Genomic DNA, 144,179 nt, shown 5'->3' with positions numbered 1-144,179 from the left:
ATGTCTGCAGCTTTGGAAAAATTCACGTTACAGGTGACAGTTAACAAAAGCACTCCAGTCACAGGTGCCGTGAACATGGGTAAGTTATGCACTGTAGCCAGCATTTCCTGGCTATAAAGCAATTCTGTTTATTGTACACATTGTTTGCCCAACAGAATACTTGAGACACAAGAGAAGTCTGGATCCGCACATAAAATCACTCAGATAAATACTTCGTCCGACTTCTTCTAAACAACTTTTCTGCTAAATCGACTCCCTAGGCCATTTCCTAATGTGACATCATGGCTCTTTCAGAGTCAATGGCAAAAATGTATTAAATGTAACTCCACAGAAGCCGCTTCAGTGCAGACTGGATGTTAACATGTCAAATTAGACAAACATTTAAGATTTTGTGGGCTTCACACCCGATGATAAGAACAGCTGAACGAGCAGGACGGGGAGGAATCGAAGCCTTATGATACTTGGGTTTGTCTTTCTGCAATTACAGAGATGAATTTAGATGAAACCCTTCTGCTGTCTGTGGCTTTAATGAAGACCACTTGCCTTGCCTAATCAAAAAAACAAAAAGTATATATTTGAGAACCAAAAATATCTTGGTTTAATGACGCACATAGGCAGAAGTTTATAAGCGGGTAAACTTCCTTGCTGCACAGCCTCAGTGCACCTGTGCGACAGCTGGATTTAATCTATCGAGGACTGTATTTTAGAAGCCATTGCCGGATTTTAGGCTGGAAAATGAATAGTGCCCCACCCAGCCATGTTCCAGTCCACAAACTACTTTTAACATTTCAGTGAGGGTAGAACAATCGTATTCTGTGGGTTAAAGAAATCCAGGGATGATTTATGTGTTGTTGGGAGTTTAAAGAGGAGAAAAGAAAACAGGCAAATTCAGCCCACAAGAAAACAACCTAACCATTTGGTCTGGTGCAGCAAACAGAACATCTAAACTTATCGATAAATTTGATTGATACTTGTGCTAGATGCATTACAGAACAGATATGTACAAACAGGATTCTGATCAATACCAGCTGAGTTAATAATATTCACAGTTTCATAAGAAATAAGAGCTGTACTTCCTCCATATCTTTCAACTGCTATGTATCTTAACAGTCTGCACCAACAAACATACAGATTTAGACATAAAGATCAAATACCCTGCCCAAGGGCTGAGCACAAATAACTATCAGCCAAATGACAGAACAGCAAATAAGCGAGGCTCTGAAGCCTACAGGCTTTCCCAGCAGTGATTTGGGAAACCTATCTTTGGACACTTTTTTTTTCCTCCTCCCCCTCCAATCATGGGTAACAATCTTGATACCACTGACCTAAGTGGAGCCAGGTTTTTAACCATTAGCCTTACCATACAAATCCATCTGTTAAACAGATGGTATGAGATCAGGGTATGATCTCATACCTTCTTGGGCACAATATCAAACCCATGTGATCACGCCCAAAGCATCTAGAGCAAAGGATCTGGATGTGACAAGACCACCTCAGCACCAATCAGAGCTCTCTTTTGCAAACTTGAAGGAGGCAAGGTTTTTAAAAAAAAAAGACCATGAAAATGTTGCCTTGCCTGCTCTGTAAGCTCTGAGACTCCATGACACCACTCATAAGTTGGACACACTCCTTAACACACTGCCCCTTCTCCCTTCTATTTTTGAAGCCACTCTACTGGCACTGAAGAGCACTATACTGAAAAGTGAAACAAGTTGTAATAAAATTAACCAAAATTATTACTGAAAAAATAAACCCTCCTTAACATTGTGATTAAACAGTCAATTCACGGCCATCTGGAAAAGTTATTCCACAAACAGTGAATCTAATCTAGCGAGCCTTTCTACCCATTCTGGTGCTAATGGTGCTCTATGTTCTAAGAGAGCATCTTAATATTACTTGGCAATGTTCTGCTTTATATAATTGGTGGAGGATTTGTTTTCTTGACCTTCCCTTTCCATCAATTGCAGATCGACATCCTATCTCACTCTCTGGCTCAACAGGTATCTGATATAAAGTGAAGCTGCTCCTCAGGAGAGGCTGATGAAAACTTATCCCATAAGACCATCCTAGCGGTTAGACATCCATCTAGGGGTGGGACCCTGGATTGCGTTGTTCCTTGTTTTGGCGCCTAATTATGTGTGACCTAAAGAGCCATCACAACCACAGAACTTAAGAATCCTCCCTAGTCCGGTGACCAGGACCCAGCTCTGGGAGAAACTCTGCTTTAGATCAAACGGGTCATTCAAGGCTGAATGAAGTGGGAACACTTGCTTTTCATTTTAATGAGCGAGAGGGAGGGAAACTAGCTGCAGTTGACCTGAAGCAAGTGTTTTTTCTAAAAGTTTTGCTGAACTGGAAAATCAACTTTTCACAAAGCCCCTAATCAACACAGGCTTTCATGTTAAATAGAGATGGATAAAAACCCCTATTGTATATTACATTTTTTCCCCTTAGAAATACTATTATTTTCTTCCTTTGTTCCACTTTTTCCCTGGAATTAGCTTTGCTTACACTAAACTAAAAGTTTGAGCTCAGACACTTAGAGGTGCAAAGTGAGTCTCCTAATCCCATAGTGCAGTCAATCTATGGAAATTAGAAAACCTTCTCATTTTAAAGATTTATCAATGAGTTTCAGTTAATCAATCACAAAAGAAGGATCTCGGCCTGCATAAAATTTAATGCTAAAAGGAAAAGCAACATACCAGAAACGCACATTTGACAACATAAAATTGGCAAACCCCCAACCCTCTGCCAGAGTGAACCAGCAGATCTCCAAGTTGCCGAGGCTGTGGGGTGAGAAGATGAAGTCAAATTCCCGCGGTGTGAGAATGTGCGTATGCCAATTACATCTGGAAACACACAACTTGTGGTATTATTTGGGGGCTGAAGGTTTCACCACAATAGAACGTGAGAGGGTCTTTCTGTTGGTGACAAGCCCTTTCACGTGTCCTTGCACTGAAAAGAAAGGAATGCCAACACACCGAATCGCTTCTGCATCTCCTGTCACCATATTTTTCTTTCCCATGCTCATCTCAGCCAGCTGTTGCATTGTCCCAGCTCATCTTTATTTGAACAGCTTGATGGTATTCTGGAGCAGCAAGGCGGCCCGTGAGGCAATTCCCATCCCAGTACATGGCCCTTGCCATTCTCAGCCATATTTCATCACGCAGATTTACAGGGACAGACAAACAGCTGACTTACACACAGATAATTGGTAGATGGTAGAGCTCTGCAAGTAAATTCAGACTCTAAACTTCAGTTATTTGCGGTTTAGTTCTTAGGAAGGGCTTCAAAGCAAAAATTAGCACTTTTTATAACATTATTTCTTTAACAACAAGCTCCACAGAAATTTCTAGGAAGCAATTTCAACACAGTTTTATACAAATCTCATTTTTAAATGGCAGCTCTATTTCTTCTACTCACCTATGCTTTCAAGCTACTACAACTCTACGACTAGAAATTTTGACAGATAGAAGCTTGGGTGTTCACCGTATTTCAGCAAGTATATGACCTCTATATTACCATGCTATTTGTTTGCTCAAATATTTATCTTAACAATACCCCTGAAAGGTTAAGAACTGTTATTAATTTCACATCCGTGAAACAGGAATTGGGCACAGAGACATTAAAGACCAGATACTCCCCTCCTTCCCCACCAACCCTGTGATAAAAGGCAAAGTCTGAAGATAAGCATCTAATGTTCTTGAGGTGAAATTTGGACTCTCAAGATCTGAGCACATCTTTCACAAACACACTGCCTAGGCAAAGCATTTGTCAGTAAAAAAAAATTAAAATATTTAAGTACCTAAAGTTTTTCCACTATGCTTGCACAGGATTGCAACCTTCTCATCAGAAAAGGGAGTGTTTATTCTCACCTCATGCAAACACCTGTTTGGGAATTACAACCTAGGAGGAGTCCTTAGGCCTAAAATCTCTTAAGGAACCAGAGCATACCCCAAACATGCTTCCTACATTGAGTTCAATACCAAACACAACGGACTAGTTGTCTAAATAAAACATACTCACATTTGGTAAATCCTGCAAAATGAAACCATAGATAAATTAGGAAGTTCGAATCACCTGAACAAAGCTTTAGATGAAATCCATCCTCAAAACAAATAACAACAGAGATGATTTCTAAATGTGACAGGATTCAGAGTAGATGACAGCATAAAACCAACAAAGTCCAGTCTCAAAGGTACATTCGGAGAGGAGCAATGGTGTCCTTTCCACAGCATATTGCCAATGTACAGGAGCACACCTACACGTTCTGAGCTCACAAATATTTCTGGGGGAAACTCACAGCGAATTTTGCAATAGAAAGGGTTAAAATCATAGCTCTGTCTTCTGCACACATGCCATAAATAAAGAGTATTCACTTGATGTGCTTCAGGTTCCACCTATACCATTAAGGAACTTGTACGCTCAGCATGCCCTCGCCAAGTACAATAGAAATCTACTGCAAGAGCATTTTGATTTCAAGCTCATATGCCAAAGGAAATAAAGATAAACAAATAAAAGGAGAACTACACCATTAAAAGGCACGCTGAAGTGCATTCCCAATGTTGGATGCCAAACTAGCTGTGTTTGCCCATCTCGCTGCAGTTTATATTATCATGAAAAACTTTGCAAAAAGTGAGATCACAGAGGTTGAAAAACGTTCCCACTTTGGTCCAATAGCATGTTACAGGAGAGTGGAAAGCAACTGGAAGTGAAACACAAAGGGAGGAACTCCTTCACCTCTGCTTACCTAAATATTCTAAATTGAGCCAAAGTTGTTCTTAAATGCATATGTATGCTGCGTCTTCCATAGTTTTAGCTGAACAGGAGACACCAGTGCCATTTGGGCCAAACTGAGGTGGGGCAATGACTGCTTTGAGCTGCAGCTTCAGGCACAAAGTCCTGTCCCACAGAAGAAGAAAAAAGAATAAGAAGCTGCCAGCCTCAGACAGCACAAGGCCGCGTTATCCCGAGGATGCAGGCACTGCAGGGATGGAGGCACAGACGATACTGATTCTCTGGCCACAGGAAGGTGCAATAGCATGTGTGACTGACCCAATGTACTTGCCATCGTGCTGTTCCTTCCCAAAACAGGAAACGTAACTCTTGTAGAAAATTACCACCAGTCTGAAGATTATATGCATCTACTCGGGCAATTACATTCAATATTCAAAAATCTTGATTGGCATTAAGAAAAGCAGCTCACTTCAGCCAGGTCCTCCTTCTTGCCAGAAGTGACAGAGCTCGCTCCCTCAGCTGCAAGCCTTGCTCTCAGCACTCCAGCTGCTCATCGCACCGTAGGTTCAGTTGCGATGGATGTAACTCGTATTGGCAACCACCAGCTCGTATCATTGTGCTTCCTATGCAGCTGCTCATAACTCTAGGCCTCTCCACAGCACCGAGCCTTCAATCAAAACAAATTGTTTGTTTCTTTCTGACCACAAGAAGAAGTCTGGTTTCATCGTTTGCTTTGGCTACGTCGCCTGAGTAAAAACACGCTATAATGCTAGGAACTCCACTCAGCCCTCTCCGGAGCTAAAGCCATACGGTTGCAGTTTACAGTTCTGACTGACAAAGCAAAATAATTCACAACCGCTTTTGAGGCCTTGGCACTCACCAAGGAACCCTTCTTTGTATGCCTTATTCGTATACTGAACTCCCACACGATCGTGAAGGTGAAAATACTCGCCGAAGGGTTTGGAAGGATGGCATGAGAAAGGGTGTCCAAGGACGGCGTAGCGCACAAAGGGGGATACTCAAGCTAGCGTGGGAATGGAAAACAACCCAGCTGGGCGCAGTTCACCCTGTGCCCAGCACCCAAGCCTCCTTGGCTCAGCCTAGGCTGCACTGCAGGGTAGGCATACCTGGGGGAAGTGGTCTGCTTTTACTCCTCTGACAGCAGGTTGGGAACAGAAAGAGAAATAACATTTGGAAACCTTATTTTCCAACTTCATGCTCCTCCTGGCTCCTGGAAGAGCTACCCTGGATCCTCCTCATTCTTCATGCTCTGCTCACTAATGTTGCTGCCTTTGCCATCCACAGTCCCCAGCTCCCTGGCACATCTCCTCGTTGTAAAACACAGCCACCAACGGGAACTTGCGATAAGCCTCAGCGTGGGTCCAATCCAATGGCTAATGAAGACAGAGGAAAACTATACTGGACTGGGACAAATCTGTAAATTTAACCCCCCATCTTTTGTATGTCAGAAGATCGTAACACAGTCTGAAAGAGGGTAACACAATGTGGTTTCCTGAGACTGGGAGGAACTGGAGCCAGTGACCCAGGAGGTCCCATCCCTTCCCATGCTCTTCTTTTCTTTCCATGCTCCCTTCTTGCTGCCACACATCTAAATTTAGTCTGTAAACTAATTTTAACTGTAAGGGGCATGGCGTTGACTCTTTTGAGTGTCTGACACACTGTAGGAGCAGGGTAATTAAAACACAAATGCTTATGTAAATTCATCTTTGATTTTGTAATTAATTTAGTTCACTAATTTGTTGCAGGGATTGGCTGAAGTAACGTGCCAGAATTTTTACTGCCTCTCTGCCATAAAACTGACAGGCATAGGTTTTCTGTTTTTGTTTTTACTTCCTTTCAAGTGTAATAACTTCCCTTTTCATAAAATGCCAACATACTCTTTTAAAACTGTCAGGCTGCCATCAACCTGGTCATGATCCAGTGCCAGGCCATAGCCAGACAAGATGAGTTACAAGGTAATCTTTTCCCTGCCAAACAATACAAAGATATTGGCACCTTTCTCACGGCTGCAAATCAGCTCAAAGGGCCACAGAAATCAGAAACCCAAGAATCGCTTCTTCCTCTTTTTGGTGTTTGCCTTGCGAAGAAAGTGGCGTTCTGCAAGGAATCCAATATTTTCATTAATAGCATGCTGGCTTCTTCCCTTTCTCCAAGTCTTTTCCTCCACAAAAGTCCTGGATATGATTTTAATGAAATTGAGGATACCCTCCCCCCACCCCCCCCCTCCAAGTTACAGACCAGATTCCTGAAGACTGGTTTGAAGGAAATGCTACTCCCCAGATGAAATACAAAGCAGCTGCACAACTTTGGCACGGGAGACTGCACAAATGCCACCAAAAAGTGAATCTCTGTCTCAGCCTAAACTGGAAGTGTATCAATCTTCCTATTCTGGAAGGCCACGCAGCAGTGGAGACTGTCCCTTACATCATGTAGAAATAATAGTACAAAAGGCCACAGAACTGGAGTATTGACTCCATTTTTTCCATATGACTGCCATTGAAAATGAGGCTTTTCAAAGTCCATCACCAGGCAAATTAATACATCTGTGTAGTCAGCGTTTTAAGACAGATCTTGAAAGCAGTTGTAGCTTCATGTGATTTTGAGACTACTCTTACGTTCTTTGCTGCCACAGTCCCTCCAAATTCCTGCTGCTTTGAAATTATTTGAGATGTATGTGGGTGGTACCGAACTTCCACCTCCTACCTCCAACCTTCATCTGGGATTTCAAAGGAGGGCACATCAACCTCTTAATTTCATAGTTCTGAAAGGGTATCAAGAAGTGTGATGAAAACAAGTGTCTCCATGCAGTACTTACGATGCCCCTTACCCTTTAAATGCAGAACTGGCAGCTTTGCACATGCCGGGAATGGGTAGGGATTGCAAAGAGATCTAGTTAGTGCTGCTGGGAGAATCTTCTTTTTTTCCCCCCACAGTTTTAATTGTATGACCATAAAGTATACAGTCAACCTAGCAACATTAGTGCATCAGTCCTTCCTCATACCAATCTACTGAGCAGCATGGTACTTATGGTTGCCAAGCTGAGGAAAGTTAGCCTGGACTTCACTGAAGTCAAGCTGGTTTTCATTTGGCCTACATAGCACCACCAGTAACAGAGATTCCCGGAGCCAAACTCTGCCCTCAACTCAATGTGGACAACTCCCTGTTTCCAGTAAGGTAGAAAAAGGGTAAATTAAAGGCAGCATTTGCAACCACAGTAGCAAAATAGTTAACAATGCCAAAACTTATTCCAAAACTAGAGATAGCTGCACACTTTGGCAATGCTTGCAGCAATAAAGTAGTAAATATTAATTTCTTTCACAACAGCAAGCGTACAGGGATATGTTATCGGGTATTTGCTGATAATGGTGTGTTATGGAGCGATAATGGTATGTTATTAAGTGATAATGGTATGGAGGAAAGGTGAAATTTTTTCAGAATGACTTTTCAAAGTAGAAATGTCCTCTGGAAAGCACTGGGTTAACTAATATACTACTGACATTACCGATAATTACTTGCTATTAGAAGAAATATGCATGTGTATGCACACACGGTACTTGTAAAAATGCCCATACAAGAACTATACCCTTTTTGAAAACTTGGACTATTGTTGGAATTTAGTCAGCTTTAGGATCTACACAAACTATTTAGCAATAGACAACAGTCATTTAACAAAGGATTTGGTCAAGGTATTATCTTTGGGAAACTTGAATAAGAATTTACAGCGGTAGGTTTCAGCTGCCCAGACTGGTAAGGGTACGTATCTCTAGCATTCACAATTCCAGTGTTTGCATCCTTTAATCCAACACAAGGTATCATTAGAAAGGCAATGTTTGCAGTCACGTTAGAAATCACAAATGCTGAAGCGTGTGTTATTAGAGAGGTGGTAGCTGAATATCAAACACAGCAATTTTAAGGTATGAAGTTTGAGACAAGCACACGGATGATAGTAAAACTTTTGCAATACTGCAGATCATTCCAGAAGCATGAAAAGAATGATTAAAGAAAATAAAAAAGAGAAAGGTGACACAGCTCACTGAAAGCATGAAGTGATTTGGGAGTTTGTCTAGTTCTGCTTAGGAAGCCAAATGAACCACTCACCAAGAGAAAACGATACCCAGTAAGGAAAGGAAATCAGATGAATACACAATTTACACGCCGTCTAGATAAGAGATATTTACCTTCAGATAACTTTAAATTCAACTACTGAAATCAAGTATTTCCGGTCTCCAAAACTCTTGTGACTTAGACCAACATCTTAATAGCTCTAATCCATGTAGTTGGGAATGAAGAGAGAAAAAAAAAATAAAAAAAATAAAACCAAACAGAGATTGAGGTACCTTACACTCCAACTCCATCTGTTACTGGATACACAGTAAGATAAGGTACATTCAATAAGGAAGTCCTCAGGCAATCTTCTGCCTATAGAGTACTCCAAACAAAGTAGTCCTCTTTTTCTTGCTCAATATATTTCATTTGAAATGTTTAACTAGAAAATGGGATTACATTAAAAAGAAATTTCCAGGGAGAGTTGCACTTCGGCTACACTCCAAAGCTCAATGCAAAATATTAGACATGCGAGTTATGATCATGGAGAAACCAAATTTCCACTCTTAAATTTATATAGTATAATTAGTAACAAATCTACTCAGAAAAATATTTTAAAAAGATTTTAGTGGTTAAGCAGCACCTTCCTTTCTGATGACATAATGCTATTCTTTACATCGAATCCAACCTCACTCAATAGTTGCTTTTGATATTGAAGTGGAGCCTAGTAGTATGAAAGAATATTAAAGCAGATGTAAAATTTAATTTTACATGCTCTTCAAGGCAACTTTAAAAAGTGGTAAAGGTCATCTTGCTGTTATTGGAACCCAGTTTCTTTGCTAATACATGAAAAGCCTTTAAAGGTCTCCTTCATCTGGAAGGCAACAACATTCTAGCATAATATTTGCCAGTGAATCATGTAAACCAAATGAAAATGTATCCACTGGATCTCAGCGGGTCAGGAATCAGCATCAGAATAATTCTCCTCTTGATCCCCCTGCTAAATCTCCATGAAATTGCCTGTTATAATCCTGAAGAACTCAGGAGGACAAAGCACTGACAACCCCATTTTGCACATTGCGCCCACAGCCCCAAGGTTTTTGGACAAAAGCAGCGTATGCTGTGGAAGAGTGTGGGGCAGAGGTAAAGGGGAAAGCCTGCAGCGTGTGTCCTATCAACGAGCTTGCCATCTCTTCTTCTAGGTGAAACCTCATGTAAAGGGACCACTGCTTTTGTGCCAAAGCTGTAAATAACATACAAAATAAATGACTAACCTAGAAGACTAACCTTATGAAAGACTAACCTAGCTCTCCTCTTAAGGAAAGGACTCATTCTCCTTGGGAAGCACCATATGCTGTTGGATGTATGGAGAGTGAGTATTAATTATCAACAAGGATCTAGGTGCTGTATGCACACAGAACATAAATTTGGTTCTTGCATCAGAGAACTTCCAATTAAAGAGGTCAAGAGAGAAGCCAGGTAAAGGACAGAAGATGCACAGGGACAAAGGAGGAGAACAGCCTCGTGAAAGTACCTGCAACAAGCTGTAGACAAAACTTTTTTTTGTAGGCATTCTCGCAAAGCAAAGGCTCAAGGAAGATTTTGAAGGAAAGTAACATAATATGTGATTTTGTATGACTCTAGAAGAATCCTCTGACTTACTGAAGAGCAGCAGTAGAAGGGAAGCTCGACATATTCAGCATATGGCAATGCATCATTTTTAATAGTCTTCACTAAAATAGCTCATGAAACGTCACCAACATACCTTGAGCACATGGTGATATTTTTTAATTATCTTTATTTGGTTTTGACATTTCAGCCTTTACTATTTACATACTCTTTAGCATTAATGTTGAACCAATCTGGCTTTATTTTAGCAGGCAGCACTTTATTAACACTTTAAAAGCTTCCTCAGAAATGCCTTCAACATGCAATTTGGATGACAGCCAGGCATGAAAAGCCACCTCTAACTGAAAAGTACTTTAAAATGGAATGGAACGGAGATATATATAAGTTCAGTTACTTAAGTCTCATGAAAATATAGCAAACATGGAGAGTAGATGGTGTGCCACAGGGAAAAGCCTTACACAGGTTGATAGACCCATCAACATTTCTTTCACGGATGCCCTCTCACTCAGAGCATACTGGTGAGTAAAGCAGTGCCTCAAAGAAGAAACAGTCCCACAGTAATCTCACAGTCTACCCTCAAATCCCCCCCACCCTACTGTAAATAGCATACAAAATAACTACTAACCTAAAAGACACCCCAGGCACCCTACAGCTGGGAGGGGATCACTTTCTCACTCCTATTTATGTTGCAGAAAAGCCTAAATATGATTTGAAACCTTTAGCTAGTAACTTTTAAAAAAGGAGTTTACCTTGAATACGCCTCCCGTTTCCCCTCCATGGTCTATCAGCATGGCAGAGCTGACAGCAACATGGTGGTGACTCTCTCCACCTTAACTCCAAGGGCAGCTGTAAACCTTCACAACCATGTTTTGCCCTGGGTCATTTGCTTCAAAGAGAAAAGAAAAAAAGAAAATAGAAAAAGCAAAACAGGGCATGGCATTAGCACTGTCCTTTTCACTCCTGCAGCTGACCAGGAGTAAGGATTAGCTTCCTTTCAGAAATCCCCTAGCATTTACAGACCCGAAGAGGAATAATGAAATTTTGCTTGTTCCTCTTCCTGGGGGTTTAAAACATGACCAGATTTTAGGAATTGAACCAAGAGGAGAGGGAAAGTGTTCTCACAACTAAGTGCCTTCCTTGCATTCTTTCCCAGCATTCATGGGACAGAAAAAAAAAGCCAGAATAAAGTGCCTACCCTGCCACACCTGGTCATTATTAATTACATAGTTAATCAAACTGGAAAGGCCACACAACCTAATTTAAGCAGAAACTTGGATGGAAATCCCCCCTTTTTTTTACTGTTGATCTTCCACCACTTTGCATGTGTGGGTAATCACAAGCTGTCATTTTCAGACTGTGCGGACGGGCAAAAGCCAGAACTGACATATTTAACTTGGGAGGAGGAAAGGTGAGATTTATGGTGAATGGCAGGAGCCAGTTAAAAACTAAACACCTGTCATATTAAATAGAAAGAAACCTGCTATCTGCCGAAACTCTGCTGAGCAGAGTCTGACCCCACCTATGGAGAGCTTGAATTACAGGATATTTGTTATAACAAACAGAAAACTACTAGGGAACCCAAGCCAGGAGTCAGGCTGGGCAGCATGTTGCAGCTCTCTCCCCAAGGTGACAACCTTTCCCCCAGTGCAAAGAGCAGCCCTGCCAAGGAAGAATCTGTTATTTGTGCAGCCAACATCCTTTTTCTTCCTCGGCCCCAAGGCTAGGAGGAAGGTAGTTGTCCTGCAGTTTGTGGCTGTGGTCCTAAGGGAAGTGCTGTCCTCTCCTCATATAGGGAACTGAAAGTGTTTCGTGTAAAGTGCAGAGATTTTTCAAAAATGGGGAGAAACTCTCGGTAATACACCTAAAGTCAGTGTATAGTGGCAGAGAGAAGTGAGGAATGTCCTTGGCTCCTTTGCTGTCCTTTGCTTGCAAGACAAGAAAATTACAGCAATGCTGTCACCATTTGTGCAAGATGAATAAGCATTTCTCACCATCCTGAGTCTCTAAATGATCATCCGGAGAATGCTTCCCATTGCCCAGCCTGAACATCCTTACCAGAAGAAGCTGGGGAATTCAGGACCCCACGTGCACCCAGGACTGGTCTAACGCAGCAAGAAGCGGGATTGCCATGGGAGCGCAGGGCACGCACTCACTCCTCGGAATTCAGCCTATCGTATGCCCTGTGTTGTGGCTAGCTGATGAGAGAGTATGGCCGCGATTCTCTTATGACACATAAACCAGAAACAAGACCGACGGCATCAGAAGTATTACAGCAGGGCAAAGGCAGTAGAAAAAGAGAATACGCTCTGTGCTTATTTGACGTAAGATGAGTGAGAAGACAGATCCCAGCTTAGGAAACTACTATATAAGAGCATGCCAGGTTAAACCAAACAACTGGCTAACCCAATAGCCTGCCTCTGGTGGTGTCCAGCAGCAGATGCCTAGGGTAGGTGTATGAGAAACAGAGCAAGAATAAAACAATCCTCCTTGAGACATTTCTTCTCAGCTTCCAGCAATCCCAAGTATTAGGAAAAACCAGATCGTACTCCTGCTGATGTGCTTCACGGATCTGTGCAAATCACCATCCTTGGGTGCCTACCCTGCCTTGCCCTCCTTCCCCAAACTTTTCTCCTACTTTTTAGACTGAAGCACACCTGGCCAAGGACTGCCTTGCAGAACATATGAATGGCAATTAATACAAACAAGCCCTCATCTTGGATGGCCCTCAACAAGGTCTACAGAAGAAATTGTAGGCTAAATTCCATCCTCATCTAGACAAGCCAAATAAAAAAAGGAACAACTCATGTTCTGCTTCTACATGCAAACACAGAGGGATGATAGATAAAACCTTTCACTATGTAATCCCTCCCCACTTTTTCTGCTGCCATAAAAACAAAAGAACTGGAAACATTTATTTTTTTGCAACTTTTTCCTTTCTGTAAAACAACAACAGCATAGAACAAATTCAGAAAGGAAGCTGAAATACAGCAGATACAACATAAGAGCTACTACTGCTGCTTTTGCAAAAACTGAACAATATGATGATCCATTAGAGAACTAAGATAGCACAGAGAACTGAGAGGCCAATCACTGCCTTCCACACACAAACTGAATATGCTATAATTATTTTCATCTTCTTTCTTACAAATAAATCAAAATTTTATTTGAAGGCATAGTTAGTCTTAGAAAGCAATGGCAAATATAAGCCACAGCCTTAGCGTAAACTACTTGCTTTCCAATGTATTTGGATACCATTATCAAAAGTGCATGCATGCAGCTGAAAGGTTGAACAGCTATAATTGAGGGGAAAATTTGGCCTAGTCTCTAAAATCAGGCTAAAATGATAGTTAGATCCATATTAAGTACAGGGGTTTTTTTGTTTGCCTTTTTTTTTTTAAAAAAAAAAGCATCAAAACCATTAGTTTCCTAGCTTAAATCTCTCACTGAAAACGCACTTTAAAATCTGATACTAAACGTCCCAGCCATAGTCCTGATACAAAATACAGTACTACAGATGACACACTGGGAAAAATAAAACAAAATTAACATACCAATGTTTGTGGCTGGACCACTATACCATTACTGGCATTTTGCTTATGTAGTGATTCCATTGGTGTTTTGCATTACATGGCAAAACCATAGGTTCCCCTTCTAAGAAAAGAATTGCTTAATGTGCCAAATGGTACATCTGGAGAGAAGTACTGCCAGCCTGCAATGATAAAAAAAAAAAAAAGAGAAAATGAAAAAAAAAAGATTAATCTGATGCCTGTGGACTAGGTTTCTAAATGATGATGCTCCTCACAATATTCCTATTGACAATCATATTTTGGTACTGTATTGTCTAAAGCTTTCAGGCTGGAAAGCATCTTTAATCCATTATTCTATGGCTTTTCATTTTTTTGGCAAATCCTGTAGCTGCAGGGGAGACGACTGTGGTTTTGGTGAGATAACATGTATTATTAGTGCTTTGCTTTAGCTTTTTAATTAAAATATTCTGTTGCCTTCCACTGTCAGAGACACTATCAGGCACAGAATTTGTTTGATCTTTGAATGAATAACGTGAAATGAAGCCTTTTGCCTTATAGCATGGATTTAGTGTCATATGGTATTTAAGGTTCAGCACATACATCAGAGAAAACAGGTAGAAAGGACCTATTAGATCATACATGGTCCATTATAACATGTTTTTGCAAAGTGTATTATACTACTACCGTATAAAGCCTGGTCGGCCCTTCCAAGCCCTGACCTCTACTACTTCTTTGGAAGGTAACTGTGCAAATCAAGCAATGGGATTCCTGCGGGGGGGACCTCTGTGCCCCTCGTCTACGGTTACAGAGCTCTGGGTGGCTAAAAGGCTCCCACTGTGCAATTCCAAGTGGAGACCTGAGGTATAGCAGACCTCCATCTGAAGTTTTTAATTTAATTAGCTTCAAACTATGGCTCCTTTTTAACAGTGTTTTCTTCCTGATATTAAGAAAGAAAGAAAGAAAGAAAGAAAGAAAGAAAGAAAGAAAGAAAGAAAGAGAAAGAAAGAAAGAAATCCCAAGTGTTTTAGACTCTGGAGACTCAAGCTTGCACAGAATGATACCAGCAGTGCCCAGATTTGCTATGATTCAACTCCAGTGATATAAAATATAACCTCTATTAGCAGAAGTAACAGATGTTGTGGAAGATACTACTGCAGCAAGGCACACAAGTAATTCATGGCAGGTTCAAGACATCACCAAACACATCTGTCCCAGCAGACAAGGCAGGGATACAAAGTCGCCTTGGAGCAAGGCTCTGCGTTGCTAAAGCTGTGCCAAACCATCCGAGAACACAACTGTGCAAATCTGCAGCCGTTTCAGAAGTGAAGGAGCTCTCTGGTTTTGAGGTTTGTAACAGTCCCTGCATTACAAAAGGCCATCCAAAAAATACGTTGGGTTTTTTTTCCCACTAAAGGTGAATGATTTTTCCAACTGAATACCTCCCTGATTCCATGGTTCTAGGCATGCTTTCTGGAGTTTTTGGAAAGAGACCTACATTATAGATCTCAGAGCAAAAGTTCCCAAAAACGTTGTTCTGGAGTTGTTCATAACCAGTTTGAAATAGTCTGTGGACCATATTAAATACTCAACGGAGAAAAAAGGTGATGCCTTTTTCTAAAGAGTATTTCACACCAAAAAATTCCAGAGAGCAAGCTGAGATGGGGTACTTAATATGGTGATATGAATGCTTCAGGGATGGGACATCAGTGCATGTGACAATGTAGACACAGGTAAAATATTTGAAATTCTGTAAAAGGCTGTGGGTCACTATTTCTAGCTTGCACTGCTAGGTTAGGGCTGAGAGAGGGAGGTGGGAAGAGACGTGCCTTCCAGGGAAGACACATCCCTTGGAAGCTGCCTTTATGCTGTGAATTTTCTTATCACTCAGAACAAAGACACCAATAGACTCAGCTTGGTCGAACCGCTGGTTTGGCCATGCATGGCTACACTTTGCCTGCTTCCCTGCCAGTTTAGGTATATGTAATTGTGCTACAGATGTCCCTTCAGCTCTGCTGGGTAGATATACTGCTCCAGTCTTCTACTAGGTAATTACCACTTCCCATAATATTAACGAATACTGAAAAATAGAATTAAACCCATACTGAACTTTTCAAAAGTCTCCATCATCATCTCCCCTACACAGACAGATTGCCAGCCGTCACAGGAAGCTTCCGTGTTTCGTAACGTGAATAATGTAAATTGCTTTGACATTTATCAGTGCTTCCTACAATCTGGAAGCACCTCCTCACAAACTGACTACACACATTAAAAGACAGTTTGCAAATAAGTCACGTTTGGCAAACAAACTCACTTGTCCTCCAAACATAGTGACATTTTTAATCTCACACAGGAGTTCCTTTATTTTCACAAAGATCAGAATTTTTACATTCCAGGAGGTAGTTTTCAGGATTGCTCTTTAGTTCCTTCCTGAAGAAACATGTTTGAAAATTGATCTTATCTATCTAAGTTATTTCCCTTCTCTGACACAGAATATTAATGGAAATTTGAACAAAGAATTCAGAGCAGTGTGCCTGTCGACAAGTGGATGAGGAGTGTCTACATTTAGACACAAGCTACTGAATTTTTCAAACAGCTCTGGGAGACTGATCTCTACAGAGTCTGATGTTATTTGTTTACTTGCAATGTCCAGACCTGTGCTTCATTTTATTGAACAATCAGCTCTGGAATCTTTCCAGTGGCATTTAATGTACATCTCTTATTTTAGTGTCAGACATCAGATCTACAAGTATGGCTCTCACAGCATGTATCATGAATTTCTGCTTATTTTTACACAGTGAAAACACTGTTTTTCTTGAAAAACAATATAATAGCAAAAGAACAAAGTTCACAGTGAAAATAGATGTGGCATGGTTTTATCCTATGATAATGTAACAGTTCCTTAATATTTAACTTCTATAATAACAGCTAAATTAGATACATGCTTTCAGAGACACAAACTGTTCCAAGCCTTGCTGTTTCACAGATGGTGGATGCAGAGATTAAGTGACTGGCTGAAAGTAACACAGGAAGTCTGTGGCAAAGTCAAAAACTGATCCAAGAACTCCTGATTCCTATCCACTGTCTGAACCACAAGACTATTGTGTCTTCCGACTTGTGTTATTATTCCGTACCTGTATATATTGTTTGCCCTCACCATGTTCTGTTAAAAGAGCTCTCAATACCATTAGAAAACATGAGCTCTTATCTCTGATAACCCCCACGTTTGGCCTCACAAGCCCTCACCGCCCCTCAGACCTGGATGGAGGTCCAGGAGCTCCTTCCACCACCCAGCACCGACAGCCCACCTCTCGCCAGGCCTATGAACACCAACCCACAGACCTCCCACCTCCTCCTAATCTCTTGAACACGATCTCCCTCACAATCCATTTGTTAAACCTGCAAATCTGGCAGCGTAGCTGCCGACCTAAGCGTGGTATGTGAGTCTTCTCTGTCCATTAGTGTCTTGAAGGTACTTGTGGTTCAGAAATCCCTTTCCTATCTGGTCTGGGAGGTCCACACTCACCCTGGTGCCCAGCAGCTTCATCCAGCCAGCTCCAGCTGCAGCACCGAGCTGCCCATGCTCTTGGAGGGACTATGCAGTAAATGTCACTTCTGCAAATAGATATTTGCAGAACTTAAATTCCAGGGAAGAAAACCCCAAAGCTTTTGCCTTTTATTTGGGATAACTGAGAACATGGAAACTGAAAGACTGTATGGGAGAGATTTAGAAAAATACAACGGGCTGTTAACCGCTTCATGTTATTGCGTGTCAACGGGAAATAAATACCAGACGTGTGTCTTCGAAGCCTCCCTGATGTGATTTGTCTAGAGCTGCAAAGCACACACCAGAAGTACTATCCAGGAGTTGCATACCATCATGTCCTGGCACTGATCACCATAAACCAGCTTGCTGCACCTCACATTCACACATGGAATGCTACAGGTTCTTGCTAAGTGAAATCATGGTGGTTCGGAAGCCATCAAATCCAGCTTCCACAAATGTGCTAGAAGTGCTGGGGGGAAAAACTAAAACAAACATGAAAACTGTCTGTGTAGAGTAATAAAGGAATATGGAATCCTACAGTGCACATAAAATCTAAAATTAACCACCACTTAAAAAACTGTGATTATTTCCCTTTTAAAAATTCCTTAATTTTAACAAACACACATACCTGGGTTTATTGTTCCATAAACCAGTTCATCCAGATTTGTTCTTGTTAGCCAGATTCCATAACTTACAGTAGACCAAAAATGAAAAGCTGGATCCTGTCAATGGATGCCAGAAAACTTGTGATTAAAAAAGATTTTCGGGATGGAGTTTCCCGAGTAACCATGGAAAAACCACATATTGATCATTTGAGTTCAGTGTTCTCCCTTTCCCAAGGGAAAGAACATAAAAACATGCATTTGTTTACATCAGTTCGAAAGGAAGTGGTAGAAAGAATGACTGTAATACTGCCCTGTCCAACATTATTTCCTGGCTCTCTCAGCATCTGCTGATGTTTGAAGTGAATCTGCGTGAAGTGTACCTTTGCTAAGCTTCTCGAAATATATGAAATCTTAACTATTTCTGAACAACAACATCAAAATTAGGTGACAATGGACATGCAAACCAAATGCCACCTTGTCTCTCTCTCTCAGTCCACCAGCGGGAGCTAGCAAAGCCTATCCGAATTTGTATTTGAACCCCACCAGCACCAGTGGGAACCTGTGATTCACAAATCTCAGAACAACGGAGTTAATTTCAATACTACCACTAATTTCTGGTCCCTGTCTCCAGTTTGACCAGTTCCCATAGAAAAGTGAGGAAGCTGTGGAATGGTAAGAGACAGCAGATAAGGAAAAGAGGATTATCAAAGAGACTTACCTTACAGTGATAATTTGTCAATATTTGAGTTATGCCCTCCATTATTGTAGCATTTGCAATATTCTTCATACCTGTAGACATAGAAATGTTGAGAAAATATTAATGTCAAACTATGAAGTTATTCCAAGGGTGATAATTTTTAAAAAAGTAGAATACCTTACTTGTGCTTACTCATCAATTTAGATGCATGATACAGAAAACAGGACTGCGCTCTTCCTATCAAGCATAAAGTGCAAACAAATAGGTCTTGTGTGGAGACTCATGCTGTTAATTTGATCAGTAATCCATGGAAGACACTCTGTCATTGGCATATTATCCTCCTGTTCCACAACACGTCTGACAATTTACTAACAATTTATTTCTCTGACAATTTGCTATTACTCCTGGGTGAGCCAGGCAGCCTCCAGTGTGTAGCAGGCTCCAAAACAGCATTCTCTTAAACTGGCAGTGCCTCATAGGCTCCAGTAATAATTAAAATGAGAAGGGACAAGATGCTGAACATTTTCTGTGAGGGTTCTCCTGCTTAGCAATTCACAAAATTAGATTTGTAATCCTATTTAACATTGTTACCTCAAAAATAAGAAAGGATTTTTTTTAATGGTTTTTTTTTTTTTTTAAGGGAGTGATAGGAGATAGCAGGACAGCAGTGATTGAAATAGAAGATACCTGTTTGACATTCAGTGCCTAATAGTTGCTAATGTCGTGAGTTGGAACAGTTTGATCTAGAATTTACCTTGAAAGAAAGAGAGAAAAAAGGTTAATAAATAAAAGGAGATATGCTACTGTGGTGGAGGAACCCTTGGGGTCCAGCATTTGGAGAATGATCAGTGGATTGGGCACTCAAGGAGAAGCAGCACTGCTCTTCCCTCCATACCAGCTTCCACACAATCCTCCCCCCATCTCCAACACATCCTTCACAGCAACAAGTTGTCCTTGGCATGACCCATGTTTCCAGCTAGTAAAGTCCTCCTCTGTTCCCCCCATTCCCTCAGAAGGCATCAGTTTTCTATTTTAAAAATATCAAGTCACCCTATCTCAGCTGCATTATAAACAAAGACAAACAAAACAACCCAAAACAGTTTTTTGTGTGTGGAACAAGAACAAAACACTTCAAACCCAAAGAAGTTTCCAATAAGTCACTCATTGAAATTCAGGAAGAAAAAACCCCAAAGGGTAAAAATACCCCCACGTATCCAAGTTCTCTGAGGCCATTTCTTTCCCTCATCTGTGTTCCATCATCTTCTTCCTTATCCAAAAAAGTTGTGGTGTCCGTGGGAGTATGAAAAAACATTGGTGTGACCACCGAAAGGAACTCTCTGTCTGGCAGCATAAAGCCACGCGTTATCCCGTCTCCAGGAACTCAGCCTTGCTTCGACGGTCATAAATATTCTCTGATGACAAAGCATAGGGTGGTCATTCATCCAGACTGAATAATACTTTAAAACCTTGAAAAGCACACTGGGATCTGTGCTCTGTCCCCGACCAGAACACATGATCCATGGGAAACGACCCCTGATTGGCCTTGCGCATAGGAGATCCAACGCTGCCCACCTCTGTCTTAAGCGTGATCCAGGCAAGAAAGAGTGTTGGGCTTCTGCCCTTCAGAGGTCCCAACCCACCTGGTGGCCATTAAATTTATCTGACAACAGTATGAAGCTTTAAAACCTTCCCAATTCCCTCCCTTGTAGAAATACTTTCTGTTTTGTTTTTTGTTGTGGTTTTTTTTTTTTTTCTTGCTAGTCTCACCCCATCTTGAATGTGTATAGGAAGCCAGTCTTCACATTATGTAGGCATTACTGGATGTAGTTTCACGGGGTAGCAAATTAAAATACGGTATCCGTGAGAGTGATCAGCCTCAACTACGTCACTGAATGACACACAGACACAGGAAGGCTGGAGAAAGCATCCAAGCACAGGCTCTCTCATTAATGATAGCTAGTGTATGCTATTAAAGGGTACTCAGAAAATTACATCACCTTTTTAGATACACTCTGCCCTTGGAAGTTTTCAAAGCTTTACAAAACATTTACATACATGTTTTTAAAAGGGAAGGGAAAAAAAGAGACTCATTACAATATTAACTGTACACTAAACTGTGTAATCAGAGATCTCCTAATTTTCAAGAGAGCATTACTTGACATGTTGTTGCATAAATATTCTGCTTGTGCAAGCAGATCCACAAATAATCAGTAACATACGTCATAGTCTTGCAAAAGTTATTGATGAGAAAATTATCTTTATGACTAACTTTCATTTGGTCAGTTTAAAAAAAAAAATCTACGTGTAAATCACTCTCCTCTTTTGGCCTTCCCTTCCACTCCCCATCCCAGAAGTTAATAATAGATTTTCAATGAATAAATAATAACTTTACGCTTACCTGTACGACTTCTCCTTTTACAGTATCTTTTAAATTAAATTTAATCTTGCCATTCAAGGTAGAAACAGGTAATAAAGCTGGCCTGTTTATTAGTCAGTGTAGATTTAGAATTATATTCACATTTGTTCCTTTGAGAACGTAACTGATTGTTGACACAATGGAGGCCAAGCATGCATTTATGGTGCATGATATCATTGTGTGGCTAATAGAGGGAGTTTACTTATTCCACAGATGACTGCCACAAGAGAATGTAATTGCTCAATAATGTGTCGATGTACCCATGGGAAGGATTTAAGTCATCTGAGACCTGTATTGGGAACTTGCCAGGGACCCCAGCACTACCTCTCATTTGCACGAAATGGAGGAATTGTGGCCATCTTCTGCAATAAGGATAAACAGAACGAGAGAGGGAGTCAGGAACAGTCAAAAAGGCAGCCCAAATAAAAAAATTGGTCAGACTTTCAGTTGACATGAATAAATTGGAGGTTTAATGATTTTTAAAAAAAAAATCAAGTTTTTAAGTTTCTGATTTAAGAGGAAGACTAAGAAAAAATACTAGATTAAACCAAGTTTTTTTAAAAACATATTTTTTAATTTTTTAATAGGTCCAGGATGTGGAGAGTATTGCCACCTAGCCATAAGCTCCTAGCAAATGTAAATGTCTCATCAGAAAAAATGATTATGACATGCTACTTAAAAAAAAAAAGGAAAAAGAAAAAGAAAAAAGAAGTATTTCTCAAAATTGAACACAACTAGAAGGGAAAAACTGTTACTCAGATGCAGGAAATAAAAGCTTTAAGAGTAACAAACTTTCAGGGGGACAAGCCAACATAAGCACGGTATACTCCAGTACATAAGATGATCTGCATCATACAGAAATTATCTCACCAATTACTAAAGGCTCAAAAATAGATACAACATCTGACTGAAAACTATTTATGGACAATGAAATCTTTGTAACATTTGCACTATGGCTTTATTTTTTACAATCACGTATCAAGTTAAAGTGGAACATCTGATTGAATACTATTGTGAGATAAATAACAGTCAAAGCAGATTTAAGAGCTCATGGAATATTGCAAATTAAGTAGCACAATGCAGGATTAACTTAAATCAGAATATTTTCCATACTTCTCGAGGATGCAAAGAGTCATAGGATGAGAGTCAGCTTAGCGGATGCCTACTTTTAAGTAAATAACTCCTTCCACTGATTTTTAGAAGGCTACCCAAATGCTTTAGTTCAGGTACATGAATTAAAAAACCCCAACAATCCGGGTGAATTGAGGCCTTGGTTAGGAATTCATCGCTGGATGTGTTGAGAAGCTTTTCAAACCAATGGAAATTGTAATTCTCTCCCACAAGACCCATAATAAGGCAAACAGACCCTGCAGTTAAAGCGAGAATCACCAGACAGCCCCCGCTGGCTAGGGCAAAACTGGAATTTAAAGCCTCTCCCAGCATCCCGTTGGAGAATTTTTCCTGAATTTTCAAAATGGTTTACAGGATGTTTTTTGTCCACCTTTCCTCAAGATGCAGCTCAGAACCACCTGCCTACTCTTAGCACAAAGGGGTTCAACCCCAAACCCCACAATGAGTCAAATGATCCGATTCAGTAAGATGCACTGTATCATGATGTGATGCTCAGCTCAAGGCTCATATGTAACCTACTGCACTTGAAAAAAATAAAAGAATCCTATACTAGTTCTGCTAATTTCAGGTTAGTTTTTCAAACTAGTCCTTTGCCCCAGCCCTCCCTCTTTTTCTCCCTCCCACCCCGATCCGATTTTTCCCATTTTCAAATAAGGTTTAGAAATCTGCCCAATGGCAGGTGGGTGGAGGCGCTCCAGATACTATGTTTGTTGGTAGCCCAGCAGTTATTTGTGGTTGACTTTTTTGGTTGCCCACAGGAATTTCCAGGGTGGTGTAAACAGACAGATGTGGGTTCTTTTCTGCTATACAGATCACACCATAGAGAGATATCAAAGGGAAAAAACAAATCCATGAATAATGCACTAGTTGCAGCGTTTGAAGCTCAGAACTTTAAAGACTGGTCTCTGAATTTATTGGTTTAATTGTTGGGTATGGACATTTAAGCTGCCAGATAGCTTTTGAAATCAAAACATCACTTAAAGGTTTCCCGAATATATAAAAGTTCATACCAAGTGAAAGTGGGCTCAAGCACTGGCAAACTCAAAGCTGCTCCTGCCCTGACAGCACTGCCCTAATCTTAAACGCTAAAATTGCTCTTTCCTTCTTTTCCTCAGTACCATATTGGTTTGATTTTGCTTCAGTGAGGCATCTCAACAACTATTCCATGGCTCTTTCCTGCTATAACATTGGCAATCTAAAAGGGAGGGCTTCAAGGGCATGGGTGACAAGGCAGACCTTTTGCTGGCATAGGTTAGTAAAGCTCTGCTGATCTCAGGCTAACTCATATTAGCCAGGAAATTCTGCTCCTTGTTCTCTTTTTCTTTTTTTGTTTTTACTGGTACCATTGTGCAAAAATTACTTTTGCCATGTGATTTTTGTGTGCCTTGTGCTCACACAAGGGACACATCGTGGCATTTTTTTCCCCTTGAGATTAACAGGCAGCACATACTTAAAATCATGTTAACTCAACAGTGCAACTTTCTAATCATTCTTACTCTGGAATTGCCAGCTAAAGCTTTTTTTCATCATTTATTTTTTCAGGAGGATTTGTATATGTTTCTGTCAGTCTATTTTAGAGCATGGCAGGTTACAGAGGCGCTTTGATTCATGGCTTGACATAGATTATTTTAAGTAGAAGGAAAAAGGAGTCTTGGTTTTAACAGCATTGCACTGTCATCTTGCGGTTGCAACGCTCAGTTCCTAACCCTTATTTGGAAATGCCTTGAACAAGAATTCGATGTGAGCAGAAAGAAACGGTGATTGCCTCACTCCCAGGGCTTCGGTTTGTTTGGAGGCTTCCTTCCTGCTGCTCTTGTGACAACAAGACAGACGGACCTTGCCAACTGTTTCCTCTTCAGTTCGTTCTACCTCCTTCCTTCATGAGAGGAGAGCATGACCTCCTCCATAAACCCATCATTATTTAGAAGACTTCATCTTCTCCAGGCTTGGAGCACTTCTACTATGAACACTTACTCAAAGACCCATTTTCACGGCAGTGTTGTGTACAGTTGTCCTTCCTGCCTGAGCTTTAAAGAGGAATGCTTGACCACTGTCAGCTCCCAGTTAGTTATATATCTGTTTCACAACTAAGGCAAATCACTTCAAACAACTTCTTGGCTTAATTCACTTTTTCCAACTTGTAAACAGCAATCGTTTTTTGCCTCTTTTTCTGGACTGCTCAAGACACCAGCCAGCGCGGCATTCTCCTTGTAGACCCTTCCAATCAGCTCAAGAGAGTTACTTTCCCCAGCTTGTCCAGAATGTAAGAGAAAGCCCTGAGCTCGGCTTCCCTTCGTCTCCAGTTGTGCTGTTCCCAGCCAGAGCGCTGCTCTCCCAACAGCCTCCTTATATCCTCCTGCTGGCTAAAAAACCTCCCCACTGTACTCCAGAAAGATACACAACACAGATCCAGTCCCAGTGAAGTCTGACCTAATCATCTATCAGTGCACGGACAGAAAGCACGAAATGGTAGTCAGCCTAACTAGTTACTTGGAAGCGTACAGCATGATGATAACCCTAACCTAAACCAGATTCCAGAAGCTGCCACCCTGTCCTCCCCTCCTCAAAAGGCAGTATGTAAATCCCTTTCATATAGATCCTATAGACCCTTTCACCAGGAATCAAAAGCTTAAAAATGTACGTTACTTGTTTCTATTTGTGCTCTTCACTTTAGCCATTTCTTTCAAGTTGGAGAAGAAACTCTAATAAGGTCACTATTGTTACCTTCAGTTTCGGCTTTCATATTTGGGCTGCCAGTACCTTGATGGAATGTTTATTTTTATATTTATTTTAAACATATAAAAGTGGTTTTATAACAGAACCACTGTTAACATTAAAACTCATAAAAAAAAAAAAAGGGTTCTGACAGGGCTTAGTTCAGTACTTGGGAAGAAAAACACTATATTTTGATTAGAATTGTGTTACTATTGTTCCCCTGCATGAAATTTAGAGTATGCATACTGAAAGACTTGCCTACAGTTTAAAATGCTGTAAAGCATGTTTACTTCAACTTTTTTTAAATGTGGAAATTTTCATGATCTTGCAAATGGATTACCACAGACAGACTTATCCATCAACCCAAAATCTTACTAGCGGCAGAGGGATCCTCTGTGGGCCTTGGAATCCATTAATGCGCCATGCAGAGCACACATGAAGGTTGTACTCTAAAACTCCCAAAATACAAGATATTTATTGCAAGATTCTTTTTTTCAGCTATCAGATATTTTAAAAGGTCAGAATCATCTATTTTACCCTCACAATTTCAGAATTGCTACATTTAGGTTTAGCTTCAGAAAAGAACAAAACTTCTGGCAGAGATAAAATGTAAAAACACTTCAGAAAGGACTGAAAAGGAAGGGGGGTAGTATGGAAACTTCTGGTACTGACAGCTACCATCGGTGCGATTGCCGTTATGAAACAAATGGACTGTGACGTGAAGAATCTTATTTGTGGTAGATTTAGCAGAGATGTTAGGGGACTAATCTGACTGATAAAGGGTGCGTGGGAAAGTCCAACCGTCAGGTATGGAGATGCCCCTGAACCCAGGAATCAATAAACTGCAGAGGACAAAGCAAAGCCAAATCAGAAGAGGGACACGGCTCACGGCTTGATATTGTAGAAGAAGTTGCAGCCTCCCCAGGAGAAAACAGACATGCACGCACAATCCAGACAGTGTCAAAACTCAGCTGCTGCTGCAAGACTCCAGGAGCAGGGTGCCTCGGCTCTGTTTTGGAGAGACCACCTCTAACAGCAGAAGACAGCTCGATGGCTAATTCAGTCCTTCGCCTCGCTTACCGATACTGCCAACAAGGCTGCTAATTAGTACTAACTGTGACGGTGGTTTCTGTGATGTGGACGGCTGTTTGTGAAAAGCTGGACTGAGACCACCAACTCACTTCAGACAGGCCACTAAACAGCCATCTGAGGGTAACCACGAGGTCGCTAGCAACTTGGGTTAGATTCAAACTAGTGACTTCGAGGTGAAAAGGCTCCATATTCAATTACCAGTCCCCTGAGTCATCCCATCCACCCTCTATAGTTATTTCAAAGTGCTCTGGTAAGCAATATCTGAGGACATTACATGTGTTCAAAATGCTAAAAATACACATCTAAGAGGGCAGGGAAAAGATCAGATCACCCAAAAGTAAATTTTCCTTTCTGTTTAAAAAGAAAATAAAGAAAAAAAATAATTCACGATTCTAATACTTTAATCTTGTTTAAAAAAAAAAAAAAAATCAAAGGCCTCCCCTGCCTGGCTTTGCCATTCCAAATCATTTCTTGCAAGTATCATTAGAAAACTAAAGAAAGAGAGACTGTTCTTGGAAAAAAATAATTATATTCCTTTCACCTCTGTATTTTCTAAATAGTCAAATCAACAGCAGAAAGAAGGGGAAAGTACTTGAGGGTGGGGGGTGTGACAAGGGTAGCAGAAACAAAACAAAATGCTAAAAGATGGATTAAAAAAAAGCCCTGTGCTGAAAATGACAACTCCCAGGGATTCGACCCAGGGCTTCTCAAACTTGCAGATTTGTTTTAAGAGCGACGCTGCCCTCTGGTACCCCAGGATATGGTATTTTCAATGCAACTCCAGAGGTCCACAAATCGGTTTTTGTCACCTATCCTGGGATCTGACAACTCTCCCCAGGGTCTCAGTTAAACAACCCTCCAGTTTTTAAACAAAGTGGATTTTAATTGAGAAGCACCTGTGGTGAGAGTCTAGTGGCATTATTAAAAAGCAAATTTATCACAGTGAATCATAGAGGCAGGGGGTGAGGGAGTGAGCGGGGAGGGGGGGTCCACGCATACGTCATACCTGCAGCACAGTACCATTCCTTTCATAAAACTCCCTTGAAGAAATGTGTAGGATTTGACTGCACCCCATGAAGAGTGTTTTTCCCAACAAGCTGTTCCCAGGGTGTTGAAAAGCTATCATTCATAAAAAATTATTGAGGGGGAAGGAGGTAGCAAAGGGGAGTTCAGAAGGCCAGGGACGCCAGTGGAAACCACAGAATAAGACCCTCTGTAAAGCACGCACCTGTTTATGGCCACCATAATAGCCTAACTAGAAAGCTGAAAAGTTCCAAATTGAGGGGGGGCTGTGAGGGGGTGGGAGAAGGGGGGAAAGAGGGAAAACATAATGAAAGCTTGTTCTAATATCAAAATAAACTTTAACCCATGGAGTGCAGGCTCACAATGGATGACCGCAATTTAGAATAAAGCACCAACAATGCAAAATCCACTGAATTGAGGAGGACACTCTTCAGACACATCGTGGTACCATTAAATAGACACGGGTTTGGGCCAAAGATTGGAAGATGCACCACTTCATAAAATGTGGTTAAAAAAACCTTGCTTATTAAATAATATTTAATGTTGGCCCAGAGAGCAGTTGACAGTAGAGGGTAGGTGCCAAGGTCTGTCTAAACGCAGTAATGAATAACTCCTGTAAAAAAGAGTTTACGAGGCAAGGAAAAGAGAGTGAAGCCACCCTGCAAAGACTTGGATGATACACAAATGCTTAGAATGACAAAGAATATGCTGCAATTTTAATGACACTATTATCAAAATCCCTTGGTGATTTGTAACAGTATTATGCATGCACTTTGCCCTCAGTGAGAGGTAAGAAGTATGTACTCAAGCCTGTTGGTCCAGCTAAGAAGATATGACATTAAGGATGAGACTCCTCAAAGGTATTAGTCAGTAAGGATGCTTTTTTTCCCCAGGAAGGAGCTAGGCATTTTTATCCATTATTCCCTTATGAAGTCGTTTTGTTGACATTTTTGCCAAGACTTCTCAAAACATTTTTAGAAAACAAATCTCAAGTTAAATTGAGGGAAACGCCAGGCAGAGAGAATACACATATCTCACAGATAAGCTTTTATCTTAAGTATTCTGAGCCAGGCTGGAAAGTAGCCTTTCCTGCAGAGCGCTCAGTCTTGTCGATAAACTAACACTTCTGGCAGAACCTATCGCGATGGGCCTATAAAAAGCAGAACAGGAGGGCTGCCCCAGGAGTTTGAGACAAGACAGTTGTATGTTTCTTTTCATTAATAGCGTTGGCCCAACATTTTCCCATTTATTAGTGCACTCACAATACTGCTTTTTTTTTTTCCCCCTTGTTCATATAAATCAGCCTACTGAACCTCACTTTTAATCAGAAGTAGCAAGAGTTTATGATGTGCAGAAGAAACGAAATGCATGGTGCAGAATAAAGAGGGTAAGGAACTGAACAGAAATATCACCCGCTCTACAACCTATATCTGGGAAAACATGAATTTTTAATCGGTTTATCAACAATTTATGTTTGCTTTGTTTTTTGTTTTTGCTTTTTTTTTCTTTTAAAATCACCCCCAAAGTAATAAGCTACTTTTGCCCTGCCAGAGGGCTTTTATCTGCAAGGCTTGCGTCAACTTTTATTTATTTATTTTTTAAACACAGACAGCTTAGACTGTTTAGATCTGTATTTCTAAGTCTAATCTTTTTTAGTCAGCCTGTCTTACATATTTTTCTAGCAAGCTCTTCCCCTCCTCCACTTTAATTCTTACATACAATATTAACAGCTGAAAAAGTTCTGTAGTGAATGTAGGCAACTTCATCCACATTTAAAGAACAGGTGAACTGAAGCATCAAACATTCTCACACCCCTCCCTCAAATCCCCCAACCCACAAGTGAAAAAAAAAGGACATTGCAAAGCCTTGCAACATGAGACCGCAATTGCAGGCACTCCAGACAGAACAGGATAGGTTCTTACCGCTCTTTCCACTGTTCTTCCTGGGCATTGCTCTACCCAAATTCAGTATCACTTCTTGGCATTTTCAATAACAAAATATTTTCAGAAATTACTCGGAAGGGATCATCACTTACCGTTTAGCTAGTCAAGCTGTGAATTATGTAAGTAATTAGCCATAAGAAAGTCCTTTGCAATGAATGCTTACTTCCCTAATTTTTCCCCAATTTGCACATAAGCAATTTATCTTACAAAAGCCCACAGACACTAGTTTCATGATCTGTTCTGTGAGAAACGTGTCAAACACCACATTACATGCTAATGCTCAGTGTTAAACTGATTAACTGATTTATCATTGAAGTTGTTTAAATATATTTAAAACAAGCAATATACAAAGGATTTATCATAAAAACCCAATAAAATGCTTTTATAAGCATTCATTAAATAGCTCACAAAGAATAGATTTTAAGAGGTATGTAATAACAGAAGGATTCAGCTTTATAATAACTTTCAGTAAATACAGTTTCAAAACCCAAATTGTCCAGGCTAACAGCTGAAAATCCCCTCTATACCCAGAGTTAGGACTTGATATTTAAGATAAACTACATAATCCTATTTTTTTCCTTCTTATTGTGCTGTGAACACAGCAAACGTATTTCTGAAAAACAGGTCAACAGTAGAATAACTATCACCACCACCATTTGCTATGTTTATGTTTTAGAGTTAACATGACCGCTGAGAGGCCTGTTCAGTTGACACATTTCAGGTGTATTTTTGAGATTTTTTTTTTTTCCTTAAGCAACATAGCTTTTGGGCCTACTTTAATCACATTTTCAAAACCCCATGAGAAGAAAACCTCTTAAGAACAACCTCACCAAAAAAACAAGTTAGAGATTGGACCGTTCATCTTATAACAAGTATCGACTATGAACATATGTCAAAAAGTGTTAAGATATTCAGAACTCTTGAATTATTACAAAACATCCTACCAAAACTAAAGGCATTGCATAACAACTCCACAAGTGGACAGACAGGTTGAAATACTTCTTGAATGACAAAGCAAAAATTCAAACAGATATCCCTTTTGTACGATTGTGTCTCTAAACTTACGTTTTCTTGTACTCAAAAGCAACAGGAAACTTTTAAGTTTAGCATAAATATAGTATGGAAGTCATCTGAAATTTGAACAAGACCAAGTGAAAATTACCGTGCGTCTTACTAACGGAGCTTCAGTGACGTCTCTACATCACTATTGGTGAGGCATTAGCTGTGCTTCTGAACTGAGGTGAGATGCCATGCAGCAAAAAGAGGATGAGGTTAATTTTAAATGCTGTGGACTTCCATCTGTTTTTTTTTTCCTTTCCTATGAAAATACATGAACAATTAGATTTCTCTGATTTCTTTATATATTTTGTTTTCAATTTAAATATTTTAACTACTTAAGTAGGTTTTGAATTATATGCTGCTTTTAGAGAAAACGCTGAGCCAGATAGCAGAGCATCCTTGATTCTCATAAGGCAAAAGAAGTACATTGCCAATCCTGACCAAAATAAATTTGGGGTGAAACTACATATTGCTTTGATCTTATTGTGGAGAGAGAAGGCTCTTTGTAAAGGATACCCTTTGGATAGCAAACATCTGCAGCTGTCAGATTCTGGAAGGAATGATGCAAAATAATCATACTCCCTCATTTGTTTTACAAACGGACTAATAACGCATTCCCCATCTTTCAGAAGTTCTCTCTTGGACCTGAACTACTGCTCCTCACCCTCTGAGATCCATTTTTATTTGTTGCTTCTTTCTCCAGTCTCGGCAGTTCCTTACTCCCTGTTAGATGGACGCCAGCAGGCAGCTCTCAGAAATGCAGAGAATCTCTCAGTTCTTGATTTCTTTTGCCAGCACCACACTAGTCAGGATCAATAGCTGTTGAAAATGCCCTGTACAGACCCTGGATTCATGACTGGAACAAAGACAATGTTAAAGCAAATTCAGCAAATTTAGTAGCTCAGCTCTCACAAGTCTCTACTTACAACGTATAAACCAAGGATTTACAGAGCTTACAATGTGGCCACATTTGAACCGGATTATGACAGAAGGAAACTGCATAACCCTCATTTATATTGGGAATAGTTAGTCTTTAAAAAAATGATTTTAGGGATACTATTAACATATACAAAAACCAATGTCAGTTTCTCATCCTCAAAAATTACTGGATCTTATCAGAAATGACTGAAAGCTCCCATAAAGCAACCAATTAAGCCTAAAGCAGCGTGGAAAATTTCCACTTGAATGGTTATGATTTGGCCGAGCTACAAGCAACTGGAACTGGATCTTAGCATGGAAAGCATCATTTAACCCTAACCAGAGACACTGCTAACAGGTCTGCCCATCAACAACAAAGACCTAAATATGTTCCACATGTAACACAGTAATAAACATTTGTCTTTGGGTATATTTTAAAAACAGCACGCACACTATTACCCAGCTGTGCCCTCAACATACTGCAGAGAAACTCTAAAGGAAATGAGGAAACCAGTGGCGATTAAACTATGGAATTGCTTTCCACCTGAAGGACACCGGAGGTTTGCAGAGCGCTCTGTCCCGCAGAGCGAGGGGCAGTTTTATCAGAACCTTGGACAGCACCGGAGGGACTCCGGGACGGCGGAGCTCAGCCGCGCCGGCTCCGGCCACTTGCACCCCGGGGCTGGGCTGGGCTGGGCTGCCGGCCTCCAGCACACCTTCCCTCCCTAACCCCCGGCTGCCACTGCCACCTTCAAATACCCAAGGGGTGTATAGCGCATAAGGAAGCCTTGGGGATTTGAAGGAGGAAGTGAAAAGGCAAGGCAGAATGCGTTCTTTTGCATTATTTCATAATTTCCCCTCCCAACCAAACACGAAGAAGTCTACTTAGAGTACTCTAAGATGACAGCAAATACTAAGTCAACATAAAACAATAGAGATCAGGCTAGGTACAAAAATTTAAGGTAATTTTTGGGCCCAGCCTCACATTTTTAGTACTTTTTCATTTGGAAATAAAGGCTTTTTTTTTTTTTTTTTTTTGAGTCTCACCAACTCACACCAACCTCAAAATATACGATCAACTACTATATAAAGATTGTGACAGTGGCACTAACTGCCTGGGACTTTATTTTTTATTGGTTGCATTTAAAAATGTATTTTATAAATGCTTTAGGCAAAACAAACCTAAATTATTAGAAGCAGTAACAATTCAGAGCTTTGCAAACATTTAAGCTTCGTTCTCACAATTTGTAAAAAAACTCTTTAAAAATCTGTCCACTTATGATGGAAAACCAACTCCCTATTCCCTTTTAATAAAAAATAGACCAAAAAAAAAAAAAAAAGATCTGATCACTATTGTTTGAAAGCACTCGAAAGCAATAAGATGGTCACAAGACTTGATCTGACTGTTCTGCCCCTTTACAAACTCAATAAAGCTTGCTTTTTATGACTGATTGCTGTGCTGTATTAATCCCCTAGCATATAAAACAAGCCTATTGGAGACTGGGACTCCACTGGGGGAGGACAGGGAAGCTGTTGTGTTCCAAGAATTAATCCATCTAGGAAAATCAAAAGCCAGCCACTCACAATACAGTAATCAGCATGTTCTCCACTGTGAAAGCCCTACATTTCCCATTTAGAAAACACAACTATTACTCCATTATGTACTGAAACACACAAAACCCTTTTATTTATTTGTGTTTGTTATTATTTGGCTTATATTTACGTGTTTGTGTGTATTCCATTGGTGGGTATACAACCATCAAGTTAAAAAAAAAAACAAAAACAAAAAACAACCCTGTCTATTCCCAACTGCTTAAAAGGAAAAAGGGACTCCCACTGCTTTTTCCACAACCAAAGTTCTTTTTGGATTTGCTTTGTGAACAGGATTTTAACTCTTTATTATCCTAAATAAAAGGAAATTCTTTGCATTTTTTCCTTACACAGAAAGTTCATTTTCTGTTCAGGATGTTATTTTTTTTCTCATTTTGTTAAATTATCTGACACGAGTTTCCTAGGTAGCATTGATAAAATAGAAAAGTTTGAAGTTTAATAATTACTCAATTGAAAACAACTTCACTTTATTTCTAGGTGCTATTATATTTGATGCTCCTTTGTTAGCAACAGTTTAATTCTTTCCTTTTAAAGTTGAAACATGTAGCCTTCTGAGTAAATACTTTTTTTTTTTTTTTGCCATATAGGTACTAGAAGTATGAATCTTCTGTTGTGTTATGGAAATAAAGATTAAAAAACCCAAACAAAACCAGCTGTAAATCTTATGTGACACAGAAATTAAACTGCTCAATGAATTCTGGCCTAAACACAAGAATTAAGGCTTATGGAAATCATTGAGAAACTACAATCTGGTAGACCATGTGCTCAAGAAGAACCAAAAACATGTATCCTTTTCTATTCAGCTAGCGAAAGGCACCTACCCATTTAAGAAATTACTTTATAAACCAGCACTTAAACACAACAGTTTTTATTATCCGCTGAAATGTTCCTGTCAAACTATTTTTAAAAAGCAAATAAAGCACTTTGCTTATATTAATATTTATTCTTTGCTAAAACAAAGAACACTTTTCTCCCCCATTTGTTTTTAAAGGAAGAAGTCACTAAAAGCAGCAAAAGTTATATAGCTTTTGTTCCTATTGTCCCTTTATATACATCCTTTACTTAATAAATGGCTCGATACAGCAGTTTTATATCATTGCCTTTAAAACCAATAGGTGACTAAAATGCCACGAGGTCAATTCCATAGTCCCACCTGGTGAGCATGGTAGACACTGAAATGTTATGGTTAACTTGAAAAGATCTTAGTAGTCCAGCTACACTCACCATCAGTTTTAAGTATTACTACAAATTTCTCATAGTTCAAAGTACCATGTGCTTTTTTCCATTTTTAAATTAACACCACCACCCCACCCCCCCAACTAATTGGAGGAGCAAAAGCCGATGCACATGGCTGTTACACGCACATGTACTTTTAGGACATACACTTGTCTTTCCATTTAAGAATGGGATTAAATGATGACAACAACATGAACAATTTAACTTTTCTGGCGCCTTCCTGTTAATCACAACAAAATAACCAAATGTCAGCAATGATACACAAGTGCTAGTAATATTAAGCTGCAATTCTTGTTTTGCTTATGCACGGAGGATTACATTTCTTGGCTACCGGGGCAAAGCTATGGCACATACAGAGTTAACTGTGCCCCCCCGCCTTTCTTCACCCCCCTTCTCCCCCATCTCATTCATGCCACATTCCACAGTGGCAGGGTCCAACAACAATATAGGAGGGTACCCAAAATGAAGAGGCAGGGCCTTCCATTCTTCTGCCTCTCTTGAATTAATTAACTGGAAATGAGTTTTGTCAATGTTTTGGAAAGGCAGAGGGGTGAAAAGAAACTGCTAGAATTAATCACAGTGAGAAACTACCTCTTCAGCAGTCTGCCAGAGTTCAGAAAACCCATGAGAAGTGCAAAATAAAAGGAAAGTGGGCTGACTTACCATCCAAAGGAACAAATAAAATTCAAACAAACACCCAAGTCTCCAAAACAGAGACATGCCCCAGTGCAAAGGAATGTAGCATCTGTTGCCACAACAGCTTCAGCTTTGTTTTTAATATACTTGTCATGAGGACTGAAAGGTAACAAGGTAGAAAAGACAATTTACTAATAATTTAAATACACAGAAGGCATGTTGTGTTTAATTCACTAAATAGTTATGTACACCCAATATTCCACCGATCCTTATAGAAGTACAGATATTTAAGCACCATGATCGGAAACAAGTAACTTTTCATTGTTTAGCCCTGACTCAGCACAGATCCTTTAAATGAAGGTGGCAGACTGCAAAGCAGTTATTTCTTTGGGGAGTTTTTAATGATAGTTATCTTCAGGTTCAGCACTGGAAATTGTAACAACTCAATACTGCACACATGACATCTTTCTATTTACAAACCAAGAAAGTAATGACATTTTGAATATCTGAAAAGAAGGATCTTTTCCCATAGGTTAATTTACCTAGGTATTTAGGAAAATGTGTAGGTGTCCTTTTGTTTACATCAGTGAGGCAGAAGTATCATTTGTCAGTTTTTCTGATTATGAACGTAAGACTTCCAGTAGACTGGAACTAAACCCGAAGAAATCTTGATTGGCTGAACAGGGAAAAATATTTTAAAAGAGAAATCCTCTTTTAATGATTTGACTGTTCTTTATTTTTTATTCACAAGGGCTTTTTCTTGACAGATCTCAGAATTAACTTGTCATCTCGTTTCTCTATCTCTAAACCCATCCTCTCAAGGGCAGAATTGTCTGCCAGCCCCTTCTCCTCCATCTGCGCAATAAGCTCTTGGTTTCTCTCATTCTGTTCAGTGAGATTTCGGATAGCATATACTGCCCACTGGTTCACAACTGTTGTCTAAAGTTAAGGATCATTTATTTAAAGATGAAACAAAGCTTATTTTAATTTATTACTGCATTCCCCTCCCCTGCCCAATCCCTCAAACCCAGAAAAACAGTAGAAATCAAGGGTTTGAAGACAACAGACATTTACAGGCAATGACTCTGAACCTGCAAATACTTGCATATGAGGTAATTTAAGTTTAAATGAGGTATGTCCATTAACTTCAGGCAAGTTTACTAGGTTTTATCTTGAATAAAAACCCCAACAAACCAAACACAAATGAACTTCAAGAATTAAAAGGACAGATTGTTTTCAACCAAAATTACAGTTAATTGAAATGTTCCAATGATCTTCCTAGTGAGATTAAAAAAGCCAATCATTGTGTTTATGATCCGAACACTTCCAAGGACTGGCAAACTAAATGAGCTGTAAATCAGGTACAAGACAGACGACAGCTATTATTTTCACTGTAAAAGTTGAAGAAATGCAGAAAAAGAGAAACGCATCTTATCCAGATTAGCAACTGAAAATAGCACAAATAATGTGGCAGACACTTAAAAATATTTAACTTCCAACGTTATCTAAACTCAGTTCTTTGTGCCTGGGTGCTTTTACAAACTTGCCAACAGAACAGACACTAAGATCACCAGCAGGTAGCTCCTGCTCATGTTTAAATGGGCACAAGCTGCAACTCATTCACCTTCTAAGGTGGTCCCTTGAGGCACATGTCAGAGCCGTAGACAAAAGATTTAAATTCCCAGGATTATCAGTCAGGCATCTTCCAACTGAACTACAGTGTTCATTTTATGAAGTGTCAGAGATGTTAGTCCCAATTCTGCAGCCGAAAAGCGATGTGATATAATCTTTCCCAAGTTACCCATATGGGAGGCAAGCCATTCTGAATCACACAAAAGTGGTTTGCCTGCAGGGCACCAATTATTTACTACATGTAGCTTCACATCCAGTAGAAGAATATGCATAATTTACTCATCTCCTTGACGTCTTTTGGGTTGGACAGTGTCTAAGCACAGAGATAAGACAGTGTTCTTACGGGCATTTGCCAGGGGGTGACTGAAGGGGAAAACTCTTCAGTTGTGGAAGAAGGGAACTTCAGCCAAAAGAATAAAATACAGGACCTGGACTTTCTTACACAATCTATCATGACAGTATTTGGAAAATCCAGTACCACTGTATGCACATCCTTGCAGTAGCAGTGTTGCCATTTTCTCTGTGTACCTCGCCCCGACTGTTGCGCCTACCTTGCTGTCACCTCAAACTACCCTTTAGGCTTATACCCTTTCAGCAGGGGCAGCCTCTCATGCTGGGTAGTTGGATGCACCAGGCAATGTGGATGAACAACAGAATGCAGCAGGAGCAGCTTTCTTAATATAAGACACGGTCCTGCCTTCACAGGCTTACATCATTTGAAGAGAGAGGAAGTGATAAACCGAGAATACAGGAGACAAAAAAAAAGTTTATGACTATATCTAACCACAGTGCTACTTAGATGCCAAAAAAGAATAGAGAAACTGAAATAAAAAGCACAAGGAATTGTCAACAGAGAGAGAAGGGTTTAAATGAAGAATAGCTTGGACAAACACCACAAGAAACATACATGCTAGGGAACAATCCTGCACTGCCATGCATCAGTGAAACAGCCCCCTGCCTTTTAACAGCAGTTTATATTTATTTTCAATCACATCAAAGCCTTAATAGGTGAAAATGACTGAGAATATCAATGTATTCTCTTCTGTCAGTGCATCACTACTATGGTTAAGTGAAAAGACAAGTGCCAAACTACATGTAATTTACATAAACTGAATATTTCCACTGAAGATTACATTTGAGTATATAAAACAACAATAAACTACCAAAGAAATCAAATCATGTATAAGCAGAATCTCACTCATCAGCTCCAATGGTGAGAATAAATTTCAGAATAGTAAAGTATGCAAGCTGATAAATGCACATGAACAAATAGATGAACAAAGGCTGATACCTAGCAGGTCTTTCCGAGGTCTGATTTAAAGCATTTCACGAGTGCCAAAACGTAACATGAAGTTCTCCAAGTGGACTGTGAGAAACTTACTATCACCCTGCCTGGCTCTGCTCCTGGGAAGAGGAGAAGACTTCTCTTGTTGTGTTCCTAAAATACAACTCTGCATAAAATACAGCACTTGCATAAAAGAATACCTCCTTAAAAAAAAAAAGTTATTTTCAAAGAGTGACAGTTCTCAATCACGCAAAGTGCCACACAGAGAAAAAGTACTCTCAAAAATATTTTTTTTTTAATGTATTAGCCTTGGGAATAATCCTGTTACCATCATCTTTATGTCCTTCAATACAAAAACACTGCTAAACCCCACAGCATATGATGTTTTCCTATTATCATATCCATTCATGCTTACATAATATCTAAGACATCCCCATTATCTTATGAACTCTATCATCATTATGGCATTTATCATTATTGACTACTGTAGCTGAAGCTGCAAAATGGTTTCAATAATGTTTTCACTCATTCAAAAACTCTTTTCTGTATGTAGGTTTGCCATTGTAAATTCAGTCATGAATATGCATGATTTCCCTTGTTCGCATGCTGTGTGAGGCTAAGACCTTTGGATGGCTGTGTGCAGACCTAGACAGACTTAAGTGTCAGCAGAGATTAAAGCTAGTCCCCAGCTAATATTCACATTACCCTCTTGCTCCTCTCCAAAGATAGAGACACAGAGAGAAAATTAAACATATTCTAGAGTCTCTAATCCTACCAACAATTTAAGCACTTTATTGTATACTCAGCTTTAGAAAGAGAACTTCTAAAGTTTCCATAGTTACTACAAATAAGAGCATGAGCCTGTTTGTTGTGAAACTGCATAAAAGAAAAGAAATGCAGCAAGCACAGTAGATCTGATTGCATAGACAGACTTCTCTAGATTTTTCCAAGAGGACATACTGCACTCTCAAATTAACCAATATTATAGACAAGGAAGTGAAGACTACAAAATCTTTGTCACAGTGCAGAGGGCATAAAAAAGAAACAAAAATTTGTTTCATTGTTTTGCTTCATTACTAGACTACCTCTGATTAGGGAATGAAAGCAAACATTTGTATGCCTTTACAGCAACTCTTTTTCAAAATCCATCAGTACTGTATGCTATCAGATTCCTATATTATTTTGACTTACACAAACAGTAACAAAACTGAATCAACTTGCCCTGTGTTCCACACTTGTGTAACGTCTTCATATAGCAATTTAAAATTTATCATCTAAACTCCTCTGGGTCATAACTTCAACTGTCAGGGAAGGGGGTGTACAGGGAGAAAGGAAGAGAGGTGGAGAAAATGTGCTGGCAATCTGCCCTAGAGGATGAAAAATGTTACTATCTGGAATCAACATAAACCATGAAAATCTACGCCACTAAATCCTGTGGAAGTTTTGCCATTAACTGCAAAGGGGACTTTTCACAATTCTCTTGTTTCTTTTTATATGGATTCTGCTACAAGGGGTTGCTAGAGTCAATGCTAGCAATAGCACAGGGACTGTTTTGTAAGTTTAATGGTGCATGAAAAGAGAATTGCACACTGTCAGGAGTCGCTAACCAATATCCTACTGCAACGCATTACTGGAGAGGAGGACTTGCAAACCATTTCCCAAAGAGAGTATTCCAGCTTCTCCTCCTCATATTAGGAGGCAAGTCTATTGCAGCCATCAGGATCTTTATGAATTGTTCTATAAAACAATTTGGATTCTATGGCTTAAAGATAATAGACATCATTATTAATGAGGTTTGAATCTGATAAGGTAGATACACAGCAATGCGTAAGTAATCTCGAAAGTATGTTGCTTGAAAAAGGCAAGTAGTTTTAAAAGTTAAGTATTATCATTAACTAGTACAGGATACTGAAGAGTGGTGACAAGGAGAATGAAATACATACATCTGTTTTCTTAAGTCCCCTTGACAGTTATAAATACTGATGAATTTGTAAATATAATATCCTTGGTGGAGAGTTTGATTTATTACATAGTGTAGATACTTTTTTCTTTTTTTTTCTTTTTTTTTTTTTTTAGTTAGACTGTTTCCTGCACTGCAGTTGACTTTCAATAATTAAATGATTACTTAGGAAACTTTCTTCCTTAAGAGTTATTTGGCATAATGAGAAAAAGAGGATATTCTTTGCTCAATTCCACTACCTCATTTATAGATTTATGACTATTTAAATATTAACTACATTTTTAATCAAATAGAGGAAGAGATACAAAACCTTATCAAGACAGACAGCTCACATGGGTTGGAATCCTAGTCAAATGGGCTGTTTATGCAACAGTTAAAGCCACCCAACTTCTCCAAGAGCTTTTCTGGAACACGTCAATAGGGCTAGAAACCAGAGATAATAAAAATACAATTTTTATTAACTATATGTCTTTCTGATCTTCAACACCTAATCCAATTATCACTAGAACTTCTGTAGACAGGAATGAAATACTAAAGCGTCATGTAAGAAGAAACACTTCCAAATACAGACCTGACTGGACCACACTGAACAGACATAAACCATTTCCCCTTCAGGTCTTTCAGTCCTTTTAAGTACTTTTGTTTCACAGCTACTCGAAGATAATTCTTCTCACCATTAAAAGAAGTCTCTAGACAGCTACTGCAACTGTTAATCACAGTTTGGATCAATGTGCTGTGATTGACCACACGTAGTAGACAGGATTTTGGTCTCTCACAGTCAGCCAAATTGCTTACAAAGCTCTACAAGTTTATTCCTGTTGGGGGTTTTAGTAGTTTTATGAAGTCCTAGAAGCTGTATAAAAATAATAGCAATTCCTTACAACTGCTTTACCTTTTTTACATAACTTTTACTTGTGCTTAAGACATTACCAAAAAAGTAATCACAGAAAATGTAAAGAACTAAAGGTTTTACCTTAATTTATTTACTTAAAGAAGCTAATTCATATTTTTAGAATTAATGCTTTGGATTGTATTTACACCTGACCTTAAATTATCAGCACCAGAAAACTTCAGGAATTCAGCCTATACAAACTTAATATAGTCTGCCTAGAAGTCTGAATAAAAGGGTCTAAAATACTTCAGTTGCCTGTATTTTTATGTATTCCATAGCAGTTGCTATCACCCACGATTGCAGTCACCACATTCTGGGTTTATCACGTGGGAATGTCCTTACTTCCTTCCCTCCCATGCTTGACCTGGCTCTTGCAGAGCAGAAACAATACAACTCATCCATCCTAGAAGCCTCCAAGGTGGAGAGGCACCACTGGATGCTGGAAGAGGCAGGTATTCCTGATCACGCTTTTTAGGGATAAGATTTGTAACACTGTGGAACCTAAAGCACAGGTTTATTTCTGCTACAGGTAACTCTCACCTGGTCCAAGAGATCAGTAGGAGGGTTGGACCATCCACCACCAAGCAAGCTACCACTACGTGGCAGCAAAGCTTCACTGGAAACATATGAAACCAGATTCCTGCAGCCAGCCCTTTCCTACTCTTTACTGAGACAGGAAGACCAGGGCGGGCTGCTGATGCCTACTGCAAGCACTCCCCATACAAATTTGCTTCCACAAAATATTTTGGTAAAGACAGAAAGCCTATCCCCAAACACCTGAACTGGGGTTTGCAGCTTGAATTCCACTCTGTAGAAGAACGTTGCTTTGCCAGAGAAAGGTCTCAAATTATACTGTCTCAGAATGGGCAAAACTACTCAGTTTAAAGTAATCAAAATAGTTTCAATACGAAGGCAACATTCTCTGTAATTCACAGCCTACAGAAATTAGGAAACATCCACAGCAGAAAATAATTGTACTTTAAATATTTTTTCCAGTTCCCTACCCTTCACTGACCTCCCACACCAGTAGTTACCTCTTCCTCTAGCAGACAAACACCATCTTTCTGGCTACTTGTATTTTTATCAGTCTCTGAATGTCCTATCCATCATCTGTATTGATGAATCCATTTTTTAAAGTGTGCCTTGTGGGATAAGGTTTCTTTAAAATGGGACTTATATCTTCTGTATAATCAACAGGCAGGCATGTTATATCTCATGTATAACTTTCAGTGAAAGTTCACCCATTTAAGTATCTAGGGCCAACAAATATACTTTAAGACCAGAATGGACCTCTTTTACCCAACACTTCTGCACAGAACACAGATGACCAAACATCAGCCAGTCTTGAAATCAAGCCTGTCAATTCTGTTTCATGTACAAGATATTTTCACGCCTTTTACTGAAAGACATCCAATGTTGACTGGAAGATTCCACTGTGTCCCTAAATAAACCATTCCAGTGGGTAAATATCTCATTCATTACAGTCTGTGATTTATTTCTGGTTTAGATCTGTTTAGAATTGTTTCCAAACACTGATTTTCATTCTAGATTTAAAAAAAAAAAAATTCATAGATCAAAATCAAGGCACTGACTAAGCATCTTTCACATGAACCAAAGAGAGAAACTAAGGGAGATATTTCAAGCTTTGCATAATTCTTGTAACTCTTCCCTCTATTTTTTCGGCATCCCTTTTGAAGCATAGGCACCAGAGCTATATAACAAATTCTGCCAAAATTTGCTACATGGCTGATTAGAGGTGCAATGCAGCTGCCTGCTCCTTCTGGCTATTAGCAGAATCATAGAATCACAGAATGGTTTGGGTTGGAAGGGACCTTAAAGATCATCTAGTTCCAACCCCCCTGCCAGGGGGGCAGGGACACCCTCCACTAGACCACGTTGCCCAAAGCCCCATCCACCCTGGCCTTGAACACTTCCAGGGAGGGGGCAGCCACAACTTCTCTGGGCAACCTGTTCCAGTGCCTCACCACCCTCACAATGAAGAATTTCTTCCTAACATCTAATCTAAATCTACCCTCTTTTAGTCTGGAAGGCTGCTATAAGGTCACCCTGGAGCCTTCTCTTCTCCAGGCTGAACAACCCCAACTCTCTCAGCCTGTCTTCACAGGAGAGGTGCTCCAGCCCTCTGATCAGCTTCGTGGCCCTCCTCTGGACTCGCTCCAACAGCTCCATGTCTGTCTTGTACTGGGGACCCCAGAGCTGGATGCAATACTAACTCAGAAAAAGTGAAAAAAAAAAAAGCTCACAATATTCAGTTGCCCTCTTACTCCTAGCTATGCTCCCACAAGTAGAGTCCAAGCTCTCCATGTCATTCAGAAACACATTTTCAGCACTGTCGAATTCTGACACCCAGAGCCAAATCATGAAGCTCATTCTTAGTTTCAAGGCTCGACTGCTTTTAACTACACACTCACTTCAGTGATGTCCAGCTAAATGGTACCCAGCGTTCATAAGAGTGCCATTTACTACTAAGACATTTCTTACCTAGAGAAATGTAGAGATTTTTCTCCCCAGATCACTAGTATTTCTAGGTTAACAGATCACACAAGACACCACTGAACAGTATTATATACCCAGATTGCTGTTAGTTTTTAATGCCTGCCAGCTAAACAAGATTTAACCCATATTCTAAACAACATTTAACCCATATTCTATGTGCCTCTTTTCATGCTCTGTAGGACTTAAAAGCACAGTGCCAACACACCTTAGTATACTATGAAATTAAACACAAAATTTCAGTCAAATTCTCCAGAGCTACAAAAGCCATAGTACACGTTTAGCTATGTCGGGCTATTTTTATTATAATGTCTCTTATGCCAAAACTTACACGACTTAAAAAAAAATAAAATTAAGCCATAACCTCTAGTTTGTTTTACTTTTTCCTATACTCAGACTTGTAATACTAGCTTAAAACCATGAATATGACACATTCATTTTTGCTGCTTAGGCTGCCAATTTTTTTTTTTTTTAATTATGACTTTCATTTTTAATAGAAACCCACAATCTATGAGTAACTATAAATCATCTGGTTTTAAAACAGAAAGAATCACACTATTGATCAATCTCAAGCTAATGCTCCGTAGTTACAATATTCTGTTCTTACAGTCCCTTCTATTACACTAATCCCATTTTAAGAATTCATGACAACTAAATCTGTTAGTTATCTATAAGAAGTACCAGAGAGTTAGTAGGTTGTTTCATTAAAAAGAAAAAGCTTCCATTGCAGTTACCTAACTGTTAAAAATGCCTTAGCTTATCTTCTTTTCCCAGGAACAGGAAAAAATGCAAAATTCCATTAAGTTGAAACTCATGTATCAAATTACTATTAAAACCTACTGCAATCATTGAGATGTAAAGCACTAAAGCACAGGGGGATGGCAATTGTGTTCACAAACTGATTAAATATCAGGCAGACTGTAGTAATTTTAAATTTCCTTGGACATGTAAAGAAAAAAGCTCCACCTACACACAGAAATATATTCATGTGCATTTATATGCATACATATAGAAATAAACAGCTTTTCTAAAATGCTTTAAAATGGAAATTATAGAATTCAAATAAAAAAAATTTGGCACTAGACTTAAAAACCCAACCTAGTTAATAACTGACATGTGGTCAAGCTAATTATAATTTATCACTGTTAGGTAGATGACAAGATAAGCTGACTCACAATTTGGATAGCAGCTCTTTTTTGTATTTATAATCTCTAAAGAGACATCTATTTATACAGAGTCAACAAGGATCCGTATGCCAGCTTATCTTTCAGCATTGTACTTGAGTATTTTATTGATTCAGGGTCTCTGAATAACTTGTGGCATAACTCCCACCCCTGCTGCTTTTGGTAATTTCAAACGTCACTTTATGACAAATAATCAAAACAATGAAGGTAAATGAAACTCTAGTTCCAGTCGCATAGACACCAGATGATGTCCAGTAAGCATCCAAAAATAACAACAGTTAAATAAATGGGTGCTTTGAAAGATACAACTAAATTATAACCAACTAAGGTTCTTCTCCAATGTTTTGCAAAATAGCCATTAGCCACAATTATATCTGCTACAATTTCAGGAAATGGTTGCATCTCCTTGAAGAAATCTCAGAACACCAAGAGACAAGAACAAACCAACAAGGTCAGTGGAATGAATTGCAAATATATCCTTAGTGAGAAAGGAAAGGTTAGATTTTGGAAACCATTTTGGAAATAGACAAAATTTAAACAAAGACCTGGGGAAGTGAGGGAAAACAATTTAAGGATCAGGAATGGGATACATAGGACAATGCATTCGCCAGCGGAAGTTACAGATTGTTTTAATAATAGTGACCAAAAATGGGACAACAGAAAAATGGCAGAATAAAGATATTATGCAAAGCATTGGCCATGTGACATTTGACTAGTCTTTGGAGGCATGCAGGAAACAATGTTAAGAAGACAGACTGAAATACGATAAGGCGGTTGTAGAAGGCATTCCATTCTCAACAATATTTTTGAACCACTCCTAGCTTTATTTAAAAAAAACAAAAACCTTTGGGTCTCAAATTTCTAGTGCTCCGTCTCAGCCCAGAGGGGAATTTTTCGAAAGAAAGTCTACAGAAAAATCAAGCAAGCTGTTTGAGCTATAAAAGCAGTGAAATATTATATTTTCTCTGTTTCTTCTTCTTTTTTTTTTTTTTTTGGTGCTCCTGGTAACTAAAGATCTGCTTTCTTTCAAGAATTCAAGCTTGTCATGGATTTAAATCCACCAAGAGGATTAGGGCAGAGGACAAATATGACAATATTTGGTTTAGAAAGAGAGTTATTAACTTTAATTCCTCACTTTTACATGCATGAGTTGGTGCCTACAGAGATTACTCTTCTCAAGGGATTAGAAATATTATAATGTAACATTTGAAAGAGCCTTCTTGCATTCTGTATACCTCTGTTAAACTTCCTCCAGCTCTAAGAGGGACCCTATACATCACACATGTTTCTTGATGATGGTCGTTGTCACTTACTGGAGCTGGGCAGAAGTGAGATACTGAAGAATAGACTTTATATTTACATCTCTGCAAATCTGCTTTAGTATTTTATACACTCTCAAGAAAATTAGTATTACCCCCCACCCTCTCATGAACTCTGAATTTCAGTATTTTAATCATCCTGCAGATGCACTAAATAAATTGCATCCTGAAATTATGGAATCAGCAACCTGAAATATACCATTAGGAATTATAACTTTGTTAAATGTCCAAACACAAAATTTAATCTGTGCTCATTTCTGAAAGAAAAAAGAAGGATAGTGCTTTCATTTCTCAGAGTATCTTTTCCTGCATTGCACACTGCACTCCTCCTGTGGTCTTAGCCTTTTTTCATCTTAGGAGAATGTTGCATTTGACAAGAGAAAATTTGTTCTTGGGGAACAGTGTGGATTACTGATATAGCTAGTAGATGCAGAACATCTCACAAGAAAACTTCACATTTTTGTTTTCACTCTGAAGTTGCAAAAAAAACATTTCAGAAGTGCAGTCTTTAAGTCAGAATTGAGATCTACCAAATACCATGCTTAATGTGGTAGGGTTTTTTGCTTGGTTCTTCACCTTTAACTGAGTTCTGTTCTACAGAGTTTGCAACATACAGAAAAGATAAACAATGGGTTAAGACATGAAAGTTGTATTATCCCAACTCTTCAGATGCGAAGCCAATGTCCAGAGTGATTTAAAGTAAGATTAGGTTACATAAATGCCTCCTGTACCCTTTTCAACAAGGAGCATGCACCTAGATCCTTCCCCTTCAGAGCTTTACAATAATCCCACTCAGGACACTAGTCAATATCGTATAGAAAAATCCTACGTAGAATGGAATCCAGACCTCTTTAGTCCACTAACACTTCTGTAAGAACAAGACTGATTATTGCAGTGCTTCTTTCAAGGGCGTGAAAACACCCTGATACATAGTGAACACCCTGATACATGCCTAGAAATAGGCATTGGTGGGCGGATGACCTTCCAACTAAAACCAAAAGCTGTGTTTGGGAATAGCTGTGTTGTTCCCCTTTCGCCATGAGAAATAACAAAAAGGTTGAAGCCTCTTGGGAATCACTTAGGAAACTGGCCCACTACCGCAGCCAAAACACCTCCACCGCTTATCATACAACACTGAGGGATTCCCTTGTGAGCCACGCAGACCCCTAGGCTCCATTAGTATCTAAGAAAATATAGCTATAACGAATTCACAGCAACTTGCAGGAACAGGACAGGATATGGTCTGCTGAATAAGGTGAAAGAAATAAGCCCCTCTCAGACCGTTCTTGCTCAATGAATAACCACACTTGTACCTGTTCCAGCTTCCAGTCTGACCAGTTCATCTGAATATAATTGTAAGATATAGAGAAGGAGCTAAGGTTTGTGTGTATGCCACAAACCAGAAAACCTCCACTGTCTCCACTCTCTCTTTAAAGAATAATTCTCAGCACACAGCAGTTGAATTAGTCTGAACTGGAGTATGGCAATACAGCAATTCCTTCTTGCTTGACTTTTTTTTTTTCATCCTAGTGCCATCTATGGTAGTTGGCTTCCACTCAGCTGATATTTTGTGTTGTCTTTGGCACTATGAACCTAAAGGTTCAGGCCAACAAATTTCTGTTCTTTACCTGTGCTGACAAGTCCCATTCTTTCACTGCCTACCTCAACCACTGCTGGGTCACTGAAAACTTACTATCTACCTTTTTTGCTGAAGTCATAGTCACACAATCAGTACTGTTTTACAGAAAACAAGATTCTAATGGGGCTCTGTGTCCAAGGATAAGGGTTGCAGCAGCAGCAACCTGTGATAATACAAAATTGAAGCCCTCTCCCAAAGAATACACTTCCATTTAGTACAGGTAGACTTCAAACTAACTTGTGCAGCAAAGCAAGTGTCAACAGGATGAGGAAAAGCGTGATTTCTTCCAAGTGGACAGAACTTGACTGGGCATAAAGAGGTCATTACCATTTTCATCAGTAGTCTAGGTCCTTTGCACTGACCACATCCACTGAAATAACATGATTTTGTGTATGCTTATGAAAATACAGAATCAAATAGGTCACCTCAAACTACTAAATGCATTGGCAGTGCCTAATGTGAACTTTCCAAAGAAAGGCAACCATTATTGATGGAACTTTATGCCATATTTTCTTGCCAGCAGACATGAGATAGCCACATGTACATGCAAATGCTTAACTGTATGATGGTTTACTCTAAAAAGTCAACTCACACTCCTATCTTTGCTTTCTACTGGCTTCTATTCAGCTGAGAGGCTTTTTTACAGTATGTGGCCTGTTTTAGGTTGCACTCTCTAACTTAAACACAGAATGTCTTTCAGCTCCCCCAAAAGTCTTTGCTGGCATCTCACAAAAACAAACTGCCATTGTTGTAGACCATAGCAACTTGATTTCTTCTAGCTTTAGCCAGAAGTTTCATGAACCACAATTATACTTGCTGTTGCCATGAAGTCAAAAGTATTTTCAATCTACCTCTCAGATGACTTTCAGACTGAATATAATAGAAGAAGCTTAGGGAAGGAGTATCTGAAAATTAACATATGTTTTCTACTTTTTCATCCATTATTCAAACTAAGGGGCCTATGGATATCCACAGCAACCACAGGTTTTCCTTTCACAAATACTGAAAATTGTTCCTCCCTAACATAGCTAGCTGGATGTTTACTCATATACATAAACATATATATGTGTGTGTACATACACACACACACCCCCTCCAGCAGGATATTATTTCTTCAAGTATGACTGCACTTTTGGCTAACAAAAAACCATGCCTGATTAGGGGTTAATATAATATGGACATTACATAAGGTCATTCCAATTAAATTCAGACATTCATAAAATGAATTTATCAAGAGACCAACTATAAGAATCTCAGATTAAGACTGGCAAGCATCCTCTTCAAAACTGCATTTCACTTCTGACTTTCAAGTTTTACCACTAACAGCTATTACATTGCAGTACTTTGGATAATATGTTTCTTCCTAAACCAGTAACAAATATGTCTATATGTCATTAAATTAAAAAAAAAAAAAAAAAGTAAAAAAAAGGCACATCTTTGTGTGTTACAAGTGCAAATGTCAGGAAGTAGCAAAAAGCCAGACAACTTAATTAAGGTAAACCGAAAAGTCTTCAATAATAAACAGGTCAGTTTACTTAGACTCTTTCATAAGCACCTTTTTTGTATGATTAGGGCAATAGTCTTTTGATCAGAATGGGCTGGCTTCCCTCCTTATGTTTGCCTTAAGCAAGTGGAATCTGTGAAAGGTTAGAAATGAAGCTGGAAGGAGCAGTAAGAGCTTGGAATGAGGTAAAAGAAGAAAAAGAAGGGCTCTTGTCTGATGCTAGTGCCTGTCAGAGATGAGGAAGATGGTGGGTCAGAGAGCAAAATAGAAGATATTTTAATTTAGAACACCTTTTCAACCCAAATAACCTGAAAAGCAGGATCCAGAGTAAATTTTTTACTGGTATTACCCAGATAGGCATCTCTAATCCACTCCACCAACCCTGCTATTCTGTGGCAGGTTTAATTTATTTCTTTTTAAACACAGTTTACATAAGTAAAGCACAAAGCTCCCAACTCTTCAGAAGCAGAACAAGAAACTGAATTTTCAAAACCAAAAATTTGTCTCATGAAAGATCCTCTCCTTAATCTAAAGGCAAACAAGTCCGCTTGCATTTTGAAACACCCTTTTCTCTTTTGCATACAGAAAGACAGTTATGATGGACAAAAAAAAAAAAATTAAAAAAATCTCTGTTAGAAGCTTCTATTTACTAAATACTGATTTTGTAATTAGCTTCTATTTACTAAATACTGATTTTGTGATTACTAAATTTTGGAGTTGAACTTGATGATCCTTAAGGATCCCTTCCAACTTGAGATATTCTATGATGAGGACACAGTCAATCCAAGATGGCAGATTTAAAGGGTAATAAAAGTTAAACTGACATTCAACCTTCTCTGAAGTTTAACCCTTCAGACCCCAAGGTCTATAATGAACTGCATCTCTCCAGTCTCACCCTGTTTACCTTTTCCCCTGTGCTAAAAGGCTAATAGCTAACAGTTGAAAATCTGGCATCTTTCAGCATTTCTCCATTGAATTTACTTCGAACCAGGCAAAGTTACAGTAGCTGAAAATTTAAAATACCAATTCAAGTAATCGCAAGACATAGAGCAAATTTGCTCTTAACTGTCCACAATCATCTTCATGTCTGTTACTAATGAGGGTGGGGTTTTTTGTTGCTTTTACTCATGAAATATCCTGAAGGAAAAAATACTATTTTTAGTATAAATGTAAAAGATGCAAGTCTAAGATGTAATTAGACAAGATAACAGTTCTCTGAAACTGGGCACTCAAAAGACAAATTCAAACCTAAAAGGTTAAAGCAATGCAAACATGTCAGCTGAACTTCAGCTAGCGATCTTGTAAGCAACCAACCTCCTGATACTTCTATGCACATTACAGAACTGTTCAGGATCTCAAAGGATGCAATTTTAAGGTAAAGACAGGTTTACAAAGGAATTTATTTTAGGATAAGAGCAGACCCACTTCCTCTTTCAGTATGCTTCCATACACTACAAACAAAAAGATTTATCACAGGATTTCTCTTCTCGAAGGTAATAAAGAGCTCTTTTAACATCTAATATGGCAGTCCAGCTTCTCCTGATGAATTGCATACTTTATGGATTTTTTTTTTCTGTCCAGAAAAAAATCGTATCACTTTTACCACAAAAGTTACGTTTTTCTTTAGAAAATTTTGTATGTGTAATTTGGAGGCACAACTTAGTAACTAAAAGGTAGAAAATCAGTATATCAACTCTGTTTTCAGTAGAAAACATAATGACATCTTAACTGTAGAGCTTGAGTGTCTCCGAAACAGATAAAGATCAAAAACATACATCTACAAATACTTTACTAAGAAATCTAAGAAGTTCTTATATAAAAGTAATCTGGATGCAACTTTTTCCAGTCAGCTTTATCTGAGGTAAGAAATCCAAGTAACACAGCCTGAAACCACAAAAACAGGCACTAGAAACAAGAACGTAAAGAGAAGTTTCTGGACATGACTCCCTGAAGGAACCCTGGCTTGAAGAGGTACACGGAGTTTTCCCTCGCAGCTTTCTACATCACCTTGGCAAACTGCAGCACCACTGCGTGATCATATTTAAATTTTGTTGACTCTCCAACACCCAGCTCAAGAGCTGCCCAAATACTTCCTTTTAACTAATCTTCCTTGAGAAGAGAAAAGAGATGAAATATATTCACTCTGGATCACAAAGTTACAATGCAGGCAATTTTAAGATGTTTTAAGCAAGTAGGCTTTCAAATCTTAGTAAGAACATTGCTCTGGTTTATAAGCATCACAAAATGGATTTGTGCCAGACTCAACTGGATGCACAGAGGGAGGAGAGAAACAGTCTAATCTCTTCAGAGGAATGTTATGCAATGGAGTCAGGCACCTACATGCTACTAAGGACTTGGCTTGTGGTGTTTAGAAGTAGCAGAATATGCTGCAAAGCAGGTGAAAGTAAAGACAGATACAAACTGCAAACTCCTCTTCTGCTTCCCTGCATAAGACATGCTGAGAATGCAGCAGATGAGGAATGTTACAGGCAGGAGAGAAGCTGGGGAGCATTAACTTCATGTGGCACAAGAGCCTCTGGAATATCTCTAGATGAAAACGATAAACAAAGTAGCGGCCAGAAGCTGTGCTCCAAAAGCTGACGCAGCAAACTTCATCGCAGCAGGCTAGTCCCCCCGCTGCCCGAGGGCTACTTACTTTTTCATATACCTGAATACTATATGCTACGGATCAGTAGTGAAAGCTCATATTAAGAGGTGTCATTATGTCTAGTAAGTCTTTAAAAACCAAGTAAGCAAACTTTTATCTTCTGGTAAGAAGTTTATAGTACAGCCATAAAATGTCAGCTTGTATCAAAAGGTGTAAGAAGTTCCACATTGCCCAAACTGCAGTAAAGGCTCCCATGGTATTTTATTTTCATTTCATTCAAGATCGTAAATTACAAATCTACCCTTTGAGGGCCTCAAACTTTATCCTCTTTTACTAACAGCTAAAATGAAGGATTAATCCTAAAAAGAAATCCTGAAAGTCGTTGCACAGCTGTGTTTTCCAGCAAAGGAAGAGTTACTTGGGATCAAAACTCCTTACTAGGTTTTCTCAGGGCTGCTCTTCTGCTTAGGGAAACGTAACTTTCCTTGCCCTTCCCATCACATCCAGCAGTGCCCCTGACCAGAATTGGACCATGGAGGCCCAACTTTGCTACTTGGTGCACTGTCGAGACACACACTGTCAGGTCTTCAACTATAGGAATAGTGATGAATGTAAAAAACCTTGCATATAAAGCAACAAAGTGAATAATCCAGAGGATACTTAACATTGCTCCTCTACCCAGCTTGTTAACATCTTGCTATCATCTGTCCCTGCATTACTTCATCCTTTAAAGATATATTTATACATAGATGATGTTCTACAGCACACAATTATGAGAATGTAACATTTGGACCTTTTTTTTTTTATGATTCTTGTTAAAAAGTGAGCTTTTTCTGACCAATTAATTCAAAAAACCTGTTTCATGTGTTCAGTATAAGAAAGCTGACATTACTCTGGACAGGAAAGGGATTTGATTTCCAGATGCACTTATCAGAAACTTACAAGGAGCTAATGATTAGATGACAGAAAATAATAGCTCAGCCACTGAACACACCAGCAAGATCACTATGGAGTTTATGAAGAGATGGATAAGTCTGCTTAGCAACTGTTTATCTTCAATATAAAGTTATTTCCCTCTAACAGCAATCTGTCTTAGAAAGTGTCTGCTCTTAAATCCCAGGAAAAAAGATCCCAAATATGAAGCATAATGCCATTTATATTAAAATCTCCCCAACATGTCAGTAATCTGCATCATTAATTCTCTCAATTATACACATTTTCATTACAGCTTGCTAGCCTTGTCTCTGTGCTTAGAATAAGTTCTCCAGTCAGATTTAATAAGCGTATAGAATTGATGGGGTACTTATTTCAGTCTACCGAATAGATTTCAGTTGAAGCAAAAGCGCCGTGATCCGATACAAACCAAAAATAGTCTTAATTCAGATTTCTATCACAGTTACCTCTCTGAACTGACATTTGGAAACCAGTAGTATTTATTATTTTAGGACACAGAACATAACCACAGTTCAACTTACTTAGAATCCACTTCAGGAAAGCATATTTATGAGTTTGCTCACTTCTGAACCAAGCATTTAAATACAACCTAGAAACTCATGCGGCCAGTTAGACTCAGGTACTGAGTGAAATCAGTGTTGGCATAAATATATTAAACCCCCATGCCTTTTCTTATAAGTCATATTCAACAATTAGGATTCTTCTGTAAAGGATACAAGGATTGTTGTCATCAATGCTGCAGTTGTCCAGGATCAAGGGGATGCCATCTAACTCATAAACCTAGATAAAAACAAAAGTTTAATTTAACAGATGTCTCAACAATACTAATGATGGTTCATGCAAGAAATATGTAAAAACATAAAAGGGATGTTTGTTTCTTGAAAAATATTAAACATGTTAACATAAATTGCAGAGTAAATCTGGTATTATCAGCAGTATCACAAAAAAGTAACACAATCTGACATTAATTTCACATTCTTTCTTCATTTAGCATGTGTTTGGTGTATTTTCTATGTCGTACTTCTTGCACTGAGCCAGAAAAGCCATGCTTATTGACAGCTCATGCTTGCTTCCAGAAGGAATAACCACAAAAAAATGAGGAAAAAAACAGCTGAAAAATACATATACACTTGCACACAAGTTAGCATGGGGCCATGGGTCTTCTGTATCTTCTGTATCTACGCAACCTTCCAAAGCAACGTGTTACCTGTATGTACCCAAGCACAAATTCTTTATATCAAGTAAGAGCCATTGACTTTTTTCCTTTGATAAGGTGTTCATTATGTTATTAGCAAACCAGCAAAAATGAGATCTGTCATTTTTTATTTTCTATCTATACATACAGATGTGAATTCACAAATTACACTAATACATTTGTGTATGTGGATGAGATAATAATGGATAATCCAAATAGACTCATACATACATATACACCCACACTACCAAGAACGCAGGACAAGCTGATGTTAACAACAAATATGTAGCATGATTATCTTAAGAAAAGTATATTCCATAAGAAATTTATCTAGAGTTCTAAGGTACACTGTAACACCATACATCATCATGCATATTTATAGCTTCAGAAAGTGTTACTTAAATGAAAACTTGTTCTAAATTATCTGCAAAATTTCAACCTTGGAAATACCTTTTTAAGACATATAAGTTTTTTTTTTTAATTACAAAAGTAGTTTTAAAAAGACTTGAGAACATGAGAATTGTTTATATTCTTATACCTATATATTATTTAAATTCTTTAAGCCACCACACATGGTCCTGGGTAACCTGATTTGCATTTAAGCAGGGGGGGTTGGACAAGAGGTTCCTCTAGAAGTCCCTTCCAACTTCAACCATTCCATGATTCTGTAACAGCCAAACCGTACTTGTCTAAATCTTAAATTCTTTAATGCCTTAAAATTTAATCTCATCCCAAAAGCTAGCAGCAAAGGAATTTAGACAAAACATCAATTTAGGGTGTAGCTTGATGATGGGATTCTCTCTTCCATCTTTTCTGCCCAAAATAAGATATGTTTTTATGTACCATGTAAACCAACAAATCACAAAGTTTACACTGCAGGATGGATCAACTTTCTGAAATGCAGTTCTACGGTAAGAGAGGAAAGTTGGGTAGGAGGAGATTTAGATGTGAGATCCAAAACAGACTATCCATCAGTAAAACTGAATTCAGAGACAAATCTGAGCACATCCCTCTTACAAGTTCCTTTCCAGACAATTTTACTGCAGTGTCTCAAACTATAACATGAGAACGTAACTTTAACAGAGACGGATATACAAACAGGCGAGGCTTACATGTAAGAAAAGCAAAGGTCATTGCTAACTCTTAAAACCTAACTAGCACATCTGTGCTAACATGCATAATTATACCTACATGAAATACAGTTAATAACACAAGTTTTAGAATATCCATTCTTTCCACAAAATTTGTGTGTTTTCTCCAAAGATCATGCATCATGTATGACGTCATACTTCAAAGCTTGAACAAACAGTGACCCTTCAGTAATACAGTACTTGCGCATGCTTGGGAAACATTAATTCTTTGATTTTCACGCTGTAGCTAAACTCTGATATGCCTACAATATTACCGTTCATTTTCCATCAGTGAAATGCTGAACACTACAAATTAATCTAGATTAAGCGCTGTCAACTGAAATAAACCATGCAATCTGTTCCAGTTCGGTTCAAATGAGACATTTGGTTAACAGAGTAAGTAAGTATTCAGGGAAAGTAAAATTTTAATTAAAATCCACACATGCTTCAAAAAATTACTGTGGGAATATAATGAGATTCCTTCACAGTTAAGTGGGAACAGAATCAGCAAACCACAGCTGTAGCGATACCTTTACGTAAAAACCAGTTGCTAACTACCACTGTCTTACCCACTGAGTCTCTTGAACAGCGTACAATTAAACTGTACATATAATTTGACCAAGTTAGGCACAGCTTTTGTCACCATAATGCCAGCTTTAGTATGTCACCTGTGACTTACTACACAGTGAAATGAAGCAAGCAAAAGAAACTTTACAATGTACCTGCCCGAGACAAATCTATATACTTCTCAGTGTGACTTGTGAGGCAAAGAGCTGCTATTCCTGAGCAACCACTGCTAGAGAAGTCCCAGTCCATGTCAGCTGTTTGTGAACCACCAGTGATCCACTAAATCAGCATTTTATGGTAACCTAAAATTCATGCCAACGTACTGTAATAATCTGGGCTGCAAAGCGAGCCAGTTCAGTAATTGCTCTGCATGTAGCAGAGCTGTTTCTGCAACAACAGTGCCACAGATAATCAAAGGGAGGAATCACTGTCTCCCACCAGGCTGTCCCACTTGCATGTTGAGTGTCTCTCAAATCTCCTCACTCTCATCTGCCTGTAATCTCTCACACCAGCAGATTTTGTAAATATCAGGAAACCATCATCCTAAGTCTCAACCTCTTATATAGGTTTATTAGAACTACATTGCCCAATACCTAGGGGTTAGTGATTTTTTTCCAACTAATTATTGGCCTTGGAGTTTCTCCTTTGAAGAGAAATGTCTGTGAAATGCATAGTGCAGAGTAGGGCAGTAGACCTTTTGCAGGGATCTTCTGCAGGGCTTGGGAAAGGAGTTAAAATTGCGCAAGCCTCAAATAAGGTGCAAAAAAATATCCTGGGAAGAAAACATGTCATGGCTGGTGTGAAATTGGCTATAATCCATCCCGATTTTGGAAGAAATTATAGATAGAAACTAAGGAATAGCACAGTTCTGATGTCTGTCTTGTAAAAACAATTGCTCATATTGGCATGTGTTACAAAAGATCACTAACCCTATTCTCCATTCACATTATTGATGACACAGCTGACCAATAATATGGAACTGCACTGGACTGTAAAAAAGTACAAGGTTATTACATTATGAAGAACTGTAATGCTTTATTCTGAACTACATGGAAACAATAAATGAAGCTGCAGCCTATGTGTAGGCTGAATCTTGACCACATTTAAGTTAATTACAAAGGTTACTTAAGACAAGTTTAAAACTGAAAATGTACAGCTCTGCACTACTAATCTCTAGTGCTTCAGTCAAGACGGTACCAAAAATTTTGCTCTAATGTTATTGTGTCTGTTTCTGAAATTGTCTTCTAAAAAACAAAAATAGAACATCCAAGCATTCAAAGGCAGGTGCCCGTCTCTGCCAGTAAAGACAGACATCTTTGATAACACAGCTTTATAGTGCTGTCCCACTTGCCTTTGAAACATAATGAAGATCGGTATCATGCCAGTGAGAAATGTAAATGTGTTACACCTAAAAGAAAATGCTTTCCCCTGTGAAAAAGTGACTGCTAGGGTTTTTTTCTTTTTCTCTGTACCTGGAATTTAACAATCTATTTCAATTACTTCAACCACACACTAAAACAGAAGCCCATGTAGGCAGAGATGTTCCATAAATATTAACCAAGAGCTTATCAAAGTGACCAACCCAGACCTTATATGCCCACTGCTCTCCCAGCCAAGGAACAATATAGTGTTTTATTTGGATGGTTTGGGACATGTCAGTCCCAAATGAATAACAAATGAATACATTCAGATCAAAATTAAAGCTTTTATGTTATCTTACAGAATTCACATTTATTGACCAATATAAAAATAAGGTCACTAACATAATTAAGGATATCTGCCTGAACAGAATTCTCTCTGACAATTTCCCAGTATTTTCTTATGAAAATCACAGAAGTAATCATCATTAACACAATCATTCACAGCAAAGCCTAGAGAAAGTATAAATTAACCATAGACTGTTTCTTGAATCTTTCTCTCTAGCAGCAATGCAGCCAAGCTCTGGGGTAAGAATGCAAATTCTCCGAGCATGACAGCGCTTGTTGCTGAACAAGAAATCTGCATACATCTAGTAAAATGCAAGTACAACCTCCAGGTCCAGCAACTATACAGATAGTAACAGAAAACCTCCAGCAAAAATACTCTCTCCAAAGAATCATTAACACTTCAGGTGTTAGAAACATTACCTAGTGAACTACAAGAACAACTATTATGCAAAAGGTACATTTATGCCTTTAGATAACAACAGCTTGAGCATAAATGTTTCTTCCACTAGAATGAGACTGATTGTCAGTCTTCAATTGATGCAGAAGGTAGAATGAGAAATGTGTTTGTTTCAGACACAGAAATGCTTCTATTTCTTAGAATTTTAATTTGCTGTAACTATAGACAAGCAAAAGGAAATGTGTTCTCTGGACAGGTGAATGGTTATGACTTTGAATCTCTTCTGTCTCTAAGTCTGCATGACTTTCTCAGACAGAAGATCATACTAGGATAAACCACGCCAAAGAAAAGTGATCCAATGAAATACACATTGGGGATTTGTTGTCAATCTTTGGTCATCATTAAAGAAACATTTAAGTCTTACTTCTTCCAAACGTACCACATGAGGACTACATAATGACTATGTAATGAGAAATGTATCCTTCAGGCCCTGCCACCAAACAGGCTGACCAACAGGAGTCAATTTTCCTCCAAGACCTGCTCAACAAGCTAGCTAATTAGTAATTAGACATCTGGGCAGAATCCAGCATACGACTTGAGTAACAGAGCAGCTTAATAAGAGTAGGAAAATATCAACATGTTGGGTTCACAAATTGGCTTCTCTGCAGCTATGATGGTACTGAAAAATGTCATTTCATTTTTTCCATTTGTGAGTCTCAATTTTGGGGTTTTTTGTTTGTTTTGCCAAGCAGCAGAAGTGACAGGAGATACACAAGAGATTCTACTTCTAAGGACAAAAGAACCCTTAATCCCTTAGTACTAGTGGATTCCTAGGTCTACTGCAGACTACAGGCACTTTGGCTTAGAACAGAGGCAGCTGTGGCTTGCGGCAATCAAGTCTATTATTGGAGTTCACCACATCCTGCAGATCTACTGAAATACTTGTGGACAGAGGCTCCTTTCTCCAGGACATCACAGCAGACTTGCTTAGCTAGTTTGAGAGCGCCTTGTGCCAGTGTGAATGACTTTGAGAGTTAAGCAAGATCTTTATGTCCACTTCAGTCAAGACAGTGTCCCCAGAATACGCTTCCATCTACTACATTGTTTAGGTAAGCATGTATTTAACATATTAATGTTTGAAATTCAGAAATCACAGCAACAACACTTGTTGCTCCTTCTACATGAATTTAAAATATGTTGTCCCTCTTTCACCATTATTTTCCAAAGAGATGAGGTTTATTTCAACTCTCCCGAAAGAGGTGACTCTTGCCTCTTTCTGGGAAACAAACAAACAAACAAAAAATTTCTTAGAATCTAAAAGTGGGATTCTTTTGCGATGTCCTAAAACCCTCCGAAGAGAATTGGTTTAGAAGATGACCATTTAGGCCTTACCGAGGGTGAAGGGAAGAGAAGCGAACACAAAGGTACCAAGCACACAATCAGGCCTCAGCCAAAACAAGCAGAAGCTAGAGTGTCCAGCTACTACGAGAGGGTAACAAGCCATCTCAGTCACTGAATAATTTTTTCCACTAGTCATTCCAAGAACAAAACATAGGAGTTTCCAGCCATTGAGATGATAATATAAACACTTGAGAATTCAGAATAGGTTCCCACAAGAGACAGTAACACAATTGGTTCATTTGTTTAAACAATTGAGCTTTCATCATTCCCTTATTTACAGTTCCTGAAACAGAAGCCACTTTTCAGTAACAAACAGATACTGCTATGAGCAGCAGGCTCTTAGCTCTTTTTAGGTTTAGATCTATTACTCAATGTGGATAAAGTAAGGTCCAGCACAACACGGATTTCGCCTGAAACACGTGATATTTGCTAGTGTAGTCTTTGCCTATCTTGGCAGCAGCAATAAGAGAAAACAACGGTACTAAAACATCATCCAGTATTAAACCCCTGCACTTTGTATTAGTTGAATTTGTACTGATTTGCATCAACAACAGAGTACGTGTTTCTCTACTTCTAGTCCCTTACCATCTCAGACCATTAAAACCAGTAATCAGATGGTCTTAGTTTGGTGATTTCAAATCATTGCTATAAAAGAGGTACTCTTAATTTTTTTCTCTCATCAAAACAAAAAAAGAAAGTTAAAGAAAATTAACTGTAAGAATTACCTATGCGACTAGAACTGGGCTGAGGACATAACTTATACAAGATCATGGAAATTTCAAAATCGTATTTTGTTCCAAAGCAGAGTGAAAACCAAAGACTTCAAATTACTCCAAAGTTCTGAAAAAATACAGAGATAAAGGTTGAGTAAGTCACATGATTAATTTTAACCGTTTTAATTGCCATTGCAATAGGAAGTTCCAAGTCATTCTGGCAAGCTGCCACTGTTTTGGTGACTACGGTATTTTTGTCTTCCATGTCAAGCTTAAATGAAACATTTTAAACATTTCTCAATTAAAATGAGGGACTTTGTTTTGTGGGTTGTGTCTAATGGGGGTTTGGGGGGGGGGAAGGGGGGCGGTGAGTTGGGGTTTTTTTTCAGTTTCACATTTTGTATTATGTTGGAATAGCTTTTCTTCTGGAACAAAACTCCAGGCATTCCATAAAATATCCCGATTTTGAAAATCATTGACATAAAAATAGATTACCACAGAATGTTTCTGTTGAAGATTTCCTCATTGCTGTTCTACACATGATCACACACTTATAGCCAAAAATCAGCGTAACAGTTGGGACTCTCTATTAACCTCTTTGCTCTATTGCTCATGCAAACTTTGCTACTTCATTTCTCCCCCAACAGGCTGCAAAGAAGGTAGCTTTGCTGCTACCTTCTATCAACATTTCAATTGCTTCTTGAAACCCAGTTCAGCTGAAATATCCCTGAAAACTGCCAGCTGCTTACAACTTTGAGTGGGAATGGAAAAGGAGGAAAAGCAATTCAAATTCATACCCTCTCTTTTGATGAATACACACCCTCACTGAGGCTACATGTGCCATCACGCTCCCACATTACTACTGTATTCCAAAATTGCTTCCACTCCCAACATCAAGGATTACAACTCTTCCTTGGAAACTTCTGAATTCAGCAAGCAAACATAAATGCCAATCAGATGTTCTGTGCCGTAATGATGACTTTTGCTGTGTCCAGCATCACTTTGCATTTTTATTTCACTTTGAACCAAGAGGTTAAAAAAAAATTCAATGGCAGACATATAAATTCATCTGTTGCAAAGACAGCAACACACAATACTCAAATGATGAAAACAGCGTGAGAAAAGGTCTAGGACGATTTCAAAACATACAATGATTTGTGCTGATGATTGCTGCATTTCATGGTAAAATTCTGCAGCTAAATGCAACAGCATGCCACATTGAATTGCACTGCTTGGAATGCGCTGACAGACTCAAGACTAAAAGCAAAGTACCACAGCCATCCAAGTGGTGGCAGTTTCCCATAATTCCCCGGAGTTTCCTATTGCAATTATGAAGTCACTTTAGTAGCGATAAAATTTTTTAAGGAACTGTAAAGAATAAGTTATTGAGTATATTTATATCACCCCAAACTTCACAGCCAAGGGGGGGTGGGAAGAAACAAAAAAAGGAGAAAGCTAGTAGGCTAGAAGATTGGAAACAGCATGCAGACGTTATTAACGGCATTTGCTATTCTCTGTTTCCACACTCCCTTGTATACAGAGCTTCCAAGACTTTAGCGACAGGCCAAAGAACAAACCATTAATTTTCTAGTACGTGTGTAAAGGACGTGCGCTCTATTACGTGTTAAGTATAAAACTATCCTTGATGATAATTAAATTTTTCACTAGGTTAATGCATAGTAAAATAAAGCAAGTGTTTCAGGAAAGAACTGTAAAATGCCTTTCTAGAACTCTACAGAAATTGTAAATGGTAAACTGCTAAAGCCAGGAGACAGTTTAATGGTGTTTGCTGCTTGCGTTTTAAATCAGGCCAGTCAGGGAAGCTTTCAGAAGTCTGCTGCCAGCCATACAACTCCATCACTTAATGCTGCAGTAAATAATGCTTCTCACTGAGCAATGCCAATTTCACGCTCCATTTTATATAAAATGTTACATTTTCCAAGAAACACATAAATAACAGAACTATGGTCCTTCTGAAAGAAAAAAAAAACCCAAATCTTGCAATTACAGTAATTGCTTTGTTTCAGGACTAACAGATGTGGTCTCAATTTACTGCAGAGCAATACGTACAGCCTACTGGGGATGGTTTCGAAGGAGGTTAATGCAGGTGCAAATCAAGTCTTGAGTTGGGAGAAAAGGAGCTTTAGATGTACACTGCTCTGCTGAGACCAAATCATATCTTCTTCCCAATAACTTTTTCCTTTATGATACCTTCAAGTCACAGAGTATTCTTCATCCAAAATAGAACAGGTGGCATGCCATTTCAAATACAAAATACAAAGTTCATTTTCATTCATTTTTCAATAGTAATTCATTGGCTTCCTTTTTATTTTATAATCCTGTACAAAATATCATAGAATCATAGAATGGTTTGGGTTGGAAGGGACCTTCAAGATCATCTAGTTCCAACCCCCCTGCCAGGGGGGCAGGGACACCCTCCACTAGACCAGGTTGCCCAAAGCCCCATCCAACCTGGCCTTGAACACTTCCAGGGAGGGGGCAGCCACAACTTCTCTGGGCAACCTGTTCCAGTGCCTCACCACCCTCACAGTAAAGAATTTCTTTCTAATATCTAATCTAAATCGACCCTCTTTTAGCTTAAACCCATTACCCCTTGTCCTTTTGCTAATGCCACTGCAGTTAAAAATAGCTGCTAGAGAGTTTTCCCACTGACAATCATTATGAAGTGTGATTCTGGTGGCATAAAGTTTTCATAACTTTTCCATTATAGTTTTGTGAAGTCCCAAACTGCCAACAGCAAACCACAAAAGGATTCAGAAAGCAAGCCAAATTATACTCTAGGTTACACTACTGTAATACTTCAGCACTTGGCCCCTTCCCTCAGTTATCTACAAACATACCAATATGTAAGAGCAGAATAAATCCTTGCACCTTACCCTAGGCCCCCATGACAGCTGAGGAAATCAGTTATCAAATGACATGGTCCACTTGCTTCATAACCCAGCTCAACTGCATTCTGAAATGCCACTGCCGACTCCAAATACCTATCCCCTGGAGCACCCCTTGACAAACAGATAAATGCAATACTTAACAAACCTCTCCTGCAGGTGACAGCTACCTGTGTTTTGAAAACTATTTTCAAGGCAAACAAACTACTGAAAAGGTTAGGAACTAGAGGTTAATACAGGAGCAGGGCATAGCAGCTTCAAAACCATGTGCTGCAATTCAAGAGATCTGCAAATGAACTAGCAATGAGTTGTCAAAGGTTTACCTACACAGAACATCTTGAGGTGAGGGTCTCCATGGCTCAAGCCAAGGTCTAATTCCTCTTACTGTGATCAAAATAAATATAAGAATCATTACAGGAGGTGCAGAACATAGGGTAGATGGAAGGAAAAGAATCATCAACCTCATCTTAGGTGAGCAATACACTAGTGAAGTCTGACGGCTGCAACAAACTTGGGTCATTCCAACTCATTTCAGCAGAGCTTCTAACTGCATTAATAACAGGTGCAGAGCTGGGATGCTGGGCTTCAGCACTGGCTTGCAGTTGACCTTTCTTACTGTACTTTTTGGATGGTCCCTGAGGGGCTGTTGATTCATGACAACTAGCACCTCTGGACAACATTCAGGAATGGCTGGGTACATAGTGTAGGCTACGGGCTCTTCCCAAGGAGAGGTATGGGAAAAACAGTTCTGTGATTTGATTTTGGTGAGGGAAGATGAAGGTGAAGGAAGAGAAGCCCATAAAGGACAATTCTGTTATGCGAATGCGAGCCATGCCAAACTCCGTAACTCGCCCTCAATGCTATAAACGGTCCCTAACACATTTTAATTGCTGTACCCACGAGGGCCTGGCCTAGTCCTCATGTGATATTGACCGTGTTTCTTTGCTGACAATCCAGACTTACAGAAAGTTGAGCAATTATTCTCTACATTTACCTGAAATTCTAAGAATACGCATTTTCTTTTAATGATTCACCAAGCACAACCTTTGCACAGGATCAGATTCTCTTATTAAGATAAATTTAGCCACCTTGTTGAGATTAAGATCAACTTTACATTTAGAAAACACAAGAATCCCGATGTTGTGATTTATATGTCTATAAAAGCCATATATTTAGTATGCATGATATACAATAACTCAGGTATGCATGCTCTAGCACTAAATTTCATGCTGAAAGCTCACTAGTGCCTCAGGCTATTGAGCGAGATGATACATGAAGCTGTACATAAGGAGATTGCATACTAGTTTCTTAATTTACCTCTAAATTACAACTACCAGAGGTTGGGGGTTTTTTTAGTATTTGTGTCTCTAAATGTCTTGCAGTCTGGTAATAACAACTGCAGGTACTATGGAAGTAAAATTCCCAGCTTCTAGCTGAACTCATACATACATGATGAACAGAATTCTAAGTTTTAAAATTTGCAAAGGTGTTGTTCAAATAATTTTGAAAATACCATAATAAATATACCATTTAATATGGTCAATTTAAATGAAAATATTATTGTGCAAAACAAGGCGTGTATATATATCCTCAGGCACTAAGCCAATTGTTTATAAAATTTTAAATGTTCTGTTTAGCTTTATTTATATTGTTATTTCCTTTCTTGCAACAGATCATTAATTTGATTACAGGTCTGTACCTATAAAGGCAAGACCGCAGGTTCTAACTGAAAACTAGAAAGAGTTCTTGTTCAAGACACAGTTTCATTACTCTACATTAAGTATATACATACACCGTGTTATTAAAACTTCATTAAAAGAAACCTACACATGCATAGCAACTCTTCCTAGCAAGTCCATTAAAGAAAAAAAGATCTCATATGAACAGAGCTGGAGGGTACATTTCAGTACCTGAAATTTGTACTGAAATAAATGCAATCATAAAATTAGAAACATTTTAAAAAAATTGTTAAGATCTAGAAGTCACTTTTTTTTTTTTAAATAACAAAGAAAACTTCTATAGGATTTTATTAATAAACAGTACTTTCTTTGAAGTTGATTTTCAAAGGGACGGGTCGACACTTTTATAGAAAAGCCTGCAGGAGCAGGTTGACAGTAATGGTGGGTCAGAAGGTGAGAGGAGAAAAAGTGTTGAATCAGAACCTCAATCAGCTGCCACCAGATTGATCTATTGTAGGGGTATTAAAAATGACATTTTTACTTTTAAACTTAAGAAAGCCTTTTTAAGCTTTTTTTCTCAGCAGCTACAAATTCTAAAAGCACTTTCAAAAAATGCATTAAATGGTGAGGTGCTCATGAAATTGTACAACTCAAGACCTGGAATTAAAAGAAGACACACCCAACCACCAAGTAGTCCAACTGGACTGCAAGTTCCAGAAGAACCAGCAGTAGTGAATGCGCTCTCAAATTGCATCAGCTTCTCATGACTGGAGGTGTGGGGAATAGGCAGAGCTGAGACAACAAAATAGACCTGGTTGGAAAATACCACAGCAGTGATGTCTAATTACGTTCAAGGGAACATAAGTTAGACACAAGTTCCCTTGAACTTACCATTTTATTATTAATTTTCACTGAACTGTTTCCAATTTTGTTGCAGGCAAAACAATGATTTTTTTTTTTTTTTTTTTTTAATTTAAACTACGATACTGAACAATCATCTGAAATAAAGCTCTTCAATATTTCCAGAGCCAAATGCACGACCTTAACTTTGCTGGACTAAAGGGTGAAAGGCTTTTTAGAAAAGTTGGAAACTGTCCTATGGAAAATTCCAAGCCCTGAACAGCTCCATGGGTAGCACCCCTCCTTTTCTAAAAAGGACAGGGAAAAAAACAATTTGGAGGTAAATGCTGCAGTTTACCCTTACTAAAACTCAACAGAAATGTTGCCAACTTCAATACGAATTCACTGAGCTCCAAAATTGTGCTCTAGAACAGTAATTTCTAGACCAAAATATCGAAATCATTCTTATTTTGTCATAGGTAAGATTAATTTTAAACCAAAGCAGAGTGCAATGCTAAAACAACAAAAAAAACCAACAAAAAACCCCCCCAAACCCAAAAAAGTGAACTCAATACTTATTTTAGTTTATGAAGAATACAAAAACTTTTATTTTCTCAAGATGAATCTAATCCTCATATTAAGTCCAGTTTCAATATTTCACTTGAAATATCAGTCAGATTGTAATAACTTAAAAATATTAAAGGAACTGGAAATATTGCACGTATCATCTCAAAAATTATTAGACTGAAATGAAGCACACTGGCTAGTTTTACTCTAGAGGCAGTCAACTCTAAAATTTTTTGTTACACTTAAAAGGAGCAAAATTATATTTTTGAAGTTACATGAGCAGAATGAATCTCAAATTCAAACTCAAATAGTACAACAGCCTTGGTTATACCCATTCTATTGCAAATAGATCCCTTACACTGGGTGTTCTGTTTCTCAGGAAACAATCATCAGGGGAATATAATTTCCATGGTTTGTATCATTTCTAAATTGCACAGCGGGATATATACATTGTTCAAGACTCTCACATTTTTGGCATTTGCAGTTTTCAAAGTACTGCTGGCTTGCAAAGTAAGATTTTTCAGCCTCTGTAAATTCATATTATTTATGATCAGACAAAATTTTTCATGTTTTCAAGTATCAGTGTTGTTTTTCTTTTTTCCTTTCCACATAATTAAAAAATGAGCTATGGAGCAGTCTTAATGAAGTGCATTGAGAGATGCCAAAAGACAACACCTTGCCACCAATGAAAAAAAAGATCTAAGAAGGTACATAGAACTTATTCTATTTCATTTTTTTTAATTTAACAATGCTACTTTTTTCCCCAGGAATAGAACAAAAGTTATGATTCTTACTCAAGAGATTAATTACTCTCATATTTGAAAATCCCTTTCACAGTATGTATCAGTAATATAATCTAAATACTGCTTGTGGGAAGATCAGTAAATCAAAGATGTACAATGCAATTAGTTTCAACCAAAAATAACACCCTCCTTCTGTACTTTTTCCAAAGAAGCCCCCCGACACAGGAGTATACTGAGGCAACCAACAAGTTTATGTGTGTATGTATATAGAATCATAGAATGGTTTGGGTTGGAAGGGACCTCAAAGATCACCCAGTTCCAACCCCCCTGCCACGGTCAGGGACACCCTCCACTAGACCACGCTGCCCACAGCCCCATCCAACCTGGTCTTAAACACTTCCAGGGAGGGGGCAGCCACAGCTTCTCTGGGCAACCTGTTCCAGTGCCTCGCCACCCTCACAGTAAAGAATTTCTTCCTAATATCTAATCTAAATCTACCCTCTTTTAGTTTAAAGCCATTACCCCCTTGTCCTATCACTCCATGCCCTTGTAAACAGTCCCTCTGCAGCTTTCCTGTAGGCCCCCTTCAGGTACTGGAAGGCTGCTAGAAGGTCTCTCTGGAGCCTTCTCTTCTCCAGGCTGAACAATCCCAACTCTCTCAGCCTGTCCTCATAGGAGAGGTGCTCCAGCCCTCCGATCGTCTTCGTGGCCCACCTCTGGACTCGCTCCAACAGCTCCATGTTTCTCTTGTACTGGGGCCCCCAGAGCTGGACGCAGTACTCCAGGTGGGGTCTCACAAGAGCGGAGTAGAGGGGCAGAATCACCTCCCTCAACCTGCTGGGCACGCTTCTTTATCATGTATATGTAAATATATAACACACAGGTGCCTAAATATATAATATACACACATATACGTGCCTATATATGTTATATATATACACATATAAAATTTATACAGATTACAGACAGTAAACCAGCAAATAGCTGATTTCTATTGACTATCCATTTCCCTATTTCCTAGAATTACGGCAAATATTCCATTTCATAAATAAAAACAATGAACACTAAGATAAGAACATCATCTTGACAGAAAGACTGCATTTGCAATTTCAGAAACAAATTGTTACAAGTGTGCGAGTTAGTCCTCAAAGTGCATGCAAAACTAAGTAGAGGTCTCTTCTGTACCTCCTCAAATCACCAAATTTTTTTTACACCTACAGGACATTTATGATAACCCACCAGAATGATTACAGATTAGTTATTTTATTGAACTTCAATCTTGCTTTATCTTGCAAAGAATGACTTTGGTCAAAACCATCCCTTATTTGTTTATCACTACTGCCAACAGTTTCTATACTTGTCTTAGCCATTTGGAACCTGCACACAGACATTTGTTTTCTCTCAATCCTCAATCAGTGGCCAAAAAAAAAAAAAATTTTTTTTTCAGAATTTCAGACTGTGAGGATGCATTGAAAATTTAGTAAGTCAGTATGCCCAAATAATCATCTTCTCCAAGACTATGTTTGTATTATCACTTTTCTTTTCCAAGCAGATACAACCCTGCTAGAGTCCACAGGAACCTGTATCAGTGTCTGGAAGGCGGATAAATAATGTGCAATGCCGTTGTCTGTTCAGTTACTCTCTCTCATGCTAAACCTATGGGGATCCTCCACCTGAATATGCACTGATTATTAGCTAAGCACTTAATCTGACCCTACTGAGTGATAATCTTACAAGTGAGAAGAAAAATCACATTGGAGGCACAGGTCTCTTCTGTCCTTAGAGAAGAGCTTAGCATCAGAATATGTGATGGAAGCAACCAGTCCTGTGGTGTTTTCTGGTGGAAATGCTTGGAGGGAAGATGGAAGGAATCCTGCTAGCAGTCTCTAATCAACTAAAGCTTAATACATACAATCATGCCATCATCTTGGCTTTTGCAAATTTAGCTCATTCTGCATTTCACGAACAGCAGGGGATTAATTCAACATCTTCTTGGTGCTCTGACTTTCAGCACAGAGATCCCTTGTCATAGTACTTTGATGCTGCTCCCACTGCTACAACATCTAAATGTAGGCAGTGGTCAATTCAAGGAACTTAAACCCAATTGTTTTTCCAGTTTCTTTACTAGATCTTTGGTCAATGTCCCTTTGAAATCCTTCCAGCAAACCACTTCTGCTATAGCCATTTGAACAAGTCTGATTGACTGCAATTATGAAGTGTGAACTTGGAGACATGCAGTTTTAAACATTTAAATGCCCACTAATGAGACAATTTTTATCTTTGCCACTTCTTTATGGAAATACTGAGCTTTTTTCATTAAAGAATAGAAATTTTTCAAAAAGTACAGTTAATGTGAATTGCCAAAATAAAGATATCAATAGACTGTACAGGGAATATTAAGTCTGTTCTCCATCAAAACACAGACAGAAGGTCCTCACTATTAATGAAGTCCTTAAACAATCTGAGAACTGAGATATTTTTCTAAAATCTCCTTAAAGATTACAAGAAGTTCTCTTCTCTTCACCTGTTCTACCACTGCATAGATAAAAGAAGGCATGAAAAGCCAGGTAGGTTTCTTCCACTCATTGGCTGTTGATAGCAAGGAGATTAGATAATCTATAGTTAATAAAAGGATGAAAGAGTGATCAGCACTTATTTTTATATTATTGCCGCCCTCTAAAAATATTGGGGCTCTTCAAAGAGCCCTGCATTTCAAGCATAAAAGATAACTGAACAGAATCCTGCAAATAAGAGTTGAACAGGCAGAACCTTTGCCTACATGGACATGTGCGTCCTCATATTTCCTCCCCCTTCCCCCTCCTCCCCCCCCCCCGCCCCTTCTGCAGCCTTTAAAAATGAGACTATTCAAGTACTTTGGTTCCCTTTGGGCACCGGCATCACCAGACTTTGCCCAAGCATTGCCATGCTGAGCAGCAAGGAGCAGAATACTGCAGGTCTACAATTTAGAACAAACAGCATCACCCAATGGCAGAAATTAAAAATTGCAGATGACAGTCACTGCACTTTCCTTCCTCTTCCCAAAGGCACAAAGAAAAACAGGAGAAAGGAAAAAAACCCCAAAAACCCAAGAGAACCAAATGTTCGGTCTCTATCTGAAGACTACGTGCTCATGATCCTCATGTGCTTCAAGAGGAGTTTTAGCAAACAATTTTCATGGCTGGTAACAGAAGTTAAACTGGCTCAAAGGCACACAGGCAAAGAGAACTGAAGGCTCACAGCTGCTTTTTTGATAAGGCAAAGCCAGGCTGAAGCCTGCAAGATATTACACCTCTACTGAACCTGATGATAGGCTGCCACAGGAGTGGAGGTAGTTAAGTAACTGAACCCCACTGCAATGAAACAGAAACTGGACACCAGACTTCTGTAAGCACATTTGTAAGCTTCTATTTAGCACGATGCTTCTCTGATTTTAGTGGGAAAGTTAATATCAGGACTCAGTGGCATGCGTTCAGCATCCTGCTTGTTGATCCCTGGTAAGGAATCTTCCACCACCCCCTTCCACAAGCCTTCACACAAAGTCTCCTTCATGTCCTCCTCACCCTGAATGCAGCACAGAATACCACTAAACCCCAGAGTTACTGTGGTAAATTCATCACAAAATGTAGTCTATCATATATGTCATGCTCCATTATTTCCTCAATGAAACTATTTTACTGGTGCTTCCAAAACGTGAACTGAACTGATAAATTACAAGTAGCAATGGCCAAATCTCAACACCCAACAAAACAGAGAATCTTCATTATTTTTGCTTGTACCTATGTTTATAAACTTCAGGATTGTCATAAAAATACAAGCTGAGAAACTTTAATATCTCACAGTAACCAAAATTTAGTAACTACCCAGGAAACAGTTGAAAAGATGACTGATTCCTGTGCCTCACAGGGTAACGAAAGCAGCAAACACAACCTCTTGTAAATGGAAAGGAAGGGAAAGTTTTACGTACCCAAAAGGGATCACGTTCAACACTCACAGCATTATAACATCAGCCCATTGTAAAGTCTGGTGCAGCTTTAAAAAAAAAAAAAAAAAAAAAACCCACCAAAAACAACAACAAAAAAACAACCCTGAAAGAAATTGTATGTGGGATGGCAGTTAAGAAAAGACAGAGAAACTCAAAGTTCATGCTGAGGTCAGAACAATGAAAAACAACATAGAAAACTAATGAAATTCCTCGTTCTAGTAACGGAAAATACATGTCACTTGTATCTGACACCAGTAAAAGTAGAAAGAATTTGGATTAACAGCTTAGATCTGAACTGGAGAAGAAGTATTCAGAAAGATAGACATTCTTCCACATACGGTGGTCTCGCTCCCAGCAATCACAGTAACACCAGTAAAATGCAGGAAACACAGATAAACCCCCTTCCTGTAGTACAGGGTACAGTCTTCTGAGTCTTCTTTTAACATTAAATTAGCCACATCAGAAGGTGGTTATTTCAGGAGCAGTTTTCCTAACATTGAGTACCCCAAACAAGTTCAGTTCTTCACCATCTAGTAAACTAGCAAGAAACATTTTTGGTTGATATGGTGCTCTTCACTTAACTGAGAATGATATATGGAACAACAACAATCTCTGAATACCTCAGAATATTCTGCAAGCAACTAGGACTTTAACATCCCATATCTTACTACAGTAGCTGAATCCAAGCTGGAGAAAGGAAAAAAGTTGTCATGACTCCCAGACTCCTTTTTCTAGAAGCTAGGCCACATCACCTCACATCTTTATATGCCTCAAAATATACACCCAGAAGAAGAAATGATGAGGCTGATCGAGGTCACTGAGGAACACAAAGACATTTTCTGATTTCAGTGGACTTTAAACCAGGACTTTTGCCCAATAGATGCTGAGGCTATTCTTGAACAGAGAAAGCACCTGCAAAGCCCAGGAGGACACTCCTCTGTTGTACAAAGAAGGTAACACACTAAGAACCACCTGCAATATCCCCAGCACAGCCGTAACCCTCTCATTATATGGTTCAAGCTGGTGTTTACAGAAATTACTCCAAGCAGCAAGGACTGCTACACAATACACCTTTCAGGTTAAGTACTACATAAAGCCATTCCACAAACTGACAAGTCTAACAAGCCTGTAACAGTACAGAACACTCTCTGGTGAACACTGAGTTTAATTCGTGTCTGCCACAGGTATGATAACTACTACTCAGCCCATCGGGCCAGGGAAGGAGTCACAGGAACCTCTGAGAATTCTTCCATATAAAGGTCAATACCTTATTTTAAGATTTCAGTCTGGCTTAAAATGAGTATTTCGTACGCAGGCTGCTCATCTTAAACAGGCACATTAAATATCAATGCTATAGATGCAGTTTCAACGCATAGAATAAGTAGTTATTGTGAGTTTGTAAAAGGTCTGGAAATGGCTGTTTGACAAGGCACGCTGAGCCTTCCTTTAAAAAGGGCTAGAGTCCTGTGCTGCGCTGCAATGGTAACAGGGTTCAACACCAAATAGGGTTCAAAAAACCATTCAGAGTCAAGAAGAGGCCAACAAGCCTTTAAGTTGGTACTGACTGCTTGGAAATGTATGCAGAGCCAGCTTGTTTTAATTTTGAATCTTAGAAGACATCTAGTCATCTTACTCTTTTCTATCTTCCCTCTCCACTATAAATCAAAGCAATTAATTTAATTTCTAGAGCTATCCAACATCTTAATTTAAAACACTATGAACTTCACAATAATAATCCTCCTCCCACAATCTTTCTTTTATTCCAAAATGCCCAAGTCCTGTTCTGTTCTTGCTTTTGGCAAATGTATGTTGCATAAAATCATCATTCTACAGACATCTTTACATTGGCAGAAACCAATGTAGTTTATGTATATTCAAGGTCTGGTCAAAGTCTCAGCCCATGATTCATGAGAACATAATAATATACAGATTGATCTTTATACCCCTTTATCTGTTAGATGGTAATTACGGTAATCCTCCACATGAAGCAGGCAAATAATATACTAGAAGGGAAATATGGTACCGTGCATATGTCAGCCTTCACCTAATCATTGAGGATATCCAGACAATCAATTTGTGAAGATGTCTCTATGTAGTATGCAATTTAAATATCAAATGGAAGCTGTTTAAAATAAAACCTAAAGAAAAGCAAACAAATGAAAAAAGCTAATGCGCTATTAAAATTACCTTTAATGTGAAACTTTGACTGTATCTAAGTACATCTAAGTTCCTTGCAAGAGAAAACTTTCTATGCATTGTATGATCAAGGCTTCAAGTGAAATTGGTCAAACTGGACACGTCATAAGGAACGACTGGATCAGCTGTATCAATTGCCAAAACTTGGTGGGGCAGAAGGGGGAATAGAAGCAGTTCAAGAGGGAACGTTAACTTGTTGCCTATAAAGGGGCAGCACAACAGAATAAAGTTTTGTATTATTCTCTAACAACAAATGAATCACATTGTTATAAAAATAATTCAGGGCTTTACAAACTATACTGCATTAGGCATGCATCTCTGACCTCAGGGCAAAAAAACTCCACACCAACCCTTTATTGCTCATATTGTCCCATCACTTGGAGATCTCATGATTCTTTTTTTGTTTAACAGTCTCTAGCACTTCGGCGAAAATCTCGGCACTTCATTAAGGATTCACGATTGTGACAGTGCTGAAGACTAACAGAAAATCCATATGGGACCAGGATTAGAGACAGTTACCTTGTATGTCACAACAAATACTTTTAAAGATGCTCTTGAACCACAGACACTTTTCTACTTGGGATATCTCTATACTAGTTAGGTAGAGATCTCATTGCCACAGCAAAATCTAGACTTAGAGCACTTCAGTGAGAAAGTCCACAGCAGCCTTACTGCTGACTTTTACCATTCTATAAGTAGGCAAAATGTACCAATTAAAGGGCTTAGTCCTGCAACACCCTGAATGTTTTATCCTTTTCTAGTAAAGCATTAAAAGATACAGATAGCTACAACATTAGACTAGCCCCATCCGAACAGTGGAACGACACAGAACTTTACAGATAGGTGTGCCGGAGCTCACCACTTCAGAGCATCCAGATTCAAAAGGCTCCTCCTTTTTTGCTCAACTCTAAACCAAGAATCTCTTCCATTTTAGGCTTCTGTTTCACATTAGGAAAATATAATAATCACAATTATGTAGGTTTCTAATGAAGGGTTTTATTTCTCTCCTCCTTCTCTCAACAGCATATGCAGATAAATGTGGGATGTTCTTCATTGCAAGTAACTCCAAATCCTGCCACGTCAGGAAGAATGTAATTACTTTAAAAAAGTTAAACTAATTCTGAAGAAAAAGAACCGATAAGCTCATACAGTCTTTCTGAAAACCTTAGATGAGAAAGAGACAATTGTTAAATAAAACAAAGTATTTGTCTTCAGTTTGAAATTTTCTGTTTTATACTTGCTACAGCAAGAAGATTAAGGTAAGGAGCTGAATGGTCACAATTCAATCTACGGATGCTGGCACCTTTTTCTAGCTGTATTCTAACTGGAGTCCTTGCACACTCTGCCCCAGTGAAAAAAAAGAATGGAAAACTGAATTCCAAACAAGTCAAATCTTGTTCATACTGTCAGGTAGAACAGTCTTCAAATTAGGGAACCAGTCTCATATAAAACAATTTGGCTTAGACGTATATAAAAAAAGGTCCAAGTTACATTAAACAGTATCCAGATGTTTTACTTGCTACTTTCATTAAGATTAATTTTAACTGTAGAAGTGCTTTTTTTCCCCCTTTTCTCCCAGAAGACTTCTCAACTCTGCATTGACCAAACCCAATATAATTGCATTAGAGGAAGCATTGCTGCCATCTCAAATAAAAAACAGGCACGTGAAAAAATTTCCCTCAGGAATTGTTCACCTCATTAGAGTGAGTCTATTTAGGTAAGAAGGTGCCAGGTGCCAGTACCAAAGACAACTCTGTATTTAAAATATTTTCTCCTGCATACAGAACAACTTCACCAATGAAACACACATTATGAGATTAACATCCTATTATCCATCAGCATCCCCAGTATCTAAAAAGTCCTTGGCATAAGGGTATGGATTACTTTCTTCACCTGAAGGGACAGGCTTTGTTTTTAACAGGCTGATTAAGCAAAAGAGACATCTCAAAAATATACTTGTGCTTATTCACTATTCTGCAGGGGATAGAGATCTCTCAGCATGTATCAAACTGTCCCAGTATACTAGCCGTATTGCTATACAAACTAAGTAGGTAGCGATAAACTACCCATCCTATCAGTAACAAGAGTCAGTTAAAGACGGAAAAGCCAATGCAACTAGATTACAACACCAAACCCAAGCTAAGTGCTTTGTTCTTTCTAAGTTAGGCTTAATTTTGCATTCAGAAACGTCAGTTTTTCTCTTCAGGATCCCTCACAAAAGGCAACAGTACAGCATGATCTCAGCATGCTGATGTTCTGCCAGCTGGCTGCTCCCCCATCGCGAGGAACGCAGCTCACGTCTCTCATCTAGCTCGTTCCAGACAACTGCATCCTTCAGTAATAGTTTTCACAGGACAGAACCCCCAGGCAATTCAGATTCCCCTGTTTGATCTCAGAGGTAGTAGTGAACTAAAGTGAATACTGAATAAAGACTGCAATTAAACTTTGTCAAGCTTTCTACTTCCTTTTAATTCCCTATTTACTACCTCCAGTAAGGTTATGTGACTGAAGTCTATGTAATTCCTCTCTTTACAAAAGAGGAACGGAAACAATGCAGAATAAAGTCTACACTATTCTGTTGCTTATTCAAGTACTGATGACACTTGCAATTAAATCAAGTATTTTAAACAAGTCATACTGCATAAACACCTCACAACATAAACAACAGTTTTAGGGAAAGGTAATAAGGTTGTACAGAACAGTGCCATCTGCCACAATACGGCAGAAATGAGTAATCTCACCTTCCAGTACATATTCTTGTAAATAAACAGAGAAATAGGGGTGCCGATTAATTGCTATGACCTATTTTGTGTTTGTTTCATTTCTACAATAAAGAATTATATCCTTTATTATATCATAGAATGGCTTGGGTTGGAAGGGACCTCAAAGATCATCTAGTTCCAACCCTCCTGCCAGGGGGGCAGGGACACCCTCCACTAGACCAGGTTGCCCAAAGCCCCATCCAACCTGGTCTTAAACACTTCCAGGGAGGGGGCAGCCACAACTTCTCTGGGTAACCTGTTCCAGTGCCTCACCACCCTCACAGTGAAGAATTTCTTCCTTATGCCCAATCTAAATCTACTCTCTTTTAGTTTAAGGCCATTACCCCTTGTCCTATCACTCCATGCCCTTGTAAACAGTCCCTCTCTGGCTTTCCTGCAGGCCCCCTTCAGGTACTGGAAGGCTGCTAGAAGGTCTCCCTGGAGCCTTCTCTTCTCCAGGCTGAAGAACCCCCAACTCTCTCAGCCTGTCCTCATAGGAGAGGTGCTCCAGCCCTCCGATCATCTTTGTGGCCCTCCTCTGGACTTGCTCCAACAGCTCCATGTCTTTCTTGTGCTGGGGCCCCCAGAGCTGGATGCAGTACTACAGGTGGGGTCTCACAAGAGCGGAGTAGAGGGGCAGGATCACCTCCCTTGACCTGCTGTTCATGCTTCTTTTGATGTGGCCCATGATGCGGTTGGCTTTCTGGGCTGCAAGTGCACACTGCCAGCTCACGCTGAGCTCTACATCTGCCAACACCCCCAAGTCCTTCTCCTCAGGGCTGCTCTTAATCCATTCCCTGCCCAGCCTGTAGTTGTGCTTGGGATTGCACTGACACATGTCCAAGACCTTGCACTTGGTCTTGTTGAACTTCATGCAGTTCACATGGGTCCACCTCTCCAGCCTGTCAAGGTCCCTCTGGACACCATCATACTTCATTCATTAGGTTTCCTTCCTAAGTTTTATTCTTTATTAAAATAGTTCTACTATACTAAACCAGCAGAAAGAGCTGCACTGAATCCATCACTTCATAGCTTTAAAAGTGAACTTATTTAGAAAAGTGAACTTATTTAGAAAATAAGTTCCTAAAGCCTCCTCCCAAGAAAACAATATAAATTCTGTCCTGATGATAAAATTGAGGTGTTTAGGAGGCAAGTCAAACAAGGCGAGAGGAGTATGGAGGAATTTTCACTTTTTTCCCCTCTGATAACTTCATTCCTCAACTACCAGCCAAAACCTCTACTCCTTGCTCCACTTGACAACCCACCTCCTTCCTTCCAGTATATTTAATAAAAACATATAGTGTATCTATCTTTGTATTTTGTTATGTCTCCTTCACAAGCCACAGGACTGCCCCACATTTATGACAATAACTCTTGACAGCTCTTTCTCCCACAGAGAGAGCAAGCACAGAACTGCACATCCATTGCAGGCTCTTGGCAGGTTCAACACAGAACTAGCTCAATACTTGGTGGCCTAAGTACAGCACTTCTATTTGCTCTTCTCTCCTCTTCATGAAAAAGCGTGTGCAACTCAGGACATGCAAGTACCCAACATTTATCAGTCCAAAATAAACATTTTATCAGGCGCTTTTCTTACAAATACCAACCCATCCAGCCTTGCAAAACATGCAAGTGGGCAGCAAGCCTGGCAAGACCCATTTTAATAATTGCGTCTCAGTTTACAGCTTACATGTCTGCCCACTCCCTTACATCTTAAGAACTTATCACAATAGGGTAAGTAAAACTATGAGGAAGAAAAGATGTAAAGAATGCATTTCTAATGCTAATAGAGTACAATCTAAAGAATGCTTTTTAAAAACAAAGAATGTTTTTAAACAGAAAGTGAAAAAGCAATAAAGCACTAGCAAGATACTTCTGTTCCAAAGCATTACAAGATTTTTCACCACTGCCAACAAACCAGTGCACTAATTTCCTGAAATTATTGTTCTTATAGCAGGTGGAGACCATAAACAGAGATGGAGAAACAGCTTTTGCAGAGCAATTATCCTCCCACTCCAGGCATTCACTGTTGCTTTAACTCTGTCACCAGTGCCCCATGCAGTAGGACGGCACCATCATACTTTAGGAGACACGTGCTGCGTGAGGCATAGGCTGGCTCAAGACCCACCTCCCAGTGAACAAGCAAGTTGTCACTCTACTCTTGACGAAGCTCCTGAAGACAGTGATGCAACTCTGTCCACTTGGAGGGCTTTGCCCAAGTCACCGTTTGAGCCCCAAGTCTTTGGAGACTACTTACGTCTTCAGAACAAGTCAGGCAGACCCAAGCACTAAGGTTATAATATAAATATAAGGGTTATATTTTTTTTAGTAGTAGTAGTATGCTGTTACTCTGTTTACTAATGCATTATCATTGTTACTGGGAAAAGAGCTCTACTGGTACTGGAAATTACAGAAAAAATATTAGAGAAAACAAGTGTGAATGCCTCAGTTCATTAAAGAGTCAGAATACCAACAGTGCTGTTCAAGAGCCTTTGGTAAGTAATGCGCAGCCCTCTCATGCCAAACAACTAAACTGACTGAAGAGAAAGCCACTTCCCCAGCTTGTGCTTACATATCACACAGTAAGTCACACAAAAGCCAATGGTAAAGCCCAAGGTCTCTCAGATGCGTTGGTCTTGTCATATAAAAACCACAATCTACCCTGTATTAAATTACTTTTGATTAAATATAGAAAGTAAACTCTGTGTAAACCCAGTAACGGATATAAAATAAGACCTATCTTGTGAGATATTACTCTGAAGAGAGACATGGGAACCCAGGAACTAACCCTATCTTCATTCAGTTCTAGGTCTGACACATGCACCACTTTGAACAATTCACTCCCGTGTCAAAACTTCAGTTTTCTTATCTGTGCAATGATACAGGCTATTTGCCCTGTCCTCACAAGCATGTGTTTAGGTATGAAAACTGCCTTAAAAATGACATGTGTGTTTATTAGAACTAATTTAAACGTATGAAATAGACTGATGGTACAGACAGGATATCATAATATTGGCATTTCTAAAGTTTCAACATAACTCAAGTAATGTTCCATGATATCACACACAAGAATCTAAGTAATTTTCAAGACAGCATAAAGCAGTAATATGTGCAGGCAGTTTAAGGCAAGTTAATACCCAACTTCCATTGAAAACACTAAGCCTGCATGCCTAATTGCTCCAGGGGCCTTTGAAAATCCCAGCGAAAATGAACAATAAGCAGTAAATCAACCATTTCAAAATGAAAGCAACCCCCTCACCTCCATTATCACAAGGTATTCCACAAAAATGTATTTCACTTACATAAACACATATTACATCATAACTGGTCAGAGACAGAGCTATCCAAGAGTGATTAATAGGATTAATAATATTTTATTAGCATTTGTTAGACAAAGAGGGAAATCTAAGAGAAAAGGAAGATACGGGAATCAGAGGGTTTCTCTACAACAAGAAACTCACAAGGATGAACCAGAGAAACAGAAAGCTTTCATGAAGCTAAGGCTACTGTAATACACCATGTGTTGTGTCTACACTATGGTTGCCATATGAGAAATGGAACCTACTTAACTTTCAGAAGTGCTCAGATGAATCGAAAGACATTATTTCATTACTGCTTTTCTTGTCTAGTCTAACAAGTCTTGGAGGAACATCTTTTATCACACTAAGAAAAAGGGTTAAAAACTTGCTGCTTTTCCCTCTCTTTCCTCATTGGGGAAACAAACCTAAGTTTTCCATACAGGAATTCTAAACATAAAGTTCAAAGTGATTTGATGGAAGCAGACCTACATTTTTAAAGTGGCATGAAAAAATTTAAGGGGTGGGAGGAGGGAAAAAGCATTAGAGACTAACTCAAATATTTAAAATTAAGTTCATGCAACAATTCCCATCCATTTCCCTTCAAAGTGAAGTTGAGGTTTAGTCTCAGACATTTTCTTTTCAAATAAAGTATAAATGTGAAAACAATAAAAGAATTAGGTACTGGCTTGCAGTCTACAGGACTGAAGCAGAAGACAGACAGGCACACATTACACTGTTAGTAAAAAGTTAACATACCTGTTACAGTAACTCAAAGACACTAAAAAAAAATCTACCTCCTTCACAAGACCAAGTCTAACCTCTATTTGTAGATCAACAATGTATTTTCATCAATGAGGTCATGGTCAGGCATACACATCTTTTCACATGTCAAATTTCTACCAGAAAAAAAAAAAGTATAAATTTACCTTGTCTTGGTTTTCCTTATTTTTGTAACACAAATTTCCAATCAAACGAATGAGATGAGATTTAAAACCCACAGCTGGATGTGAAATTTCTTCCTGCCCTGTCATAGCATGTGTGGCAGTGAAAATATTTATAGCCTGTTTCCCAGCAAGATGAGTTAATCTCAGGGTATCTACAGAAAACAAGAATATTTTAATTAATTACCAGATGAAAAATTATTACTTTGCACAGAGCTTTACTACTAATTGTTAGGTTCAAATTTAATTAACATAATTTCAGATATTCAGCAATATGTCAAAAGAACTTTGAAAGTTTTCTTAAATTTAATTTGTGCTAGTATAAGCATACAAGGCGATCCCGAGGTTAGCAGGTATTTTTGCATCCTTTTTACAGACTTGTATAGTGTCTGAAGTCTGGTGCTATCAGTCTCTACTTGAAGAATCAGAATCTGTAGGCTGTTGATAATTCTGGCACCATAGATGTATTTCTAAACCCAAGGTGTTTAAAAAACTTCCTTTAGTTCAAACTTGTCACAGCAACACATACTAACCGCAGAATGACTTTTTTCTCCTCTTTTCTCCAGTCTGTTCCTAGCTCTGTAATATGAGAAAAGATTTCTAGTACATCTAGCACTTTGACACATCTTTACAAATCCTTCAGTGCCATAATCTCACCAGCTCAGAAATACTAATGTTCCTATTTTTAAATACTAGTTTACAGCAACAAGGATTTTTTCTACAATGCTCCAGAGAGAAATCAGGAAAAGGGAAACTAAAACCTGTGAAAACAACATTCCACAAAGAGACCACACCCAGAAGAAAAGTTGAAATCCTGTGAACACCTGAGAGCCTGTACAGCTGAGCAGCCAATTCAGTAACAGCTGAACCTATAATTAAAAATTAAGAGTACTTTTCCTCTAAGCAACCTGCAATACCAATAAATGGCCTGGCATGCCATTGTCCCCAAGATGCTTCGTGCAACTTGCATTGGAGCAACAACAACGCAGCAAAACCACATTGTGGCACAGGGCGGTAATTAAGCCCTATGCTCCCTCTGCTCTAGATGTGACAACATCCATAGTGGAATGGGCACTAGATTTCCTGGATTTCAATTAGAAGAAAGTTCACAGGCCACCATATTATAGTTTCATTCCCAGATGGCTGATACAAGAGAAGAAAAAAATCTCTGTGTTGATAAAGAGGTTAACTACATTTTTGGTAGTTTTTTTAAAATATGAAACTATAATGGGGCCTAGAGGCCTCCTGCAGGAGAGCTACCACTTCATTTGTTCATATTTTGAAATAGGAAAAAAACAATCAATCTCCCAATTGCCCCTAAAAAACATCATCATAAAATAGCTTTTAACACCATCTTCTTTCATAGAAATTTATTTGCTTTTGTAAATTCATGAAAATCAGCAGTGTCTCATATCCTTCTCATGGCATTCATTTTGTGTGCTTCCTTGCCTTACAGCCCTAGTATTTTCTCACACACAAACACGTAAGAGAATTCCACGGTCTTCCTAAACCTTCTGCCTGCTCGCCCTTAAGAGGGACCCCTGAACGAAAGAATTAAAAACAAAAAATAAAACAAAACCCCCACAAAAACTAAATAAAACTCTTCAGATTTTATTACATTGGAGACAAACATGCAATGAGTAATGCACCTACCTGGAGAGTTACAGGAAAATATGGAAGAAAAGCAGCCATCTTCCATGCATGATGCCAACCCAGAGAGTTTCTCTCAAACACTGCACATCAACACACCACAGCAACTGCTCCCAGTACGTCACCCATGCTCTCAACTAAAGGACACCTCAGTCTGCCATTCTCTCATTATCCTAAAGAGCAATTCAGCCAAAATGCCCCTCAATCCTCCCTGGTGATATTCCTCAAACACTGTGCACAGTGCAAGCTGTAAACAGTGCTAACGATATTATTAACACTGCAGTGTTACTGTCTAACTTCATCCAACCATTACTGAAAATAGCAAAACACAGTCCTTAGTTGATATTTAAAAGATCATTCAGATACTTTTCAGATCTTTCAATCAATCTTTTAGTAATTTCCAATAGGAAATTTCTCATGATGTAAATTGAAGAATGGCTTCATCAAAAGGTCTATTAGATGAATATCTTTTGCACTATCCAGTCTTATTCTTCTGATCTTCAGAACTAAATACTGAAGGTGATAAAACACATCAATAGTTTTTCGCCCTTCTTTGCTAATCTAGGATTAAAGGAATCTTGTAGCCAAAAGGTAGTCTTAAAGACAAATTATATGAGTTGATGAATTCCTGTTGGCTGAGGGCATGTGGGAAATACATAGGATGCACATGGTAGCAATGTTTTAGCCTGCACCTGTTTCTCTGCAGCTGTCTCCATGCTAATGAAAAGTCAGTCTGCACACAGCTAGAGGAAGGAAGATTGGCCTATATGCTGCTAAACGTAAGTGATCTGCAGCTCCTGGACAGTGTCACTCAAGTTGAAAGACTTATACAAGCATTCAGATGCATAACTTTGAGTCTCCTCAAAACACACACACACAAAACAGATCTTGTTGTTAGTCATCTTACTGTAAGCAATAAAACTGTGAACCTGTCATCAAAAATAGAGGTTTGGTTGTCTTGGTTTTATTTTTTTACAGCAAGGACCCTCCAAACATCTCAAAATAGTTGTAGCTAACAGCTGTTTCAGGCTTTTTTGTCTTTTTGTGTTTAAGTCAAAGTATCACATATTTCTCTTTAAAATCCATAAATTTTTACAATTTTCTCAGAAAATGGTAGGATACCTAAGTCTCAGAAAGTGTTAAGATTTAGGAAAGCACAGGTCAGGATATGTATACTTCCTCCTCCTTCACCCCCAAGTATGTAGGGTCTCTCTGGACCACCTTGGCTTAACTGTCTTTGCATACAGCTCTTTGCTTGCTGTTTCTTAGCAGAAGAAAGCTGCTTTCAAACTGACCTTTAAAAGTGACTGAATTTGGTTAAGAACATTCAAACTATACTTAGTTTCAGTGTTCAGGAATTTGGGAAACAGAAGGGTACAGGCATGGAAAAGTCCTTTTTCTACATCTTGAGGAAATTCTTCCACATACATTCAGCCAGTGGAAGAATATAGGAAGCAGCTGTCCTTTGCCCAACTCTTCCTGTATAAATAGCGCATTGCTGACAGTTGAATCAAGGCTCTGTTGGGTAATAGGAGCCAACAGAGCAAGTAGAGAAGCAGAAAAATTCCAGGAACAAATCAAATATTTGAAAATGTAGATTAACTCAATCTCCTATTTATTTATTTTATTAAAAGGTCAGAACGATAATTACCACCAGTTGTGAAAAACATGTTTTCATTCACAGAGCAACACAACTTGGAGCTAGCCAACAGTTAATAAACCTTGTGGCTTTTCACTCACCTATGGCTGTTTCAAGCAAACCAGGCAAAGCCTGTAGATGTTCTAGCTGTCCGTTGTTTGATGTCATTTCACAAAGAACGTCAAGAAGACGAATTGTAACCAGGGCTTCCTGTAAATGAAAATTACATTTCTGAAAATGGCTTATGAACGATACCGTAAGAACATAAAACTGACGATCTAAACAGAGGACAGGAACTCTCAGCACCTCAGGTTCCTTGCAGATCTTCTAACTTGCCAAGAATAAATTTATATAAAATGAGGACATCTTTCTGCAATAACAATAGTGTATTACACTGCAGTAATTTATTTTCTAAAGTCAGTGTTATATGTGACCTGAAAAATCATGGGGAAACCAAAACACAGAGCCATAAGGGATAAAATTTTAACAAAAACACAGTAGCTTCCAAAAGCAGAAATGCAGAAAATTACTAGCTGAGAAAATTATTTCTGTATAAATGTTTTCTTTGAGTTTATTCAGCAGGAGCGTCCCACTTTAAAGACACAAACACCGCCTGCAAGACACCAATTTGTTATCCGCAGGAATTCTGTAAAGTTCTGTGGTCAAATGAACTTTGGCTGCGAGAATTTACATTATTCTTGGGTAAATAGGACTGGGATCATAGATGCAGCATTTTGGTTAGGTATGAAACACACAATTTTATTTGCATATTACTTATTCAGCCAGAGAACTATTTTTTCTCACAGACTATGTTGATGCGTGCTTATAACGACAATCCAGCACTTACAGAAACTACCTTAAGAGCATATGGCATAATTTGGAACACCACATATTGCTCAAGAACCAGACTATGACTGCAAGATGATTCCACACAAGGTGTGGTACATAAACTGCAAGTAGCCTTGAAAATGCTCTGACATAGGTCACGGTAACTATTCCTGCCTTGTCTGGTCCAGGACAAAGAGATATTTACTTACCAGAAGTATAATATTTTTAAATCTGTATAATCAATATAACATAATTGAAATCACCAACAATAGTGTTCAGTAATGAAGTACTACGATTATATCCATTCTTTGCTCCTTCCTATGCTCCTTGAAGACAACGAATCTCTATAGGGTCCAGGTCCTAAAGCTGTATTTTCTTTTTTTTCCCCTCCTCACATAGGTGTAGGAAGGTGCAGGTCTTGCCCTAACTTATGCAATAAATTGCTTTCCACAGCACAAAACCAGCCGCTGAATACATTGGTGGTTGCCTGTTATAAAGTAGCAATACCCCAACTGTATTTCACAGACAGTAAGCAAGTATTTACAATTTTTAAGCCATTTTGCATTTTTACAAGACAGTCGCTTAACCAAAAGCCTCTTCAGTTCATACACTTAACATTTACCTTTGCACAAGAAAAGGTTACATGCTTTACCAACTGTAAAGCAAACAAGTATCAATAGGCAACTATAAACCACCCCAGTAAGGTACAACAGCCCTTGCTGCCTATGCGTACCCCATTGCCACGTACGTAATGGAAGCTCTGTAGCAGCAGATATTATGAGGTGTGGCTTTTCCTTTCTCAGACTTATCCTTTTTCCTGCCCCACCCTCTTTTAAAAAAAAAAATTTAAAAAAAAAAAAATGTCCTCTACAAATTTCTTCCAGTGGTTTTCACTACCATCTCTCCCTTTCTTTTATTCCATCATCTGGCTGCAACTGTTCCATCTAAATTTGAGAAGAGGAACAGATTATTTAAAAAGCACAAAAGAACCCCCAAATTTTTATCTACATTTGAAACTTGACACATTCAAAAAACTGTTTAGATATCTCTGATTGGTTCCCTCTGCCCAAACTTTCCAAATTTTTTTTTTTTTTGCCTTCCATCAGTAAAAAGAAAGGCAGTAAAGCAGAATACGTCCTTTTTAAGTTTAGCAACAAGATGCTGTTCAAACCCCAAAATATTTTGAAATCTGATAGCTACCTTCATGTGGACATAATCTGAAAAGTAAATAAGGAAATAACTGAAGAGTTTTCAAACAAACATATTTTGAGAGAGACTGAGAAAAGATGTTCCTTATAAAGAGATGAAATAAGAACTTAAAGTCCAGAGAAGGGTTTTATTCTGCAAGTATGTTTGAAAGTTAGTGAGAGCAAACTGATGTTGAAGTCAGGCTTATAATGGAAAAGCTATTTTAAACATTGGTTTAAGCACTGCAGAAGCATATGATTAGCTTTTCATTGGTTTGACATAGAAGCTGCAAGACCTGAGGTTCCTCAGGGAAAAAAGGCAGTGCCTACATATAATAAATTAAACAGTGGACAGGACACCCAGACAACATTTTGGGAGTCAGGCCAGTTCAAGGACTGTTCCCAAAAGGCAGTTTTCAAATGCGGCCTCCCAGTTTTGGAGGCTAAGACAACTTACTAGTACCGACATAGCCTGACCAAGGCACTTGGCTTCAGGGCCACAGAAATGTCCAGGCAAAGTTTAGTTTAATATCACAGATGTTGCCTAAAGCATTTTTAATGACAGACTTTACATGCACAATTGCATTTTTTTCAGTTAAGTACAACTCTTACACACAAACTAAAATATTCATATAATTGAGGAGGAATTGGTGCAAATTTTGATCATTTCTAGTAAGGCAAGACAGTTTTATGAATTTAAGCTGGAATTTCTCTTTTCCCATAGCAAGCATGTTATGAATAAATGTATACACATAAATCCATGTACACAAACTTCATAAAAACTATTCTTGTCATTGCTCTCCATTTATTCAGTTATTATGACTTCTATTTAGTGCTCATTAAACGATCCACATTTCCTACCAAATAGTGCTATTCAACTTATCATACATCACGTTTATGTGACAGAAGGATAAAAAGTCAGTGTCAAGCAGGGCAAGTTATAGAGCAATATTCTCAATACTGCTGTCCCAGCACCTTCAAGTTGGACAGAGACCTCCTTCTGCTAGGCGCAAACAAATGTTTTTTTCCAAGAAGTGAAACCACAGAATACTTGGAAAGTCACCACACAGGATTAAAAAAAAAGAAGGGGGGGGGGGGGGAGGAGAGAGCGGCAGAGAGAGAAGGCGGGGGGGGGAATAAAAATATGGAATTGTCTCAATATATGTCCTCTTCACTGCCAAGCTGACACATTTTCCAGAAGTAGTCAATTAAGTTTTCTAACATAACTTAGACTAAGCAGTTGAGGGCTGGGGGGAAGCTGTGCTTCTTGGACAGATAAGAAGAGATTGCTGTGTGATTGCTGGGGTTTTTTATGTATCCAACTATCATCTCCTCATAAAGTGATTTTTGATATCTTTTCATAACACCTCTCAACATACATTTAAAATTCTTGTGTTTATTTAAACAAATACAAAAATTAGCAAGTAAAACACTGTATAACCTTACAATATAAAAGCATTTAAAGATCAATATTTTTTCACTTTGATAGTAAATTAGTTACGACAGCCGTTCTCAAGAGTTTCTACAAATGAAAGTAATACAGGTTAATTTTGTTTTAACAATAAAATGCTTCCGACTACACATATATTGGGGTAACACAATTTCAACATACCACTGTGGTCATTTGGCAAGACAGAAGCTAGATGTGACTTTTTTAAAAATATCTTTTAAAATATCTTATTAAGAAAAACGTTAATTACACTACTGAAACTAAGCATGATTAATCAGTGAGAATCAGTGATTAACTAATTCTATGTTTGACTAAAACATATTAGATTTCTCGGGCTTTTAGTTTTCTGGCTAGTTGTCTTTAAAAAAACAAACAAAATAAAAAAACCAACTCACCCCTAGATCAGCTGAAAACATTAAAATTTTATATGAGAGGGATCAAAAACTGAGACCAATATGACCTGGCACTACCTGCTCACAATATGATGACTTAACACAGCACAAATAAGGTCACTGAAAGTTACAGCGCAAGCTGCTTTCTGCATTCCCAAAGGCATTATTGGACCTTCAAGCAGCTTGTTGAAAGTAAGTGGAAAAATAGAACACCAGATTATTTGAAAAGACCTCTACCCTTAGATGGCCTAAATCTCCTTACTGCACTATATGGTGTGGCAAGTAGCCAGCAACTCTTGGATACTTCATAAGAAGCAAATAAAATAAGGCCATCCAGGACTCAACTCTGCATCAGAGGTTCCCAAAGTGCAACCCACAAACCATATGTGACCCATAAAAGCTTTCCTATTTAGCTTGCAAAGGGACTTCATTGTGGCCATCCTCAGCAGAAGCGGTTCATTAAGTCTGAAGCAATAACAGATTTCTTCCAAGTGGACTGGAGTTGGGGCAAGTGTCTGGGTGTTCAGGAGACAGGAGCCGTCTGCCACTAAGAGCCCAGCAAGCTCTGCAACTTGATGCTGCGGATGCTAGCTGGCCCCAGGAGTGCCGCCTTGCCAGCGCCTTGCGAGGTCCAGAGAGCCCCAAATCATTGGGAAATGGGGAAGAGTCAGTAACGAAAGCCCTCGCTTGCAGGGAGGATGACTACACGTTTCAGACAACTCCCCTGCACTGAGCCAATCGCACACACGTGCCACAGCTCTCCGTGATCAGAACTTGATGTTCCAGGTCCCCAAACAGATCAGGAACATCTGCCTGACAAGGAGCCAAATGCATTTGCAAATACTAGTATTTGGGACCTTAATGATGTATTAATTATCAAGTTATCATTAGTTATTTAAGCTTAAAAAAACCACTCAAGATTTACTTACTTTAGTACTGCTAGGGGGGAAAAAAAAAAAAAAAAAGGCATTTACTCCATTTTTAACCCAATTTTGGGGAAGGAGGGCGGACAGATGCTGCTTCCCACCTATAAATAAAGTTTTGATTCATATTTGAATAAAATACAATTCACAACCAAAATAAATTGCAGACATGATCCGTACTAAGAGCATAATAAAACATCCAAATGTGAAAATTTGAACATTTTTTGAATTTTGAGATCTTTAACAATGCGGTAGATTTATTTCTATCTCAAAGTACCGTATTCTTTGTCATTCTCAAATTAAAAGCGAAACTGGGCTGCTGTCTTACAGATTCTCCTGTGAACTCTGTCACTGCTTTCCCAATATAAATTCGGAATGTACACAAGTGCCACTTGAGTAACAGTTGCAATGAAGATTCATCACTTCAGATTCTAGTACTATAATGTTTTTATCCATCATACCTCATCTTCTGTATCTGCTGCAGAAGTTAACTTGAGCACAGCTTCACATTTCTCTCGGAAACAGCCTGCAATGAAGTCAGCATGTCTCATGAACACATTCATTTCTTCACTGGTAACTGGGTTGTTCTCACTTACTTCCGCCATTATCAGCTCTAACAAAGTAACTCTAGAATCAGAAAATAACTTGTTAAATTCACTAAGCCATATAAAATTATCAGGAGAATAAGCAGATATAGTTGTTAAAAATGATAGAAAAAATTAGCATGCTAATAACAGAGCTGATTTTTAAAAATTAAGAAGTTTTATGAACACTGGTAATCAGTTCCTGTTCGCTGGTTTATTTCTGCCCACCGTTAATTTAATTCATCATTCAATTAATACAATCTGGCCAGACAGTCAAGTCAATATTTTTCTCAAGTCTATTTGAATTTCTAATTTCTTATGTCCTAACATAACATTACTGTGAGTGCATATTCCGTATGTCTAAAATTTCCACCAAAACAGCTCTTAAAAGCTGTTGTTAAGTTCAGCAAAATAAACACAGACTATTTGACAGCCTCCATTTGAAAATATCAGCTTTTCACAGCCCTTGCCTTGCACGCAGTCCTTTGCTAATTCTTCTCCCCAACCCGAAACCAATTCTAGCAGAAACAGGGGAAATAAAAATTGATATATACACTCAGTTCTTTACAGCTGTTTTATAATTGCCACTAGATGGATTACAGTAAATCCAAGTTAATTACTCATATACCCAGTAAGAGTTATTCAGTGTATTAAACCAGTAAGTGGATACATAACGAAGCTGCTCTATAAAATGTACTTGGGTCATTTATTTTAACAGCTTTAAAGTAGCTTTATTTCCAATATCCCGTCATGTCGTTAGGGCAAACTGAGTATTTTGTGGAAGCAGTACTTTAACGTGGCAGAGGCCGTCCTACAGCTTCCCTCTTCAACTCCAGCGCAGAGGAGCACGTGGGTTAGTGAAGTCCCACTGTAATTCTCTCAACCTGAAAGAGCGCTATTTATTGAATAAATTCAAGAGCAGGCTCAGGGTTTTCTTTCACTAAAACATTTGCAATTCAGATGGAAGGACTGACATTTAAACATGTGGAATAGTTCAAATGCCTTTTTTTTTTTTTTTTTTTAAATTTGCTAAACAGGTTGTCACAAGGGAAAAAGAAATGTCTCTCTTCTGTGGAAAAAGCATGGTCACTGCTTTATTAACCTCCAAGAACCCACCCCTATTAATCATGTAACAGCTACTCAGTTCTTGCTAAACTCAACCTTCAATGTCATTAATACAGCTGCATTAAACTATTATCTGAATGAAGACAAAAAGCTTTTTCAACACGGTAGCACAGAAATGCGCTCGACACATTTGGGAAAGGGTGGACTCCAGACAGAAGGCTGTCAAACACTGGTAACCTCTCTCACAGACTTTGCTTACGTATTTGACAGAGCACCAACACAGAACAGTTGTTCTGTTGGTTCTGCAGGTTACAGCTAGGTACCACACACTCACCCGTCTACAAACTACCAGTGTCCAGTTACCCAACATCCCTAACTGAACGAAGGCTGTCAGATTTGGCATACTATACAGAAATCAAGTTAAGTGCACAGACGTGTCATTCATCCCCAAGACAGGGCTAGATTTTACAAGCCAGTTTTTACCAAGTTTAATCAATGCTCAGCTAAGAAAACAGGCTGCTTACAGACTTTAGTATTTTATTGGAATAATTCCTGTAATCATATCTCCTACATTAACAGAACTCCCATCAGCTATTGTTGCACCAATAGTCCAAATAATACACGTTTAACAACGACAAGGAATCCTTCTGTAAAGAAGTCGGAGGGTCATCACATACTTGCATAGACTGTATTAGCGAGATGAAATTGTTGCCAACAGGGGATTTTTTTTGCATTACTCCTCCTCTTGCGATATAACTAGGTGCCCTTTTAGACAACCATAATCCTTTTGGAGAAACAGGAGTGACATTAAAACGTCACCTATAGGTAACCTCTTTTAAAGTTTTCTGTTCTCTTTAGGCACCCATGTCAAAACCGTCTTCCTGAGTTTTCTTCCAGGCACAGTCATTCAGGACATGCCCATCCTTCCCCTGAATTTCAACCAAGTCTTGCCATTCAGCCAACAATTTCCAGAGAGCAACACTTTTTGTTCTGGTGCAAGTTCCCTTACATTCCTGTCTTCTATTGTTTCTCTCAGTTTTCTTCCAAGACTCACTCAAATTTTTCCAAGTTAATTCTCCCACATAATGCAATTTGCTCATTTCTTTTAAACGGTCTCACAACTGTTTAGCCATTCAGATGACAGAGTTTGTTCCTGCTTGTCTGCCTCTAGCTAAGTACAATAGATATGACAACTATTAGTATTAATTTTAGCATGTCTCATCATGAATTTTTGTAACACTCAGTTCAATATCTAAAACATAATTTCGTATATTATATTTATAATTATATTTCTATTCAGAAATGATCATGCCATGTCATCTTCCTTTTCTTTACACACTACTTAGGAAGACTTTTTGTCAATCTCTTGCTTTTTTCTTCCCCTAGCCAAATTTAAACCAGTTCTTCCTGAAGCTGACCAAACTGGCAAGAACTTAGAATAACTACTATAAAGCATTTGCAATCATCAGTAAAATACATTGCTGTCTCCTATAGTCTGCAAATAAACCATAGCATTAAAGTGCAATTTAAATCTCGAAGCTCATTATTGCAAATTAAAGTGAAATCCTGCTAAGCCTGTCTAAAAATCGTAAAATTCCATCAAAAAAACCCTGCAAAATTCTATCAATTTTATTATCGGTAAACAATTTTTTGTATCATACTTGGTTTATAACCTCTTAGCAAGTCCCAGAAACTTGGGACATTCTCTCTCTGTGACTGGGACTTTTCTTCCCTGAAACACTTCACTGACAGCAATGGTTCTACGAGACAAACTAGGTCCTTCCTCAAAATCTCCCAGTTCTTTCATCTTTGACAGATACTTGTAAGCGTCCTATTAAGTGAAAATTGGTACATTTGTGAAGGGCTATAATCCAACGCTACCTTCAGCTACTCTGTGTCTGTGAGCACTACCAAGAACAAAAGCCCACCACAGCATTGACATCAACAGCCCTCTAGCTGAATATAAGCAAGAAGGGGTGCCACTTATGCTACCTGACTGTCCATTTCCCTGCTGGTAATTTGATCAATGGCTACATCACTCACTGAGAACACTTCACATGAAATAACACAAAAATAAAAACTAAAGATGCAAGTAGTTGAGCATCAAAAACACATGAACCTATTCAGTTGCATTTTTGTTGCCGTTAATTAAAGCAAGACCGCTTCTTAAAAGGGACAACGCAGATGCACTCATTTTGAAGATTCTACAGTGTAATTAAGACTACCAAGGATTAATTTACGTTGTCCATGCTCAAGACTAACTTGGATTACAGCAAAGCAGGCTTTTTTTAAATACTTCTGCCAAATACTTACATACATGTGCAGGGAAATCTCAAATCTGGCAAAGAATTCAAGAATCTACAATCTTTTGGCTCAATACTGTAGCCATACGTTTCTGCAATAATCACTTGCAGAGAAACATCAGACATTGTCACATCATCATACGCTTTTCAAAGCCAGAATACCATTATAAAAAGTTGATCGTATTATCACAGTATTTATTCAGGCCATTTGCAAACTCAGACATGGAACATCTAAGTGCTTAAATTTGTTTGGAAATGAAAGAGAAAGTTGTCCAGAAGTCAGGAATTTGTCTTTTAATTGAAAATTCAGATTCCAGATCCACTTCTACAACAAGAACTACTTCATGGCACGCAACATGGCCACAGTATCACAAATGCACTAGATTTCAATTACAGGAAATACTTTGAATAGTGCGAATACTGTGAATAGTGCAAATAACTGCGGTTATGCAACTGCATATACTTTGGTTATCTAAGGCAACTGCCAACTTTAAGAGTCACCACTAACGTACGTATGTATTTGCAAACTTTCTCAGCATAGTTAATTTCGTTTCAGTAAATACATTTAAACTAAGTGTACTTAATGTGCATGATAGAGAATACTGTAACTGAGAGTTACCATATATTCATGAGCTCAAGCTGCTCTCCCCAGACACCTCAATACCACATCTGTCTTTTCTTAATTTATATGACTTAGTCAGCCTTATTGGACACCCAATGCGGCAACTCTTGCGGTGAAGGCTCCTTGTCTCGTTTTGAAACAATGAATTCCCTATGCTTTGGTTTATACGGTTACTTTTTTCTCCAGTTAATGACAGTCAAAATGTTTTTATCTGAATTGGATTTGTCTCCTCATATATCTCAAAAGAATGCATTCTTAAATATGCTAACAGTATATAGGAAGATGCCACGGCAGGGTTTTCTTCTATAGCTCAGATGCAAAAGGACTATTTCTATACCACTTCCGTATGTTTGACAGTAAATTAATCAGTATCAAATTCATAATAAACTGTACTGTGATTATGTTTTTGAAAAGCTTGAGTTTACTGGATTTGCAAACTCTTTGGATTGATAATAAATTCAGTGAATACGCTGTGACTAGCCATCCCACATGTGACCATCCATATGACGCCTACACCAAAAGCCTTTCAGTCAAGGCAGCTGATTACCATCTGTAGCATGGTACGTGCAACAAATCCAGCTGAGACCTTTCTAGAAACTGATTACATCTATTGCTTTAAGTACAATAGAACACCCTAACCCAGTCCTGGCTGTCCTCAAGGGAATTACAAAAACATACAAACTACCATTCATGACATCCGCCAGAAGAATTAAACCTAGCCCATTCACTTAAAACACTCTTTCCCGCTAACTGGTTAAGGAGCCCCTACCTCCAGGCACAGTAAGCACACAGCTCATATTCATTCCCACTTGGTCAGCCTGAATAAAGGAGAAAGACAGTATTCCCCCTCCTTATCATTCCCATCCCTTGTTTTCCATCCCATACCTATATATTAATGATATTTTATCTATGGTTCTCAACCTATCATATACTCTTTTTTTGCCTGTCATCCCCCTTGTTTCTTTATAATCTCCGATTAGTGTCTGTATCCCCATTTGTAATAACACTGTGGCTTTAGTCACAGCAGAAAACACGGGAAAAAAAAACAACATTAAGGGACAGTTTTGTTTACTGCTTTGTCTTTCACCTGCAAAAACTATAAGGGCGAATAGAGAACAAAATAGCCACGTTGAATATATCAACAAGATCACAAGATCCTCAAGCAGCTGGAGGAGTGGCAGAATATAGTACAGGTTTTCCAAAAGTTGATTATTCTAACTTAAAATAATTTATCTTCCACCATTCTTTGTTAAAGCAATTGTAAATAAGCATTTTCCTGGTTACAGCAATGGCCATTTCCAATCAAATGGCCAAACATGTTTACATTTACTCAAATGCTTGAAATAAAACTAGGCAGTTTCTTTCAAGGTGAAGGTTTGTTGAAGCATTTTACATTTTCAGTATCAGAAATACTAAAAGATTAAGTAATCATGGGCATCTGCACATCTACGTTTTTTAGGTTCTTCTAACCAGTATTAGAAACACTTCCAACTTTAGTAAAGGCTTCCTTTTAATTTGTTGAAATTACAACAGACTCCTGACAGACAAACAGCTGAGGACATTTCAAATACAGCTGTAAAACACTGCAGGGCGTGGTGCTTTTATGAAATCAAGACACAGGCATGAAATCTTGTCTTTTTTTTTTTTTTTTTTGAAGTATTTCTTTACCAAGTAATGGCGCCAACCTGGATTCTGCAACCCTACATAAATCACTGCCAGTTGTGGCTAAGCTGTAATGTTAACCAACCAATTTAAAACCATTACTGACATAGAAACATGTATTTAGAGATTTTGTGCCAACTATGAAACCACACAGTTTTTCAATCATGTGAACAGGATACTCTATATGGAATGCTAAATACTAAAAGCCACATTGGTTTTTGGGGTTACCTTTCTTGATTGCTCAGTTTGGCATAGAGGGCTTTTACCAACACTGGACATTTCAGCAAATGGTCTGTAACAATCAAGAACCTAAAGAAAAAAAAAAAAACAACGTTACTGGTGCTACAAAAACAGCATCTACATTTACTCCAAAAGGTGCTGGTTTTCACTCGTAGATGACAGTGTGACATGCTTCTGGTCCTATTTGCTGATAGATACAAATTGTCACAAAATAATTGCGCGTTGTTCTGCCGTATTTTTCCTAATACAGCAATGGCCATTTCCCATCAGTTCAGCACACTTTTATTCAAATGCTTGAAGGAAAGCTGGTTAGAGTCTTTTGCCAGTTATACAAAAGGCACACCACAATTCAAATAACAAAACACTCATCCAATTGTTTATGCATTTCAGCAAAAAGCCAAAAGTTCAAGCTTGAAAACTATTATGCTATTCATCACAACGCTCTTTTTAAGCCCACCAGCCAAAAAGTGCCCAAATAATTTCTCTTAAAAAAAAAAATTTCTAACAAAGCATCAAAGCAAACGGAAACTTCTTTGTCAGATGCAAGACAGCAAAATACTGTTCTCAACTTACAAAACATACCCTCCTTGTGTAACAGGAACCTAAGCTGATAGCCAAACCTAACTCCTTGCTTTACGAGGCAGGTAGGTACGGTCACTCTACCCTTGTGCTAATGTCAGTATTTACACTGATCGCTTTCCTGAGCACCATTCACAGCAGCCAATAGCAGATGCTAGTCATCTAATTTCAACCCAGATGTGTAGTCTCAGCATTATGAGAAAAAACAAAGTATGTAAAAATATTTTTCTCCTCAAATTACATTCCTAGGAGTACTGATAGCGTTATATATGCTGCATAGGTATACGCATACTAAACTATGCATTTTTAAAGCAGAGTGTCTATCTACTAAGTATAAAATAATTACAAGTCAAATCTCAGGGCATCCTCTGAGCTGATGAAGCTACTGAGAAAGAATAGCTAAAATAATATGAAAACCAAGCGATTTCAATATTCCCCCCACCTCCTCCCTACTATTCACTTTGCTGAAAGCCTTTTATTTTCTGTATCCATAATCCACTACACAGCTAACAGGAAGATCACATAGAAGCCTTCCAGCTGCAGCAAAGTATTTTTTGGACAAATACTCAATGACAGTTGGAGAAATAGGAGAACAAGAGGTCCGAAAGATTAATAGCTATTATATTTCTAACGGTAACTATGGACTTAGCCAGCAACTGGTTCAGTTACTGTAAACTAGACAATTTTAAGAGGGGGATGGAGAAGAAAAGCTATTTTGTGCTGTGCTTTTTTTACTGATATTTGTACACATATTCAAGGAAAAAAAAATTGTACAGGCATAGGGAATCATCAACTTAAAACTGGCATTCTGAGCAGTGTAGCATTGATTCAAGAGTTTCTCAACACAAATTTGAACCTGCAAACTTCCCCAAAGTCAACAGCCCAAATGCATTCCAACTGAGCAGCGCAGACTCAGCCTTAACAACCAAATCAAGCCATCAGCAGGGCAGTCAAGGGGAACGCTTCCACAGTTCCTGAACCAACAATTCACAGCATACGAGCTATCCACAGTTAAACCTTCAGAATGGTAACAGTTGACTTCATTTTTTAAGGATTTGAGCAGAAGCAAAGGCTTTTATCTGGAGCTGCAAAAGAAAAAAAAGCATAATAATCGGAGTTGCGCAGAACCCAGTACTTGGCCTCATAACATACAAATTTCAGCTGACAATGAACTATGGTAAGAGAACATTCAAGGAGACAATCTGAAGCCTGATTTTTCAATTTTGCAGTTGGGACTATGAATTTAAATCTTAATTTTCATGCTTAACATTACTTTGAGGTAATCTTGACTATTTGCTTTGTACTTAAAAAGCAATCAATAATTATCACATAAAGATCTAATGCTACTAGGTGCATGTTAGTGATTACTATTGCCAAGTGGAAGATCTGTATTCTAGTTGTTACTTGGGTCTACTCTCTCGTGTTTATTCACACACATCTTTCACGTTCTGTGGACTAGACCTCTACTGCCTGAGGAGCCTGCACTATTTCAGGATAAAGTTTCTGCTTATAAAAGAGCATAGACTTCTGTATATGCTTCTTACCCTTTTAATTTCATGACATGATGTAACACCTCAGAAATTTCTGCTTCAGTATTTAAGTTTCTCTTTTACCTTATCCACTTCCTGCATTACTGTATCATAAAGAATACAGCACTACCATATTCTACAGGATCATCACCAAGAGATAAAAGAATTAGTAGTGGAATAAAGCACTTTCAACTCTTGCTACCATGCCCAGAAACGTTGGTGGTAGTTAAGCAAGGAAGCAGCAAATTAAATTTAACATATTTAGTCCTCAGCTCTCCTGTTTTTCATTTGGGGCAGGGGAGAAGAAGAAAAGTAAGACCATCCACAAGTTTGAAATAAAAAAAGACATTCAGTTTTGGGTTACTGACTGAATATGGCATTTCAGATGCACACAAAAGGCTTCGGTAGGAGATTTAAACTCTCTTTGGGGGCCAACAGCAGAACCACTGGGATAAACTGAGGACCACTGTAATTTAGTGAAGGAAATGGTGAAAATTAAAGTTGTTATGCAAGCGTAACACAGTAACAAATGAACAGTGTTAAATAGGCCAATTTTCTTGACTTTTAAAAAACTGTTTGGCTAAAATCCTAAAAAAAATAAAAATCAAGTGCTTACACAGTAGATAAATACAGGAGGAGATGTTCAGTTCAAAGACTTTACAATAGCACAAGGGCTGCATTGTACCAAATTGAACTTGAGAAGCAGCCAAGATGAAATGGTATAAGCTACATTTGCGCTCAGTATATTCCAAATGACCACTAAGCTTGCTCCAATCAAAGCCGGGTGTAAGCAATCAACTTTATCATCAAATGTGATGCTCCATATTAAGTTGATTTGATCCCATTAACAAGTTTAGAGAACAGTGTGCTTGGTCTCAGAAAATGAGGAAGGAAAGCCCCATAAATGTTTCAGAAGAAAGAAAAAGACATGGCGATTCTCTATTTGATCAGCAAACTTCTCTTCTGATCTCATAACCAAAAGCATTTTTCATCATTCTACAATAATGCCACTCTATCCAAAAGATTTACTAAGATGAAATAGCTATTTTTACTGTAGTTTAACAAAGATAACAAATCATCTAAATTTTGAAGAATAAAGAGAAGAAAATTTAGACAGTTAACCTTTCTCAAAGCCACATCACCAGCCTTTCTAGATGCTAAAAAAGCAATATGCCTCATGAGGATTTGTTTGGGACCAGAACATATTTTAGAAGTAGAAGTTTTTTTGTCCTTGCACAAGAATATAAGCACCTTACCAAAACTATTTAAAAAACAATTACAAGTATAAAGCTATTTAATAACAAATGGAACACGTGCTGTCCAAGATCTCTAGAAACTAGATAATTCATCCCAAACACCAGCACTTCTCACTCAAAAGAAGAATAAGGAAACACATTTCCGTATTTAAGGCTCAAACCCAAGTATCAAGCAGCCCAATACTCCTCTCTTGAGCTGAATCAAACACAATGGTGAACATGCTTCCATCTTCAAAAGGCATTACCCATAGTGAATGCATCCTCCTTACAGACCACGATACTGTCCACCAAGTCAACTCTCAGGTCTGGAAGACTGAGTTCAGATTATCTATAATATTTCTCTGATTCAGAAGACACTCCCATTCCATTTGATAGCTACATCTGAAAGACACTGAAGAGAGATTTATTTTTACTTATGTGAAAAGTTGAAATAATTTTTTTCTGAAGAACTACCAAGAAAAAAATGGAAGATTATTGGCAACACAATCACTTCCTGCTCCCCCTTCTCCACAAAATATACAAGAACAAAGAGGTGACAAGATAAATAAATGTGTGAGGCTGAGCTTTGAAAGACTGAGGAAAGCGGTGCCAATACACTACTACTGCAAATAGAAAGTAGAAGCTACTCGGATCTCTACAATTAAGGAAACTTTTCCAATTGTCAGTACTATTTAAAACCACAGTTGAACTTGGAACCTGCAACGTAACTCCAGCTTTCCTGGAATTAAAAATAAGAAATACTTTCTGGAGAGCTGAAGAAGGGGGTGGGGGACACCCTAAACTGTCAAGAGAAGAGACGGAGTTGCCAGCCCAAAATGAAAAAGGGAAAAAAACCAGAAAAAGAAAAAAGGTAACATTTTTCATGGATACCAATTAAGCAACAAGCGCTCTACTGAGGAGTTCCATCTTTGCCTTTAAATCTGTACCCATGGGGGAGACTCCTTGCCACAGGAGCACTAGTTTCTGTCCACACTTCTTTCCATAAGTCAGGACAAAATAACCAAAGGCAAAAAATGGGGAGAGGGAGCCCCACATCCTAAACTTTACAGTCATCATTGAGCTGTGGTTTCAAAAAAGTGGATGTTCAGAAAATCTTACTTCCATTGCCAAACAGCTGACCACACTCTTAATATCGTTCTTCTGGAAGCCAAAAGGCACATTACGCCTCTTATTTTAAAATGGGGGATTTTTGTTCCTTGCTCTTCAGGAATCAAAAATACAACCTGTTTTTTCTTTCCATAGTAGCTACATTGCCCCATGCACACTCTTGGAAAAACTGATGACACAAGCTATACTCTCATCTCTAATGGAACCACCAAAGTATTTCTAAAATAAACAGCTTTTAGAATATACATTGGTCTCGGTTAGGATAAATTATAATGTAATTTTGTACTACTTTTTCCTAATTATTTTACAAAACACATATGTTTGCAGGTTCAATATTCGAAAATAGATCTCATGTGGCATTCTGTGCTGGTTTCTCTTCTAAACACAGTAGCTTCTAGAGTGTGTGACACACTTTTCTGCTGTTGATTAATACAAACCCAAAAGGGAGTGGATGTGGATGTGTGGGGAAACACAGAGGAATGACTTTTTAAAGGCTCCACAACTTTCCAGAGCCTAAGGCATAGTTCTCTGCATGTTTTAAGAAAAAGCTGTTACAAAAAAAAAAAAAAAAAAAAAAAAGGCAGGCAGTGCTTGGCAAGTCTTTTCATCATACTGCACGTATGACAGGGGATACTGCTTGTGCTTTCTTCTTCCTTTGAAACCGCAAGGGAGTTTGTTACAGAGGACTCTTCAGACTTTGGTAGTAGTCACATAGAAATATAGCGAGCAGGAAATACATTTCAGTTACTGAACAGTGTATTCCAACTTTGTTTCCTAAAGGAAGGATATGTCCAATTCCCAGATAGCACCCTTTGGTAGGCAGCAGCTGTTAAAAGAAAGCACCACTGGAAAAAGAGTATCAGCTTATGGAGTAAGTATATTTGCTTACATGTTTAAGGTATGTTCAACTTAATATGTCAACACTTCAGAAGAATCACATCAGCATACCATTACGGAGGTATACTGGAAAGATGGAAGATACACAGAAAATAAAATGTCATCTCACAAGGGCATGAAAACCACACTCATCCCTTTGAATGGAAACAGAAGAAGGGGCAGAGGAAGCAGAACCAAAAGATGCATTAATGCAGAAAGACCAATCATAGTTTAAGAGACAGATCTTCTGCTGTTAGGGAACAGATAGAAAGGAATTAAGAAACCCTAAAAGAAAAAAAAAAAAAAAAATCACAAGACGGTAAAAGCAACAGGACTGAAGTTGAGATATTTAAAAACTTTCATGTGCAAGGAAGTATTTTAGAGGGAATGCTAATCCCACAACTATGATCACGAGAGAGCAAGCTGGAAGCAATGATCATAACCGACCCCTGAAACGGGGAGCCTACATTAAAGGACAAGGTCTCAGGACAAGATAGGACAGGAACCCATGCACCAGGCCACAGCAGCATGGAAGTTTTTCACCAAAGTTACCGGTTATTAATTCTTAAGCTAATAGCTTAGATAGTAGCTGCATGTTGCAAAGAACAATAGGTTTTCTAGAAGACAACTGCACAGCAAAGAACCGTCAAGGAGATAGGATCATTTAATTAGCGTATGCCATAAATCAAACCAAAGAAAGGAAACTAACTTGTTTCTGCAGACCCAGTGTCTTTGCAAAGACATACGCTTTGAAGTATGTTCTGTAACATCATACTCCTTGAAACTTTCTCAGAGCAGCAAGCTCTGGGCACTCTTTGCAAGCCCAACTACAGATCCAAACATTCAGGACAAGACAGGTAAGTTGCAACGGCTTTCCATCGTGAAAACTTCCAGTTTCTTCTTGCTCTAAGATTTTAGCCAAAAGCTACAAAACAAAAGGGTATACAGCCAGTCAGACAATGTTTTGTTGGAGATACACAATCTGCCTCCTCAGATCACTGCTCTTGGGAGTTCGACCAGCAGCAGCAACCACCTCAGAAGAGCTCCTAGTATTCAAGATTACAGGACTGCTAGCCTGAAACAAGTTCAGGAGCTGTGTTGACTAGAGTTTAGAGGCAGTTTAAAAATACATTGTCTAATAAATGTTAATTAATACTATTTTAAAATGCCACTCAGCATCTAGCATTAAAGATGGCAAAGGTAGCAACATTTAAAAAAAATCTTGGAGCTGTTTAGAGGATCAAGCTTCTAAAAGAGAAAGGGAAGGAGCTATCAGTTCTTAAATCAAGGGAATATTTATTAAATGTGTGAATTACATTCTGCAGCTTCACAGATTTCAAAGATAGAAGCGTTTCTGATGCTTACAAGTAATCACAAGCTTAATGAAGTGAGTCTTCAGACCATCTGGTCTGGATAAACAGGTATGATCATACAAGGACTGAATACAAAATTTGACCAGGGCATTCCTTATAAAATGGACTTCCTTCTTAAATTTATTAACTATTTCTTAGCTTATAGCATGCCACAGAAAATAGTTAATAGAAAGTGTATCACTCATGAAGAAACACTTAGGTGTGCATCACAGCACTGTAACTTCCCTTTCTTTCAAGTTCTGAGGCAATTTTTGTTATTGTGTCAATCTACAAACACATTTTAAAAATGCATCAGTGCTTATAGTCTCCAAATCTCATTATGCTGATCTGCAAAATAGCTCTCCTCTGCTCGAAAAACTGCTTTAGAAAGTGGATGGCTTGGCTTTCCATCACTGATGAGATTCAGAAGTTGGTAAACTGAGGCCGTATCTCCCACAACCGACCCCTCTCAGGAAGCACAGCCAACACTTCAGCCATTCCCTGTTCCCCGACAGGAGATCCTTGTCTTCTACCAAACATCTCATGATTCAAGTAGTAGGCAAATTAACAAGAACATTCCAGAAAGCTAGGTCCTGCCTTTAGAGATGCTTCCTCTGCTCTCTTTAACTGGGAGAGGGGTTTATGGCAGACAGAAGAGGAATTGCAAAAGGTCCACTACCCACAGCTGCTTCTAAAAAAAGGAGCTCTGAAAAACTGCTCAGAATAATTTCAGATGTCCTCTGACAAAGCCTTCTCCCTACAGAACTACTGTGAGACTGGAGGGAGAAGCCAAAGGCGTCACACTTGGAAAGAAGTTCCTCCTGAACTTTCCCTAAGGACTTTTTCAGCTTGGAGATGGAAAAACTGGACTCTAAACATGAATGTGGAATCATGATCAGAGGAGGAGTTGCCAATTAAACAAAAATAAAAGATTTTAAAGATCAGTGAAGATTATGGGTGAAGAGTAGAAATCCCAACATCTGCTAGCTGAATGGAGTACTGAGGATGCCATGGGAGAGACTACAGTTCAGGCAATGGCCTTAAATCCAAATATTTGTCCTGGACGTCCTCTCTCTGTCCTAACGGTTCATGGCAGCAACTGCAAAAATAAATTAAGCATCCTTAGTGTTTATTTGTGGAATTCATTGGACACTGACTTAGAGAAACATTAAGTCATAAATGTCAGTGCAAAAAGAATAAAATTGTGAATAAAAGTTTTGCCTATAACCAAAACACGCCTGGTTATTCAAAGATTTTCAATACCTAAAAGCAGCATTTGACAGCAAGAAAGTCCAGCCAAGATGAATAAACACTTGTGGCATTCACTTTTTATTCAGTGTAATATGAAACCGGATGCTCCAGCTGAGAGACAAGAAGGTAGGCAGGAATTAAGTAATATTTTTAACTTTACAAGTAAGAACATCTTAATTTCAGTCACTTGTGAGTCCAGCAGCGAGCATCACCTCCTGGAAGAAGAATAGTTTGTATTTCGGCTCTGCCATATAACGCTGTAACAGCTGCTTAAAAATGGTTGCTGTGCACTTTGTTAGCTGGGGCGCAAAGGACCCAGATCTTTAGAACAGAGTACTGGCTCTGTTGCAAATACCACGGCTATGTAAATTCATTTAAGCAATCCTAGTGGTATGTACTTCAGTGAGAGCTGAAGTACAGCTCCAAATTTTCAATGAATTGCTGACAAAATATTTTTTCTACAGTCCAGCCAGAGAGGCATCCAAAGCTTACCTTCGACTTCATAAGAAAAGGGACAGAAATCTTTTTATGCACTTTTACATGACTGTATCTCACACATACTCTTCCATATCAGAAAGTAACATAGTTACTCGATGAGGGGAAAAAAAAAAAAAAGAAGTGCTTTAGTAATGAACCAAGAATTAGTTCAAACCAGGAAGATTGTATGCAATGACAAAAATGGACATCGAAGCAAGAGCAGCAATACACCAGAGTCCAAACTTATTCTAAACATATGCTCAAACCAAAAATGACTGTGTCTGTCTTTCACACACCTAACTGCAGAAAACTGCAATTCATTCAATATCCAAAAATGTTTTAGAAACAGAAGGCTCTAATGAAAGAATAGCCACTATAAGCGCACAAAAAACTTCAAAAGCTGTCCTAAAGAGACAGCATTACATGTCAGGAACAACACTGACCCAAGGACAAAGCTTAGCTTTTCATTTATCATTGTCAAAAAACCCCCAAACTTTCTTATATCCAAGGCAAGAATCTTCAACTTCCATCAGCCAAAGTAAATAACGTCACTTCTACCAAAATAAGAAATCCTGTTTATTGTTCAGCTTTTCTGTTCACAGCAAAGTACACATTAGGAAGCAATTTCTAGACACTGCCTGCTCTGTCTGATCAGAGGAACTGAGCAGGACTTTATGCTACTAAATGGAGAGTGGTGAAAAGTTCACAGGTTTCCTACAGAAACTAGATGCAGTGTGGCTGGCATGAGTAGAGCTTTCCCCTAAACTCGGAGAACCGGCAGAGAAAACTGCTCGAGTAGGCAGGACACGAGAACTGGCTAGCTTGCTTCCCACTGCTCAGCAATAGGAAAAAAGCAAGCAAGCAAGCAACAGAAGGTATTATCACACATTAAACAATTGTATCCATCCACATTTATCTCACAGTAGAAGGATTAGTGCTAATAAAAGAACAGGTTTTCAGACACAACTCAAGACTGCCCTCAAAACAAACCAATTCTCTCTTTTTTTTTTTTCTAGAATATTAGAAAACTATTTGGACCGGGAGGTTCAGCTGTATGACTTCAGGTGTAGTACTCAAACTCTCTTACAGTATGAGCTTCACAAATGGAAAAATGATAGAAAAATGCAAAGGAGAATCCAAGATACAAGCTGCAGGTACCTTGTGAAAATGTAGCCATTCATTCATAGGATTAAGTGAATATCTAAACTAAGAAACTAAGAAGCTAAACTAAGAACTTGTTGTCTATGAAATACATGCTGTGTTAATACTGCCAACATAAAAAACCCCCCTCCTGATAATTTGGGAAAAAAAAATTTTAAAAAAATTGCAAGACTTTATGATGATTGCTCTACTTGTAACAAGACTACTAACTTTTTAGGCTCTTCCAAACCCTTAAGTACACAGAAATACACATGCAGCAAAGGCTTACAAGATGCGCACTCACCTATGGCTAACTGGAAGAGGGGAGAAAAGGAAAAAAAAAAAAAGAAAAAAGAGAAAGAAAAATCATAACCAAAACCAGAAAAAAATACTTTGTTTAAATCAGTGTTGCATAAGGAATGGTACACACTAGAAGATTTCCACTGAAAATATGAAAAATAAGCCTCTTACACCAACCTTTTTTTTTTTTTTAAAAAATAAAGCATGTGAAAATGTTACTTTCATATCTCCCCCTCTACACCAAGTAGACCAAAGATACTACATATACTGCAATATATAAAAATCACAGTTTCTTTCAGGATGGAAATCACTTTTTAAAAAAATAAAATCTAATATGAAGATAGAACATATTTTGCCATTTAAATTACCCTCAGCCATAACAAATATTATCTCACAATAAGAACAGATTAACATGAGGAAGAATCAGAGAGTAAATGTGTTTCTTGAAATGGGAGATACAAGAAATGGAGAATTAGAAGAGCAAATGAAGTGAGGATCAAGAAATGGGGGGAAATAGATGAATCACAAAAAGGTTCTAAAGCTACAAAGAAACAGAAAAATTGTCCCTTTCTACCAAGGAATTATTTTTTTCACTTACAACATCATACTGTTTGAATTCCCATTCAGTGCTTGATACTGCACTGTTGCAACATACTTTTTGGTTTAGATTTTGCACTTGTGAATGCACTTCACCTGTGTTGACTTGAAAACAATGCCAACATTATTGAAAGATTTCCATTTATAATTCAGTTCAAGATGATGGTATAAAATAACAAGAAACTTGTACTACAAATTCATTACTTTTTCAATTGGCAAAACTGATAGGGAGCTTTGAGATTTAACTAGCCAATGTTTAAGTACTATGAAAGAAAACCAAATATAGCATTTTCTTAATGCCTGGAAGATATTCCAACGCTTTTTTGTATATTCCCTGTATGAGGAACTCAGCGTTCTGACAGGAATTACAAGGCAAACATTGTGTAGCTGCCTTATGGGAGAACTACGATTACTCTTTTCTACCCACCTCTTTTCCTTCATCATGGTCATATATCTTGTACAGAAGTTTGCCCCTTTTGACTTTCAAGACTACTCTGAAGAGAGACCATTTCCCACCCACATCAAACATCCATAGTGGAGGTAAGACATTTTCATCATAACATCAACAACAGAATGCACTTCAGACTACAAAGATCAGGGAAATTGATACCTTGGCGTTTATTTCGATGCTGCATTTATTTTGCAATTACCTTCAAAATATAAATTTAACACCATGATAACCTCTTCCAGCTCTCCCCGACTCTCATATCTCAGTCAAAATACATTTCAGTATATCTTCAATGCATAAAGAAAATGAAGGACAATCAAGACATAGATATCCGAAAAACCATCTTTCACATGTGTTTATATTGACAGATGCCAAAACTAAAGACTCAGTTTGTCACTTTTGAAATACAAGTCTGGTCACCTGACTCTGAAGCTTTAAGTTTGCTTTCTGAAAACTATTTATGTCCTAAGCAAATTGACCTGGTTATGAGAAAAGCCTAGCCACAAACAAATTTTAAAGTCATTTTTTCAGTACAATAGCAAACTATTAAATGACATTTGCTTTTCGTTCAATCATCTTAACTCTGTTTAGAGACTTTCTAAATAACTAGCAAACCCCCGACAATTCTTCCTAATTAAATTTTTAATTTAAACATGACCTTCAAAAGAAGGCTAGAAAAACATACAGACTATCCTTCTTCCCCCCTTAGAATGCATCATGCAACAATTAACTGAATGTATATCCTTGTTGATGCAGGGCAGAACATTTCTCAAATGTATAACTGACAACAAATTTACAAAATAGCTATTAGCAAAAAGTGTAAAAGCTCAATGGAATAAAACCACTGATTAGGTGTTCTTAAAGTATGAAAATGAAACATGCAAGATTCACGAACAAAACACCTTCTCTATTATGGTATAAAAATGATTGCATGTTGAACTAGACAACAGATCTGCTAAAAAAAAAAAAAAAAAACCAGAACCCCCCCCACATGTTTTATGTAGTATTCACAAACATTAATCATACAAGTCTTCCTAAGCATGACCCAATAATTGCAGTCTGTAAGACTATATTCTGCATTAACTTTATTTCAAAAATCTCCACAAACCAGCACACAAGTATAAATTAGTTTGCATTCTAGAACCCTGTTTCATTAAACAAAAAAACCAGACCATTTTAAAACTCCTGTCTATACCATCAACAAAAATGTAGTCTTATTTTAGCAGCAAAACAGTCAGTAAGTGTCATGAAAATTATCTCTATACTAAATTACTAACTTGTAAATAACTCTTCATTTACTATTTAGCAGTGTCACAAATTTAGACATTTTAATACAGTGATTTACACTAGAAAAACATCTAATTAAGAGGGGAAAAAATATCTGAAGATACATACGACCACTCAGACTCCAACTGCTCTCTGTAGACTTTCAGGACACGAAGAGCCACAAGCAAGTTCCCAGGATCCAGTAGTTCTCTCACCTTCTCTGAATTAAGGCAGGTGAACAGGACCATACAACAATAGGCAACGATTTTCTCATCACTGTACGTTAGGCACTTCCTTCAAGAGAAAATAAGGAGTTAAGAAAGTAAGTTAAAACTGACCCTGGAAAAACAGGCTAGTGGCATTCAGCTCGTTGAGCTGTTGTTCTTTGCTGTCTTTTAGAGAATTATAAGTTTGTCATTGCCCAAGAGGGATAGAAGTCATCTGCAAAGAAAAACATCCAACTCCTAGCTGACGGTCAAACTTAACAGGCAATTTACAAAACTAATGCTAAATTGGAGCTAACTGGAGATCTAGAAATCAGGTGAAACCATAATAATCATCTGCTTCTATTATCATAAGGTCTTTCTACATCCAGTGCTGACAAGCGGGCTCCAAAACCACACTCAGAATGATTATCAAATTGAATTAATGTGCCTTTGTTACTAGCTCACTACGAAAAACTCGGCCAAATACATCAACAATATTGTCATGTGTCTGCACAAAATCGTTTACGTAATATTTCATTACACATATGTCATCAAACCTCCAGGAAGATATTCTGGTGAGGTTAAGAGGGGGGTAAAAGGATTGGAAGACACAAAGATTAAGTCACTTTTGTAGATTCCATTTGATCCACAAATACTGACAGGCCTGCACAACATCAAAGTGAATAAAGAATGAGCTATGTTCTTGAAAATGATTATAACTACTTGAAAACACCTCTGAAATAAAGTTTATGTTTGAATCTCATAATTTAAAATAGATTTGTCCTCCAGTTTATGTTAAAAGAAATCAATTTACTGTTAGTTTAGAACAAGTAGGTTTTTAAAGGTCCTGACCCCTGCGGGTGACTAACAAAAACAACATCTACAGGATATGGTCTCAACCGTCCCATTCTCACCAAAGTTATTTTTCAAAGCTTCATGGTGCTAGTAGAGGTACAACTATCATGTACAAAAGATTTGAATATAACCACAGAAATTACATTAGGAAAAAACCCGCATCCATGCTTACAAGAAGAGATCTGGGAAAGCACACTTCCAAATGCTATTCTGGGAATCTCCATTTCCTGCTGCAATGTTTCCAAGAAACTGGAGACTACAACGAAGAGCTGAAAAAAACCCCAGAAAATATATTAACAGGAATTCAAAGAAACACCAATAAAATTCATATAAATGACAAATTTCAATGTTACAGCTATACACTGCAGAATCCACCTCAATTAAGCTTTGGGTGCAGTATTTCATTGCTACTGTACATAAATACTTGCATTTTCTCTTGCAATGAAAATAATTTTACAGAGGATTCTAGAATTAAACCCAAAACAAATATTTTTTTTTTCCTCAGGCTTATATGAATATCAAACGTTGGTTACTAGTGATTACAAGAACTAATTGATTCTATCAAGGTTTAGGACAGACTGGTATCAATGAAAGCTTAGAGCTACAGTTAACACAAACTGAAGCAGACCCATGCTGAACCAGTGGCTGCCACAGAGCAGCAGCCATTTTGCCTCTTCCAAATCTGAGGTGGCTTTCTTCCTCATATTAAATTAACACAAACAGGCCACCTGTCATCACCTGAACTCTGCAAAAGCAGCTCTGCCTGCTACTGAGAGTGCTCCCCTGGCACCCTCCCTGAGGTGGAGCCAGAGAACTGAATTTGCTCCCTCACTACCTACGTTAAATCCTATTTAGCTGGACAAATCATTATGTACTATGATGATGTGCTCAATACTTTCTGATTTCTATCCCAGAAAAATTAAAGCCAGTACTCCAAGTAACCTTGCCTCCAATTTTAACACTGAATTTAATACGACAGATTTCTACTATTGCTACAAAGGATTTATTCCAGCCTCCTCTCAATACAGACTTAAAATATGGGAAGATAATATTTCATCATACAAGTTAATATCCTAGAGCCCGCCAAAAGATGTAAACTCATGAAAAACAAAAACATGAACCCACAGACCTCACAAAATTAAAACACTTTTTTTGACCCTACTGACAGCTCTCAATAGCCTGGCCCTTATTAATAGGTTGGCAAAGAAACTTAAAATTATATGTTAAAATGCAGTTTAACAGATATTACAAGCAGCAGCCTATTACAGATGGAGGTGGCCGATATTGCCAGATTCTGAAAATATAAAATTAGGTCTCTTTGAAAGGTGCTGTGCCAGCTGGCAGCCAGATTTCCTACAGAGGTCTGGGCATATGTCCTCTTGGGAACAAAAAAGCAAGTCTAAAATGAGGTCACTTGGGCTTAGAAATAGTAACCTTTTTTCCATATACATTTTTTAAGCCCAAAATATGTATGTCTTCCCCATAACGTATTTTGAATCACATTCTCCTTTATGCTTTAGTTCTTAAGATCTCTGTTCTCTCTCCCTGCACACCTGCACTTTTTTATTACCTTCTGCTCGTCATTATGCTTCCGGTTCTCCCATCCATCTGGTTCCCATCCTGCTGACTCAGAATTTTTCTGAAGGACAGCAAGCATGGGCACGCTACCTTTCTAGCAGACATTTTATGGAAATACTTCCCTGCTAGAAAAAATAACAAGGCAGTAAATCCTAGGAATAGGGTATTCTTTCTCCTGGTGAACTCCTTACCTACTCTACTCTGAGAATAATCTCTCAAAGAGACATGAGGTTGGTTAATTATGCTCCAATCTTTACCTGCAATTTGCTTGACCTTTTTCAGCTATCAATTACACTTTTGTCATTAGAGACTACGCTGTCAAAAAAATATTACAGACTAGGGAAAAAAAATGCTAAAGATCTTTTAAAAGTTGCCATCCTTACTGTAACAAAGATTAAATGCTATGAACACGTTTGCAGTACAATAATAAATAGCTACAAATTCTCCATTATCACACACTGGAGTCTTAATATTTGTGAAAGCAACCACACTGCCCTTGTTCAATCATGATGTCCTGAACAAGCAAGAAGGATCCAGGAAAAGGTCATGATTCTGTGGATGTACTATGGAAAAAAACCCAGTTTCATCCGTAAGTTCTTGTTTTTAACCAGTAACGGTTAACATTTTTCTTTAATTTAGAGGACATAAATCAGTCTATGTGCAAGCAGATAATCCGTGAGACAAAAGCTACTGTATCTATTCACAACTAAGCAAGAAAAAGAGGATGTCGATAATGCAGCATTTCCCCATGCAAGTAATCTCATGTGATGAATCTCAGCAATTCTAAAGATGTAATTCTACAAACACCTGAGGTAATTGAGCTACACCAGGAGTACAGATTACATACAACAGGACCTACCTCTCAATCTGTTCAATCAACTCATGTGCTCTGTCACAACTACAGTGGAACTGCTGCAGTGCCTGAACTCCTTTTCCCTACCAAAAAATGTATTTCATATTACAAAAAAATGTAATTCGTTTCAGAGTACTTAGCTTGATGCCAGGTCAATGACATATGCCAAATACCGTTCGTGTACTGGAGTGTGAGTATTTATGTTTTGGCTTCTATGATCACGGATCTACCTTTGAGAAGCTAGGTCTGCTGGGAGCTGATGAGATTCACCTGACCAAGTGGGACAAGAGGGTCTTCACCAACAAGCTGGACAGATTTATACGGTGAGACCCCAACTGGAGTAATGCATCCAGTTCTGGAGTCCCCAGTACAAAACAAACATGGAGCTGTTAGAGCAAGTCCAAAGAGGGACATGAAAATGGTCAAAGGGCTGGAACACCTCTCCCATGAAGAAAAGCTGAGAGAGTTGGGGTTCTTCAGCCTGGAGACGAGAAGGCTCCTGAGAGACCATATTTCAGCCATTCAATAGATAAAGGGGGCTTATAAAAAATGATGGAGGGAGACTTTTTACCAGGGCCTGTAGTGATAGGACAAGGGGTAATGGCTTTAAACTAATAGAGGGTAGGTTTAGATTAGATATAAGGAAGAATTCTTTTTCCTGATAACGGTGGTGAAACACTGGAAGAGGTTGCCAAGAGAAGTTGTGGATGCCCCCTCCCTGGAAGTGTGCAAGGCCAGGTTGGATGGGGCTTTGGGCAACCTGATCTAGTGGAGGGTGTCCCTGCCCATGGCAGACGGGTGGAACTACGTGATCTTTAAATGTCCCTTCCAACCCAAACCATGCTATGATTCTATGTGCCACGTCCAGCAATCACAGATGAACAGTCAACGATGAAGAGGGGCAAACAGCATTACAAGTCATTACAGCACCACAACTAGAGTAGCTCATCATAGCATGTTCTCTGAATCACATCACAGTAGTATCTGCATGGTTATGCTTACAAAAAAACAAACACACACACACTTCCCCCCAAAACCCCAGAGCTGCACCTGGTGGTCTAAGAGTATGCAAACGCATATGCAGTGTTTCTCTCCAAAGATGATTCCAGATAAAATGTACCAGCCTAGCACCAGCTACCAAGTGACAATGAATTTTGATATGAGCATTGGAAATCTGTATTTTGGTATTTATGCTTTAAAAATGAAACCCTCAAAAATCCAAATCCAACCAGAGCAGTTGACTCACAGCAAGGTATGCATGTGTTAAAAAAATGCAAATGCTACAATAAAAGTGAAGCATTGCATTCCCAACTATGGAAGTCTCTTCTTAGCATTCAGTTTCCACGTTTCTCTTTTTTGTTTTGCCTCTATTGGACTTGACTGTTGAAACATATGATTCAACTATGCTTAGAAATCTGTAGAATCCAGATACTGCTTTTCTCCTCTACAACGTCATTGTCCTTATAGCAAAAGCAAGAAAATCTAGAATCCAATTAAGACAGACTTCATTGCACAGTACATCAGCTGAAACCATTTTGCCATCCATTCAATAAGCCATGTGCTTTCTGAAAAAGGAAAAAAAAAAAAAAAAAGACAAGACTATTTCACCTTTTCCCTGAAAACTTACAGATCTTTACAAAGCTAAAAATAATTGTCAACCACTCTTTCCAGCTGCATTAGCTAGTATTTGGGAAATACTACTCGTAACAATTATAAAAAAGTATGCCTTTTCCCTAAGATGTTAAATAAATCAGTCCTAAGTCCACCCCCTAGCTGCTGGTGTCTATAAGCACTGACTTTAAGAAATTCTGTAGCTATGGGCACAGCTAAATTTTAATTCAAAAAATGTTACACTGTGTGTGGTCAACAAGACTATTTTTAACCTAATGGTCAACCACTGTGAAATTACATGTACTCAGATGTAACTTCTGATACACAGATCGACCCTAGAGCTGAAGAAATTTTTCCCCCCATTGAGATTTCAATGGTTCCTATAAAAGCAGGATGTTCTTTAGCAAATGCACATACTCAGATTATGTGTTGCTTTGACAACCAGCCTGCAATGGGTTATGGAGAATTTTCTAGGTTCTACAACAATAAACTCTTTATACAACAGGGTGACGTGTACAAGGGGAAATGCTGACTCTTTTCCTAATGAATTTTGGTACCTAAATGTTTGTCTACATGTAAACTGATCTTTTAGAGTTGCTCAACACCACCCATGCAAAAGGTGAGACAGCTGATATTTTATGGCCCTGCATGAGGATGGCTTAAATGCATTCCAACAGTTCAGTTACCTTCAAGATCACAGCTCCATTTGTTCCTTTCAATCTCTTATGATCACACACTAACTGAACCAAGCTCTAGCACACACTATTCATTTAACAGTTATATTGCAGTACTACCCAGATGGTCTGAAGGACACACCTGAACCTTTCACAGGCCCGACCCTGCATCTTGATCCTCACAAAGATGTCATTTCACATGGTGTCATTTGCAGAATCAGATTGTGTGTTAGATGAAAACTTAAAATCCTTGAAGTTACTAGGACAAAGATTTTAAGCATTATGATTTTAAAAGGCAATAGCTTGTTTCCTTCCGCTCCACATGGTTAGGTGATAATATTTCCAAAAAACGTATTAAAGTTCCAGTACTAAAGCTAGAAGAGTTTATTGCTTGTAAGCCTCTATCAACAAGATTAACTGCAATTTCTCCCCCACCCCCCTCCCCAGTATCTTTCCTGATTAGATTGATATACACAACCATTATGTTATTAAGCAATATATTTTGCTGTAGTATATATTATTTAAAAGTTCATATTCATACACATTTTTACATCTTCCTTACAGAACATGAGATTTTTCCTGGTGGATAATCAGAGTTATCTTTCAAATTCCTACTACCATTTCTCCAATCAAGAACAGGAGCCCGTGAACTTGCTCACCAAACACTTTGAAAAACAAAAGCGGCAGAGACTTACAATAGTCATAAGAAGATATTTCCATTATTTTTGGGGGGGGGCAGACAGCACAGAGATAGTTATAAGTACAATCCTCTGCCTTTACTGGAGTTACACAGACATGTAAAATAAATCCAATCAAAGCATGTACAAAGTTGTACAACATCACTTTTGCAAACATAAGACTAGCAAGCTTGCTTATCTGTCTTTAATGCTTTGCTAACCATTAACCATGCACGAAGGATATAGCTGGTGTGGCCCCTCTGTACTGGGGGCATGTACAAAGGTTTACAACTACTTAGACCAAATCACAGCCTCCTGACAGCCTGTACACCTTTTAAGTTGCCTGTGAGCTTTGCAAATCTAAACTGTGGACTGTGAGCCACTACACAGACCACCTTTGGTTGTTTATAAACAATGGCAGAATATTTTGTGATATATTGCCATCCCTGGAAAAATAAAACCTTCAACTCAGCATAAGGTGTAGGCCTTTATTACTATAAAACGTTAGTTTCCACCACTATCATCCGGTCATTGACTTGTTTCCTTGTGGCTGCAAGTTAAAGCAACTTCCAGTCATAAAAAGAGTTATTTGCCTCTTCACCACCATGAATCATACCACAAATACTGATGAAAACGTATTTTCCTTGGAAAACAGTCTGTCTAGACTACTCAAATTGAATGTACAATACATATATGGGTTCTGTCATTTAAAGTTATTAAAATAGTGCTTAGTATTTTATTTCTGTAAATAAAATGAACGTCTAGCTACCGATTATATTTCCACCTTGATCATACTGCACTTGCTGCAGTGCAGACTAGGAACCCATTTTACCATCTGTGGAATACCAAGAATGTTGTGTTTAATAAGTTTCTGTTCCCACTCCTCATCTCCTCCATCTCCAAAAGAAAGTAACACTCTTAATTTTTTTTCTTTCCCTTCAGAAATGCCAACTCTAATATTAACAGAACATTACGTACAGTGACTGGACAACCATTCTGTTCTTGGAAGATAAATGTCTAGGCAAAATATCAACACTTCGTTCTTACTAAAAAGGAGAATTTGACTCAAAGACAAGAAAAATCCCCCAAAAACTATTAAAAGTTTGGAGTTACCCATGAATTAGAAGGGAGCTGGAAGAAACCATCAGACCACTCATCAAATTATCCTCTGATGCAAATTAAGTTCTAACACGATCTCATAATGGTACAGTAAAAAAAATAAATTCTGCATTTACTAGGAAATAGTCAGTATGACAGCCTGACATGTGGTCAGTTTCATACTGATACCAATTCATATAGCATTAGCAATTAAACACAGTTAACAGGACTGTTCTCTATCTTCCGGTATTTTAATTGCATCATTTTATTTTTAGAAAATAAACATCATAAGTGTGTTCATGACTAATAAACTATCTATTAAAATCTAAAGGCATAATAAATGGGACTCCTGTTCTATCCCCACAAGTAGCAAAAACACATGCCTGAGATTACTCTCCTATGTGAAGTAAAAAACGTGTAAGTGCTTGCAGACTTGGGAACTGCATTTATAAGCTTCCTGCATGCGTTAGGATGTAAAAATCTTTTTCTTGAATTAACCTAAAAGTTGAGCCTAAATCCAACAGACAATGTCTCTTTAAAGACCCTGCTCTAGCAAAATCAGCAAGTTTGAAGTACTGGGGAGTCTCAACCTGGACTTAAACCATGCCAGGAAACCAAGAAAAATAACAAAAAGGACTGGCCACCCACTGTGTGTTATTCGCGGTATCTAACCATATGACACACTACTACATGATACCTTGTACAGGTCTGGGGAAAAAAAAGATTAACATGTAAAACACTAACCAAGATTATGAGCAAATTTCTCCAATTATTTTTGATGGCATACTGTGGATGTTGTTTCATTTAACCCAAAATTTCCACTGAAGTGCTTATATTTTCCCTAGAAAAGCTAAATGATCTTTTTCTGTAAGTCTGTGGAAAGAGTATTAGACTTTTTTCCCCCCTTGGACCATTTATATTCTGTATCTAGCTAATAAATGGATCGTGGTCCTTTTGCAATAGACAGAGATCAACAAGTAAACTTACATTTAGTGTTTTTACTTGCATACCCACATTAATATACAGCAACAGTTTTAGCATCCACATTTTTGGGTATTGCCATTTATTTTTATTTACTTTTTTTATACCTATGAAGGCAGCTTGCCTCTTCTCATTGCCTTGTTACGGTCCATTCCGTATCACATGTGATGTATGCCCACAGGATGGAAGAAAGGGAAACAACTTGATGTCTCCTGGTACAAATCTTGTAATTTTTCCTTTCTACACTGGCAACATTCCCTAATTCTCACTGAAAAGTGAAGAACAGGCACAAGGCATTTCTCTTCAAGCCCAAAGCTGCTAGCAAGAAAGGATGCTGCAGAATGGAGAAAGAAAAGAAAAAACAAAAACAAAATTCTTGTAGCTTGTGTCAGGAAAGCCACAGTTACAGACAGCCCCCTGCTTTTCCACCAGAACAATGCTCATGTAACTGGAGAGTCCGGAAGCTGAGCCATGGCAACGATAACCAAAAGGCTGAGAGAATGCCATGGTGAACTTCTACGTAATTATATCTACCTGGATTTTTATCCAAACAGGCAACAGTTTACCCAAAGACAAGCAGATGCCTCACATTGCTCTCTTTGCCTGGATCCTTTCCAGCCCACTTCCATCTTCGTTTTCCCTGGATGAAGAACTATAGCGCTCTCAGGCCTCTATGGGAGGGGCATTTCCTCTCAGTACATATGAAAACAGTTAAGCTTCTTCTCCCTACATTAGGATGCTCTGTCTTTAGGAAGATCTCTGCATTAAAAGGTTTGTTTGCCCCATTCTTCCCACCTTGACCTTATGATCCTGATGTCCCTGCTGGGAAAAACAAAACCAACCTGGATCTGATCATATCCTGTAAGAACATAATGTAATCTTTACAATAAATGTATCCTTTATCTCTTCTCCTCCATCACAGCCATAAGACAGGGAAGAAGCATGTGACCTGCACTATGTCCATCATTGCCAATAACCACAGGATCTGTTAGGGTCAGTATATAATTGGCAAACCCCATTGATGCCCTTTTCTGGCCAAAGCCTAGCACATTACGAGATAAAGACTGGTTCCTCTTCCTGCCTTTGATGTAGAGGGAAGCTAGAAAGAGCCACCGAGCAGCTGTTGCAAGGTAAGATGATCAAAAATACGATAGCCCTGCTCACATCAGAGCTGCCCTGTGCAGCTGCCGATTCAGCACACAATGTCAGAGCAAAGCAAAAACACCACAGCCTTTCCACCAAAATGCAAGGAAGAAATTTTCCATCCATAATAGAACAGTAATTTCCCACCACCACCACCTTTACAGTCAACCAATGGTGACCATCTTAAATCTACAGGTATTTCTGCAAGTTTTGATTCACATATATTTATGTAGATTAGAAACCTGCCTCATTACGAATCTTGTTGACATTATTTGCTGGTAGGGCAGGGTACAGTAAAGAACAAGGAAGGAAGGAAGGAAAGAGCTTACAGAACACTGTATTTAAAGGTCCACAGAAATATAGGCATTACTGTTCATTTCAAGCCTCAACCAAAGTAACCAGAAACCATTCTAATTAAATAGACATCAGCAAACTCCCATTTCCTTTGTGCTCCAAGTGGGTATCAGTCCACATTATAAAACCACTATGCATGTGTCATAAATCAGCAACATCTTGGCAGGCTGTTACTAGAAAGCCTCCAAATTGCAGGAGCAAGAAAAAAAACAAGACAGCTATACACACTGCCTAAAAGCAGTATCAGCAATGAGAAAAGGGAAACCTACAAGGCAGTCCACTGTCAGTCTACTAAGTGTTGTAACTTAAAGGATATTAGCTCAGGTTAGTCTCTCTCCTAAAAAGAGCAAAACGATTTACATTGACTCTGAGACAGTCATCGCCTCTGTCTCCCAGTACAGCAATCAAAATTTTTTTGCTATGAGTACCATGGAAAGGACAGTTTTGATCATCAATGCAACAGACACCAAACTGTTGGAAAGCACCAGCTTTTTTGTCACTATTTCAAAGTCTGCTTCCAATGCCATCCATGTCATCGGTATCCGATAGGTGAACCTCCTTAGGCAGGATCTGGTCTGTAGTTCAAATTGTACCTCAACAAGCCGCTGCAATAATACACTTTTATACTCACAGTCCATGGTAAATAAAGTAATTCAGCTCAGCACAGCTTAAATCAGTCAGTCACTGCAGAAGCAACAGGACTCAAGTACAGAATGAAGTCCAAGGAGGAAAAATCCCACTGTCAGGAACAACCAGATTCAAACTCAGTAGGACATTTAGACCAGAGTTAGGAAAAGGTTTTAAAATGAGAGGGGTCTTCCACAGGACTAAGAAGGGATAAACACAGCAAGCTGGAGCTTACTATACTCGGACACAAGATCCTACAACTACTACAGTTGTCTGTGGTATCAAGGGTCTAGTAATGATGATTCAAGCCCTATTGGAAGCCCTGCTCCCTCCTCTTCCCCCCCCCTCCATTAAGATAAGAAAATGTTGCATTTAAATAGTGTCCCTGTTCCTAAAGCTGATCCCTTCTTCAATGGATCTGAACTTGCTCTCCTCAAACCTCACTCCACTCCAGATGTTATTAAAACGAGAAAAAGAAATTAAGGCATGTGTAAAGTTTCCATATTAATACCAGAAGTCACAGCCAAGCCATGTGCATGAACACAGATGTGTCAGGCTGAAAACAATAGTAACACTGGCATTTACTCAAAATGACAATTATTGCTGTAGCACATAAATACACTTTATGATACTAACCATGCAGGGCACAGTTAGTTGTGCCTGCACACACTGCACAGGATTCAAAATGTGGGACTCTCAGTGCACAGAGCAAGAGTTAACCACTCTTACACGCACAAGAGCTAAAGAGAATTCAGTGTTTGCTAACTCAGGACAATTCATCGTCTTAGTCCAGGTTTGGCTCTTTTCCTTCTGCGGACAGCTGAAAGAGGTGTAAAAGTTGGCTCCCTATTTTGCATTTTCTGAAAAAAAGCCGAAGAACAAAGACCTGGAACAACGACCTGCACCAAAGCCCACCCAAATCAGTCTTTTCACAGCCTTTAATGGATTTTGGACCAAACTATGAGGACCAAGAGAACCTTCTCACCCACAGAAGGTGGCATCAGGTTGACATGCTTAGGAAGGGTTGAGCTTGCACGGCTGTAATCCTTGCTGTAGATGTTCTGAAGACAGTTCATTAAAAACCTGTGTCAATATTCACCAAAACACAGCACAGACAGAGTAGTTATAAAGTTAAAATTGCAGTATAGGGCAGGCCTAGAGTATTTTTACATCTGGTAACGTACGATTGCCCAGCAGCAAGAACGTCTAAGTCCTGCCCGCACCATTAACTAGCAAAGGGGCAACTGTCTGTTATTAGAAAACCTCATACTTGCTTTGTAGCACAGACGTTTCTGGGAGATGCTCAGAGTCGCTTTCGATTAAGAAGAATAATAAAATAAAAATATAAATAATGAGCTAAACAAAAAGGAACCAAAAAAACCTGAACAACCCCAAATGGTACCAAGAGAACAAACCAATTACTTAAAACTTTCCTGTTTGGCAAAGCAGTAAAATGCTCTGAGCTATAATAATTAAGGGATAGCAAAACTCAAAAAAAACACTGGATTTTCTTAAGCTATGGAAACATGAAACCAAAATCCCAATACAAGTGCAAATAGCAGTTTCCTTCTACCAGATAGTGTATCAACTGATTGTTAGGGCATACACTCTGCAAATGCTACGAAGACCATGAAAATCCCAATATTATTTTTACAGATTGGAAAAACACAAAGGCCAAAAACAACACCAATAAGTCAAATAAAAAACTCATGCTTATGTTTACATAAAAGTTTGATGAGCATAATATATTCGTCACACTCCCACAATTATTCCCCGAAAATACTATAAATATTATTTTGACAATGTAATTATAGTTTTTACTTTAATAGTGGCAGCAAAGTACTGGCACCATTCCCCAATCCTAAAAGCCTAGACAGACAAAGCAATGATCACACATGGAAACTGGCAACTCTTAAGATCAGGACTGTTCCTTATTTATATGGCTAAAAAAAATTTGTTTAAATTAGCATCTGGTTTATTTAAGCTGTAAAACATAAGTAGTTTAATTGTGCTAGCAGTAAGCAAAAGGAAACCCCAAATACAAAAATAAATGAAAGTGCAGATTTTTAAATTCTCTTCTTCCAAGCAACTGAGGCATGCTCCTTTCATGCTGCTTTTTGGGAACTAACCCCCACGGACTGTGGGTCCATTCAGGAACCGTTCTCTCCCACTTCCTCTCCCTTGAAAGAAAAGCTAATATGAATATGAATTTACACTGACAAATGTCACCTATTAACTGTTCATGATGTTTTGACTCTGTATGACAAGTAAAACGGTTCAAGCTTTCTAACCGCTTACTCTCTCATTCCACTTAAATCAACATGTAACACAACTCACATAACAAATCTGCAGCGTAATAATTTACTGTATTTGCTCACAAAAAAAACCCTAAAAACAAAGCAACAACAAAAAAATAAAACAAAATAAACCTCCAACAAAACAGTTTGCCTCCTCCTCCAGAGATAAATATAGAGGGCACTGATGTGGGAAGAAGAAAGGATTAGCTTTCCTTCCTCAGTCCTGTTGGTTTAAATTTAGTAGCCATTGTGTTTGAGAGTCTCCAGGATACAATTTAAAAGTTACGTCTTCTTCAATTGTAGTCACATTACAATCAAATCCATATAACCAAACCTGTGTGGAGACACTTGTTGTTCAGACAGTAAAAAGAAACCTCTGTTTACAGGCAATAAAACTTAGCAATGGTTTCCCAAATGCATTGGGTGAGCTCTGGATATTTGCTCTGCTATGATGTCTGTCATAGCAATTTACTGTTCCATCCCACCTTCCAGGCATATTTTAAAATATTTGTTTTCATATATAAAACACAAGCAGTAATTCAGTACAACACGATTAAAGAACTACAGAAAGCAGTGAAAGCAGAATGCAAATGTTTTAGAATAAAACAGAAACTTGAAAGACACTGATCAGGAAATGAGAGAAGCACAAGGATAAGAGACTCCCTTGGTCAATACTGGCATTCCTTAAAGAATATTTAGGTTCCATAGTTGACAACTCTGTTTCTCTTTCCTGTTAATTTAAAATACATTGCTGAATGACCAGTCATTTGAAATGATAATGTACAGGAAAAAAAGAAAGTATCAAAAATAGGCCAGAGATAATTAGACTCCTATGCCAGTACATAAGCCCCAAATGCCCTGATTTTCAAGCTAACTGGCTCTGCAAAGGGACCACTCAGGTGTATTCTGAAAAGGTCAGAGTGTTTACTTCTAGCTCCTTTTCCTATTGCCAAGATATAATCTTTTTTATGGGACCAAAAGTAACAATGCTGCTGTTGCCATTGCTTTCTAGGGGAAGAAAACAAATAAATATTTACAAGAATCAAGAAATGGTTAAGGACACATTGTTGCCCATTTAAAAAAAAGAATAAAGGAAAATCAATGTAGTGTTCTTTGGCACGTTTGAGAATGTCACCTTCCTCTGCTTTTCCAGGCCCTCAAAATTCTCCAGTCTCAGTTTTCCAGTGCAATTCCAGTTTGCAAATAGTTGAGTGCAGATCTAGGAACAGGTCAGAGCAAAGAAACAACTTCTGTTTCATTTCACTGAGTTGAGGATAGAACCAAAAGGTTTATTTCTCCTAGCCTCTCTTGAGGAAGTAGAAATCACTTTAATCACTTAACTGGTATTCATTCATTTTTGTTTTCAGGAATACTTTTGCAAACATAACTCAAGCTCCCTGGTTTACTGAGATCCAAAACCATTTGATTAAACATCTCCATTTCTGCAAACCCTTGAAAATGACTTTGAATTAACAACTTTTTAGAAGGGATAAGCTACCCAGTGCAGCTCCTGGGAATTTCTGATATCCCTTATTTATTTTCAGGGATCTCTCATAACAAAATGTCAGTATGATTTTCTAGTATTTCATGAACTCCTACAGCTTGATTCAGTGCCTTTTTAACACAGCATGCCTTCACCTTCAAGAGTTTACAAAGAAATCAAGTATCCTTTGCTCAATTGTGTGATGTTCTCCTCCTGCAGACCTCAAGAGAAAGCTTTTGTCTTGTTATTTATCATCAAAGCTGAAATGCTTCCATCCCATATGGCTTTTGCAAGAAATAGTATCTCTGGAAGCTATATATAGCCTATAGGTTCTTTACCTTTTATTTTTGAAGCACACACATCCTTACGCCTTTTTGGTTTTAATCTCTATGAAGGAGCAATGTTGTTTTTATTTTTACAGAGTTCTGAACTCCAAAGTTACTTATTGCCATTTCTTCTGCAGAGTACTTCCCTTCTGCACCGGCAGATCAACAAGTACTTTCTAACGCACTTTCTTCCTAGACTACGAGCAACCCGTAATGCAGTAATGGTTCAAAAGCAATTTTTTTTTTCATTAACTAAAAGAAAATACACATGATAACTGATCAGGTCCAAATCAGTTTAAGTACTTAACGAACACTGACTGAAGCTGAACCCAAGTTATTATTAATGCTGCTGGCAGGCAGAGGGAAAAAAAAAAAAAAAGAAAAAAAAAAAAAAAAAAGGAAAAGCACTGAAGAAGTTTCAGATTCATTGTGGTTGTCTTTACCTGAACACCATCACAGGCTTTCTCTGCAAAGCAAGAAACCTTTCTTTATAGCTCCCTCGTAAGTACATGGCATTTGGAGTATTTTAAAAATGTTTAAGACAAGATATTGCATATTTTCCCACACATCCTCCCTCAAGAAAGGGGGTGAGAACAGGTGTTAGACATATGATATTCATATTGCTGAACATCCTACCAGAAAATGCTCATTACTATAATAAGCACAGCATTAAAAAAATCTACATAGAGTCATCTTTTATCACTGCTTTTAAAGGAATGTTTTAAGTTCTGTTCTGAATACAGTATCTGTGGCAGTTTAACTACACCTGAACACTTTTTAGAAAATTGGAAGCAAAGTCAAATTCCTGTTTAAGGATTCAAGCTTATCATCCACTATAATTTACCTGATGTTTCCGGACTTCATAACATCAAGAGCTGCGAACAACCTAAACCTTCATACAACAGCTAGTGCATCTGGATCCTGATCTTGACTGAGATCTCCAGGAGTACCCGTGGCATTAACATATGCTGTTAATATTCTCCCATTAATGCATGTTTATGCAGCTTACCCTGGTCGGTTAAAACCCCTAAAAACTTAAGAGGCATGGCATCAGCACAGCGTAATAATGATACCCGTGCTACTTGGTTTAAAGCTAGCTTGACAGTTCCAGCAGCCTGGAACTGAGGAGTGCTGGTGTGATGCTCAGAGCGTTTCTTTCAGGCAGACACAAACAGCGCAGTATTGCTCCGCAGCCGGTAAGGTGCAGTTGCACTCGGTTCTGCTCAGAGAGTACAATCAGCTCATTCAGAGAACTTGCACAACAAATTGTCCCACACAGGGCAGCTATCAGGCATTCAATGCCTTTTCATCCTAGAGGAGAGAAAAGTATTTTGGCAGATAAATACTTTTTAAGCAATTATGTTGGAATTCAAAGCACATTCTTCAGCATCGGCAGTATTTTGAAGCGGTGAAAGGTTTGAGAAGATCTATTTACAAACAAAAAGATTAAAGCTCCTTCTGTCCAGGATGGGGTGGGGGTGGGAATCAATGAAAGGATCAAATGGGACACAGCCTATTGAACATAAGCTTGCTTCAAAACAGGCCCTCAGTGCAATTTCGTAAGGAGAAACAAAGCTATCTGTTTTATTCCACATTTCAGAGATGAATCCTAAATCCAGATCTCACACTCTGGAATCTAAAGATCCATCATCTTGACAAACCTCAACGTACCTTCCCAAAGGTCTGCTAGATTCTGCTGGAAAGCTTAAGATCTGCCATAGGAAAAAGGGGAAAAAAAAATCATAAAAAACAACCCTACAACCAAACCAAGACACATGCTATGAAGTGAAGGAGATTTTCTACTTGGGCTTCTGACAAGGATATTTCCTATGTCTGCTGCAATCCCTAACATACTGAACTACTTCTTAGCTCTTAAGAGATCTAGGTCTGCTTTAAGTTCACTTAAAGTTCATCTGGCAGCTTCATCAGCCTGCTCCACTGGTAAGCGTTCTTGGTCTTTGTACCTACAGCAGGGGGGAAAAAAAAAAGCTTGCTATGATGAGGCTTTTTTTAAAAAAAATTAAAAAATAAGTAAAACAAAAGGGATGTGGAGAGGGCACTACAAAAATTCCATTAGATCTATATTCTGCAGAGACTTAAATTTTCTTGAGACTCCATGTAAAAATTTAACTGTCTTATTAGCTATTTGTTGGAAGACTGTGGTCTCAAATCAGTTAAAGAAATGTAACGGACCTTCTTTCATGCAGCATTTCTGCATAAGCAAGTACAGTTCCTGCATCTTCTTGAATCCGAATTCAAATTGATTCTGAGCTGGGGAGAGGGGGGTAGCATTTGTAATCTGGTTTGTCTTCCCACCAGGAATATCCAAGCTATGAAATCTAAGAGGTGAAGTACCGCCTTAGGCAATCACCCACTTCCTAGACTTTCAGTATGCATAGTTTTAAGAATGCTGAGGTAAAGTCCGGTTTTCATATACTATTCAAGAAGTGTGGCACTTGAATTTTTCTCTGCTTGACTGGGAAGTTGTATCTCTTGCAGACAGGAGGAGGGAGGGCTGCTATAGTAATAAGAAAACAGAGTATATTTACAAGTCTGTGTGACTTACCTGACACAAATCAGTCTTGATGCTGCCCAGAAGGGTGGCTACAAATTGTTAAACACTTGTTTAGCATCATCATCCATCAACCCCCTGTGCTCACCTAGCTGTTGGCTTTCACTGTGCAACTCCTTAGAGTAGGTTCCCTTCTCTAAGTACTAGAAAATATGAATCACTCAAGACAAATTACTACTATGTATCATAAGCAAATATGAGAAGAGAAACTAGGCCATGGAATACAACTAAAACTAACTTGGGAAGTAGGAGAGGAAGAGTGGGGACAAACAGCTATCTGTAGCAGCACCACACAGGAATGGCCTAAAAATATTCTTTTATATATGTATTAAAAAGAAAGGAGAATATTATTACAGGAATGGCTGGCTTGCAGGTGGGGTTGGACAATCTTTATGTGCCATGTGTATGAATTAACTAGTTATTTTTAAACCTATCTGAAGCCTTAAAGAGCTATTCTGGGACAGGCGTACTAACTCACCTTCAAATTTTTCTGGACCGTTGCCTTAGTGGCATATCATGTACTCAAGACAACAGCTTTTTCCACAGCTGGCTGGGACAAGTACATCACAAGCATACAGGATTTTATCTAACTTTTTATAGCATTAAAAAAAAAGGAGGTTTGCTGAAAACTTGCAGTAGAGTTGTTTCAGTAAATACACTGAAGCGAGGAGCCATCTATATAACACTTGAGCCTAAGATAAACTGTTAAAAAAAGTATTTCTCCTAGAGAAGATGCAAAGGAGTCTGGATTTAATTGAATGAATCATAGCAACAGTTTTTAATCACAGCACTTTGTACAGCACCTCCTTCTTTAGTGCTTTTAACATATGTTGCTAGAACAGGCAGTTCGTCCCCTCCCTTAAAACTACCACACTGGTCACAGTAGTGGCCAGAGAATATATACTTTATTTCATTTCTGGTTTTATCCATTACAAATTGCACTACGCTAAAAACTTTCCTACAAAAATTTCCAAACCACTCAGAAACCAGTCTTAACAGTTACCAATGGACAAGAATGAAAACATACCACAGATCAGGTTATAATAATTTTTCAGTCTGCATAAAGAATTTTCAGTCTCTTTTCTTCGTAAGTAGAATAATGTTGGAACTTCAAATTTATTTAGCCTACAATTATTTGCTTTGGGAATTTTTCACAGGGACACAAACTGAAATATCATTTAGTGTTGCTTCCTCTGTGATACAGCATCACCTTTTTATCCTTGCATTTTGTTGCTATGGAAGCAACATGAAGGTATTTAAAATACCTTAAGGATATAAATAGGCACCAAGAGGGATCATCAAATCCAAGAAGCCATTTAAACGAGGAAATGGGACACACATCCAAACGAACAACTTGAAATATTCCACTTAACACCTGATTATCTGCTAGAACAAAATACACATGCTACTCTAGCCCTGTGACCCAGTTTCCTATATGAAATATGAGGAGGAGAATCAAAGTAGAAATATAGTTAATAAACATAGTAACATTTACCAATTTCACGGGTTCCTTTTGTTTCAAAGGTGCTATCCCAGTCCAATTTAGCAATTTGCCTCGCTTTTGAAAGTATGACTAATAATGCACAGTTGAATGTAACTGTTAACTTCTGAGGTATACCCTGTAGAAGGAGCTGGTGCTCCAGGCACTAGCTTAATTTTCACTTAGAACAAAGCTTATCAGATCACTCGGCAAGGAATTAGCAACACTTGGTTGTCTATGGAATACATAAGCCATGCTCATCACAGTTGTTTCCCAATGAGATCAATACTACATACAGTATCAAATGAAGCATCTATCCTGGGTCAATGTATCAAATTTTAGTAGTAACTCAAACTCATTTGTTGAATGGCTATGTAGAGTAATAGTCACAAAACACTTTTTACTGAAATATTGTTAGAAACTTTCTGGTCAATACCCCCTTTAATTTTCAATGGTGACAAAATGAGATTTTACAACATCCTCTGGCTAGGAAAAGGAGGCTGAAGCAGTTAATCAAATTACTGGGTTCCACCCCCTCCACTCTTTTTTGCTGAGTAACATTCACTGCTGCTTCTTCAGATCGCAGCAGCAGCACAGCAGCACACATGCACAGGATACCCATCAAGGAGGGGTCAGCAGTCACAGGACTGAAGGGGAAACCTCAGCCCATGCATGTAACCAACAAGGGGTACATCCTGCTCACTCCCCTGCAGGTGCTGGGAGGAACCACTGCAAGGTAGTATTCTTACACCACAATTCCTGATGCTTTGAATAAGCTGAAGGTGAGAAGTCCACTTCCCCAGGACAGCCTTTCAGGCTTACTGCTGTCAAGGACCCTAGCAGGGACAATGTCAGGCTGGACAAAACCAGCATGTTTGTTTCCATCACTTTTCCTTTTCTCTTACTGGTCTATGAAGGGGTTCACAACTGTGGGGCACGACATTCTTGCCCTCTGTGCGTCTTCCCAGTCCTCCCTCTCTGACCCTGTGACATGGCTTGAGAGTCACTCCTGTGTGCTATCAGTTCCTCCTCTTGATGATCACTGAGCAAAGCCCTCTTCTTGCCACCCACAGTGTTTAGTTCTGGTCCTCCCACACTGAAGGGCTGTGCTTACCGTCACTGATGCTTCCCTGGAGGAAGGATTCCAGCAACGGGTGAAGGAGTGAACATGGATTAAGCATAATACCGTCACATGCCTTGAAGGCTTCATTTTGAGCCAAATATAGCAGCAAAAGGAAAAACAGTATCCTGAACTTCACTGCTCTTTCCCAGCTTCATAAAGGCGTTTGAGGGTAAGTTACTGCATCACAGTAGTTTCACTTGCTTTCACAAAATGACAGAAAAGCAGCAATAGGAACCCAGTAAAAACCTCATTTAAGTAAAAGGAGTGAAAAGAAATAAAAGTAGCAAGAGAAACCGAATGCTCCCTACTCTCTGCAACCACAGACAGTAAAGACTGGGGTCCAATACCCTGTATAAAGCTCCATATGCACACATAGGGAAATGCAGATTGTGAAGAGAATTACTGAAAATGCCTTAATATACAGTGAAATGAGTTTGATAGAAATAGGTAGCAATAACTGCCATTAAAGAGGAAGGATCCTACATTCAGATTTTCTCTTCACTGCATGAAAAGAAAAATCACATCCATTAAGGAAACATGAACACTACTCAAATCAGTATTTAGTTCTTGGCAGATATTACCCTGACTGGTCAGCAACCACAGTACAGAAATGAAAATTAAAAAATAATTTTAAAAATGTCACAGCCAAAATTTGTTTCCTGGAATTGGATAAATTATTTCAAGTGTCATCAAAATAAAAAAGGAGGATTTCTTCATTTCACTACATTCGCAGATAAAATAAAAAGACAGTAAAACAGCAGAACATATTTTGAATGGAGGTATTACAGGAACTTTTACTTTTTGCAATTCAAACATCCTGGTTAATTTTAAAGAAGTTTCCATATATCTTTCCTTTAACAATCTACAGGGAACAGTTGAGGGGAAAATACAATTGGACTAGACTTGGGGCCAAGGTTTTTTTCCAAGCAGCATAAGAGAAGGCCCCCCAATTCTTAACTGCAATTCAAGAAATTCAAGAAAAAAAACCATTAAGCTTATTTATGAAAAAAATGCATCAGTAAGGTGACATCATACCACCACAAGACTTCCCATGTAAAAAAAAAAAATTATATATATATATAGAGCCCAGGATATGTATTTAACAAAATCCACAGCCTTACCAGTCAATAACAATTCTTCTTTGATTTGTATTCCATGAAGCAATTTGATCAAATGGACAGACGTAGAGATGAGACCCAAGTTCCTATTATTAAATTGGGGGAGAAAAAAAAAATCACTTGAAATACACTCAAATAAGGGGAAAAGGTTTTTCACTGAAGTTAACAGCAAGTCTTTAACATCTTCAGAAACTCTGAAATAAAAGGCAGTTTATCGTATGTAACTGTGCCTGACTATCAATAGCCACACTACTACCATCAGAAGCAAAAGTAATGGGTTTACTGAATCAGCCTGCACATATAACAATTCTGGACACAGTACCTTCAGAGCTAAGTACCCTTTCCTCTCTCTTTGGTATTCTTCTAAATCAGATGTTAAAAATTAGCAGGTTATTCCTGCAACTTAAACAGCTTTATTTGTATTTGCTTTGTTTCAAGTTCAAGTGTTCAGAGAAAGTGTCAATGTATGCTACTTAGTAATAAACTTTAAATTACTCAGTAATAAATTTTGAGGATTTTAAGTACTAACAAAGTGATTAGTGACAGCCATCAAATAAACAACAGGGCCAGTTCAAAGGGAAACGTACAAAACTTTCAGAGGGAAGCAGGGAAGCTCAAGTAATTGTTCGTCCTTACTCCAGTGAGAAGGAATCACAGGTAGAATCTCAGAATGGTTTTGGTTGGAAGGGACCTTTGAAGATCATCTAGTCCAGCTCTCCTGCGATAGGCAGGGACACCCTCCACTAGACCAGGTAGCTGAAAGCTCCATCCAACCTGGCCTTAAACACTTCCAGACATGGAAAAACATGGTGATAGTGAAGATAAACCAGTGAAATGAAGCCATTTGGAATGAAAAACACCAAAATAAGTCTACAGCTAAAGATCAGCAATCCTGGAGGTAGACAACATACGCACCAGGATGCGCACCCAGCATGGTATTAAAAGGAGTATAAATTATTATGCTACTACAAAGTATCCGTGAGTGACTCGCTGAATCCTTCACTGTTGGAAACACAGTCAGCACTTTCTATCCACACTGGCCTTCTCCTTCCTGAATCTAAAGGAAAGTACATTATTAGCATCCAGCTTCCTAAATGACCAAGGCTATGCTAATTGCCTAGTGAGGGCAAGTATGCAGCACAGGTACAACACATTTTTGTTCAGAAGCCAGCTGGATATCTGAATTCCATTAGAAAGTTAAATTTAGTTTTTGTTTCTAATGGAATTCAGATATCCATAACTAGGTTGTATTTGTCATGCTACTGAAAAGGTCAATCCTACCAACTCCCAGCCACATAATTCTGTTCCCCCTGTTTTGTTAACATGACTAACAACAGAGCTGCAATAAGTTACAATAATGAACCCAGTCTGGCTAAACGTACACGTAAATTTTCTGTCAGATCAGTTCCTTGACCCACAACATGATCACTGCTATGAAAAAAAGGTAAGAGCCTGACTTAGACTTACCTTATTCTAAAACTAATGCCTTCTATGAAAATTCCTGCAACTTTTGTGGCATTAAGAAAATTCTGCCCCAGCACAGAAGTTGCAACTTTGTCCCATGTCAAAATTATACTTAGTTCAATAAATTTGACAAGTCCCAAGAAACCAAATTTTAAGATTGTTCTCCATAACACTTCTTCATGACCTAACAAACTTGTAACAAGTTTTTGGAGCTTTTTTTGTTGGTTGGTTTTGGGTTCTTGGGGGAAGGGGATGTTACTTGTTGTTTTCTGGTTGTTTGTTGTTTTTTTTTTTTTTAAAAAAAACCCAGAAGGTAGACTACCAGGTTTTCAGTAACTACAGCTGGCCATATCCCAAGTATCCCCTCAATGTTGCAACAGACACAGGCAAAAAAAAAAAAAAAAAAAAAAGGCTAAATAACTTTGAGGAACCAGATGACTTCTTATTATCCATCAGATTACCTATATACGTATTAGGGTTGATATGCACAATTCTACATGCTATACTTCGCCATGAGTGCCAGACAGACCTAAATGTACCCAAAAAAACCATACTAATCCTGTAACTGATAATTAAGACTATTTACTTATTCATCATGTTATCCAAAAATTTAAACAAATGAGAAAAAAAAAGGACAGTTCGACAGTCAGACTTCCAAAGGGCTTATATCATTTGCATAATCAACTCGCACTAAGGACACAAACACTTTGTTTGTGCCCCAAACTCTAACCTACAAATAGGTCAGCTATTTTTGTTCCTTGCATACTTCATTTCAAGGGATTGCAAGCAGGAAATATCAGTTAATAAATCAACTAACACAGCAGTGTAAAATAAGAAACTCTATATAAAAACCACACAAACATCAGAAGGTTATATTTTTGTATGGGTTAAAATGGATCATAACTATACCTCATGACATGTTGATTCTTGGCACACTCAACACAGGCATTCCTCAGACATCTGAAACACTCTGCTGTGAGCAGCAGGCAGGTGTCTAGATCTACGAATTCACAGGAACCCTTGCAGGCCTGCTCAATTTCACTTGAGGCGCTCATCAGGATTTCCAGGAGATTCCGAAATACACTTTCTTCTGCCATTTCTCTGAAATAAATAAATTTGTAGTGAACAAAAAAAAAAGTGCCACTATCAAAAAGTATCATATTATGACAGTTACGCTTCTTATTGTAAACCCGAAGTTGCTTCTGCATCTATCTGTAACTATCCTTAGTATACAAGGTCTTGCATGTAGAAAGAGCAAAATACACGCACACAATTGTCCCACCAGCCTTTTCAGAAAAGGAGCTGTGAGGGAGTTGTGTTGCCTTAGCATTCCTACAGCTTTCCAACAGCTCTTTGGAATAAAAAAATGAACAAAGTCTCCCTAATGCATATAGCTGGCATGATTATACATGACTGCATGTTGTTTTAAGAATCAGGAATTGATTTAATTAATGAACGCAGTTTACATGTCTAGCACTAATGTTTCAGAAGAAGAACATATCAGAAGTTCCATTATAAATTAGCCTGCCACAAATTTCACCAGAGGGAGAAAGAGTCACAAAGAACGCCCGTGGCTGCCCTAGCATCAAAGCCAAGGGTGAAAGTCAACTCTGTCTACTTCAGCAGAAAACTACCCAAACAAAAAAAATACCATGCCACATCTTAGAGCACCAAGACCTAGGAAAACAACACTACAAAACCATAAGCACATAAGACAGATACTATATGAATCTATGAGAGAGCTGATGCTGCTGCACCACATAGCTTCACCAAACTTCCCAGAACAGACGTGCACACCTGCAGATGATCTGTCACACAGATACATACAATGTTTCCAAACTACAGATATTTGCATACCCTCTCCCCTGATTTTATGTTCAGAAAGGAGATGAGACATATTACAAATACTGCTAACTCAGTTTTGATACTACATGCTGGTAAAAAGAAGCCACACCAAAGAGTATCTATGGCATTGCTACAGGAAAGCTCAGTAAATGTGCTCATCCAATACTTCTGACCAGTGTCAAAAAAAGGGAAATCCAGACGCAGCTTCCTTGAACCTTAAACAGACTTGTTGTGTACTAGCTTTTCTGTTTGATGCTTGAGTATCTCAGACATAAGGTTGAAACACACCTCCAAAGCTATGAACAGAAGAAAGCAAGATGAAATGTAAAGTAACATTGAACAAAATAAGTTCACACAGAAAACTCTTTCTAAAGGAAAATTTTAAAATTTCTTGATCAAACACTAGTGGATGAGACGGTATTACCTGTGTTCTGCTGCTTGCTCAGATGTCTAAATACTTGCATGATTAGAAATTCTACCTACTCTTTATCATAAGCAACCACATGTCCATAAACCAGATCATAAAATCATAGAATCACTTAGGTCAGAAAAGACCCTTAAGATTATCAAGTTTAACCGTTAACCTAACACTGCCAAGTCCACCACTAACCCATGTCCCTGCGTGCCACATCAAGGCATCCCATCTGTAACACCTTTAGACATGTCTGCAGACCATCGTATTTCCCACCTCTGCTCCCGCCATGTTCTCTTTCCTAAACAAAAATGATTGTCTCAGCCTTTACTCACAGCACATGTTTTTAAGCCTCTCATCACTTTTGTTGCTCCAATAGTGACACTTTCGTGTTTGTCTGCATCTTAATGACAGTACAGCGCATCCAATATTAAGGTCTTTTAGGGCGTGGAGTGGATTTATAAGGAAGGAAGAGCACTTGTACTGTAAGAAATACAACAATGTACACAAATCATTAAATTATTACAACATTAGATTTCAGATCTCCAGGAAATATATATTTTATTCTACAATCTCACAGTTGAGCAACACACATACACAGTCTCCATCTACATTAAAAAACACACCCCAGCATCAATGACAATTATTGGGGGGAAGCTACATTTTACAGTGGTGTAATACTACGGGGAAAATACCAAAGCAGCACAGCAAAGACCAAAAGCAGAGCTGACCCTCAGTCATAAAGAAAACAGTGGAGTTTATATAATCAGACAGAAGGTTTGGGATTTGGTTTTAAGACACAAGAAAACGTTCAAGTCCCATGAACATCTCTGACTTATAAGAAGTGGTGCAGCTCCTGCTGCTTCATGACAGGTACGCATGCCAAAAGAAGATTCAGTGGCTGACGGAGCACAGTACACATGGTAAATGCATCCAGACACAAATTTTTTCTAAACACCAGAAGAGCTACGGTCTGGTAAAGGAGCACTCAGCCAGGCCCCATCCCAAAGACACAAAAGCCATGTTTTCCCCATTGAGTGAATATGCCATACAGAACCATTAGCTGTTAGTCAGCTGAGTTTTTAAACACTGAAATTATTCTAAAATAGGAAAACTCTCAGTCCAACTGCAGTTTCCTTTATTATTTGCCTATGCCATGTGTTGGATTACGACATGAAATTGGTCATTTCCTGACCCAACTTCAAAATACAGAAATCATGGTCAGTGCAAGACATGTACTACTGTGTAACATTCAATTATTTGAAATTGGTAAAACAGAAATGAAAAAAGCTGCGAGTACTTTTGCGTGTGTTCTTGTGAATATACCAGTAAAAGGACACCTTACAATTACCCTTATCCTGGAAAGTTTCTACTCTCATTACAGAATTATGCAGCAGAACATAAGTTTTAGCCAGATACTGGATCACAAGCATACTGCGCCGTTGCAACATTATTTTTTTTCTTAATATTAGATTGAAAGTAAAAAAAAAAAAACACCAAACAAAAACCTAAGAGTACAGACATATCCAGTAAAATACGAAGACAAAGCTCTTGCCTGTCCTAACAGAGCAAGCATGAGGTACACAAGGAAGTGCCTGTCCTCACTGGGAATGTGGAAGCAGATGTGGATTTTTACATATCAGTGAGGAAAGACAGAACTCCCTATCTCTGTTACATACTATGAAAGAAAACAAATGTGCTCAAGCCAGATCTTTCCGGGCAGAAATCATCTCTCTTCCTACAACAGAAAACTCCAAGTGAACAAGCAAAAGTTATTCCAAATGAACAAGGAATGACTTAAAGGCTGTTTGGTAAAGCAAGATTCTATTCAGAGAAAATTTAAATGTGACTCTTGTACTTAAGCATTTATACATCATTGCAATTTGACTGTGTACTACAAAGGAATTTTAATAAAAACATCCTTCTGCATAAAAATTGAAATTCTCAAATTAGTGAGGAGGGTAGGAAGTGTTTAGCTAACACTAAGAAATCAGTCAGGAGAGATTTCAGGTAACTGTTCCACAGCAATGGTTACCACCATTTTTTAAAAAATAATCTTAATTATTATCTTAATAAGCGGTATAACAAAGATTCACATACAGATAAAAACAGCAGCTACAACTATTTAAAAATGTATTTTGAAAAAGGAAAATATTTTCCTTCCATAACCTTTTCCCTAATCTTTAAATACCAATCTATAAAACTAACAGAGAGCCTGTTAAGTAACATTCTATTGTAAACAGGCCTCAGCATTCATTCAGACCCACTCTGTGGATATTCTGCAAACTTCTGTTTCCTATGTTTGGTTGCCTCAGACAGGACCTTCACAATTTGCTACTGCCACCTGTCCTTGATTTCAGCAGCAAGTATTCTGCAGGAATACAAAAGGAAGTAGAAAGAAAGGGTACAGCAACTCAGCTCTCAGACAAGGAGGACATGCACAATTTCTTGTTAAGTCAAAACAAAGAGTCAGAATTCATGTATCCATGCCAAAAGGAAGATTACTGTCATTCCTTGTAAGATCCAAGTGCTTGATTTCTAAAACCAGAAACTGTACAAGATAACATCCTAGTGAACACAGAGTCAAAACCATTAATGCAACCCTGTTCAAAAGACCAAGGCTCCAAAAATCATAAAATTCATCAGGAATTATGTGAACATCCACAAGTTTGCAATTCTGTATTTCTACTCTGTTTTAGGTACTTACACAATTCCACTCCTGTAAACAGAGTGCCTAAAAAGCCTGCATGGTATTTATCTTCACAATTTTCCTGGAAGTAAAATAAAGCCATTTTCTTCCTTTTACAGAGTCGTAATGGAAGCATAAAGAAATCAGGTCATCCGCTCAAAAGCACTGGAAATCTTGAGTAAAGTGCATAGCTGTATTCAAGTCTCCCAAATTCCACACCACGGTCTCATAGTTGCAGAATTATTTTCTTCACCTTATTTGCTTCTGAATTACAGACCACTAGAACCCACATTTTTTAATTATTTTGTTTCCACAAGCACTGAACAATCACGTAATAACAAAAGAATTGCCACTGAATATCACAACTTCAAATACCAAACAACCATTGGGTTGTGTATTCTGGTTCAACAGCACCAACAACAGTATTTTCCACAGCTGCCGAATTTATTGCCAAATTTGCTCTCATTCTGTCACATCCTATAGGATGTAAGCTAACACTACAGCCTTGTCTTTCTGGAGGGGCAATTATAGTGTCTATCTTCCAGCCCACTTGCACCCACAAAACTTGGCAGTCTTGGGGAATATCTACTCCTCTGTCAAACACAGTGGCAGAGATTTCAGGGAGGAAGGCAAGAAACAGGCAGAGAAAGCATCAGCGTATAAACACAAAATCTGCACAGGTCCTTCTCTTTTCCTAGAGAAATTGAGTTGAACACCAGAAGGTCTCCTGTACACACAAAGATCATAAGAAAATATTTGTAAGTACATCTTCCCCCACCCCTGACTTTTAAATGTGCATTTAATTAACAAAAACAGTATTGAGAATTAAAATAAAAAAACAAACAAACAAACCACCACCACTACCATTTCATGCTATGCTAAGAAGTTTGATTTCTTCTTTCTTATGTGTCTTCAACAGCTACTGTTAGGATCAGCTTCACACCAACCGATGCTGCCTCCCACCTTCCAGGAAGAACAGAAACCCTCACTGTAAGCCCAGTCACACAGCTGAACCTCTGCATGCCCAAGCTCTGCCAAAGCCAAGAGCGTTGTACAGTATTGCAGAGGTCCCCCCGGTGTTACAGGAACAGCAACGCTCCATACTAACCCCTTGTTTTGTCGAGTAACCCCATACTTTCTCACCCTTTCTTAAAGCTACTAAAGGGCACCCAACCTTGCCTCCTACCTAAGCCACAGCAGCCCACCCCACTGCAGAGTCCGTGCCCTCAACCACCAAGGCCTACATCAACCACCACCCTCGTCCCAAGGCCCTGCCCTCACGCAGGCATGAGACTGTCACCCAGCACGGCCTGACACAGGCACATCTTACCCATTTGTGGCCGCCCTGCAAGGCTCCCAACAGCTTTTTGCCCCACAGCGCCCACAACCCACCCTGAGCACGCCTGCCTAGAACGGCAGCTGTTGTCACCTGCAACTGGGAGACACAAAGCCTTCCTCCCTGCCCTGGGCCTGCCACTGCCGCAAAGATGCAAGCAAACTGCCAGCTCCTCATGGGACCCCAAGGGAAAGGAGGGGAGAAGGGACAGGTGACCCCCGAGTTCCCACATGAACAGCCCCCGGGGGGCGGGCAGAGACCTCACAGCAGGGACCGAAGGCACCCGGTCGCCCCTCTGTGGGCACTGCGGGCCCCTTTCACTGCGGCGCCCCCGGCTCGCAGCCTACACCCCGAGAGGCAGGACTGCGCTAACAGCAGAGGCGAACTCTGCCTGGCGGTACCCGAGCGGGCACGCCGACACAAGGACCACCCAGGCCCGTCGGCCCCGCCACTTCCCGCCGCCAGAGCTCCCTCCCCCGGCCCACGTGGCCGCGGGCGGCCCCTCCTCCCCGTTACCTGGGCTGCGCCTCCCGGAACAAGCTCGCCAGCGCTCGCACGCTCTCCAGCCGGGTCTCCGACGCGGCCGCCACGGCGTGCCCTAGCCGCGCCGCCGCAGCGGGCAGCGCTCCCGCAGCTCCCGCCATGGCCTGCCCCGGCGCGGCCCAGCTCCGCCCCCCGTCGCGCGGAAATGGCGGCGGCCCGGCCCCGGCGAACGGGCGGTGCGCGCGGCGCGGCGCGGCACAGTGCAGCGCTCCGCAGGGCCGGCTCGGGGCCCGGCGGTAAAATGGCCGCGTCGCCTCGGGGGGTGCGGGCGGGTGTTCGGCGTCGCGTCGCGTCCCGACCCGCGTGGGGCCGCGGGGCGTAAATCCTTGCTTTCCCCGCCGTGAGAAACTAACCGTGGGCACAGCTTTCAATTTCGCCCTCTGTGGGCCCACAGCGGCCTTCGGGGCTGCCCCTCGGCTCTCCTCAGGGAGTGCTGCGCACCACAGATGTGGTCCTTCCCCTCATCCCGTCTGCTTTTGGAGATACCTGCCTCTAAATGGTCCGAATAAATATTTCACTATGTTCTAAACATACATATGAAAAGTTAATACATATAAATTGGGGAAAATAATCAGGCTTCCCACGGATAAGAAGACTAATAGTGGCCAAACACTCTGCAAGACCTTGTTAGACTGGAACTATACCCAATTTACCAAAGACAGTTGAAGGAACATGAAAGCAATACCTCCAACAGAAAGCATTTGGCAGAAAAAGACAGGGAACTACTGGAGAGACTCCAGCCAAGGGCTACAAGGATGATGAGGGGGCTGGAGCATCTCTCCTGTGAGGAAAGGCTGAGAGAGCTGGGTCTGTTTAGCCTGGAGAAGACTGAGAGGGGATCTCATCCACGCTTACAAAAAAAGGGTGGATGTCAAGAGGATGGGGCCAGGCTCTTCTCAATGGTGCCCAGTGACAGGACAAGGGGCAACGGGCACAAACTGGAACATATGAAGTTCCATCTGAACATGAGGGTGACCGAGCACTGGATCAGGCTGCCCTTCTCTGGAGATACTCAAAACCTGCCTGGACACGATCCTGTGCAACCTGCTCTAGGTGATCCTGCCTTAGCAGGGGGGTGGAACTAGATGATCTCCAGAGGTCCCTTCCAACCCCTACCAATCTGTGATTCTGTGAAAAACCCACCGGTGATTCATTTCTCCCCATTCACGCCTTCCTCTGCATTTCTCCACGTGTCCCTGGTACCCAAGGCCACATAAGCAGTGGCTGGCGCTGCGAGGAGCGGAGGGGGCGTTGCTGCCATCCCAGAGCTAGTCCCAACTCAGCTGGTATCTGAAGGCAGTATCCTATCCCTCTTTTAGAAATAAACTTGCATGTCTTGGGTTACAGTGGTGTGGACTTTTTATTATGTCCGCTGTCAAATTTGTATGTTAGTAAGTGCCATTTCCAGGCAATTTCCTGGTAATTATTGTGTGTTACTAATGCACAAAGAACCAGTTTTTGGCAGTTCTATAGCAAAAATAGCTTCGAATAACAAGCAGAAATTAAGTGAAAGATACCAGGCAATCATGCAAGTTCTTCCTTTTAACAGTTTCTATAACTTTTAACAATTGCCTGTTCATGAGTGAAGAGTAATTTGTTTCAACTGCAGTGAAACTCGAGACTAAGAATAGTGAAGCATCAGAAGTGTCCTGGCAGTGGGTCAGTGTGTTGTGCCTGATGCTGATGACTCTGGGGAAGATGCAGCTACAGCACGTAACAACATGGTTCTGCCTGTTCGCGGTGGCCACCGATTCTGGGCAACCAGCAGGTCACAACTTTAATGAAGGAAGCAGTAGAGTACACTGAAATCCAACAAGTCACACATGCTCTGTGAAAATTACCTGCAAATACATAATTGTGTTTTTGTTTTTATCCCACCTTGTTTGGAAAGGGACACAGTGTGCCCAGCAGTCCAGTTTTATTCAATCTTCATCATCTTTTACTTACCATTTTGCCTGTCTTTTGTCAAACACAAATCTTGTAAGCAGCAATTCCCTGTTTACCCCTTGCAAACATTTCTCTTCGGGGATTTTTTTCAATGACATCTGATGTTTTAAGGTGACTGTTAACCAGCTTTTACTCCATTAAGTATACAGATTTTTCATGTAGTGCACTGAGGAGTTACATTGCAAAATATTTTGGATCAAATACAGACTAGACCATAGATGTCCAAAACAACTATGGGGATGCATTAGTTCTCTTAATTCAAACTAGTACGTTGTTAAGGCTTCGATTTAACCCCAACAGACATAGAGACAAAAGTAACTCATGCTTACCCTGGGGCAAGGTTAGATACCGTACAGCAGCTCCACATACAAATATTTTCTTTTTAAGAACCCTTAGAAAGCAATGCAGAACAGAAAAGTCTTTTTTTTCTGGCAGTCTTAAAAAAGTCCTGATCTTGGTGATTATCATCTTCCAACAATTTCCATAGGCCAGCTTTACCCTGTTTAGACTTGCTGCCTGTTTCATCAAATGCCTCCTCAATCAGTAGTAGTATTACTTGTGGAACCTTGTGAAAGATAGTTTTGCCTAGGTATATGATCTCTTGATTTTTTTCTGCCTTAAACAGCCACAGCATTTTTGGTTTTCCTCATTTTAGTCTTCCTTTCATTCATTCTCAACAACATACTCAAAATCACCTTTAGTGCAAGGCTATGCAATACTTTGAGATCAGCTTCTTATAAGGGAGTTTTGCAGTGTCTCAGGGATATCAATTATAGGATTTAGTCATTTTTACCAGATTACTCACAGCTGTTATATCTGAAGCTCATCTGATCTGCCTGATCCTGTGAACGCAGGCAGATCCCTTAAAGATCCAGTTTTTCCCCCAAAGAGCTTACGATCTAAATAATATTTGTTTTTCTTAGCACAGATTTAAAGAACTACAAGAAGGGAAACTATCCACCTAGAGCCAACTACTCCATCTGAACATAAAAGGATGCAGAACCTAGTCTTAAGAGTTCTGCAGCAAATTAAGAGGTAGACCAGTTTCTTGAAGCACCAGTGTTTGAAACTGGACACAGAGAAAGATCTGTCACAGCTGAGACTCTGGAGGGAGACAGTTCTGCCGTTTCAGCAAACACTGGCTCTGCAGAAGGCAAAATAGGTCAAAGAGTTTGAATCCCTCACGTCTCAGATGTTGAGAGATGGTTGTTCATTTTAATCAAAAGATGTATACTAGTGTTGCCTTTTTTATTGGAGGTAACTTCCATCAGAAGATAACATTTGGGCTCTGGAAAAAGTTACTTTACACTAAAGAAGCAAATCCCATAGCATGTTATATTTCCGGCATAAATATTAGTTTTCTGTCTCTTATTTTGGGCCTGTATTAGATTAAGTATGATTTGGGCCACAGAGCTTTGAAGTTGTAGACCAAAGCTTTTATTTTTGGTCTAGTATTTAATAGGATCCAGTGAAATTGATTGATGCACTTGGGAAAATGCTTTTGATTAGCCTTTGTTGCTGAGCAGTGAGTCCTACGGTGGATCCACCTAGCCATGGAACACACCGTACCCTCATGCCAGTCCCTAGTTTCCCACTTATACCAGGCAAATTACAGTAATTAGCTGAGGAAGAAGACGAAGAGCACATCTGAGAGGAGGTAGTACCATCTTCTTAACCACGAGAGGTAGAACACAAAACAGCTTTTATGTTTTTTGGAGGTATTGAAGAGCAATGAAGACTTCATATGAAATGGATACTTCAGACTGGCTTAATCCCAAGAATAGCTATTGCAGTCCCAAGCCAACAACTCAAGAGGTTATTTGGCTTCAGATGAGATGTTACACATGTGTCTGAGGGCCCTAAAAGAGTGGTTGCATTTGATGTTGAGATGTACATGTCACTCCTTTGTTATGTAATAGCAGAAATAAATTTAATTCTTCATAAGAAAGAAATCCCTCCATCTGGACAGAAAGGCTGCAAGGCCCTGGCGGAGATGTTCAAAGCCCTTGCAATTTGTCATGGAAATGAGTGGTGTCTTCCAAGAAGTAAACACAGATTAAATGCTGTCTGCTGTGCAGTTGTCAGGCTCAGGGACTGCAGATACTCTTGCCTCATTTGTTAGATGCAGTCTAATTTCCAGAGTGAATGAGGAATTTCATAACTGTCATCTGCCCTTCACAAAATTTTTATGCCTCATCTGCATGGAGTGTTTTTGTCAGGATCAGCATTATCATTATCATCATGTTGGGCAACAGCACGAGCGTACAGAAGGACACAATCCTTGCCCTATTCAGCTGGATTTGGAGGGATGCTGCTTAGGATATCTGGTACCCAAAGTGTAGCTCCTTCATAACCTGGGGAATTTCATGGTACATGAATTTCACCTCATTCAGGTACCAGTTGATTTGTGTTACGTAGAATTTAGCGTCGCGTTTTGGTCTGGGATGGCAGGAAATGCAGCTAAATTGCAAGAAGGCTGGTGCTGAGTTAAAGGAGGCTATGTGTACGCTAACTTACATAGTCCTACAGTTTTCTCTGTGTGACACAGAGGTTGTCTTACACATCAGTAGAGTATGTGTCAGCCCTGGGCATGTGAGGGCTGCATGCAGCCCAGGCTCATCACCTCTGCACTTCTCCATCATTCTGATTTTAAACAGTATCAACCAGGAAACACCAAGGGAAAGGGTCATTTTTTTTTCTCTGCTTGTCATTAGCTTTGCCCTTGGCAACAGCTGCCTCCAAGGACAGAGGAAAAGCTCATGTTATTTTACCACCTCCTCCTTTTCCCCATCCCAACCCATATGTGCTGTGTACAGCTCTGTCCGCGCGCCTTCCATGCATTTCCCAGCTGCCACCTCTCCCATCCTCCAGCTGAAAATACATTTTGGGCTGCTTGAACTTGGATGTGAGCTGGCTGGGCATCCTCCGGAGATACTAATGAGTGCCTCTCTCTGCCTGCCTTTCCACTTTCTCCCGGCTCTCTCCTCTGCCACAGAGGCTTCTTTTCTCCCAGTCATTTTGATGTAGTTGCAACAAGAAGCGATTCCTATGCTGCCAGGGCTCAAGCAAAGCAAAAACCTTAGCCAGAGCGAGGTCAGAAATTTATTCTCACAGATAGAGAATCTCCCTATTACAGGGTTTGAAAGAGAGTTTGGGATTTAATTACCGTCCTGCTTGGGAGGAACCCAGTGGCAAAATCCATACTGACTTCTGTGTTGCAGGAGCAGCATCACGTACGGGACTTGCCCACTTAAAACACCAGTGTCTGACGAGCACAACAGGATCCCTTTTATCTGCACCTCATGGCATCCCACCGCTACAGAAGTGGATGCCCGGTTCAGTTTGTGCATGCCTGCATGTATGTTTGCACCTGCTTATATGTATAATACTGTGGCATATCAGAGACAGAGACACCTGTAAAAAGCATGGGGAGTTATTCTATGTTATTGTGCAGTATACACTAAGTCAGGACTCAAATTGACACATGGGGAGTGACGTTCTCATTTTTGCGAGAGCCAGGATTGGGATGGCTAAGGAGGTGAGCGTGTCCAAAATAGAAAATGAATGCATAGAGGAGAAGGTGGGATACAGTCCATTTCACCCTCCACAAGACACTGTGTATGACATTTTTCTTTTTCCTGTACACTGCACACTTGGATAAAACTAGATGTTTAAAAAGTCACTGATTTTTTTCCGCTTTTTGGGTGTCAGTTGACAATGGCATAGTTTAACACTGTTGCAGGGAAAAAAGTTTGGTTACTGCAGTTTAATGTCTGTAGGAAAGGACAGCGATGCTCCAGGCGATACACAAAGCAGGGAAAGGACATCTGTCTCCACAGGGCAAGCTGCCATCGACACTGGTCAGAGGAATGAAGAAGAGAAGATGGATGTGGGGAAGGTAACAGTAAGCAGCGGGTTTACAGAAAGGCATGCCCAGAAATGGGTCGTGCTGCATAGAGAGAGCATAGCTGAAATAAGTTGTGAGCATTTGGTTTAAGGTTTTGTGGGAAAGGAGGATTCTTGAGGAGGACTGTGAAGGTGAGAGTGTTCAGTTACTAGTCTCCTCTTGTGACCTCTTCAACTATCCAGTGTTATTTTAAGTCCTAGGCTCCTGTGTGATAAATGCTCCCAAGACCAGTGCTAAGTTTGAAAGCTGTGCCATATAATATGGATTTCCCATACAAATACAATCAGATCTCACCTCTCATGTGAAAATCAGGGCTTTTCCTGTGTTGTGATAGCAGCAACAGTTTTTCTGGACTTCAGCAGCCTGGACAGCTGAGCATCCAAAAATTTGCTATGGAGAGCTTGCACAGAAATCACTCCAGTGCTCTATACTGAGCTCACCAGGCTCCTGTATATACAGGGAGTAACTCTGTGTCACAGGACAGTTTAAGGAGACTCACTGCCTTTGCATGCAGTGTGTAGTCACTCTCCACATGCACATTAAACCTGACATGCTGGGCTTGCGTGATGTTTGCAGAGCTGCACATGGGAAACTTACCTCTTTGAGGCTGCAGAAGCCACCAGTTAGCATCTGCGTGCAAAATCCTCCAAAATCCTGTGTATGGTCCTCGAAATATTAACCTGATTCTGCTGCTTGGGGATTTAATTCATCTGCTAAGCCTGTAGTCCAGCCTGGCTCTTCCAGCTGTCTTATAAAGATACCATTGGAGTGGTGAGAGTACTCTCTGAAATTACATCCTCTCAGAAAATAAAAATAAATATCCTTCCTAAGGAACAGAAATAACAGAAAAGCTCCTCACCACCTGGTTGCTGTCTGCAAGTAAAAAGGCATGCACTTCAATATTTTCGAGGAACTCACTAGCGAAGTCGTCCTCATGAGTAGATGTGTCAAGCCTGGCCCCTTGTGAATGGATGAATGCAGGGAAATGCCCACAGGGAATCCTGCGTTACTTGGCGCTGCTCCCATTTGTCAGCATTGGTGGACCTTGTCAATGCTGAGAAATTTGCTGGAGGGAAAAGACAAGGGCTAAAAGAGCAAAGAACAAGAAAAACCAATATAGTGAGTCAGAGTATCTCCTATTTTGGGTTACTGCTGGTGATTGGAAGTGAAGAATTGTAGCTGTGATCCTGACCATGCTCCTTCCCATGAAATAGGGATTAAACCCCTCCAGCTCTGTCAACAGACTGACATCTAGTGGAGGTAAAATAATGGGCTGCAGAACTCAACCTAAAATCATCTCTCTAAATGACTATACTGAGTTCATATTATTCACTGCAGATGTTCAGTTCATTTAATTTGTTCATTCCGTTTGTGGAATATAAAGTAATGTTATGAATGAATCTATGAATCTCTACTGTAAACTAAAATCACAGATGATAGGTAAATTTGCAGCATTTCATTTAGCCTACCCAGAAATAAGATTAGGATCCAACTAAATCACATAAACCCCAGACTTTAGAAGGTTTTCTCTACTTACAGTACTGTGTCAGCCAATCAGCTTCGTAAGACGAGGGCAACAGGACTGGGATTTGTATCTTAGGTGTGAGGAAACAAATACCTACAAAGTTTGGTTTCGGAGCATTTATGAAAGCCAGTCTTATATCACCTTAAGAAATAATATTGGAGAAGATGTTATTGGTAACTCAGAAGTTGCCACATGTATTATCTGTCTGTCTCTTAAGGACAAAATATATCTAATTATATAGAGTTGTTACACTGAGAAATAAAGGGTTGAAACTACAATTCTCCAGAATCTTTTTCTTTAGGTCTTTGTAAATTTTTGCAGCTATAAGAAAAGTTTAATAGTCATGAGAAAAGGGCAGTGAAAATTGTGAGTATTAATTTTAATATAATACTGTGAATCTCATGAAGATCTAGTTAAAAATCTCAGATCTTATTTTCTTAGAATTGTCCTACACCAGCTTTATATTATGTTTCTTTTAAACCAGTATGTAAAGGCTGTCCAAAAAGTTAATTATGTATCTGAAGGGAAGCTTTGATCCATTCATGTTTTATATGTTTTTACCCCAAGATCATGTCACTAGACTAAAGTTAAGTGATATATAGATTACTATTTTTTTAAACTGCCATCTTTTAACTTTCTTAAGCAGCCACAAATATAAATGAAATCTGTTTCCTTCTGCATGTGCTGATTGTAAGATCTGGCCTCTGCAGAAGTCATTATTTGTATTTACATGACAGGATTCTGATTTTCTAAATTTAAAAACCCCACACCGTTTAATGGCTGGGAGCAGTAATGCCACGGAGCTATGAATTTCCCAGCTCACATGGAGATAAAAGCAAATTTTGAGGGAGGGAGTTGTCCATCTATTCACCTGTGCAGTGTCCTCCTTAAGCCCAGAAGTCATACAAATAAAATCAGCCCACTGTGCCTGTATCTGTCTGCCACACATTATCCACTTGCTAGATCTAAACTGCATGGGGTTTATTAGTGTTTCCCCACGTCATTTACCAGCCTCTGGATGTGCCTGATACATCAATAACACTGCATGTGGTTATTAAGTAATATAAATTAATAATTAAAATAAATATTAACTGTTAATACTGTGCAAACACAGACATGTTCAAGGCAGTGTCAGGCATGGGCGAGTCCGCTTTTTGATCTGAGCTAGTGCTGATATTCAGCAAATACAAATACTGGTTTCACTGGAGGGGTAAATAAGGAGAAGACACAGTGGTGAGTCGGAGGTGGAGCCTCAGTGGGCAAGAACGAAAGCCCCCTCTGACTTCTGTCTCCCCTTTCTCCTTGCCCATCATTTTTGTTGCCTGGGACTCTGCAAATGCACGGGACTGTGGGTCTTCCCATTAGACTTAGGAAAACATTGTTTGTCTCCCTTACTGTGTGGTCTGATTTAGAGGCAGGACGAGAAGGGGAATAAAGCAGAATATGGCATTCGTGTCTGTCAGACTTCATTTTTGTCTTTTCTCCGTGCTCGCCCCACACTGCTGACAATAGCCATCCTTGCCTGCAGGGTGAATCACTGTAGCGGGTTCATCATGCCCCTGGGGCTACGCTCAGAGATAACGGGCATCAGGATTCACGCTGTTCATCGCCCGGTGCAGGGGAACATGCA

The 144,179-nt window shown here is 39.0% G+C and overlaps 1 protein-coding gene across 1 annotated transcript; it reads right to left on the bottom strand.

Moving 5' to 3' along the window:
- Positions 1 to 34,963: 34,963 nt before the first annotated feature.
- ATXN10 (ataxin 10) lies at positions 34,964 to 135,485 on the bottom strand. The gene is made up of 11 exons (XM_054836522.1): positions 135,144 to 135,485; positions 129,255 to 129,446; positions 126,885 to 126,967; positions 107,059 to 107,155; positions 105,955 to 106,119; positions 93,636 to 93,716; positions 87,633 to 87,798; positions 82,493 to 82,601; positions 79,088 to 79,257; positions 52,792 to 52,855; positions 34,964 to 35,516 (listed from the first exon to the last, which is right to left on the bottom strand). Exons 1-11 carry the CDS (start codon positions 135,269 to 135,271, stop codon positions 35,329 to 35,331), a joined length of 1,443 nt encoding a protein of 480 aa, XP_054692497.1. The 5' UTR covers positions 135,272 to 135,485; the 3' UTR covers positions 34,964 to 35,328.
- Between the last annotated feature and the right edge of the window lie 8,694 nt (positions 135,486 to 144,179).

The sequence above is a fragment of the Grus americana genome, chromosome 1, assembly GCF_028858705.1.
Source record: "Grus americana isolate bGruAme1 chromosome 1, bGruAme1.mat, whole genome shotgun sequence".
Taxonomy (NCBI): Eukaryota; Metazoa; Chordata; class Aves; order Gruiformes; family Gruidae; genus Grus; species Grus americana.
The sequence above is the reverse complement of the archived record's forward strand: the minus strand, read 5'-3'. Positions and strand labels throughout refer to the sequence as shown.

Bases quoted from the DNA above. Each gene is read 5' to 3' on its own strand.
- ATXN10 (XM_054836522.1), bottom strand. From the start codon at position 135,271: ATGGCGGGAGCTGCGGGAGCGCTGCCCGCTGCGGCGGCGCGGCTAGGG. The intron at 93,717-105,954 runs GTATGTATCTTC...TTTTTTCTTTAG, and splicing joins CAGTTGGAGTCTGAGTGGTC to GTTCTTGATTGTTACAGACC. The intron at 82,602-87,632 runs GTATGATGGATA...TTTCATTTACAG, and splicing joins CAGCAGATACAGAAGATGAG to GAAGCCCTGGTTACAATTCG.